General features: G+C 44.5%; 1 protein-coding gene across 3 annotated transcripts; it reads left to right on the plus strand.

Annotated features, from left to right (window-relative positions):
• Positions 1–26,325: 26,325 nt before the first annotated feature.
• CES5A (carboxylesterase 5A) lies at positions 26,326–121,579 on the plus strand. 3 transcript variants are annotated; one of them, XM_044256120.1, is made up of 13 exons: positions 93,217–93,401; positions 94,506–94,710; positions 96,550–96,688; positions 98,270–98,403; positions 100,808–100,961; positions 102,433–102,537; positions 104,264–104,368; positions 105,688–105,828; positions 108,604–108,672; positions 111,177–111,324; positions 118,653–118,802; positions 120,955–121,027; positions 121,177–121,579. In XM_044256120.1, the coding sequence occupies exons 1-13, from the start codon at positions 93,329–93,331 to the stop codon at positions 121,400–121,402; spliced, it is 1,722 nt and encodes a 573-aa protein (XP_044112055.1). In that variant the 5' UTR covers positions 93,217–93,328; the 3' UTR covers positions 121,403–121,579. The 3 variants fall into 3 exon arrangements, with proteins under 3 accessions (XP_044112054.1, XP_044112053.1, XP_044112055.1); XM_044256119.1 differs by lacking the exons at positions 93,217–93,401; positions 94,506–94,710; positions 96,550–96,688 and adding an exon at positions 26,326–26,368; XM_044256118.1 differs by lacking the exons at positions 93,217–93,401; positions 94,506–94,710; positions 96,550–96,688 and adding an exon at positions 40,466–40,539.
• Positions 121,580–121,896: the final 317 nt, after the last annotated feature.

The raw sequence follows: 121,896 nt of genomic DNA on the forward strand, positions 1-121,896 counted from the left end.
GACTGACCAGGAAAGGCAAAGAGAGAGGGAAGGATGACTCAGGTTTTAAGCTTGGGTAAAGTGTGTAAGTTACCTAATTTAACATACAGGATGTGAAGCATATCTATCGTCACCAGGCTTTTCTCATTTATTCATAATGCATGTGTATCTGCATATATAGTTTTGTGTACATCTTGAGCAGTATAAAATAAATCAGTAGCCTAATATCTTACACACACACACACACACACACACACTCACTCACTCACCCTATTGAATTTCCATCTTCATTTTCTTTAATTGTATGTAATTAGAATGTTGTGCCAAGGGGTATGAGACTTTCTGATTTCATCTGAGAAATAAGTTTTCATACTGACAGTGTAGGGGTCATAGTCTAGGATCCTGAAAGTATCTAAGATAGTCCTACTGATCATAGTAGCTGTAATTGACTAAGTATTTATGTGCCCATGTTTTTCACACATCATCTCAATTGTCCTCATGACAATCTGCAAGGTGGGCACTATATTTTTTTTTTAAGATTTATTTATTTTGGAAAGAGGGAGAGAGAGAGAGCACATGCATGTGCACACGAATGGGAAAGGCAGAGGGAGAGAGAATCCCAAGCCTGATGCAGGTCCTGAGATCATGACCTGAGTGGAAACCGAGAGTCAGTGCTCAATTAACTAAACCCCCAGGTTCCCTGAGATGGACACTATTAAGGGTCTTCCCAAGACAGTCCCCCTGACTCTATCTTCCCTTGGTTCCCATGGTAAAGACTGGCCTCCCTTGCAGCCGAGGTGGCCACAGAACCCACATCTTGACAACAGGAACTTAGATAGCATCTGCTTGGAGAGTTCTAGGTCGGACATTAGCTTGCTGGTAGAAGGTAGCAGCTGAAAGGAAATAGAGCTGGCACTTCCTCTTTTCCTTCCTTCCTGGCTTGACCATGCTGGATGCGATGCTTAAAGCTGGGACAGCTCCTTGTAACCACAGATGACACACATGAAGATGAAAAGCCAGTGGCTCAGGATATCAGAGCAGGAGCCAGAAGGAGTATGTGACCTCAGTGATATCACTGAGCCACTGAATTAGCCTTGGAACCACTATATCCAGCTTTCTTGATAAGTGAGACAATAAATATCTGCCATGTTTAACCACCACTGGTTGATTTTTCTGTCACTTGCAGCAAATGTGTCCACATGTTCAGTTTTTCACTTGGGGCCAAGCCAGGCAATAGTAGAGCTGAGATTCAAATTCAGATCTTTCTGACTCCAAAGTGATACTGTTGGCTTCTACTCTTTTCTCCCTTCAAATACCCAAACAGAACATGAAAGGCTTATTTTGTTGTATGTGATGGATGCATCTGCTGTCCTTCCCATGGTCTCCTTCTCTTGCTTTTTCCTCTAAGGTTTTGCATTTGGGTCTCTCATAGGTGTCAATCACCAAAGCGAGCGTTAGGAAAAAATTGATTATGAGTCAGTCCCTGACTGCAAGTTGTTCATGATCTAGAGGAGGTGTTGGCAAACAATGGCCAATGGGCCAAATTTGGCCCACTGCCTGTTTTTGTGCAACCTGCAAGCTAAGATTTTTTTTTTTAACATTTTCAAATGGTTGGGAAAAAAATCAAAAGAAAAATAGTATTTTGTGAGCTGTTGAAATTCAAATTCAAGTTTTAGTGTTCATCCATACAATTATATTGGAACACAGCCATGTCCATTTGCTGATGTATTGTCTGTGACAGTTTTGTACTACAACTGCAAAGTTAAATCATGGCAACAGATACCATTTGGCCCATGAAACCTGAGATATTTGCTATCTGGCCCTTTATAGAAAAAGTTTGCCAACTCCTGATCTAGAAGAATGGAGTTTGGAGAGGGGTTAGGGAAATGAAAAATTCATTCCAGGTAAGAGAAAGAGAAAGGATATCTACTTGAGATATTTAGAAAGATTTCCCAAAGTAACAGGAGTATCAAAGTGCTGAGACTTATCACTGGGCTTTTCCCCTTTAAAGACAGATTCTATAAAAGAGGTTGGGGGTGGGAGAGGATTGGGATGTTTGTCAGGTTTAGTTACGTTTGTCTAATGAAGGTCTTGTGTTACTTGTTGTTCCTTAGTCCCAGAACTGCATGCTTCAGTAGCTTTGAACTCCACCCAACTGGAGAAAACAGACCATGAATTCTTTTAATGCACACTATAAAATTGCCTTGGAAAAATTTGATTGACCTTTTAATTAAGAGCCTCAGAACCTCCCACATATTGGCTTTCACCTGAAACTCTCATGTGCTGGATATTTCTGTGAGCACGTGAGCCATTCCTCTCAATCCTGGTTCCTGTAAAGCGAGTCCTGCTGTCCTGGGGGACACCACATACTTTGTACATGTCCCTGAGTTGGTAGAAAAAGACCTTTTCATGAACCCAACCCTAAAAATCAACAAGAGTGTCTCATTTCCTTTCTTTTTTTTTTCCCCCAAAAGAAAGTGCCAAGAAGTCTCTTGAAGTAATAATGGTGCTTGTTGTTTGCACAGTACTGTATAACTTAGGAAGCACTTTTCTGTCCATTTTTTATTCTGACCCTTAACCATGATACAGAGAATGTGATTGTAACGCAAAATGATGAAACTACATAGAAATACAATTCTGATACACCAACAAAAACAGACCTTTTGAGAGTGTTGAACTCACGTCCCTTTTTTGGTCTTTTATTTTACAGAGGAGAAAATTGAGGCTTAGCAGGGAAGCAACTAATCAATGGCAGATGCAAGCATGTGCTTTCTAGTTATGGTGATAATGAAGGCAAGGCTACTTGGCATCTTTGTCAATCAAACATGTATGGTTTATAGGTGGGGTGAGACTCTATAATTTGTAATCTAGACTGAAATACTCTGGCTCAACAACCGTAAAGCAAAACTGTTGAGAGACCTACATCACCTTTTATATTGATTAAGCAGGTGCAGTAGGCACATAGACCTTTGGATTCATTCTGATAATGAGGTATATCTCTAAAATTTACTTCTACCTCCCGTCCTGTGGATCTTGTATTTTTTGCAGTTGACAAGGGCCAGGCCTCTGGAACAGCTTCTTAATAGAGATCCAGTCTTGGTTTCTCCCACTGATCACTGCTTTTTGTTTTTTCTGATCACTGGTTTTATGCCACATCCAGAGCCTGGACAATAGCAAAATCAGGAATTGGACCTAAGAGAAGAATATGAGTGTAGCATGTGCTCCTACATTGACAAAACCATTCTTTCTTTACAGAGTGTTAGGATTCCTGTCTTTAGGTCCTGGGGAATGTTTTCACACAGATGTGGTGATTGGTTCTAGACTACCTAGTTTAGGATATCTAGATAGAAGAGAGAAGAGAATGAACTTTTTTCATGACATTGTGTGTGTTTTATTGTGTTTTAGAAAAGAGTAACAGTTAATCAATAGTTATTGATTATAACAGTGTCTTCATCTCTGAGCTATGTGGGAAAATGAAGAAACATGACAGGGAAAAGGAAGGGAAAATATAATTTTTCTATTTATGGTAGGAAACTAACTAAGGAAATGCAGTGTTAAGGGCATTAAAACAATACTGTTTATGAAAGCAAGTATTAGAATAAACATATAAATCTTCTGAATATCAGAATAACTCCACATAAAAAGAACTATAGATTACATTTAAAAAGACTAAAAATAGCACTATTCAACAGCAACATGATACAAACAATATGGTAGAACGAAGATGAAACATATTTGACTTGTTAACAAAAGTAAATCTTTATTAAGATAAAATAATTTTCAGAATGAGCCAAAGCAAACATAACTCTATGTCATATACAAGAGACATAAAGATTCAGAGATTTTGAGCATTAAAGGATAGACAAATATACACAGGGAAAAACACAAAGAAAGCAGGGGTTGTTATCCTAATATCAGATAAGGTGGGTTATAGGACAAAGATCATTAAGTGAGAGGGAAAGAGTACATTGTAATGTAAGGGGTATAATTCAGTAAGGATAACTTTTTTTTTTAGCTTTATTGAGATACACTGACATAATATTATATAAAGTTATACAATGTGATGATTTGATATACATTGATATACATACATATTGTGAAATGATTATAATAAGATTAGTTAACACATCCATCCCTTTACATAGTTACCTTTCTGTGTGTGTGAAAACATTTAGGATGTATTGTCAGCAAATTTCAAGTTTACAATACAGTATTGTCAACTGTAGTCACTATGTTTTACATTAGACACGCAGAACTTACTCATTTTATAACTGAAAGTTTATACCCTTTGACCAATTTCTCCCCATTTCCCTTACCCCTCAACTCCTAGTAACCACCAATACTTTCTGTTTCTATGACTTTTACTTTTTAAAAAACATTTATAAATATTTGCACACCAAATAATATGGCATCCACATTTATAAAGCAGAAAGTACAAGAGACTTGAGAAATAGGTAGATGTACACTAGTAGAAGGGGAATTTAATTCACTTCTCTAGGTTTATAATATACCAACAGGACAAAAATAGGTAAGAGTATAGAAACCTTAACTAATTGATGAGATAGACCTGATTAAGCCAGGTAGCCAAAGAATAACGAATAAGCTTTTTTCCTCCAAAAACCATGAGAATCTTTATAGAAACTGATCATACATTAGCCAATACATAAATCTTCAATAAATTCTAAAAATTAGATATATGGATAACATTTTATAACTATAATTCATTAAACTGAACACTGATAACAGAAAAGAAAACAAAAACTCCTTCCATCTGGAAATTTTAAAGGCTCTCTTAAATAACTCAAAGAGGAAGTAAAAACTGGAATGGAAGATGGTCTTGGGAAACAGTAATGAAAGCACTTTTTTTTGGTTTGTTTGTTTGTTTTGTTTTTGTTTTTGTTTTTGTTTTTGTTTTGAAAGCACTTTTTAATCAGAGTTTGTGGGATGCAGTTTGTTATGGGTAGAATTGTGTCCCACAAATATTCATATGTTAAGTCCTAATTCCCAAGTACCTCAGAGTGTGACCTTATTTGGAGATGGGGTCTCTATAGAGGTAATCATGTTGAAATTAAGTCATTAGAGTGAGCCAACATGATGTCCTCATAAGAAGGAGAAATTTGGACACAGAGACACACACAGGGAGAATACTATCAAGATGAAGGCATAGAGTGCGGTGATACTTCTCTAAGGCAAGGAACACAAAAGATTGCCAGCAAGCCACCAGAAGCTCGGCGAGAAGCATAGAACACGATCTTCCTCATAGTCCTCAGAAGCAACCAATCCTACTGACACCTTGATCTTGGACTTCTAGCCTGCAGAACTGTGAGACAATTATTTCTGTCATTTAAGTTCCCCAGCTAATGGTATTTTGTTAACAGCAGCCCTAGGAAACTAACACACAGCAGAGCGATGTACAGAGGAAAAAAAAAAAAAATCATAGCCTTAAATAACAAAAGAAAGAATAAAAAACAAGTGAATTAAACATTGTTCTAAAAAAGCTAGGAAAAATATACCAAAATTAACTAAAGGATACCAGAAAGAAGTCATTAATAATGATAAAAGTAGAACTTGATGAATCAGAAAACATAAACAGTACTAATAAATAAATCTTAAAAATAGTTCTTTGAGGGGCGTCTGGCTGGCTCAATGGGTTAAAGCCTCTGCCTTCGGCTCAGGTCATGACCCCAGGGTCCTGGGATTGAGCCCCTCATCGGGCTCTCTGCTCAGCTCTCCTCCTCTCTCTCTATGCCTGCCTCTCTGCCTACTTGTAATCTCTGTCAAATAAATAAATAAATAAAATCTTAAAATAAAAAAAAGTAGTTCTTTGAACCAGTAAAATAGATAAGATCATTAGATAACTGAGAAAGAAGGATCAGTATACAAATATCCTAAATGAGAACCTAAAAGGGATAGGAAAACTTATAATAAAATGTCAATTCTCCCTAGTTTAACATATACATTTAATATGATCATAATAAGACATACAGGGCTTTATTTATTTTTTTATTTGACAAAGAGAAATCACAGGTAAGCAGAGAGGCTGGCAGAGAGAGAGAGAGAGGGAAGCAGGCTCCCTGCTGAGCAGAGAATGGGGCTTTATTTTTAATCAGATGAGTTTATTTAAAAGTTCACTTGAAAAAATAAGTTAGAAAATGAAGAAAAAAAAATACTTACTGAGAAATGACTAGCCTTACCAGATACAAAAACATATTATAAGCCTTCAAAAATTAAAGCAAGGTAGTTGTAGCAAATGAAGCATGCCCATGAAACAAACAGAAAATCCAGAAAGATATATAAATACTATGGCAATTTAGAATATGATAAAGAAGATATTCTGAGCTATAGGGGAAAGAATGAACAATTCAGTAGATGGTGTTGAGATAATTGAATATCCATTTGGAAAAATTTCAAAGGTATAAAAGGTTTGAATGCTAAATGTTAAATCATAAAAGTACACAAAAAACGATGAAGAATACCTTTATAACATTGGAGAGAGGCCTTTCTGATTCAAAATCTAGAAGCCATAAAGATTGATAAATTAAATTTCATTAAAAACTCATAAAAACTCTGCATGGGCAAAGAATAAGGAAACAGCAAACTGGGAAAAAGTATTTGCAACTCTTAATAAAGATATAGTGGTGATTTCAGTTATTTTTAAATGCCTTATTCCTCTTAAAACTCAGTAATAAAGAGACAAAATGTGAGCAAAGGATCTACATAGACATTTCTCTAAAGAAGACATACAAATGACTAATAAGCACATGAAAAAATGCTCAATATTATTAACCACCAGGGAAATGCAAATGAAGACCACATTGAGATACCACCTCATACCAATTAAGATGACTGTAGTAAAAAAGATGATAAGTGTTGGTGAGGATATGGGGAAATTGCAACCCTTACGCAATGTGAATGGGAATGTAAAATGGTTCGGCCACTTCGGAAAACTGTCTGATAGTTCCTATGAAGATGAAACACGGAGTTACTCTATGACCCAAAAGTTCCACTCCTTGGTGTATAACTGAGAGAACTGAAAACATACATTGACACCAGAATTGACAACACCCCAAACATCCATCAGCTGATGAATAGATAAATAAAATGTGGTATATCCGTACAATGCAATATTATTCAATAGTCAAAGGAAATAAAGTATTAACACATGCTGCAACATGGATGAACCTAGAAGACATTATGCTAAGTTCAAGCAGCCGGTCACTAAGGCCACATGTAGCATGATTCATTATATGGTTCATTTATATCCTGAATAGCAAATACAGAAAGCAAGGAGTAGATGAGTGGCTGCCTGGGACCAAAACAGAAGTTGGGGGGAAATTGGGGGATGGTGGATTGATAGAGACTGATGGCCAAAAGGTATGGAGTTTATTTTGGGGGTGATGAAAATGTTCTAAAAATTGATTGTGGTTATGGTTGCAAAAGTCTGAATATACTAAAAAAGTGGAATTATATACTTAAGTGTGTGGATTATATGGTAGTGAATTATATCTCAATAAAACACAACTATAATACAGAAATTAAAGTTGTTATGTTACCAAAAAAAGCCTTATTCATGGTGCCATCCAAAATCATTTTGGTGCCACTAACCCACCCCACATGTATCACTGGTGATATACTGATATACATCCTACTGTTTGGAAAATATTGAATACCTAAGAAAACACCATGGGGTATACTTAAAACAACTGTTTAACCTGAATCTAATTATGAGGAGACCATCAGACAAATCCAGAATGTGGACTTTCTATTGGACAGCACACCTAGGTTCTGCAGAAAGAGCAATGTCATCAATGGTTTAAAAAAAAAAAGGCTATTGTTTTAAATAAAAGAGCTAAAATATCTGTTACAACTAAATTCAATGTATAATCCTTGAATGGATCATAGATTTTTAAAAAAACTCATAAAGATATTTTTGGGGAAATTGAGGAAATTTTAATACAGACTTAATATATAATAGTATCAATTCCTTTTATGTGATAATGGTATTATTAGTATATAAGATAATGTCCTCATTCTTAGTAAAAGTATAACTAACTAGTAGTGACTAAAATGTGATGATGTCTTCCACTTAATTTAAAGTGGCTCAGCAAAACCCCCCCATATATACATAAATACATTTATACATGTATGTCATATATGCACACATACATGTATACAGTAAAAGGGACAAAATGTTAAACAGTGAATCTGTTAATAGGTGATAGGTGTACATGTGTTCACACGTTTATGTGAATGTGCTATTTTTTTCATCTTCCTGTAGGTTTAACATTTTTCAGAATAGAAAGTTGGAGAAAATAAATTGACATAGATTTAAATATTAAAATATGAAGAAGCAAAGCAATTTGGCTTGCATGATTTAGACAATTGTCCCAATAGCTGGCTCACCTTTCTTTGCATGTACATATGTGATACAATTCTCATTTTTGTTCTCACTTTATGAAAAAAATGGATTTGATTACTCCTGATTCTCCCATTTAACTTGAAATAATTTATTATTACATAAAGCTAAATCTTGGGATCCAAGTCATGAGCTTCCCCACCATATTATATGACCAACTTGTTGAGAAAATTTGTCAAGTTGCCTCCCCATTTGGGGCCTTGGATATCTCATCTCTTAAAAAGGCAGAGGAGTAAGAGAGTAAAAAGGCAAGACACAGAGAGGAAGAGTGTAGTTACAGTACAATATCCAAAATATATAAAGAACTCCTGCCAAATTGAAAAATAGATAAACCATACAAAAATGTGCAAAAGACTTGAACAGGCACATCATGAAAGAGGATATTCACATGGCTAAAAAACACAAGGTGTTCAGCCTCATCAATTATCAGGAAGGGCAATTCAAAATACGAGGTACTATTCCACACACATCAACATGGCTGAAGTAAAGACTTAGAAAATCAAGTTTTGGCAAGAATGCAGAGAACTGGACTCTCACATACTCCGGTTTGACTACAAATTAGAACCACGACTTTGAGAACCATGACTTTGGAAAATGGATATCTGATAATGCTGCGCATTCACTACTTTCTGACCCAGCATTCCTGTCCCAGTTATATATTAACAGAAATCTGTATACATGTGAACCATTATTTGTATTAACCCCCAACTGAGAACAACCCACATGTCCATCAACAGTAAAATGGGTAAATAAATTAAGGTATTTTCATATAATGGGAAACTATACAATAATGAAAATGAGTAAGTGACCGCTACACAGAACAGTGTGAATGAATTCCACCAACACGACATTGAAAGAAGCCAGACCCAAGAGTACATACTATATGATTCTACTGACTGAAGTTCAAACACAATCAAACTTACTCTATAATAAATCAGAATAAAAGCTACTTTGGGGAGAAAATGTGGTAGTAATGAGCATGAGGGACTGTGATGGAGGCTTCTGAGCGGCTGTTAATACTTTAATTTGTTGAGCTGGGTGGTATGAGTGTGTTCTCTTTGGAAAAATTCAAGCACTTTCTGCACAACATCCTATACCTTAGTGAAAATTTAAAATTACAAATATTTATTAAAACAAAAGAACAAGGGTTTAAACATTTCTTCATTTCTTCTATCAGACATCACAGGATTAGTTACTTCAGGGATGTGAAAGGACAATATATTTTAGTTTGAATTACACACATATCATGCATCCAGATTACTTAGGTACAAAACTATTTTGTGTATACAATGTATCACACATAATTAATAACACTTGTGAAACAGTTACAATTTCCCATTGATTTTCTTATTAAATTCTCATGTAAAAATAGTGTAACAGGAAGGCCAAAAATAATCTCAATTTTACAGGAGGCAAAATTAAGAGTCAGAGAGGTTGAGAGAAATATCCAAGGTTACCTAGCTAGAATTCATATGTAATTAAACAAATTATAGGCAACTGGCTATAGGTGTATAACTCACTGGATGCTTTTTAATATTGCTTCCCAGTTCAGAAATCCCAGGCATAAGGAATTAAAGAGCTGAGGTCCTTGGGTACAGCTCTTCCCCTTTCCTAACACAGCCAGATTGCACAATCTTTCCATGTTGCAGTTGATACTCACTAATAGACTCTGGCTGGAACACGACATTTATCTCCTTCTCATTTGTACCACACAAATGAAGTTAAAATAATGGCACTTTGTTGGCACAAAGGAAAGCCAGTTCCTAAGTGTCCCACTTTTTCTCTCCTATTCAGTGTTCAGAGTTGATGCAAAATAACAAATGCCCTGGCCCAGTTTGAGAACACAGCCTGGTCGTGTAGTAAAAAGACCAGACTTTGTCATTCCAGCGAGTGCTTAGTCATGGGGCTTCCCATCCTATATGGACATGCCACCTCCCAGACCCTTGGAGCATGTCCTGGAGTGACCATCTGTGAGGTCAAACAAGAGGGGAAGACAGAGCTGGTGCCTGCATGAAAGTTCCCACTGAGGCCCCAAGGGAGGTGGTGGGAAGGAGGATAGACCAGAAGCTGGAGGACCCTTGTTGAAGTCCTTTCCAATACCCACTAACATGGTAGCCATGTCATGGAAAAAGCAGTGAACTTTGAGCCACACAAACTTGGGTTTGAGTTCTGACTGGGCGTCTTAGCAGCTGCGTGACCTTGGCCTGATGTGTCAGGGTTTCTAGATCTTTTTGCTTATCTGTAAACTGAAGGGGCTGTTTGGATGCCTTCAGAGGATCTACTTTCTGCTAGTTCATATTGTGATCTCCAAGGATCCATGTCCCCATCTGTGAAGTGGGGAGAATGATTCTTGTCTATTTATTAGGTTGTTGGGAGAGGCAAGGGGACCCACATGTGGTAGGTGCCTGGGAGGTTTTCTGAGTATTAAATGTATTGGGCTTGAGAGTTCTTCCCCAGATTCTCAGCAGCATAACCATTAACCCTGCCTTTTTTTATGGTCCCTTTGATAGGCTGCATTTTGTAGAAACCATTATCTTGCATTAGCTGCCTTTTTAAGGTCTTTTCATTCTTCAGTGAAGAGGCAATTCAAATTCATCACATGGAGCCAGCAGAGCAGCATTCCACTGGCTCCAGAGGGGGGAGAGGTCCACCCATTCTCTCCTCTTTCAGTGCTCAGGCAGCACATGCCTAAGTAGCTTGGAGAGTAGTTCTGGTCAGTGGTACCCAGCTCCACAGAAGACTGTAAGAAAATGATCCCTATCCTCTATACACACACACACACACACACACACAACACACACACACACACACACACACACACACAGGCACATACATAACGTCTGAAGTTTACTGAGTTGTCTGTGAAGATAGTGAAGACCATAGTTATGCCCCTATGGGGAGGGACAAAGGACTCCTGATAGAAAGTGTCTACAACTATCAGGCACCTGGGAAGGAAGGAGTCTCCTCTTGGGTTCATAGGACTACAGGCATATCCATTTCCTTGTGGTCACTCTTGGTGGTAGTAGTCTTATATGGTCTTTGCCCTGGGGAGATGGCCCGAAGCAAGGTAGGACCCTCCCTCTAAACTTGGGACCATCAGATTGTCTGACAACGTGTGTGTGTGTGTGTGTGTGTGTGTGTGTGTGTGTGTTGTTTTAAAGGAGGCACAGCGCCCCCCTGAGGCCAGCATGTTGGTTGCAGAAGGGTCAGAGAAAGCCCCTAGGCTGTTGAGGTCCAGCCATGCTCCCTCACGGAGAGTGTCCCATCAGAGTCCTTTGAGGCTGTGCTGACTTGAATAGTGTCCTCTAAAACTTCATGTCCACCTGGATCTTTAGAGTGTGACCTTATTTGGAAATAATGTTTTTGTAGGTGTAATTAGTTAAGATAAATTTTATACTGGATTAGGGCAGACCCTAATCTCACGACTGGGGTCTTTTAAGAAAAGGAAGTTTGGACGGAGGAAAACATAGAGACACAGGGAAGAAGGCCATGTGAAGATCATGTCAGAGACTGGAGTGTTGCAGCTCTAAACCAAGTTATGTCAAGGATTGCTGGCGACCACCAGAAGCTAGGAAGAGGCAAGGAAGGATTCTTCCCTAGATCCTTCAGAGGGAGCATGGCCCTGTCAACACCTTGATTTTGGACCTCTAGCCTTTAGAAATGTGAGACAGTACATTTCTGTTGTAAGCCACCCAGTCTGTGGTGCTTTGTTATGGCAAGTTCTGGGACACTAATATAGAGTCCAAGCTTTGATTCTTCTTGTGACCCTGACTATAGCTTTAACCCATGCTTCTCCCACTTGCTGCTAACTCCGATTCATTTCACAGGCATCTCAGATGGATCTAAATTTGCCCCCCAAATCCCTCTTCCAGTGGAGAAAGACACACAGTTGCCTGTGGACCTGTTGATACCATATCATGGTCCTTTGAACATAAATGAAAAGAGGGACTGTCAGGTCTCCACTCTGCTCCCCATTTTGCACTCATTCTTGCAGCTTTAGGTAGAATCTTGGGGTTATACAGACCTTCAAGATCCCTGTTCCCCATTGAATACCTGACTTCTCTCGGCAATATCCCCAGCAAGAGATTACCCTGTTTGGGCCCTTCTGGGATCTTTGTAATGTCATATTGCTCCTTCTGTCTCCCTCCTTCCTTTCAGCAAATGTTCACTGATTACGTGGGTGCCTAGTTCTATGCTGTGAACAAACAGACTCATTCCTTGCCCCCTTGGAGCTTATATTTCAGTGGAGATTTGATATGGGAAAACTTTTCCTTTGCTGGCTCCTGATATGCCACCAAAGCAAGCCTGTTCTTGGTCTAGCTAGGTTGGGATTGTGGTGGTGAACCCCACAACACTCGCTTTGAGTCTGGGCCATCTTATTTTCACATCTAGACTGATGCAGGTGTCAGGCAAGGAAAAGACCAGAAATGGCACCTTCCTCCCCTCTGATCAGCCTGAATTGCTGTAATTGTCCTAAAATCCATTTGACAAGGCAACTGGTATTTAAAATACTGTAAAGACAAGAGATTGGCAATCTCAATATTTTATTTATCCCCAAATCAAATTAAATATCTGATATGTGTACTGGAGGGAATCATTATTTTTATTATGTGGCACACACAATGTCATATAATTTTCAGTTTTATTAGCACACATGTATTTTTAAAAAGGCAATATACATAATATAAATTATACAGTATGGTCTACTAATTAAAATGGATGGTTGCAATATACTGTATACTTTATTGTACAAGAGTTAAAATATTTGGCAAGTTTATCAAGTTCATTGAACCATTTAATGACATTTCATGGATGTTTAGAACCAGCAGGAACTTTAGTAATTAACTAGGCTTCTGTCATCTTTATGACAGAGGAAACCAAAGTAGAAAGAGCTAAACTAACTTGTTACACAAATGGAAATTGATTGGCAACTCAAACTCAGATCACCGGGCATCTTCCCAACAGCCTAGTGAGATGGATTCCATTTTGCAAATGAAGATGCTGAGGCTCTTGAGAAGTGAGGGCTTAATTGGCCAGGATCATATGACTGATATTTCTATATATGTGAAGTGGACCATGCTTGGTTCTTGAGACATCTTAACAGCTGAATAGAAACTATTTAACATGTGTTTTCTTTTTTACTTTCAAGTGCTGTGGTGGGTTGGTCTTCTCTTGATGAGTAGGGGCATAATAAAACTCAGTGGTGAGGGGACCTAGCTGGCTCTGAGGTAGTTTTCTTCCCACTGCCTGATGTGGTTAAAATGGGTCATTCATTGGCTCTCAACGGGATTGTCGATGTGCTCAGAGAAACTCTCAGGGTTAATGGGTCCCTTAGCAGGAGACAATGGGGGACCCAAGCCAAGTAGGCAGCTGGCTCAAGGAAGCCATCCTCATGAGACCCTAGAGCATTATGAGGAATTCCAGTTGTATTATGCTCTTGGTCCAGAAACCAGTTGCCAGGGCTTTTCCCAAGCCCTCTGCTCCAGGGACACAAGATTGTGCCTCCTTCCAACTTCTGGTTTGGCTCTCTCAAGCCTCTGATCTAATCTGGTGATCATACAGGGTTGCCAGAACAACCACTGGGAGGGCTGAAATGAGGGTAAGCCCATGGACAGGTCTGGGAAGGTTTGCTTGCTGCTTACCCTCACTGAGGTGTTGAAACGGGTTATAACTGGACAAAGAGCTGACACCCATCTATTCACTTATTTGATTATCCATCCAACAAATGTTTACTGAGTGTTTGCCATATGCCGTTCATGCTTCACGATAACTGCAGTAGACAGACCAGGTCCCTGCTTGTCTCATGGAGCTCCCCATATAAAAGGGGAGACAGAAAGTAAGCAAACATCTTTATGCACACTATATTATCAAAAGTGGTAGATGCTATGAAGAAAAGCAAAATACAGTGAAAGTAGACAATGAGATGTACGGTTTTAGATGGGATGTTCAGATTGCTTTGAAGAGGACACGATCAGAGAACTGAATCAAGTGAGAAAACAAACTGTAGGTATATTTGGGGGAATGGCATTCTAGGCACAGCAAACTGAAGGTGCAAAGACACGGAGAGATGCCCACTGTGCCAAGGAAAAGCACAGACGTACATGTGGCTGCAGAGAAGGAAGCTGGGAGAGAGGCAGTAGGAGAGAAGGGCAGAAGCACAGCCTTACTGTGAACAAGATGGGGAGCAGTTAGAGGATTTTGAGCAGATCCTCTGGCTCTAAAATAGAAAAGAGACCTCTGGAGGTAAGATAAGAAATGGGGCATCAGTCTAGGAGGCTCTGAAGGCATCCTGTGAGCTAGTGGCTACATGAGTAGAGTGGTTATAAGATATTTGGAGCATCTTGTTTTGTGTGAAGGTATAAAAACATTTTCCCTGCTCCATCCTGACAGCTTCCTTCCAATAGCTTTTGACGCCCACCTCTACCCTGAAACCTCCCTGGATTGGGCAGGAGAGAATCAATGGTTTCCCACCTTCTTGTGCTCCCTTTGTTTTTCCTCATGGTGGGAGGAAGGAGTACCAGGCAAGGGATTAGAATATCGTAACTCTGTTCCAGCCCTTTTATGCCAAGCTGGTGAATTCGGACGAATCACTCAGCATTTCTGAGCCTTCATTTCAGCACTCTTAAATTAGTCTTCTCTTTGTTTTTTACTCTGTGGGATGGTTGTTAGTGTCAAAGGAGCTAATGTGAGCTTATGCATTTTATAAACATTAAGAAGTAAGCATATGAAAAGGACTGTATTCTTTTGTTTACCTCTATCCTGGCTATTCAGAAATAACCTTATCACATGCTAACTGGGTGGTGAAAATACTTATGTGTTATGATCTCATTGAAGCAAACTAACCAGAGTTAACTAGTTAAACAGTCTTTCAAGAACATGGAAATAAGAAAAAGTGTGCTCATGGGAGTTTGGTAGGTTTTCTTTAAGTTTTAGAGAATTCAGCCCCAACTCCCCAGAACTTCCCTGTCTCCAGAGGTAGATGGAATCAGTGGTGTTCAGAACAAAGGTTTGCACCACCCATGTCTTCCATTGTCAAACCAGGATTCCTTTACAATCCCTGAGCTCTGCTAAGTGAGGAAGGAATGGGTTCTTGACTTTATCATACAGAGTTTCAGGAAAGCTTGGAAAGGAAATGGACTTTAGGTCAGCCCTCTACACCCTGTTAGAACTTGTTATTTGCTCATCATTCTTCCTTCTCTGTGTCCCAGCCATGGCTTCTGCATGGTTCTAGTGTGCTTCCCCACCCCTTCAATGTGGGGCTTGGTCATGTGACTCGCTTTGACCAGTGAGATGTGGATGGATTGTTATACAGCTTTCAAGCTGAGACTTTGAGAGGCATGGCGAGTTTCTCCCAGCCCTCTTGGAGCTTCTGCTCTGCATTTTGAGAATAACATGCCCTTGTCCTGCAGGAGGACACACAGAGCAGATCTGAAACATCTCAAAGTCTGGATCCGGTCTAGTTTATTGAGCCCAGCTAAACCTACTGAGAACAGCCAACTATAGTTGACCCATGAGTAAAAAATAAATGCTTATCTTCAAAACCTGGTAAGCTTTTTGGGATTGTTTGATATATAGCATTATTATATATTTTGAGGTTACAGAAAACTTATGACTCACATTAGCCTGTTCTCAAGCTATTTTGATTCCATGAGGTTACTCTAAGCTATGTGAGAAGCTTCTTAGGCTTCTGTGGCTTTACCTTATTTATTCAAGTCAATGAACCTTTACTGGGTAGAATAGTTTTAAAGAGCAGATTCCATACCAGTTCCCAGGACAGCATCTCAACTAGAATTGGGCCCATGTTGATACCAAAGTAAGAGCTGTAAAGTTAAGATGACTAATAGAACATTTGAGATGGAAGGCCAGACTGCAACTATATATCAGGCCCTTATGACTTCAAACAAGAAATAGATCAAGGCAGTCTAATAAAGAAAGACCACAGAAAATAATCTACAACTGCAATGTCACCTTGATGCTTGAAGAGGGACTCTGATCAAAAGCTTTGAGTCTGGGTGAATCAGGAAATAACTTTCCTCTTGTCAGCAATTGCCATCAGCTATTGGTTTAAACAATGAGATTTGAATCTCCAGGCCCTGTATGTCTAGCTGTGCTGACTTGATAGATAGATGAATGAATCTTAGCAGGTCCTGTAACTTACTGGTACCAGAAAGCTTCCCAGAGGACTGGCAGTAAAGGGAGAATGTAATGTGACAGCCTGAAGGCATCAGTGATCCCTGGACCAGAGTCACCTTGGAATTCTCTGGTCTCCAGGACAACCGAGTCATAAATCCTGGGCATCTCAGAGCTGGAAGGGGCTTAAAGATCATCTGCCAACTCCCTGTCCTGATGCTTGAAATACCAAAAAACATCTCGGAGAAGTAGTTATCCATTGCAGTGAGAAAAACATATCCCTTGTCAAGGCTACATATGTCATGTTTAGATAACTCTGTGCTATGGAATGAATGTTTGTGTCCCTCTAAAATTCATAGTAAAACGCTAATCTCCTATGTGGTATTTGGAGATGGGCCTTTGGAGATAATAAGGTTTAAATGAGGTCATGGGGGTGGGGCCCTCAGGATGGGATTAGTACCTATGGAAGAAGAGATAGGAGAGATCTTGCTCCCTCTCCTCTGGCTTCACCATATGAGGATACAAAAAGAAAATGGCCGCCTGCAAACCAGGAAGTAGGCTCTCACCAGATGCCAGATCCATCAGCACCTTGATCTCGGGCCCCCCAGCTTCCAGAACTGTGAAAAATAAATGTTTTTTGTCTAATCCCCTCAGTCTCAGTAATTTGTTATAGTGGCCCAAATGGACAAAGATACTCCAGTCGTCAAGCAGTTCTCTCTCCTACCAAGCTGATCTCTTTCTTTCTTATTCTCATTCCTCATTCTCTTCACGTTTTTGAAGGCTTAGAACTGGAGTCAGCAAACCTTTTCTGTAAGGGCCTAATAATAAATATCCTAGGCTTTGTGGGCCATTTGGTCTCTGTCACCCTGCCATTGTAGCAAGTGAAAGCAGTCATCAACAATACGTAAATGAGAGGGCATGGCTGTGTTCCAATAAAACTCTATTTAGAGACACAGACATTTGAATTTCATTAGATTTTTACCTTGCAGAAAGTATTACTCTTCTTTTGATTTCCCCCCCAACTATTTAAGTACGCGAAAAGTGTTCTTATCTTGTGGGCTCTACAGAAACAGGTTGGAGCTGATTTTTTTCTGCCGGCTATATAGTTTGATGGTTCCTAGCAAAGCTTCCTCCTCTTCCTCAAGACAGTCTGCCTGCCTGCCTTCCTTCCTTCCTTCCTTTCTTTCTTTCCATTTTTTTGAGAGAGAGAGAGTATGAAAGAGAACAGAGAGCGCAATTAGGCAGAGCGGCAGGCAGAAGGAGAGGGAGAAGCAGGCTCCCCACTTAGCAGGGAACCCGATGCAGGGCTTGATCCCACGACCCTGAGATCATGAACTGAGCTGAAGGCAGACACTTAACCAACTGAGCCACCCAGAAGCCCAAAACAGTCTTTCAATTATGAATCATTTCTACTCCATCCTGGATATTCATCAAACAAGTTTGAGCACTTACTATGGAAAAGTGAAAAGGACTAGGACTATGGACTAAGGAGTCTATGGACTAGGGAGCAAGTTTGCATCAGCTGCTGGGGATATGAATTTGATAATGGCATGGTCCCCACCCCAAGGAGACCAGGCAGAGGCACTTTCTAATATGACCTTCAAATTAGCCCTTTGTGGCACATATTGCTATCATACAGAAGGGGAAATCAAGGCCAGAAAGGATAAATAATTTGCCTAAGGTCTAAGAAGTGACATAGCCTAGATTGGGAACCCAAGCCATCGGGTTCAGCATCTGGCCTGTGGTGCCATCCCTGTGTGGAAACTGAGACAGTAAGCTACGTTTTATACATCTCTTCTGGAACCGGCACTTTGTTGCTCATGTCTCACTTAGTCCAAACAATGTCCTAGGAGATGAGCATCAGAATTCACATTCTACAGATGAGACTCCCACCAGGCAGTGACTTGCCCAAGGCCATGCAGAGCCTCGAGCATTCCCCACTTCCTGTCTGGCTTGCTGTTCTTAGCCCCAGAGCAAGGGATAACGAGAGAGGGGGCTCAGAACTGCCCTCATAACATGTGTAGTTGGGGCAGAAGGCAGATTTACCCAACCTGCCATTTACTTTTGACACTTCGGACCCCTTGTTAAGGTGTAGAAGACAAAGTGTTCTCATTTCCATGACTTTGTTTTATGCAGAGACTGGAAAAAAAAACCTGGGGGCTCGTGCCTGATGGGTACATGCTGGGATTCAAAAAGGAGGAAGAGGCATTCTAAAAGGGGTATGGACTCTTGCTACTTAAAGTGGTGTCCCCACATTAGCAGCACGGACACCGTCCAGGTGCACTGTCATCTGAAGGGCCATACCCTGCAATGTGACTGTCATTCCCGGGCATTCTGCTCTTCCTTGGAGGCCACGTCCCCTGCTTTTCCTTAGAAGCCCCGTGCCCACCCATATCTCAGCAAGCACAGGGAGCTCACATCAGACTGGCAGATGCCTGGGTTCTGTGCGGCTTTCTCCTTCACTTGCCCTGTGGCTTGGGGAAAGTTCTAAACCCTCTCTGGACCTCAGCTTGTTTCTCTTCTGGAAAATGCCCACATCAGTTGTTTTCCATCCTGACTGGCCTCTGTTATCATCTGGGGAGTTTTAAAATAATTCTGATGTCCAGGGCCTACAGCCAGAAGTTCTGATTTCACAGGTACTGGGTGAGGCCCAGGAATGGGAGCTATTTCAACTTTCCAGGCCACACACACACACACACAAACACACACAGACCTCCCAGGCTATTACAGTGTATAGCCAGTGTTACGAACCGAGACGGCAGATCCCTGCTTCTCAAACAACGGAATGCTTGAACATTACCTGGGCGCTCCCTGAGAATTCAGATGCCCAGGCCCACCCAGTGCTTTGGAGTCATAATTTCCCAGTGTGGGGGGCCCCACAGACGGGCATGAGTACGTTTAACCAGCTTCCAAGGTGATACTGACACACAACAAAGCCTGAGAACTGCCAGAATCAATGGCCTCGGAGGTCTCTTTCAGCTCTGACTCCAAGGTCCCCCGACTCAGTGATTCTGGGCTTCCTTCCTGAGCTGGCATCGAGGCGTCATCAGCTTGTAAGCAAAGCTCCAGTGCCCCCTGAGAAAGCGGCCAGCTGGCAACAGTGGAGAAAAACGATAAACACATTTGGATTCTCTTTATCAGCCGTGCCACGAACATGATGTACGGAAGGACGGGGTCTCTGTATCAAGGCCATCTGAGGCCTTGGGTTAGGACCAAGGGTAGGCCTGGGCCCTGCTCTCTTTGCATGCTTCTTGCTTTGGCCCCCGAGGTGGGTATAAGTTCCAGGCTGCTACTTAGGCCTACATTCCAGCCCCAAATCCACTTGAAAGAGAAAGATGAGCCCGAGAGCTGATGCGAATTTTCCCACCCTACTTTGTCTTTCTGCGTCAACCCCCTTGGTAGGCTAGATAAATACCTTGACTTCCAGGAGGATGGAGGCCTGGAGTAAGGAACCCAGAGCCAGGCTTCAGACAGGCTCTGCGGCTGGGCTCTGACCTTGCCCTGGCTCGCGGAGGCCATCCTGGAGTCTCCATTCCTCTCCGCAGCATGTGGCGATTTAATGGCAGTGAAATTTATTGTGGGTAATGGAGTGTCAAGCTCCTTATTGCTAATGGATGATTTCAAATGTGGAGAAGGATTTATTAAATAAGTCAAGCATACGCCTCCAAGAGACGATTACTATGAGTGAAAACAATTATATAGTTAAACAAGGAGGAAAGAAATTTTAAATACGTTTTTAAAGTTCTCTAAATCAGTTTAAATGCATGATTTTAGAAGGTGGGGGGATCAGTTTCAGCAAATTACTCATCAGGGTTTTTTTTTCCCTTTTTTTAATTCCACAGGAACCAATTGCCCTATTTGGCTGCCATTTAAAGAGGTTACTGATTGGTGTTTGGAGAAGTGGGGGAAAAAAGCTAAGGGAGTGGGACCTAGTTTGGTAATTTCCTGGAGTTGCCAGGTTTCAATCTGCTTGATGGGTAAGTGGGTTTACCCTGGAATGAAAGGAAGTCAGGGAGCCAGTAGGAACTGTCATGCAAAGAGAAAGGTCAGGGATGTCTTCCTGTTACTAGACAATGGTGCCGAGCCTTAGAGCTGGAAGAACTTTGGAGGACCTTGGTCAGTTTCACTGTGCAGATGGAGAAGCTGAGGCCCAGAGAGGGACAGTGACTTGGCAAAGATCACACATCTCATAGATTGCAAGGCTAAAAGCCAGAGTTCCCCATTGGTCTGTCTGTGTGATGGGATCATAAGTCTGACCTCACAGGGCTATCTGGAAGGAGACAAGGAAGCAGGAGGGAAAGTGCTGTGGGAACTATATATGTTTAGTACCTGGAAGGGGCTACTCTGGGGAAGGGATTGGCTGAGAACCTCTGTGGTGGTTCATTTTGGTGAAGGGACCACTCTTCAGGCGTTCCAGACATTCTACAGCCAGGACCACAGCTGGGCTCATCTCTCCCACTGCGCTGAGGAGAAGCATAGGCAGCCACAGCCCCCTGACATTTTCTTTTGAGATGGTGACAGCTGGTGGGACTTTTGACTAAAGGCATAAAGAGCAAGCAGGCAAAAAAAGTCACTGTGTTAAAAAGTGGTTTAAAAATGTGCAACGCCATCTGTTTGACCACGGTGATTTTTTGGGGTGTGTGTGGGGGGACAGAAACCTTCCCCTCTCCCACTGCTGGGTCTTTCCACGGTCAGGGCTCAAGACAAGAAACTTGATCAAGTCGGCAAGGTTTGTTTTCTGTGCTCCCTTCTTTTTGCTCCCTTCTGTGCCTAGTGCAGGTCCTCAATCCTGCTTCCTGAAAAGACATTTTCTTAATTTCCCCAATTGCTAACGAGGTCTATCCTTTGCCAAAGCCCTAATCATGGGACTCAAAAGGCAGGTTTCTGGTTTTGGCCTTTTGCTGTGTGAGTCCGGTTCTGGTGTGGAGAAATGGGATTTTAAAAGACAGACATTTAAGCTCTTCTCCGCCTCGAAATACTGCAATCTTTGTATTTACTCGGGTTTTCCTTCGTGTCCTAAAGTTTTATGCTTTTCTCCTGCTGGTATTTCTTATCAAGTTTGTCTGAAGTATTTTTCAGGTTACTCTTCTCCTTTTGTGGATAGGGTTATAAAATGTATATTCTAGGGCACCTGGGTGGCTCCATGGTTTAAAGCCTCTGCCTTCGGCTCAGGTCATGATCCCGGAGCCCTGCATCAGGCTCTCTGCTCCACAGGGAGCCTACTTCCTCCTCTCTCTCTGCCTGTCTCTCTGCCTACTTGTAATCTCTGTCAAATAAATAAATAAAATCATTTTTAAAAAAGTATATTCTAGTTCATTACTGTTGTGTAATGTGAAAGTTATTAACTTTGTGCATGGATTTTTGTATCTGTCACCTGGATGAATTTGTATTTGATTATAATTGCCCTTTGGTTTCTGTGGATTTTCTAGGTAAATGGTTATGTGGACGGCAAATAGTTTCATCTCTCTCTGTTCAATTTGATTCCTTCTCTTGTCTTTCTCCGTGGGCAAGCCCTCAAAAAGGTATTGAAAAGTAGCAGAGGTCATAGGCATCCTTGCTTTGATCCTGACTATTTACCGTTAACTGGTAATTTACCATTAACTATGATGTGTGCTCTGGGTCCATAGTAGAACGCATTACCTAGTTGGGATTTTTTTTTTTTTTTATCAGAAATGGGTACTGAGGGGCGCCTGGGTGGCTCAGCGGGTTAAAGCCTCTGCCTTTGCTCAGGTCATGATCCCAGGGTCCTGGGATCCAGCCCCGCATCGGGCTCTCTGCTCCGCAGGGAGTCTGCTTCCTCCTCTCTCTCTGCCTGCCTCTCTGCCTATTTGTGTTTTCTGTCTGTCAAATAAGTAAATAAAATCTTAAAAAAAAAAAAAAGAAATGGGTACTGAATTTTATTAAATTTTAACATCATTGAAACGATCTTTCAATGATGAGGATTGAGAGGATTGAGAGGATTTCAGTCAAGTCAGAAACATAGATGGTGTTCAGATGTTGAACCATTCTTATATTTCTGTTCACAATGAGGTACTGGTTTTGATTTCTAATCCTTTGCTTAGGATTTTTGCTCATAAATGATATTGGCATATTTTTTTTCCTTTTGTCTGTGTTTTCCCTGTCCAGTTTTGGAACTGGGTTATGTTAGCCACATAAATGAGTTGGGTAGTTTCTATCGTCAATGCCCTAGAGTGTGTATTGTGTGCAATTCTGGGTTTCCTGAATGTTTGGTAGAACATTCAAGACGGTAAACTTTCTTACTTTGTGCATCTTAGCAGGGTAGAGCTTGAATGACTATTTCAGTTTCCCGGATGATTATTGTTCTTTCATGATTTTTTTTTTTGAGCCAATTATTGTGATTTATTGTCCCCCCCCAGAAAACTATCCAATCCATCTAGATGTTCAAATGCTTTGGTATAAAATTCTCTTTACCTTAGAATATGTGTTGTCTATTCTATCTCATTTCTCATTCCTAACACTGTATTCTTCTGTCCCGCTTCCTCATCCTACCCCTAGTCTCTCAATCTTGCCACAGGTGATTCTAGTTTACTGGTCTTTTCAAAGAACCAACTTTTAGTTTTATTAATTGACACTATTGGTTTATTTCCTAGTTTATTAATTTTTGTACTTTGTCTTCCCTGAAGTTTCATTGTTTTTATTTTTTTTTAATCTTGAAAAGCTTACTTTGCTTTTACTGTTTTTTCTCTTTTCTGAGAACTTCAAGACTAAATTTTCCTGAGTTAGGTGTGTGCCTCAGATTTTTGATATATGGTCTCTCCTTGTCACTAATTTCTAAAAGGCAATATTAATTTTTCTTTTAACCTAAGAATTATTTAAAAGATGTTAAACACTCCCAGATGTGTAGGACTTTTTGGCCATTTTATTTGTTATTGATTTTGAATTTTATTGTATTTGGGCCAAGGAGTAACTGGTTGGACTCCTTTGTTATGAGAATTTGTTGAGATTTCTTTTAGGGCCTAATACATAATTCATTACAAATTTATACAAATACGTATGTTATTTTTTTTAATGTTTCATGTGTGACCGAAAATAATGAGCTGTCTTTTATTAACATCTATAGCTATTAAATCACATTTTAAAATTATAGTATATATGCTATTCATATCCTCTCTCTTTGTACTTAGAGATACTTTTTATTTTGTACTCCCTTTGTACAGCTACTTAATCTGGTGGTTTCTGTGTCCAACTCTTTTTTTTTTTTTTAAGATTTTATTTATCTGACAGAGAGAAATCACAAGTAGGCAGAGAGGCAGGCAGAGAGAGAAGGGGAAGCAGGCTCCCCGCTAAGCAAGGAGCCCAATTCAGGACTCAATCCCAGGACCCTGCGGTCATGACCTGAGCCAAAGGCAGAGGCTTTAACCCACTGAGCCACCCAGACACCCCTGATATGTCTTTTCTATAGATCTTATAGTTTATCTATGTGAAATGTCTCTTATCTCAGTCCCTTTCATTGTGCTTTGCCTTGATTTTTATTGTGTTTAATATTGTTACTACTCTGCCCACATTTTTTTATTAGTATTTGCATGGCATAGCTATTTCCATTCTCTTATTTTTAACCTCCACTTATCATTTTGCTTTTGTGTATGTTAGGAGAAGCATATACTGGGCTTCTACTTTTTTTTTTTTTAATATTTTATTAATTTATTTGACTGAGAGCAAGAGATCACAAGTAGGCAGAGAGGCAGGGGGAAGCAGGCTCCCTGCCGAGCAGAGAGCCTGATGCGGGGTTCGATCCCAGGACCCCGAGATCATGACCTGAGCTGAAGACAGAAGCTTTAACCCACTGAGCCACCCAATTAACCCACTGAGCCACCCAGGCGCCCCTGGCCTTCTCTTTTTTAAGCCTAATTTAAGAGCTTCTTTTATCCGATAAGGATTTAAACTACTTATACTTATTGATATTACTGATATAATTGGGCTTACTCCTGTCATTTTTTAAAAAACTTATAAATTCACGTTTTTTTCTCCTTTATCTCTCTGGTATTTGGGGGGGCAGAGTTTATTGAATGACTTTTTGTTTTATTTTCCTACTGTAATGGTTTGAAGCTGCTCATTTTATTTCTGTACTTCCAATCAATTGTAATAGATCAGTGCATTTTTAAGAGACATACTGAGTCTGGAAATCAATCATTACCTAGATCCTGCCAGTGAAAAATAGTAAAACCTTTTGCTTTTTTCACTACTTGATTTCTCCTATTATTTCTTTTCTTCTTCCCAACACTTAACCATGTTGGTATGACTTGGGATTGTAGGTACAAAATATTAAAGATTTTGTTTAAATATAATTATGTATTTCAGTAGTAAAGTCTTAATTTCTTTAGTTTTTGTTTTTGTTTTTGTTTTGTTTTGCTTAACATTACTTATTATAGCCCACATTTTCCTCTTTGATTCCTTTCTTCATTTTATCTTGTTCTATCCTGTCTAGAGATTCTTTCTGACATATTTGACAATATCTTTGGTTTCCTCTTTTACTTCAAAGATAGTTTTACTGGGCATCAAATAAATTCTAGATTAAAAATAAATTACTTTAGATATCTGAGATTATTATTGTTCTGTTGTCTGTTGTCTTCAATGGTTCCAGTAGGAATTTTGATGATACTTGAGTCTCATTTCTTTGCAAGGAAATCAGTTCTTTCTGTATGGAGGAATTTTCTCTTTGTAAAATTTTCCATATGATACCTAAATGTAGATCTTTTTAAATTTAACTTGCCCAGCATTTGATGGACATTTTAAATCTAGAGATTTTCATGTTTCTTTCAGGAGTTATTTCCCCACGTCTTACTTGAGCGTTTCTTTTCCATTCTCACTATTCCCTCTTTCTAGGCTCCTATCAGATGATTTTGTCACTGTTTGATTCATTGTCCATTTCCCTTAACTTTGTGCCTCTCTTTCATATCTGTTGCTTTTTGTGCTTTTCTCTTGGGGGAAGTCCTTGGTTCAATCTCCTACTTTACTAATTTGCTCTTTAGTTATATCTCTTCTGATTCTCAACCTACATATTGAAGCTGTTACTTTGCAAATTGTCATTTCCAGACCTCTAGTTGATTACCTTGTATGTATATAATACCCCCCACATGAAAATACTACTCATGATTTTTCTAAAGGCATTTTTTTTGTTCTGTTGATTCTTCCCATGGGCTTTAGTTCTTCAGGTTGTTAAGCTTAGTTCTTCATGTTAAATTTAATTCCTCAGATGGTTAGATTTGGTACTTTTCTTTTGTCATGTTGATTTTTTTCAGGACCAATCACCCTATCAATCATCCTTGGGCCCTCCTGTGACTTCCGTGCTCAGAGATGCTTTCTCCAACTTGTTTTCAGCACTTTCCTCCTTTGTGCGACAGGGATGTGCTTTTCTTCTTCAATCTTCCCTCTCTGTCTTACTCTTTTCAGGGATTTTTGATAATTTTTGGTCTGTTGGGAATACCTCTTCTTTTGTTACAGCATTGTTATGGATTTTTATTATTCTTTCTTATTATATTATTATATATTTTTTATTTATATTGTTGTCTTCTGCTGTTATTATTATTTCTTTACTGTTTTTTGTAGGAGCCTGGGGTAGGAAGGAGAACATAGAGATTCTGCGTAGTTTACAACTGTTACCTGATCTCCTGAGCTTTTTATTTATTTATTTATTTATTTATTTAATTTAATGTAGGCTCCACACCCCACATGGACCCTGATGTGGGGCTTGACCCTGAGATCAAGAGCTAAGCTAAGATCAAGAGTCCGACAGTTAATGGATTGAGCCATCCAGGCACCCCTCTCCTGAACTTTTTAACGTGTTGAAGGCTGATGTTTTAAATCAAGACTCCAAAGGTGAAGGTGAGTTGTGCAACTAGGTTTAACCAGGGTTGGGTCCGCCCTCTGGGTCTAACTAACAGCTGCTCTGACAAGGTCAGGGTCCACACTGGTGTTCTTCGATTAGGAATTCCCTCTGTGGTCCATTGTTAGGATGTTTTCCTGCCTCGCCTCTGGCTGGAAAACCTGTGGAGTCGGACAAGGTTTTCATTTGCTGACCAGCCGTGAGTAATGAGTGTGGAAGAAGGACTGGACTTGAAGAAATTAGCCTTCCTTGTGTCTGGCATGAGGAAATATGGTGAATGTTGTGATGCACCACCCAGTTTCCCCTTCCAGAATAAAGAACCCGTTTCTCTTGCTGATGGCCAGGTCTCTGGAAGACAGAGGTCAGCTGTCAGCCCTTTAGGGAATGTCTCAGATAAAGAAAGTGACTTTGCCTCATGTCGCATCTTTCCATGAGAAGCTGGTGACCCTGTTGCCCAGCCTTCTTGTCCCAACTCAGGTGGTTCTGAAGGATCATCTCATTTTCAGGACTCTCCACGTTTAACACTCATACTGCATCACAGCTTGGTGTCTCCCTGTGCCCAGTCTGCCTCCTTCCCTTCATCCCATGGGTATTGATCTTAGTGACACTCTAGTAAACCTCCTGCATGCCAAACTTCACATCAGAGTCTGCTTTTTGGGGATTCTGACCTAGGACCAAGAATTTAGTGGAAATGACTACATCTATTGGAGAAAGCAGATGTTTAGCTACAGAAACACTTTAACCTGCCCTGGGCTTAGGTAGATGAGTTGTCTTAGGAAAAACAGGCAATCAGAAAGCAAGGAAGCAGCTGCTTCTAAAGCTGCCTGATTTACACCCCCAGACCTGTTCCTTCTACAACTTGTGCCAATGCAGAAAATGGTGATTCCATCTTTCCAGGTGCTCAAGATGAAAACCTTGGGTTCTTTTCTGATTTTGATCTCTACCGCCACATGCATGGCCATCAGGGAAATCTCTCAGCTTTACCACATCTGATCCCAAATTTGACTCTTCCTTCCCACCTGGGATGCCGAGCCACCTCTACTTTGGAGTACTGCAGTTGCCTCCCAATGTGACCCTAGTTTCTGTCCTTTGCAGTTAGTTCTCCACACAATAGCCAAAGGGGCAGAGGAAGAGGGAGAGGCAGACTCCCCACTGAGCTGGAAGCCAGATGTGGCACTCCATCCCAGGACCCTGAGATCATGACCTGACCCAAAGGCAGATGCTTAACCATTGAGCCACTCAGGTATCTCCCCCTCCAAAGAGATCTTTCAAACCAAAAAAGTCCAATCATGTGTTTCTTTAACTCAAAGCCCTCCAGTGCTTTCTGTTTCATTTGAAGCAAAACCCTAAGTTCTTCCATTGTGCCTGTCAGTGTTCACCTGAAAAACAGAATCAGTAGGATCCAGATAGATCCCATATGGATAAAAAGAGGAGATTGATTTTAGGATTTGGCTCATGTGGTTATAGAAGCTAAGAAGTCCACAATCTGCCATGTGCAAGCTGGAGACCCAGGAAAGCCCGGAGTATGGTTAATCCAAGATTGAAGGCCTGAAGTCAGGGGACCATGGTGTTAAGTCCCAAAGACCTGAGAACAAGGAGCTCCGATGTTCCAGGAGCTTCACCGTCTGAGAACAAGAGAAGATGGCCGTCCCAGCTCAAGAAGAGAGAGAGGAAATTCACCCTTACTTCATCATGTTGTTCTGTTTGGGCCCTCCATGGATTGGATGGAGCCCACCCTCGCTGGTGATGGCAGGTCTTTTTTACTTAGTCTACTGAATCAAGTGCCAATCTCTTCCAGAAACACCTTCACAGACACACTCAGAAATACTGTTTTGCCAGCTATCTGCGTATTCCTTAGCCCTGTCAAATTGACGCACACAAAATTCATCGTCACAGCCCTCAAGACCTTTCATGATCTGGCCATACCACCACACTGTCTTGCTGCCATTTTCAGCCATACCTCCTCTGCTTGCTCTGCTCCATGCCAAGCCTGTCCCTGACTCAGGGCCTTTGCACTTGCAGTTTCCTCTGCTGGAAAGACCCAGATATTTTTTTTCACGGCTTTTTGCTTACTTCTTTCACTTCCTTGATTGTCTTAGCCCGTTCAGGCAGCTCTAGCAGAATACTGCAGACTGGGTAGCTTATAAGCAACAGAAACTTACTTGTCACGCTTGTGGAGGCTGGAAGTCTGAGATCAGGGTGCCAGCCTGGTCAGGTGAGGGCCCTCTTCCAGGTCGTAGACTTGTCTTCCTTTCCTGGCAGAAGGGCGAGGGAGCTCTGTGGGTCCTCCCAGTACTTCCAAAGTCCACACCTCCTAATACCATTATTTCGAGGTTAGGGTTTCAACATATGAATTTAGTGGTGGGGGGAGGGGGGTGCACAGAAATAATCAAACCAGAGCACTGATCAAATGTCATCTTCTCTGTGAGACCTCCCTTGGCCATCAGTATACAGCCTCAATTTATACTAACCATCCCCCCTGTCCTACTTGTTTTTCTCATAGCATTTATTGCCATGGGATTAATTCACTGGTTTACTTATTTACCATCTATCCATTCCCTCAGTAGAATGGAAGCTTCATGAGAGGTGTTTGTTCACTTCTTTATCCCTGACACCTACGGCAGTGCTTGGCACAGAGTGCTTGTCAAATAAAGGAAATCTTAATTACCTGGCTCTTTGGAGATATCTCAGGTGGGAAAACCGCAGAAGCACAAATAGAACTCCTTGTTCTGCTGTTTACTTGCCTCATGACCTTCCATAAGCCCCATTTCCTCTCTGAAAGATGAGGGGGCGGGATACGAGGGTCATCCAGAGTCCCTTCCCGGGCTGATCTTTTTTAAAGCTGTGATTTGTTTAAAGAAAACAACCAGCTGTGGCAGAGAAGAGGTCAGGTTCCTCTCGTGTGGTTTTTCTCACTTGCTGATGGGGAGATGGAGCATTGAGAAGGTTGGGGTCCAGGCAATGTAGTTGGAGATAGTTGTTTGATGTTCTATTTGTTTCTGATTTACATTTTCTCCTTCCCTACCTTCCCATACTCTCCACAGAGATATTACTGCAGCCAAGTTTCTATTGCTTGAATGAGTTCAACATGAAGCCTGGCTCTAGCTTCTGCAGGATCCTTCTCTGTGTCATCCTACCTAAGGGAGTAGCTCCAGGGTGCCTGACTCCTGTTTTTTTCTATTTAAACTTCCTGCGCTCCTCCCCGACCCCACATGTGTTCTGTGACTTGTTTTGGCTTCATGTTGGGCAGATTATATGTCCTTGCCTTTTGCTCTGGTCAACGGGATGCGAGCAGATATGGCACCATCAGTGGCTTGGAGGAAGCTTGGGCTATGATCTGTCTTTCTGAGCTTCTTCCATCAACATTAGCGAAACATGCCCTGGCTAGCCTAGTGATCTGGGAAGTATTGAGGGATACCTAGAGCAGACTTGAACCAAACCCAAGGCTGAAACCAAAGTCAGTTGAACTGAGATCAGCTGAGGGAGATCAGCAGAGTTGCCCCAGCCAACCCACACATGCACGAATGAGCATGAATTATTGTTATAAATCACTGAGTCATAGGGTGCTTTGTTACATAGCATTATTGTGACAATAGCTGACTGATACCAGTCTTAAAAAAAAAAAAAAACAACCCAGCCCAGGGTACACACTTCCAGAAAACTTTCCCTCAACCCAGACTTGGCCAACAGGAAGAATTTCAGGTCTGTTTCAAGTCAGTGGGGTCCCTGGTTTGTGGGGACTGAGAGAGGAACTATAGCCAAAAGAGTGCAATGGAGGCAGCCAATATTGCTCAGTTGTACCATTTGGTGACTCTGCAAACAGGAAGAGCAAGGATCGAAAAGGTTTATAGGAGAAGCCGATATGATGAGTCTAGTATTAGTTTTGTGCCTTGGGGCTTCTTTCCCGTTCCTTCCACAGGGCCTGCCTCCAGGTCACAGGGCTAGTAACCCTGCCTGTGGTCTGAAAGGTAGTCTGACCTAGCTCTCCTGGGTATTTTAAACTGGGGCAGCAGGGCACTGCTCTTCTGGCAATGGAAACTATGCCTTCTAAATGGACACTGTGGACATTTAGAATCAAGTCTTTTCAAAATATCCAATTTGCATATTAGGAGAGTCAATTGGAGAAGCTGCTTTTCTTTTTCTTCTTACCCAATGAAAAGATGAGTTTTAAAGAGACTCTATAGCAGCTACGTTTCTAGTGCTTAAGTGAATTCCAAATGCTACTGTAAATTTCATTTATTATTTATACAGCTTCAGCTCCCTTGAGAAGCTGAGTGCCTTACAGGAAGGAAGAAGAGATCAAATCCATGTGGATTGGGGCAGGCCTTAGGGGGTCGGACTGCAGGGCACCGGGACAGGGTCTGTTGATGTCCGTGTCTCTCTGGAGGCCGATCGGGAGCTGGGTTGAAGAGCGGTGGGATCAAGATGAACAGAACTGGGAGAACCTCTAAGATCATTTGGACCTAGGGTGTTTTGCTAACTTTTCTGGTCCTGAGAATCATGAGTCATTTGTTAAAAATACAGATGTCCAAATCCCTCCCCTGGAGATTCTATTTTAGCAGCTCAGAAGTGGGGTCCAAATATCCACACGTTTAAGAAGGACCCCAGGTGATTTTGACAACTAAGCCTTAATAGTGATCTATCAAGATACCCTCTTTCATAAACTAATCTTAAGTTGAGGCTCAAGGAAGGCTCTTTCCCCAGATCCCAAAGGCCCAGTGAATGCTAGCGTTGATCTAGGGCAAGATCTCGGAGACCTGAATAGCGTGGTTTAGGATGGCCCATTTGCAGGCATTCTGGGACTGACAGTGTGGTCTGCAGTTTTGCTAGTCTTTTGATTCTCTGCCTTCTGTTGCTCATTTTCCTCGCTAAGAGCAGCTGAAGCAGGGGTCGTGGAGCCAGAACCCTGTTCAAATCCTACCTTTACTTCTGACCGCGGTGCAGCCTTGGGCACGTTGTTTAATTTCTTGGAGTCATGGGTATGGTCATTAAATGAGATAATATACATCACAGGCGCTCAGTAAATAATTATTAGTGGCTATAATGGCCAGAGCCCATTCCAAGCTCCATAACAACCAGCATTAACTCATTTAATAATAACTTTTTTTAAAATTAATCCCATTTTAAAAGTAAGGAAAGGGAAGAACACAGAATTAGAACGCCTAGCTCAAAAGCCTGCATATAGCAGGTGAGGGGCAGGGGCGCATCTGAGCTCAAGCAGTCTGCACTTGTTTTCTCCCCGGAGGGCAGGGCTCTGGTCACAGTGGGGCCCCTGGTGTAAGTAGACAGAAGTGCTTGTTGAACTCAGCTGAGATTTAAAACGCAGGACAAGAAATGCACTTTGAGCCTGCTTGAGGGTGGGGCCTGAGCCAAATGGAGAAAGGGGTCCGGAAGCCTTAGGGGAGAAAGGCCTGTACTCCCAGAAGGTGGGGCAGGGGCTCCAGAATCAATTCCTGGGAGATAAAGACTGATCTCTGGCCAAATAATTAACACTGAAATGCTCAAGGAGCCAGGAAGTTTCCTTGCATTGTCTCCTGCAATAGAGAAAAATCCAGACTGAACTGGCTGCTTCCATTAGAAGTGATGTAACGAGCCGGCTTTGGCCTAGTTTTCTTAAAGCAGGCGGCCCCCTGGCTCTCCCACACCCTTCTTTCTGAATCTGCAAGTGACAGCTATCGCCATCTAGTGGTGTGAGCGGCACTACACAGGCACCGGGAAAGAAAGGTTAGCTCTAAACCGCAAGGATTTAAGATATGTATCTTCTGACCTCCCCAGAAGATAAGAACCCCGTATCTCAGTAGGGAGCTTCACCTGCTCAAAGCACATCCAGTAATCTTCACTTCATTAGGTCTTCTTAACCATTCTGGGGAGTAGACAAAGCAACTCCCTACGGAGAAGGGGTCTTTCTGAGGAGCTGCAAGTGGTCAGCTGTAAATGGAACTAGGACCAGGGCCCAGGTCTTCACAAATGCAATATCTTGGCCCAGAAGTGACACACAGAGGCTGTCAGGTTTCCTGAAATTTCTTTGGACAGGGGAACAGAAGATGATTCCTCCTGGAGGTCCCAGGTGCTTCTTTGCATGGAGCAGTGGGGAGTGGGGATGTGCCGGTCCTCTTCATCTCAGTGACTTCTGAGACCTTTCTCCGGAATGAGCATCCTCAGGGGGATGTCTGGGCTGACAGTGTTCACATGGGAGGTTTGGAAAAAAAGATGGCTATTGCCACTCCAGCTCCTGACCCTCGTTCAGGACATCTAGATCTTATCTAGTCCAGGTCCCTTGTCTCAGAGATAGGGAAACCAAGGCACAGGAGGCTGACATCACACAGAGGCAGAACCGCGGTTATGGACTTCCTCTCCAGCAGCTCCTCCGGTTTTACATTCTCTCATGTAAGAGCTGGGACCTGGAAATCGTACCGTTCCAGGCAGATATAACCAATTAAGCCCAGAGTGAAAATCAGACTCCAGTGTCTTGCGTGTCCTCCCACAAAGGATGCAAAAGAAGAGAGGAGCCCCTGGACATTTACATTTGTTTTAGTGTCTGTAACATCAGCAGTTCTCAGACTTTTCACAGAAAATTGCAGGCAGGACTTGAGTCTGTGGAGGGGATAAATGGGGAGAAAGTTGTGGGAGCGTACCATCACCCTGCGGGCATCTCCATGGTGCCTGGTGGTGTAGGAGAACACAGAAGGACAGCCAAGACGTGTAAGGAGCACTGGCTGTGGAGTCCCAAACCCTTGGCTCTAGTCCTGGCACAGGCTGTGTGCTCTTGGGAGTCCCTTTCTCACTCTGCTCCTCGCCCTGTTTCCTCATTCATAAAATATCCCATCCCTCTACCACTCAGGGATGCTGAGATCAAATGCAGGGAACAGGGGGAATGGGTATGAGACTCTTTCATAGAAAGTCAAGTGCATTATTCATCAAGGGTTTCTTTTCTTTGTACTAAATTGAGGTCAAATAGAAATGCACAGGTCTTAGGGCACCTGGGTGACTCAGTCAGTTAAGTGTCTGACTCTTGGTTTGAGCTCAGGTCCTGATCTCAGGGTGGTGAGATCGAGCCTCATGTTGGGCTCCATGCTCAACGGGAAGACTGCTTGACATTCCTTCTCCCTCCTTCTCCCTTTCTTTCTGGTTCCCCCTCCCCCGTTCTACTCATCTCTAAAATAAAATAAATTTTAAAAAACCTTTTTTTTTGTAATAAAAGAAATGCACAACTCAAAGCGTTCAGTTCTGTGAGCTTGGATAATTGTAATCAGCTGTGAAAACATTACGCAAAACAAGACAGAAAACATTTACATCACCTCAGAAAGTTCCCTTGGGCCTGTTTCCAGACAACCTTTCCCTCAGGCAACCGCTGTTGTGATTTCTATCATCTTAGCTTAGTTGTGCCTGTTCTAGAACTTGCTATGGATGAAATCGCACAGTATGTACTCTTTGTGCCTGGCTGCTTTTGCCCATCATAAAGTTGTTGAGTTGCACCCGAGAGTTCTTTCCTTCACTGCTAAATAGTATTCTACTGTATGGACATACCACTGTTTATCTCTTCATTTGAATTGTTTCTGGTTTGGGGGTATGATAATTACGTCTGCAACAAAGTCTTGTATGTATTTTAAGTGCTTATATGTATACATTTCTGTTGAAATGGGAGTGGAATGTTGGAGCATATGATAAATGTTAATTAGAGATTTCCATGCAGATATCTACACCCCTTCACATACCCAACAGCAGTATTACAAAGTTCCAATTAGTTCATAGACTCTGCCTGTGGTGTTATCAGACTCTAATTATAACCATTCTGATCGGCAAACATGCCTCTTTCACAGCCTAAGGGGAAAGCATGTAGTCCTTTGCTAGCAAGTGTAATGTGAGCTGTAGCTTTTTTTTTTTTTTAAATAGATACCCTTTCTTACATTGAAGAAGATTCCTTCCGTCTCAGTTTCACTAAGAGTTTTATCATGAATTGGTGTTGAATTTTGTTACATACTTTTTCGCACGAATTAGTATAATCATGTAGAGTTTTTTTCCCTTTAAAGTTTGAATATGGTGATAACATTGATGGATTTTCTAATATTTAACCAGCCTTGTATTTCTGCCTTAACTTGGTTGTGTGTTTTATTCTGTGTGTGTGTGTGTGTGTGTGTAAACCTGGATTCGGTGGCCATTACTTTGCCAAGAAATTGTGCTTCTATGTTCATGAAAGATATTGGTCATTTTCTTTCTGTTACTATCTTTGTAAGTTTTTGGTCTCACTCAGTGTATTGTTGAATTCACAAAACAAATGAAGATATGTTCTCTTCACTTCATTGTTTTCTGGAAGAGATTGTGTAGAGTTGGTGTTAGTTCTTTATTTTGTAGAATTTGTCAATAAGACCATTGTGCCAGGAAACTTCTTTCTCGAAAGATTTTAAACTACAGATTCATTTTAAAAAAATCTTTATAGGACTATGTAGGTTGTCTTTTTCATCTTGGGTGATTTTTAGTTGTTTTTACTTTTCTAGGAATTGTTCAGTTTCATCTAAGTTGTGGAATTTACATGTATTGTTGTGTTTGTAGTATTTCCTTATGATTACTGACTACAGGATCTGTAGTGATATTTCCTCTTTCACTTTTGATAATAATTTGTGTCATTTGTCTTTTTTGTGAGTCTTGCTGCACACACCTCAGTTTTATTGATTATTTAAGGAAAGAACAATGTTTGGCTTGAGTCATCTTCTCTTTTTTCTTTTTGTTTTCAATTTTCTTCACTCTGCATTACCTTATTGTTTTCTTTCTTCCATTTAAAAAATATTTATTTTGAGTGAGGAAAAAAAATGAGTGGATGGTGGGGAAGGCAGAGGGAGAGGGAGAAGCAGGCTCCCTGCTGCTGACAGGGAGCTTGATGTGGGGCTCGATCCCAGGACCCTGGGATCATGACCTGAGTGAAAGACAGATGCCCAACTGACTGAGCCATCCAGGGCCCCTTGTTTTCTTTCTTCTGATTGCTTTGGTTTTATTTTGTTTTTCTTTTACTAGTTTCTTGTGAAAGTTTAGACTACTGATTTGAGACCTTTCTTCTTTGCTAATGTAAGTACTTAATACAGTTTTTCCTTGGCTTACAATGAGGTTATGTTCCGATAAGCCCACTGTAGGTTGAAAAAAATCATAAGTCAAAATGCACTTAATATGCCTAATTTACTGAACATTATAGCTTAGCCTAGCCTACCTTCAATGTGCACAGAACACTCACATTAGCCTATAAGTGGGTAAATTATCTCACACAAAGCCTATTTTATAAGAAAGTATTGAATATTTCAACTAAATGTACTAAATCTACTAAAAATGAAAAACAGAATTGTTGTATGGGTATAGAATGGTTATAAGTGTATCCGTTGCTTACCCTCATGATCGTGTGGCTGGCTGAGAGCTATGGCTCACAGGGAGTGCTGCAAGCCTGGGGAAAGATCAAAATTCAGAATCTGAAGTACAGTTTGTATTGAATGCAGATCACTTTCCCACCATCACAAAGTAAAAAAATCATGAAGTCAAACCATTATAAGTTGTGGACTATCTGTATTGTGAATTTCCCTCTGAGCACTGCTTTAGATGCATCCCACGTCTTTTGGAGTGTTGTATTTTCATTTTCATTCAGTTCAAATATTTCCTGATTTACTTTGAGACTTCTTTTTGGACCCATGGATTGTTTGGAAGCATGCTGTTTAATATGGTAGTGTTTGAGATTTTCCTCTTCTCTTTCTTTCATTGATTTCTACCTTAATTCCATTGTTTGAAGATACATTTTGTATGATTTCAATTATTTTAAATTGTTAAAGTTTATTTTTTGATTTGGGATATGGTCTCTCGGTGAATATTTAATGTGCACTTGAAAAGGATGCGTATGTTGCTTCTTTTTGGTAAAGACAAGAAATTGGTAATGTCAGTAAGATCTAATTTGTTGTTGGTGGTGTTCAGTTCATCTGTTTTTCCTTCTCACACCTTGAGCCGAACCCCAGAGCCTCTCTAATGCCCCCTTCATGGTTTCAGACTATGTTGCATTCAGATCCAGGGATACCAGAGTGGGGAAAGGTATCGGTGGTATTTTGAATTCTGGTCTTATACTCTCTCTTACTGAGTCCTCAGAATGCTCCATGCATTCTGTCCAGGTTTTAAAACTGACTTTTGGGGGGTTGTGAACTACCCTTCTGCACTCTCAGTTCATCAAGTGGGAATGGGGGGCCTGCCTCATCCTCAATTCCAAGTGTCTTATTCTGGCCAGTTAATGTTTTCTATCCTAAGGCTACAAGGATTGATTGAGGACTGGGTATGTAATTCAAATTAGACAACAAGAGTTATTTCTGAGACTTTTGTTGAAACCAGTGGGAACCAGAATCTCTTTCCAGGGGAGTTAACTGCTAGGAGATAATCTTGTTAAGCTTGGGAAGAGTTTGCCTGAAAGTGAAAGAGCACATAGAGAGGGAGAGAGACAAATGCCCAATGAGCTTGCTCAGGCACCTAGATATGACCATTCTTGAAGCTAATAGGCATCTCCACATTCTGGACTTTGCAGGTATATGAGCCAAAAAAATTTTTAGAAAGTTACCTTCTGTGCATTAATCAATATTAATCAATATTAGTTAATGTTTCTATCATTTAATACCAGAAGAATCTCAATGCATATCTTACGTTTCCTTTCAAACCACTGAGATTCCTTGTCAAGATTCTAGGGACTCATTGTCCCCTTCAGCCCTAGGGTAGCATTCCCTTCCTTGAGCAAGCAAATAGCTGATTTCATAGTTGTCCAAACACAAATGGTTGTCCTTAGAGAATCTCAGCATGAAAACTGGCCAGAGAAGCTGGGTCTCAGCACAGAGCCAGAGAGTGTGTGTGCAAGTCTGCATCTGCTGGCAAGACTAATGTGCAAGGCAGGCTGTGGGCCAGGGTTTATTTTTAATAATCAGGAGCCCATCTTTCTTTTGCAGCGTGCTGCGGTTTCCTGTGACGAAAGGGAAAAGGTCGTTCACCCCTCCTTTTTTCACCCCCGTGGAACCCAAATTTCTGAGCATTGGAAGATGATGACATAGCTTACTCACCTCTGAGACTCAATATTCAAGAAGAAAAAAAAAACATGTGAGGTTGGAAAAAAGTCTTTTTAAAGATGGGAAAGGAGTATTACTGGTTTCTCTGTAGTGGCTTGTTGCATGTGTTAAGATTCATCAGCCTTCCAAGCAATGGGGTAGGTAATATATTTGGCATGTCGGTGAGCCAGTCCTGGTTGTCAGGACTGTGCAGCCTTAGAACCGTGGAGACTATGAGTTCGTAGCCCAAGATTTTACTGATGGAGAGAAAGAGAACCATTGAGGGTAAAGGAGATGCTCAAAGTCACGTGGAAAATTCGTAGTGGAGTAGGCATTACGAGGCAGTGTAGACTCCTCCACACATCCCAAAGCCTTCCTTTTAATAGTTCACACAATACAGACCTCATTTGCAACTTTCCCACATTTCTAGAAGTACCCCTTTTGGGGGGGGATGGTTCCCAAGGTATGACCTGGCTTGGTTCCCCCCGACCTGTCTGTCAGCTGATCTTTTTGGTGGTGCCCATGGGAATGGGGTCTGTTTGGCATAGCTGAGTTTTACTAGGCAGGGCCTGAGGTGTGGCAAGGCTGACCAGAAGCGTGTGACTTGCTTCGGGCAATGGAAGAGTAGAAGTGACATGTCACTTCAGGATGGAGGCCTTCAAGTAAGCCTGACTCCCTGCTGGGTCATTCAGCTAGGGGTTACTAAGCCCCTATTCTGGGCCATGCTCTGTGCTGGGAAGGCCCTGGGAGCACTGTCTGCCTCTGCTCTCCAGGGACTCACAGCCCAGTACCTGCTCACAGCAGGTATGGGAGCCGTTGTCACACAGGGTGATCATGCTGGGCCAATGCTGTGTTCCAGGCAAGATGGCTCAGCAAAGGGAGTGGTCATTTCTGTTGGTCTGTTGGGGGCAGTGGTGGGGGGGCGGTTGTGGTGGGAGAGGTTAGAGAAGGCTTTACCAGAAAACACAGACCGTGAACTGACTCTTGAAGGATGCTTAAAATTCTTGAGGTAGGCAAGGCACATAAGGAATTCTGGTGAAGGAGGTACCCTCTCCAGACCCTCGTCTCTCGTGGCAGAGACCTTACTCGGCCCGTCTTGGTACTACTCGTGTGTGTGGCTGTCTCCTGCAGCCCACGTGCTGCTGCATTTCACATCTTTGGGCCTCCGTTTCCTCATCTGTAAAGATAATAACAGTGCTGCCTTATTAGAGCTGTTTTGAGGATTAAATTGTTCAATATGTATGAATAAGTATCAACCATACAGGAGAGTGCCTTGTATATAGGAAGCACTCAGTAAAAGTTAAAGTACCATACTTTATAGATGATACATGCTCAAAAAACATTCTCCTCGTTATAGTGCTTCTTATCTTCAGTAACACCTTATCTAAAACAAAATCCTTATTCTGGCTGTTGGGAGCCCCTCGTAGGCTCAGTCCTCAAAGGGCATGCCTCCTCTGAATGAGCTAATTCTCTGATCCCAATTGGTGTTGCTCAGCAATCAGCCAGGCCTGAGGGAATACCTACTAAAAGTCAAAGAGAGCAAGACGTGAAGGAAAAACTCTCAGGTCTGCCTCTAAGACTTAGGGATCAGCTGGAGAAATGTATAGGTGGGCCCAGCCCTAAGGAGGAACCCCCCCCCCCACCGAGAGTGACCTGGCTTTCAGGCTTGTAGGTGCTTTCACATCCTAGCTTCAACACTGGAAAGGTGGGCATTGGGGACCTATCTGACTGGGCACAGAGATCCTAGTGGATTCTCAAATGGATTCTCCAGCAAGCGCTCCAAACAGATGCACTAAGAACGGGAGATATTGGCCCACAGAGCTGCAAAGATGTCATTGTGAATCATAAACACCAGCCTCTCTTTTCTTGTTCTTTTCCACTTATTCTCTGAGGCATGGGAAGTAGAGTTCCAATTATCGCGCGAAGTGGGCAGTCAGGAATGCTGCTGAGAATGAGCACGACTCCTGGAGTCCTGGGTAGTAGGCTGGAGATGGCAGAGGCTCCAGGGAGGTAAGAGAGTAGAGATGTCCCTTGAGAGAATGCTGAAGTCAGGAGCTACCCGAGAACCTGGGCTCTCTTCTTTGGCGACCGTGAAGGACCCATCTACAGATTGGAACTTTGGCAGCAAAGGCAATTTCAGCCTTTGTGTGTCATTTCTCTGACTCAATGTTTTTATATGTTGCTTCCTGTTTATTAAATTCTATTCCTGATAACTTTTGATGAGAGTGTTGGCAGGCACGCCTGTCTCATAGTTCATATGGTCCCAGGAAGACTAAGTAGAATGTGAGCAGAAGGGACGATATGCCAAAAAAGGCATTCATCATTGAAACAGATCACCAGGAGATTTCATGGACAGGTGCCCTGACAGAGCAGTTACACACAGACATCTACCCAGAGAGAAAATGAGGTTACCTCAGTTTGTTAAAAAAACAAGAACAAAACAAAATGTAGAAGTCAGAGCTGGAAAAGAATGAGCTGGATGGTTCTCGACTGGGTCTTGAAGGATGGGTGGAATTAGGATACATGAAGGAGAAGAGATGGTATTCCATGATGGGAAACAGAATTCATGAAGCAAAGTTGTCCTAAATGAAAACTTGCTGAAACTCTAGTACGGCTTAGACATTGAGCTGTGGAACACATTCCTAAGTCTGGCCTGTGGATCAATCTTTTGCCAATACGTAATTACCAAATGTTTATTGAACACCTCCCATGGATGGGAGTTTTCTCCACCCCACCTGGTGACCCATTTCATATATTTATTTACTTAATCAACAGTCCTTTCCTTTTAATGTGCACTAAATAGTTGGAATGCATCAGAGTACAAAGTAGTCATCCCTGTCCTCTTGAAGTTTACATTTTAGTTGGGGGAAGCAGAACAATAAACAATAGATACAACCAATAAGTTGACTGGATAACATGGTAGATGACAAATGCCATAAAAATGTTGAGGGTAATGAAGGATTAAACCTACTGGGGGAGGGTTACAATTTAAACTACAGCTGTCAGTGAGGCCTTACTATGAAGATAAAATTTGAGCAGAGAGGAGGAGGAGGTCAAGGAGGGAGCCATGCAGGTGTCTGGGGGACCACAGACCAGGCTGGACAATGTGCAAAGGTCCTGAGGTGAGAATATGTCTGGTTCCTTTGAGGAATAGTAAGGAGACTGGTGTGGCTGGCCAGGAGTATGTGAGAAGGACTGTAGGAGGAAGTCAGGCCAAGTGAGGAGGAAGGCGAGGTCAGAGTATGTTGGGCTTTATAGGCCATGTAAGGAATGTGGCTTTAATGCTGAGACAGGAGACGGCAGAAGAATGACTTAGTCTGCTTTAAGTTCTAGCAGAATCAGTCTGGCCACCATGTTGTCGTGGTTCAGGTGAGAGATGGTGGGGGCTTGGACCAGAGTAGCAGCAGTGAAGGTGAGAGATGTGATCAGATTCTGAATATGTCATCTGTCCATCCATCCATCCATCCATCCATCTCTCTACCTATCTATCAACAGCTATATTGCAATATAATATATAATTCATCCACTTAAAGTATACACTTTGAGAAAGAAGCAAAGGTTTTTGAGCTGGCAACCAGAAACATGGACTTGCCAACTAAGATGGAGGAAGAAACAGGTGCATGGGAGGGAAAGAGCAGTGTTGTTTTGGATGTGATAACTCTACATCACGTGCCAAGGCCAGAAACCTGGGATTTATCCCTGGCTCTTGCCATTGCCTCCCCACCCCAACCTCCAGCCTCTGCACCTGACCCATCAAGTCAGATCACTTCTGTTTCTGGAAAGAAATCTATTTCTGGAGTCCATGGAGATGGCTCACGCCCTCCCCTGCATTTTCATTTTGCAGATAGAGTCATGTGACTGGTTCTGGCCAATGAATTGTGAGCAGAGGTGACACAGGGCACTCCCTGGCCAAGGCAGTAAAGAACCAATGTGCCTCCTTTGACTGTCTCTTTCCCTGACATGGTACCTTAGAGACCACGCGTTCCAGATGGCAGAGCTCCAGTGTGAGGGCTGCCCAACCCACACTGGACTTTTATGTGGGCAAGAAATAAACTATACATGTTTTGAGTGTAATTAACCACTGAGACTTCAGGTCTTTTCCTAATGCAATTTTACTTCTCTATTTCTCTCTGAGCACCCATCATCATTACTGCACTTAGTGGAATAGCCATCTAATTAGTGTCCCTGCTTCTACCCTTGCTTTCTCACATAGCAGCTTGAGAGATTGAAAGTTAGAGCTCTTTGGGGGTGCCTGAGTGACTCAGTCAATTAAGTGTCTGACTCTTGACTTCAGCTCAGATCATGATCTCAGGGTCCTGAGGTCAAGCCCCATGTTGGGCTCCACGCTCAGCATGGAGCCTGCTTAAGATTCTCTCTCTCCTTCTCCTTCTGCCTCTCCCTCTCTCCCCACCCCTGCATGTGTGTGCATGTTCTCTATCTCTCAAATAAATAAATGAATCATTTTTAAAAAATGGTCAGAGCTCCTTGATGGCATCCCATTATGGTCGCACTTGTCCTCTAGTCGATATGTGACTTCTATTGCAGGGCCTTTGCCCTCATTTCCTCTGCCTGGCTCACCCTGCCCCTGGCTCCTCACCCCTCAGGTCTCGCCTTCTCAGAGAGGCCTCCCTGATGACTCTACCTACAGCTGCCCACCGGTCCTCCCTGCTATTCTCTGTCTACTTCAAACACTAATAATCCATCCTTTAATGAACTAATTAACACATCTATTCTGTCTCTCCCACTTGATGTAAGCTCCAGAACAGGGACCTCTACTCACCACTGCACTGCCTGGGTCTGGTACGTGTTTGACCAGTGGTAAATGCTCCATCACCGCCCTGTGATTCAGCGTCAGAGATCAGAGGTGCCCGGGGCGAGGTCGCTGTCCTCCAGAATCTCATGGCTGAGTAAGGAAGCAGGTCACTAAGAACTCTGAGTGAGAGGCCAGGGTACAGTGTGTCACAGGATTGCAAAGAATAAGCTCCTAGCCCAGTCTGAAGAGAAGCTAGAAGGACTTCCTGGAAGAGGGGAGGCCTGAGGCAGGCCCTGAAGGACTGGGGGCTGCTGATCTGACACAGATGAAGAAAAGGGAATTTTAGGGGTTAGAGGGGGCATGTATGAGGGACCAGCAGGGTGGAATATGGCATGCTCAATCTGGAAATGGCCATAATGTGGACTATGAGTTGGAGCAGTAGGAAATGAGGGGGGAGACAGCAGGAGCTTGTTCATAAAAGGCCTGGTATGTCATGCTAAGGAGCTGGGACTTGACCTAGAAGCGGCAGGCAGTCACTGAGTGACTCCAAGTGTCTCATAGGCTTGGGCGAACTCATTTTAGGCATCATGGTGAGGTAGAGGACCTCTGGTTAAAGGCTTTGCTTTTGCTACCCACTGGCTTCATGGATTTCTCTTCCCTATGGCTGTCTGATCTTTTCTTTATGGGGTATCTACATTAGTGACTATGGTCTTTCTCCATTTCCAGGGCTAAGGGAATTTACAGACAGGATAAAGATATAGCCAGTGCTCCATCCTCCTCTAAAACCCTTAAATATTGCCAAATTATCCCACCAAATAACTTATTTAAAGATTTTATTTATTTATTTGAGAGACAGAGAGTACAAGTGGAGAAGAGAGGGAGAAGGAGACTTCTGGTGAGCAGGGAGCCCAATTCGGGCCTTGATGCCAGGACCCTGGGATCATGACCTGAGCCGAAGGCAGATGCTTAACCAATTGAACTACCCTGGCCCCCCTAAAAAAAATTTTTTTTTTAATCACTTTTACTCACACCAACAGAGTACCTGTTTTACTACATCTTTACCAATGCTGCCTATTCACAGTCTCTTACATTTTGGGGGACTGAGTGAGTTACAATGATTTCATTGTTATTTTAATTATATTCCTTGAGTTCTACCAAAATTAAATACCTTTGCTTATGTTTATTGACCATTTTTATTTCCTCTTCTGTGTATTGCTCATTCATATGTTTGTCCATTTTTCTTTTGGGTTCTTTGTCATTTTATTGATTGATAAGAGCTCTTTACATATTATGGGTGTTGTCTGTTATTTCTTGCAAACACTTTCTCTGAATTTTCTAATCTGGCATTATATTTTGCTCAGGAAGACTTTTCCCAACACATGAATTTGGAAAACTTCTTAAATCTATTTGCATAAGTTTTTTGGGTCTTCGTTTATTTGATTTTTATTTTGGTGTCTATTTAGTTCTCTACATTGGCTGGAATTCATGTTTGTTTATAGTGTGAGGAGGGAACTCTAATTTGAATAATTAGCCCCACTAAGTTTATCAAACATGACAAAGGATGAGGCCAGACAGGTGGCTATTGAGAATATTGCTAAGGTAGTATCTGGGAGTCCTGAGTTGGTCAGCCATTAGTCCTTTGGTTCCTGGATTATGGGGAGTTCTGACAGTGTCCTGGGAGAGGAGCTAGGATGACAGGGGACTCTTGGAGTGGGGTGCTGGTGTTTGAGATTGGGAAGTATTCCAATATTTTAACAACCCTTATGACTACTGGTGGTTATGGTGAAGTGGGCAGGGATCTGACCGTGAGGACGTAAAAGGCACCTACAAAGTTTTTCCTGTATCCTGACAATATTGGGGAGGCATTGCTAGGAATGAGGAGGGTGGATGACAAGACCACATTTTGTAGGATTGGGATCTGGATGAGGAAATTGAGGTGCTTGTCTTGGTTGAAGAATTTAACTGGGAGCCAAAAATCAGTGATTAAAATCAATAAGGAGCCCCTGAGTGGCTCAGTTGGTTAAGTGCCTGACTCTTGATTTCAGCGCAGGTCACGATCTTAGGGTCTTGGGATCAAGCCCTGCAATCAGACTCCATAGTCAACAGGGAATCTGCTTGAGATTCTACTCTCCCTCTGCTCCTCCCTCTGCTTGCTGGCTCTCTCTTTAAAAAGAGAATAAGTATTTTAATGCAGTATTTTAAATATTTTAAAGTAATGCAAAAAATCCACTATGAATGAAATATCAAATTTTTTAAAAAGATTTATTTATTTATTTATTTACTTACTTACTTACTTGAGAGAGAGAGAGGGAGATCATGTGTGCCCGTGCACACATGAGTAGGGGAAGGGGAAGAGGGAGAGGGAAAATCTCAAGCAGATTACCCACTGAGTGCTGAGAATGACTCCAGGCTCGATCCCAGGATGCTGAGATCATGACCTGACCAAAATCAAGAGTCAGACATTTAACTGACTGAGCCACCCAGGCATTCCATGCCACCATTGTTTTCATGACAACATCTAACCCTGTACTTGTAGGCCATGGCCTTATTTGCCTCAACCCAAACCCCATCCTCTCTGAGTCTGTCTTTGCATAAGTTTTTGATAGTTGCTCATCATGGATTTTTTTGCATTAATTTTACTTTTAAAAACCATTGCACAGAAATATTATTTATCTTGATTGCTGAGTAATTTGGGCATCTCCATAAATTTTGTACCTCACCCAGCTTACCCTCATCCTGGCCCTGGTTTTGGGGTGGTAACTCTGGCTGGTTAGGGTAGAGGCCCATGGGGCCAGCAGAGATGGAAAAGATCAGTGGAGGTGGGGCGCACGTGAGAGATGCTGCCAGATTGTGTGAACATGGGGCGGGAGGAGATGTGCAGGCAGGCCTGCTGCTCGCTCCCCCTTCAGAATATTCTGAGGAGGGGGCACGAGGGGGATGCTGTCAGCAGCCCATCTGCGCTGTATGCCTGCCAACCAGGCTTGTGAGCCAAGCGCCCACTTCCCTCAGCAAGGCTGCTGGGGAACCATTTTCTCAGAAAGTAAGAAGTACCTTATGGTTGGACTTGGCCTTGCCTTGGGGTCGATCCCAGGTGGTCCCCAGGAGATGATGGACCCGTATCTGCTTCCTTCCAGTTCTGCTCTGACTCACTCTCCTTCTCAATCACAGCACATGTGAGCCCTGGTCTCAGCTGTGACTTTTCTTAGGTGATCTGTGTAGAACCTTCCGCCCAGGGACCCTGAGACCTCATGGACACATGGACCAGCCTGTATCACTGACATCTCTGTGCCCACACAGTAAACATAACCTATGTCTGTGGTCCTGCAGGCTGTGCCTGGAAAGCAGACCTCAGAAATCCCTATGGAGCCTTGAGTACAGGGGCCTTCAAAGGTCATCCCGAGATGCAAGGTCAAAGTCAAGTAGGACCTTCGCATCTTGAGGCCATGTTTATCAAGATGGTGCAGGTCAGGGGAATGTTGTCTTCAGGCTCTAAACAAAGAAATAAGAGGAGACGGGGAAAAGCCAGACTCAGAAGTCAGCAGGCAGTTCTAGCTCTGCCTGCTGGGCCATGCACTCAGTATGATCGTAAACAAATCCCCAGTTCTCTGAGCCTCAGTTTCCCTATCTGTCATATTGAGAAATTAGGCTGGCAGAGTCCTATTGTTTCCAATACCTGAGTGTATACTAGGTACTATATGAGGAGCTCAAAAAGAGAAGTTATTGTCCAGTTCTTGAGGCTGAATTATTAAGCCGGCATATAAGCTCCTGCCACAGTGATGCCATGTGACAGAACAGCTCAGTCTTGGGGCCTTAGCACAGTGATCACTCATTCTCTTTTTCAGTCTCTCAGGTGAGCTGCTGCGCAGGTGGGCTAGGCTGGGCCCTAGGCTCTCGGCCGCAGACTTAGTACAAAATTGTTTCACATGTCTCTCATCCTCCGTGGGCCACCAGCCCTTGGGTACATGCTCAGGATATGTGCTTTGCTCCATGGGCACCATGGCACAAGACAGGAAACCAGAATGGGCAAGCAGCCTCTTGCTACTCACTTCATACTTCTGAATGTCTGTCGACCAAAGCAGCTCACATGACCAACCCCCAAATCATGAGGTGGGGGAATTCACTCCACCCACCAGCAGCTATGGCAAAGACGTGAACGTTTAACACTTAGGAGAGTGAAGAGTCAGGACCCACAATTCACCCTGCCACAGTTGAGGAAGACCAGAATAACCCAGAGAATTTGAGAAGGTGCTACATACCAGAGTATGGCCAGTTGACCTTTATGTGCCCCTTAGCAAATCGGCTTGGTGGCATTGGCATCTCTAGCCAGCTCAGACTTTAAGGACACCAGGTCAGGTGTGGGGTGATGAGACACTCGGAGGCTCCCATAAGGGAGAGAGCTTCAGCTTGTCAAGACCATCCCACTGTGTCTTCATTCCTCTGGCAGCCTTTGTATCACTATGTGGAGCTGGTAATGAAGCCCACTGTGAAGAGCAGAGCTGAACAGTATCAGGTCCTGATACATCAACAGAGCACCTAGATACAGCGTTGCCTGAACCCAGGCCTTCTCATCTACAAGACTCCTCCTTTGTCTTAAACCAATGTTTGAAGTGGGTTTTCTGTTCCTTGCAACAGCAGGAGCAGTCTTTGTTCAAAGCAAGAACTTAGCTACCCAGGGGGATCCCACGTGACAGAGAGGGGCAGGTACTGCCCAGGTGCAGTGTGGTATGGAGCCTCATCCCTCAAAGTGTGGTTCTTGGATCAGCAGCGTTAGCATCACTTAAGAGCTTGTTAGAGATGCAGAATCTTGGGCCTCTCCCCAGACCTGCAGCATCAAAATCTTCATTTTAATATCTTTTAACTAGAACCCCAGGTGATTCACGGGTGCATTAAAATCTGAGAAGCATTTGCACAGAGGAGCAGGACAAGCCTCTTGGCCTCCCTGGGCCCTCCTCTGTGGCTGGGTGCAGTTTAGCAACTGACTGGAGGTGTCCACCAGGATTCAGATCTTGGCTTTGCTCCTTGGATGTTGAGGGGCAACAAGCAGGCATATTTTAAATATCTCTGAGCCTCAGTTCCTTTTCTGGAAAAGGAATAATAACAGTCGCTACCTCCCAGGATTTTTGAAAGGTGTCCGTGCATTTAACTCACAGGAAGTACTGGGCACACTGCTAGGCAATGAAGAAGAGCTCAGAATGTGCTAGGTATGGTTATTTCCAGAGCTCTCCAGTGGATTTGCTTTATGTTCAACCCATCTAATAACTTTTGATGGTTGAACAGCAGATGGGAAAACATGTCTGGGACGTATAAACTGATTAAAAAGTAGTGATTTTTCTAAATCTTAAAAGAAGATAATTCACAAGTGCACCTGTACCTTTGGGCAAAGGTATGAGCCCGGTGAAGAAGTAAGAAGTCCCTGTGTGACTTCCAAGTTGCATAAACCTCAGAAGAGCTCCAAGTGACGCTCCCTGAAGACCTGACACAGCCCAGCCCTACTGCAAGGGAACACAGCGGATAGTGGCTGGAAGCTGGTGAAGGCCCGAAAGAGAGGAGGCCAGCTGCCTCCCAGGCTTCTGTGTATCTCTGTGATTAACACTGCCCAGCTGCTGTCTTGGTCTGTGGCCTGGGGCTTTTTGTTACTTGTTTCATGTGGGGTTGGGCGATGGGCCACCAGCCCACCTGAGACTGTGAGCTGAGAGAGAGATGGGGCAAAAAGAGACTCCAGCAGGGCAGTGCCCGGGATCCAGGATGAAATCTGCCACAATCTTGGAGAGGACACATGGATCTTCTGCTCAAAATAGCCCCGAGTATCTTCGATTCCACTCTGAGGATCCATCCCAGGGGAGATGGCTTTTGGGATCTGTTGGGGGTAGAGGGACCAGTCATAGTACTTAGAATTCACTAAGTACTCTCAGGGCTCCCAATCCGTGGGTACCTGTGATGAAGACATTAAGACTGAGATGTTGAGAAACTCTCCCAAAGCCAGCCTCAGGCACGGGGAGGCATTATTGATGATGAAGTGAATGGGCTAGAGATAAGGCAGAACTGGGCTCTGATCCCCTCCTCTTACCGTCTGTTTCATCACTTGCTCCATGAGATCATGGGTGAATCACTTCACTTCTTTGTGCATTCATTTCCCCATCAAAAAAGTAGGCATGAATATACCCATTTTACAGGCCTGATTTTAAACTCATCCATAGTAGCATAGTTGCAGAACACTGTGCGGTAGATGGGACAGAATAAGGAGGTAAAGTTGGTTAACAATGATTCAGAATCTGATGGTTTATGGGATTAGAACATGGGCCTGTCTGGTGAATTCAGGAAAGGCCTCTCTGAGCAGGTGTCACTTCAGCTGTGGCAAAAAGGAGGCAGCAGTATGGGAGAAAGAATTCATTATGGGAATTCATTGTCTTACTGTGGGAGAAACCAGGACAGTGAAGTTTGGAAGGGAAAGGGTGAATTTAGAGATCAGAGAAAGAGCCAATAACGGTCCTGAATCCCTGTGTAAGTGAATAAGTTGGACCAGTAGGGACCTCCAAGAAATCTAGCACATCTAGCCAGCAAGGTGAGGCCATGAGGAGGCTCATGGAGAGGGCTCTGGGTCTCTGTTGTCTCTGTGTGTCTGCCACTTCTCTGGGCACACAGCCACCCATCTGGAGGTGGGTCTGGGGTAGCTCTTGGTCAACTGTGGATCAGTAGTTAGAAAGATAAGCTAGACACAGAGCAGAGAAGAGTGAGGACAAGCTGCAAGGCTCCACAGAGCTCTATGTCTGCCCAGCAGGGTATGTGGCTGCCATGATCTTCCATGAACAATGACTGATCCTTCACTCCCTTCTCCCAGATCCTGTGCCAGCTCCCACTTTGGCCAACTTTGTCCCAGAACCATGCAATAGGGAGATTCTGGGAGATGTAGTTCCAGCTTATCCAAGTTGATAGGCCACTCCATTCCGATGCTGGTACACTAGCTACTAAGATAGAGAAAATGTGGAGAGGAACAAGTTTGGGACGGGAAATTTTAGGAGTTCTTTCCTGGGCGTGTTTAGTTGAAGATGCCTATTTAAGATGCCCTCAATGATCCCTGTGTCCTGCTGTTCACGCCCTGTGTGGTCTTTTCATCTTGAGGTGAGCTGGATTTAGTGACTCACTTCTGGCCAACAGAATAGGGCAAAGGTGGTGGAGTGTCACTTCTCAGATCAAGTTACAAAAAGACCACTGCTTCTGCATTGGGTCTTCTTCCTTGTGCCCTTGCTCACTGTCTCTGAAACAAGGCCGCTGCCATATTGTGAGTCTATGGAAAGACTCCCATGGAACAGCCATGGAAGTGAGTTTGGAAACAGACCCTCCTGCATCACACCTTCTGATGAGACTAGAGCCCCACCTGGCAGCTTGAGAACCTCAGCCAGAGGCCCTCAGGTAAATGGCATCCAGATCCGTCACTCGCAGAAACTGCAAGAGAACACATGTTTATTGTTTTAACTGCTGCATTTGTGGGTGTTATGCAGCCAAAGATAACTGTAGGCATCCAAAGTGGATATTTATGCTGGAAGCTTAAGGGAGAGGTCAAGGGTGGATGTGTTTGTTTAGAAACCATTTGTGTTTGATGGCATTTAGAGCCAAGGAGCTGAATCATGTTAGGTAGAAACAGCTGGAGAAGAGCTGAGTTCTGAGGAATGAGCCTTGGGGCTTCACACCATTCCACAGTCCCACCAAAGTGAGACATTCAGCAAAGCCAGCGGACAACCAAGTGGCTCAAGTGAAAGGAGGAAAAGCAGAAGGGTGCAGTGTCCAGAGTCAAGAGAAGGTCATGTGTCAAGGAGGAGGGGGCGCTCAGTGCTGCTGCAGGTCAGTCAAGTTGAAGACCTAAGAAACTGTCAAAGCTCATATGGATTTGGATGGTGACCTGGACAAGGCAGTTTGAGTGGAGTGGGAGGCCACGTGGAGGGGCCTGAGAAAGGTGTTGGGGGGGTATTCCGGGCCTGGCCAGGCAGCAGGGGGCCTGCCCAGAGAAATATGGACTTCCCTTTCCAAATCCACTGTAACTGTGTTGGCTTCCCTGTGTGGTTCTTGGCTTCAGGAGATGGTGGGCAGAAGGAGATGGCAAAGGTTGGGCAGAATGGAGGGTGGCCCTGAGGAACAGGAGCAAGTTTGGTGGCAGAGCCAGCGAGCTCAAGTGCAAGTGCTCATTCGTTTGGAGCATTTCTTTGTATAGTCTGAGCTAGAAATCCGAGGGAGAGCCAGTCACTTGACAAACCCATACCGTGTGCAGACTCTGCCAGGAGGGAGTGACCTGTCATTCGGTTAGACATTGTCCCAGGAGATATGTCCTGTGCTACAGGAGGGTAGGGGAAGGAGGACCTGGAGCATGCAGGGGGGATGGTGGGGGTAAGGGGACAGTGAATGAAGACTTCCTGGAGGAGGTGGCCCTAAGCGGAAGCTTAGAGACTACTCTTGAAGACTTTATACTTAAAGCCTGGGAAGATTATTCCAGGTCCCTTCTCTTGCCTCCCGTCCAACCTACCTGCTTGCCCTCTTTTTCCAGCTCATACCCTTGCCCCCCTCTCTCTCCTTCTCTCCCTCCTCCTTCCTTTGCCCATGATGAAAGGCTTTCGTGGCCTCTCAGCTGATGAATTATGCATGCCCTTCAGCGGGTGTGCCTGGGATCCAATTAGGGCCTTGGCCAGGTTGATAGCATAGATTAAAATGTAATTCATTGAGGTTGACATTTAAGCCCCAGTGTGAGTGGCAGGAAAGAGAAGCAGTGCTTCCCCAGAATCCTTGTGTTTTGGGGTGGGGGATGGGGAGGCACTCAGCTACCTGCACTTGCTTAACCAACGCAAGCTGAGTCTAGGCAGCCTGTGGGTTGGGCCTTCTGATGCACCACGGCACTGGGGAAGGGCGCAGGGCAGGCTTTGAGCCAAAATAAGCTTTTTTTTTTTTTTTTAATATGAGATTTACACAAGAGTTGCGATGATAGTACAGAGAGTTCCCATATATCCCTCGCTGTGTTCTCCCTAATGTTACCGTCTTATGTAACTGTGGTACAATGATTAACATGGATACGATACCATTAACTGAACTATGTTTCTTCAGATTTCCCCCGGTTTCCCTCTCACGTCCTTTTTCCGTTCTAGGATCCACTGCAGGATCCCACAGGTCAATGCAGGCTTCGGGGATTGCCTGTTAGCAGGGACAGGAGTCCCTCTCCACGTCCCAGGCCAGTAGTTCTCAAATCTCTGAGTCCAGGGAGTTAACTGGGATTTTGTTCAACAGGCACATTCTTGGGGCACCTGGGCAGCTCGGTTGGTTAACATCTGCCTTTGGCTCAGGTCACAACCCCAGGGTCTTGGGATCGAGCCGCACACGGGGCTTCCTGCTCAGTAGGGAGTTTGCTTCTCCCTCTCCCTCTGCCCTTCACCTCCTACTCGTTCTCGCTCTCTCTAGAGTTCTCTATTCTCTCTCTTTCAAACAAATAAAATCTTGAAACATAAGAAATTAAAAAATAAAAGGCACGCTTTCCCCTAGACTTTATGGTTTGTTAAAGCTTGCAGAGAACCCTGACATCTATATTTTTGAACAAGCATCCCAGACTAACAGAGGGTTCGGGCCTTGACCAGCACTCCAAGTAAAGTTGGGTTGGTTCCTGGCTCCTTGGGCAATGCAGGTGTCAACCTGCATATTTCCCTCACCCTCCGACTCAGCCCTAGAACAGAGCAGGGCCACCCCCATGCAGACCCTGGGGGGAGGAGGGCTAACATGCCAGCCAGGGCAAAACCCCAGGCAAGTCACAAGGGAGACGAGAGGAGAGTCTCAGATAGACAAGTTTTTCTCATTTAATCCACAACATAACTAACCCCTATAAGTAGACATTATTTTTCCTATTTTATAGATGAGGAAATCAAGCAACCATGATATGAAGTGTAAGGGTGCCAGATGTAGCATATAAAAATGCAGGAGACCCAGTTACATTTGAACCTCAGATATGTAATACTGGGTTTATACTTATATTTTTAAAAGTTGTAGTTCATCTGAAATTCAGATGTAACTGGGTCTCCTGTATTTTATCTTGCAGCCCTAATAAGTGCTAGCATTTGTAACCTTTGGTTACAGAGCTGGTTAGTGGGCATCAACTTGGGTCTGGCTTTAGTGTGTCTGCTTTTAGCCTGTGGTGCCCTGTGCTTACCTGTTTAGTACCCGCCTCACCTGTAGGACCACAAGCAACAGGACATGGGGACCATATGTATTTGTTCCCTGCTGTATGTCTAGGGCATGGCACGGTGTAGCGGTAGGTGCTTAATATTTACCGTATACATGAATGGGTCAATGCATGAACGAATAGAATCTCTACTCTCTTTGTACCAACAGAAGTGTGATTGCAGATAATGGTGATTGACAGAAAGCTAAGGTGGTGACGTGTCATGTGGTCAACTTGCTACGAGAAGTGCATGAGGGCCCTTGGGTGGCTCAGTCGGTTGAACGTCTGACTCTTGGTTTGGGCTTGGGTCATGATCTCAGGGTAATGGGATCGAACCCCACGTTGTGCTCAGTGCTCAACATAGAGTCTGCTGGTCCTTCTCCCTCTGCTCCTCTTCCTGCTCTCTGTCTCTAAAATGAATAAATAAAATCTTAAAAAGCAAACAAAAGAAGTACAAAAGAGGAGTTAGAGAGGGTCCAAGGCCTCATGTCCACACCGAGAGCCCCAGCCTTTGCACCCTGAACAAGGACAAAGAGCTGAGTCTTCTCATCTCCAGCTCTCAGGGCCTCTGCTTTCCCAACGGGGAAATGAGATTGGGTCCCTTCCAGGTCTAGGCTTCTGTGATTCTATGATTTTTCCTTCCTAACCCCACCCTCCTGTGTAGATTAAAAAAAAAAAAAATGTGGCCAGATAAGAGGATGTGCTGCCGACTATATTTAATTCCCAGCTCATTAGTTCTTCTCTCTCCTCTTCTTCCTCTCCTTCCTCCGCCTCCACGACAATTTTTCTAAGCCCCCCACAGTGATGGTCTTGGATGCCTTTCCTCGAATGCTCCCTTCCACCCCATCAGATGAAATCAAGCCCAGAGAGACCCGGCACAGCACAGTTCCTCACATTCAAGGAAGACATTGGGAGCGCATTGTATCTTTTAAAATAGACCCGTTGTCGTTGGCATGTATTTTTAGCTGTGGGAGAGATTGGCATGCTCTCAGTGCCACCATCTGCCAAAGGCAGTTGCTAGGCAACTGACACTGACGACAGCAAGGGGATGACTTCATGGAGGATCTGGGGGCCTTGGTGGCACCATCCCTCTCCACTAATTCCTGCCTGCAAACAGCCAGGCCCAAGGGAATAAGCCCTCCTTACCTTCTGGGAGAAGCCAGGGAGCTGGTTCAAGGTCTGTGGGCTGAACGCAGGGGCTGCTACACAGGTAACATAGACCCTGGGCCATCCCTGGCACCTTGACTAGTAGATTTGCTGTTTAGAAATTTAGATGCTATTGTGATTTCGGGCTGTGAGTCCAGAGGATGTATATCTCTCTTCCCAGCAGCCCCATAGGCACCAGTCTGAGTCAGAACAAAAGCTGTTTGGAGGCTGTCAGCCCAGAGAAGGAGCCATGGACCAAGTCGCCAACCGGTGGCCAAGCAGCCCCAGGTTTTTGCTCTCTGGGTGATTTGGGTTGAGTCCCTGCCCTTCTCTGGCTCCCAATTTTGTTATACTCAAAGCATGGATATTGAACCAGATTATAAGTCACATCTAGGGATAAAAAGCAGAACCACCACAGAGGAGAAAAACCCATGGGCCAGACATGCATTTGGAATCCGACTCTGCCCCTTATGGCTCATGTATGACTTAGGGAAGATGCTGAACATCTCAGTCCCGTCTCAGTCGGCAAACCGCAGCAGTAATGGTCTCTTCCTGTGTTGTGGGCATCCAGCAAGGCAGGACCTGGAAGGTGTGTCACAGGGCACCTCACTCTGGGGCCCGGTAAATGGGGAGGGCAATTCCATTTCTGCAGCATCCATCACCATAATTTCCCTTCATCTGTATTACTACTTCCTGCTGGGCATGTTTCCAGCCTCCCTTGCAGCTAAGTTCTCCACAAGGACACATGAAAGCAAGGGATGGCTGCAGTTCCTGCCTCACTCCCTTTGAAGATGTCCTTCTTCCTTTCCTTTCTGGAGGCCAGGGCATGAACAGGAGCAGGATGAGCTGCTTGGGGTAGGGGAGCCAGGCAGGGCGATAAAATGAAGGGAACCTGGGTCCCCGTTCTAAGAAGAGGACTGCATGCATGTGGCTTGCTGGGGGGAGGGCAAGAGCGCTGGCAGGTGAGTGTGGTGGGGCGATGACCAAAGGAAGGAAAGGCAGCCAGTAAAGCCCAGCCACCACAGCAGCTGGTAAGAGCTTAATTCCATGGAGAAGAACAGAGCAGAGCGTGAGCTTCAGAGCTAGCCTAGGTTGAGGGACCATACCCATGGGTCCCTGCGGACTGCCAGTTCCCAGACATTCCAGTCCTCCTTGTGCTCGTGGACAGAGTGGCCACCAGCAGCCCTAGGGTGGCCCTCCGCCAGAGGCGCAGGTGTTGGCCATCGGAAGCCAAGCCGTGTGCACGCACATGGTGAGGGTGTCCGAGTGGATGTGTGCACGGCAATCACAGCAGCCACGGTTCTGCACAAAGAAATGAACTCCTGTGTTCGTCAGGCCCTACGCTGAGGCTTTTTTATTTTTATTTTTATTTTTTTTGCAGCTCAACTTTTACCTTAACCAATTCAATTTCCAAATGCTATGCATATTCAGAAGTCTCGGTTTTATGTAATCCCTCCAAGCTCCTAGACTCCAGGTGACGTTCGTGGAGGTGACGTCATGGTTGGGAAAGCAAGGTTAATGCTAAGGAGCAGAAGCGTCTCAAAGAGAGCAGGCGTCACATGGTCCTGCTGGGGCTTGGAGAATAAATGACGTAGGCCCTTAGAGAAGGGCAGGTGAGTGTAGACCAGAGCTGAGCTTTATCTGCTGGGGAGGACTGGGAGGAATGGGGTAGAGGATGTCCCTGCTGAGCCACGGGCAACTGCCCTGCAAGGTTCGGGGCAGAGAGGTACCTGGCTCCTAGTAGTCTCTGGCCCCTGGATGCTGGGTTTTGCTGCCTGTGCACGTAAGGAGTGGGCTTCGGGATGCTTCTCAGTGGGGGAGACTCGGTGGACTGAGTCCAGCCACAGGGCGCATTGCCCTTGTTCCCTGTGTTCTGAGGTGGGGACACTGGGGGCCCTCATTGCACCCTTGAAGCCACTGATGTCTAAGTAATATGTCAGGGTTTCCCGAGGCTCAGCATCCTGGAAGCAGTGGTGAGTGTCCTGGAGTGCCCTGGGGCTAGATGACTGGCCAGGGCTGGTGCTCAGGTTGGCAATGCCTCCAACAGTTTCAGGAAGGCAGAGCTGGTCCCACATCTGGATGAGCCTCCACATTTTAAGGATAATCGCACTGAACCCAGAGAAGGGAATGAACTCCCAAGGTCAGCAGAGGAACCTGAATCGAGATTTCTTCACTTCCTGGGAGGCTGGTGCAGCTGACATGGAAATTAGCTGGGCTGCCAGCCTCACATCTGCTACCAGCCACCTCAGGCCATTTGCTCCACCTTTAGGCCCCTTTTATTGATTCATGGAAGCTCAGAACTAGAACAGAACTCAAGAAATAATCAGATTGGTTCCTCTGGCTCCAGGCATGTGGGCATCCTCAGCCCATGCCTGCTGGCTTGAGGTGGCCTTTCCCTGTCCTTCAGATACCCAAAGTTGTTCTCTGCCACCTCTACCACACTGGTTGGCCAGTTATTCCTGGTGTCCAACTGCATTCATTGTTGCTTTACTTTTGGTTTTATTTTAACTTCTAGGCATAGGTTGGTTTTGGTGATGATTGTGAGGAGTTGGCTAAAATAATTAAATTGACATCGGCCTCATTCTCTATATTATTTCTATGGGAAAGGGGGCTTAAAAGCTCCAGCTTTTAAGGGAAAGGGCAAGGGAAAGCTCCAGCCCTCCACGCCTACCCTCATGGACTGAGGACAAATAGGAAAGAATGTGGCTGTCCACCCAAGTTCTCTGGGACTCAGTCACCCCCAAGACTGGGAGGAAGGGTGGAGGGCAGTGTCTCTCAGAGGCCAGTGGGCTGTACAGCCTTGACTCCAACCCAGGTAACTAAAAATCACCCTTGCCACCTTCTTGCTAATCCCATCACTTCTCTCCACAACTCGTGTCTACAAACCTAGAGCATTTCTCCTCTGTTCCACATTTTCTTTGTATCCTGTTCTCTTTGGGAATATATGAGCAGCTTTCTTTGTTCTCTTTGGGAAATACGTATGGAATGGAGATAAAAGAAGAATGGCTGCAGCCTTAAGCATAGAGGGGAGAAGGGGGGTCCATGTGTAGCTAGTGCTAATTCCCTGTGTCCAGTGCAAGTGAAGAAGTAGAGAGGCCTCCGTGAGGCACCCCATCTCTGGAGAATCAGACCTATGGGTCAAGGTATTTATGCCAATACAAGACGTAAGATGGACTAAACTAGGGGGCTGGGGAGGGGTAGAGGCCCATCTGAATATCCTAGAAGCAAGAAAATAAAGCTTAGTGGGGACTATAGGAGCTAGAGAGGGCACCATGAACAAGTAGTGTTCATGGGATGCTGACCCATAGGATTCAGGTAGGATGAACCAAAAAGACCAGGAATAAGAAGCTCGAGTGTTCAGGGGGAACAGGGAAGAAAGCAGAGACCCTGTGCTATGAAGAAGTAGAAACAGAGCAGGAGAGTTAAGCTAATTCCAGGGGTGCATGGGAGCCTGCTGAAGGAGGGAGCAAATTAGCAAAGAAGCAGGCAGGGTAAGGGAGGGAGAGGCCAGTTATCCAATTCCAAGCCCAGACAGGAGACCGTTTGGTCAGGACCAGATCTGTTCGATGGCCTGGAACATCTTCATGGGCTGGGAATATCCATGTCCATGCCCCAGGAGCTTTCTGGGGTGAGTGGAATGGAGGAACAGAGTGAGTAGGGCAGCAGGAAGGAAGATGGACAGCTCCTTGTGGATTATGATGTGTCTCAAATCCTAGCAGGCCTGGAGATGTCCTCACAAGTCCCACGCAGCATGTACATGAGGGGCAGTGACAGGGCATAGGGTGGCAAGGGGGCCTTGTCCTGCCAAGCTGAGCTCATTTCTCTCCACCCTGCCCCAAGAACCCCTGAGATGAGGGAGTTGGCCTTGCCATATCCAGGAGGAGTATCTTCAGGGGAGGCCTGAGAGTAACAGATGTGGAATCATTTTATGCTGAGTCGAAAACTCTTCTGTCTGCTGTACTTTCATTCTGGAACAGGAGAATGAAATTCTCCATTCCTTCCCATAGCATTTGAAGCTCTCAATACCTTGGCTCTGGCCTCATTTTACTGTCCCATCATCACCATTAACATCATCACATTAATATAAACATCATCATGTTAATAACAAAATTAAAACTAACTAGCTTTTATTGGGTATCTACATATGCCGGGAACTTTTTAAAGCATTAAACATAGTGTTACATTTCATCTTTATGACAACCCAGTGGGTAGGAACTAGTGTCTCCATCTCACAAATGGCAAAAGAGACAGCAAAGTCACAGAGAAAGGAACTGGCCCAAGGTCTCTAAGCCAGCCTGTGGCAGGACTTTGGCTATATCAGACCCCAGAACTTCTTGTGTGTCATGCACACTCATGCCCCCAGCCTTTCCGGTTGTCCCCACCCTCCCCGACTCCTGGACTGCCTTCCCACGTCTCATCCACCTGATGGACAGCCACACAAAACCTAGCCTGCAAGACCTAGTTGAAAAGTCGGCTCTTCTGCAGTCTTCCCCAGCCCTCTGGGGCACAACTTTCTCTAAGCTCTCCCAGCGCACCCTGATTATAGTGTCGATCACATCATGCTGCTGGGTTTTGTTCCTGGGCTTGTTATTTCCCTCAGAGGAAGAAACCACACTTTGTATTTTTGCATTTTGTAAGTAAACATTTCATTGACATATAAAGGAACTGCAATTTTGCTTAAGTTCATGCCTTCCCTCTCCCTTTCCTGCCAAGGTCTGGTGTCGAGCCGGGCTGCAATAAATATTCATTGAATGGAGATGTCTTTCTGCCCCCACTCAGCTCCTTTCCTGACCACCCTGTTCCCAACTCTAAGCTGTGTGGGAGAATCCAGACATCTTGTACAGCTGCAGCTCAGTGTGGCCCATGTTGGCTGAAATCCAAGGAGTAATTGCAGACAAATAAGTATTATTACAACCCGCATCAATCAGCATCCCTCTCCTCAAATGCTCTCACCAGGAAACAGGGGATCTCAGTAAGATTATTTCTTGTTTAAGCTTAAGCATCTTTCTCGTGCCCAGGGAGTATATGATACTCGGAGGGTCACCAATGCTGATCACCTGTAACAGAGTCTGTAGAATATATTGTCTGTATTCTTTGAGATTCCAGGCCGCTGGAGGCAGAGGGATCTGATTTCAAATCCTGCCAGTCACTGTATGTCTTTGTGAACTTCACAAGGGGCTTACCTTCTCTGAGTTTCAGTGTTCTTACAGGTAACATGGAGTCAATAGTACATCCTGGGAATGTGTTACAATTATCAAGTGAGATAGTGCTGTTAAAGCATCAGAAGATTTCCCAGGCGATTAATAAATAAAAACTTTCCTTTCCTCCCACTTCTTAATTAATCATTGCATTCTTCATTCTTTATTGGCAGTATGGTTCTGTAAGCACAAGGACTTTGCATCACCAGCTAAATATTAAGTACCAACCCTATCTACATTCCCAACCTCACAGAACGCAGAATAACCAGTGTAGAGAAACTTTGCTTGAGAAATAGGGATTTGACTGGGGCATGGGAGGAAGAATCCTGTTTAAAATAAAATGTATAGGGGCACCTGGGTGGCTCAGTGGGTTAAAGCCTCTGCCTTCGGCTCGGGTCGTGGTCCCAGGGTCCTGGGATCGAGCCCCACATCGGGCTCTCTGCTCAGCAGGGAGCCTGCTTCCTCCTCTCTCTCTGCCTGCCTCTCTGCCTACTTGAGATCTCTGTCTTTCAAATAAATAAATAAAATCTTTAAAAAAAAATGTATAGATCTTCTGTGGGGTACCAGGGTATTCTGGAGGAAAGAAAACCCAGGGCATTAGAAGACCCAACCACAAAACTCTCCTCACGTGACAATACCATCTTCAGAACGAACCATCCATGATTTGTCTGCAGAGGAAGTCACCTATGTGATAGAGGCCTGGAAGATGGGCCTGGGGGCGCCATGCTGCAGGAGGAACTTGTCCTGGGTCACTGGCTCACCTAGTGACCTGTTTTGGGAAAAAAAAAAAAAAAAAAGAGTTTCTAAAATTTAACATTCAATTGGCCAAGTAACTGTTTAAATGGATGGTGCATGGGTGTCAGAATTTAGCTTCTTTTTGCTAATCTATTCAATTCAATTTAATAAAATATCCTAATACTCTCTTTGGGTCAGATTTAGTGGTAAGACTTGGGGATCCAGGAAAGACAGCTTGCCTTCTAGAGTGGTCTGTGGGAAGGTATGAACTAGAAGCTTGAGTACTGACTTCTGCCTGGGGGCAAGGGACACCTGACCTCAGATTTGAAGGATGTGTGACCTGTTGCCATTATTATGTGCCACGTATTTTCAGTTCATCAGCCAAAAAACCAGGTCATGTAGTGCTTAAGAGCAGTCACACAAACCTGGGTTCAATCCCAAGTCTGTCATTTATTAGCTCTGTTACTATAGGCAAGTCACTGAATTTTTCTGAGCCTCTTCTTTTCTGTATAATGAGACTATTGATAAAAACTCCCACTTGAAATGGTTTTTGTGAAGATTAATAGAGGCAATGCATATGACACACTTACACAGTGCCTGTGTAATCACCCAACAGCTGCTGGTGGTGATGGTGGTGATGATTTATCCGGAGAAGCTGGGGAGGACCAGAATCTCAAAATGAATGTATAGGGTGTTTATGATCTGTTTTCCCTTGGGTTTCTGTTATTTTCTGTGAGGCTCATAAATTCTCTTCCCCCTCTACTATCAAGAACTGGCTGGCTCTACCACAATTCAGTTCAGATTTTCCATCATCCTAGTGCTCATACCTGGCAGGTATAGTAAGAAGAAGAGTCATTGAGAACAAACACAAGTGCAGACAGATTTGATTGTTCACTTGGACTTTGGCCCCCAATTCCAATGAAGCCACAGTGAGTTGGACTGGACTCTTAGGATCAAGTCTTCCATCTCCACAGAGAAACTAAAGTCCAGATGCCTCCTATTTCTCAGTTTTTTATTTCTCTCAGTTCCTACCACGGTAGGTTTCTCTCTGGGATGACCAAGTGTAGTCTGGGTTCCTTCTGTAGCAGGTGCTATGTTGTTCAAATCATTTTACTATGAGTATGGACTTATTCAACTTCCTTATATTTTTCTGTCAGTTCACTCATTGTTTTTCCCCCTTATTTTTCTGTCAGGTTATGCTTTATGCTTTATATATTTTGAAGCTTGTTAGTGGGTGCCTACAAGTTCTTGATTGCATTAAATTCTTAGTGGATTTTTTTTTTTTTGGTCATAGAGTGTCCATCCTTATCTTTATTCATGTTTTTCAACTTAAATTCCATTTTGTCTGATTAAGTATTGTGAAGTATATTCTTCTATCTTTTCATTTTCAACCCTCTTATTTCAGGTGTGTTTTTTATAAACTACATATAATAGATTTAAGTTCAATCTGGTGACCTCCAGCTTCTTTAAATTGCATATATTTGACATGTAATAGGTAAATTTAAGGTGTACAATGTGTTACAATTTGATATATTTATATATTGTAACATGATTATCATTGTAGCAATATGTTGCACCTCTATCATGTTACATAATTATCTTTTCTTTTTAGTGGTTGGGATAATTAAGTTTTAGTCTCTTAGCAAGTTTGTTAATGGTAGTACAATATCGTTGTCTCCATTCCTTATACAACAAATTAGATCTCTATAGCTTATTTATTATTCACTGCAAGATTGTACCCTTAAACAACAACAGTCGTTTCCTCCAATTCCCCATTCCCTGGCAACCACCATTTTGCTCTCTGTTTTTTTTTTTTAAGTTTTTATTTATTTATTTGAGAGAGAGCAAGTGAGAGAGAGAGAGAGATAAAGAGAGAAAGAATGAACTGGGGGAGGAGCAGAGGGACAGGGAAAAACAGATTCCCCACTTAGCAGGGAGCCCAACATGGGGTTTGATTCCAGGACCGTGGGATCATGACCTGAGCTGAAGGCAGATGCTTAACTGACTGAGCCACCCAGGCATCCCTTGCTCGATGTTTTTTACAAGTCTGACTTTTTTAGATCCCACAAATGAGTGTATTATACAGCATTTGTCTTTCTCTGTCTGACTTAAGTCATTTAGCATAATGTCTCAAAGTCCATCCATGTTGTCGCAAATGGCAAAATATCCTTCTCTTTTATGGTTGAATAATAGCCCATTGTAATATATATGCAAATATATAGGTCACTAACATTTTTTAATGACCTCCAACTTTTTAAAAAAATTTTTTTAAATTTATTTTCAGCATAACAGTATTCATTGTTTTTGCACCACACCAAGTGCTCCATGCAATCTGTGCCCTCTCCAATACCCACCACCTGGTACCCCAACTCCCACCCCCCACCCCTTCAAAACCCTCAGATTGTTTTTCAGAGTCCATAGTCTCTCATGGTTCACCTCCCTTTCCAATTTCCCTCAACTTCCTTCTCCTCTCTAACTCCCCTTGTCCCCCATGCTATTTGTTATGCTCCACAAATAAGTGAAAACATATGATAATTGACTCTCTCTGCTTGACTTATTTCACTCAGCATAATCTCTTCCAGTCCTGTCCATGTTGCTACAAAAGTTGGGTATTCATCCTTTCTGATGGAGGCATAATACTCCATAGTGTATATGTGTATATGAACCACATCTTATCCATTTGTCCATTGAAGGGCATCTTGGTTCTTTCCACAGTTTGGCGACCGTGGCCATTGCTGCTATAAACATTGGGGTACAGATGGCCCTTCTTTTCACTCCATCTGTATCTTTGGGGTAAATACCCAGGAGTGCAATTGCAGGGTCATAGGGAAGCTCTATTTTTAATTTCTTGAGGAATCTCCACACTGTTCTCCAAAGTGGCTGCACCAACTTGCATTCCCACCAACAGTGTAAGAGGGTTCCCCTTTCTCCACGTCCCCTCCAACACATGTTGTTTCCTGTCTTGCTAATTTTGGCCCTTGGTTTTTTAATTTGAGTCTCCCTGATGGCTAGTGATGATGAACATTTTTTCATGTGTCTGATAGCCATTTGTATGTCTTGATTGGAGAAGTGTCTGCTCATATCTTCTGCCCATTTTTTAATATGATTGAATGACCTCCAACTTTTAATAAGTGGGTTTAAACCATTCATGTCTATTGTAATTACCATTATATTTGGTTTTATTTTTACAATCTTGTTATTTCCTACTTTAACTGCTCTTCTTTTCCCTTTTTTTTTACTGCCTTTTGTTTGTTAATGATTTTTTTTTGTTTTCTCCTTTTTCCTTCCTCTGCTAGTATAACTTCTCTAGTTTCTTAGCTACATTGTTCGTAGCTACATTGATATTGTTTTGTGATTTCACATTTTTTGGTGAGAGCTTTTGTTTTCTTCTTCTCTCTGTGCTTATTAACCCCTAATCGGGTATGTGTGTGCCGGTGTGTGTTGCTTCCATTCAGCTTTCTTGGCCTTCAGCTTCAGGCCTTACGTTGGTGTGTGTGTGTGTGTGTGTGTGTGTGTGTGTGTCTGTGGTCTTATTCTACATGAATATTACAAACTAAGTGACTGAGCCAGCAAATCACTTAGACAAATCCATGTTGCCAGGGTTTCTGTGCCTGTCCCGACCCATTTCAGACAAATAGCTTACAACGGGTTACCCAGGCAGAAAGAATAGCTTTCTCTAGCTCAGAAACAGGACCTGGAGCCTGGATGTGGCCTCCTATCTTGCATGAGGAGATCCTTGCCCCTCTTAGTCTTCAGGAGTTGAACTTGCTGCCTATTTCAGGTCTGGGAGTTCAACAGGTCTGCAACTTCTCTGCATAACTTTATTTTCTCTCTCTTTCTCTGCATACCTTTAAAATAAGTTCTTCTTAGGGATCTATATCTAAAGGGGTCTTGATTAAGACTGATGACTAGAAGGAGTAAAATGGTCTCCCCCAGACTGACCTTTGGTCAGAATTGTGAAAGAAGCAGTGTTATTCTTTGTTGCATCCTCCTTCTTACATCTTTCTTCCATCTTTCCCCTCTCATTCCCTGTCCCCTTCCACTACTTCTTTATTGACCTGGACTCTTCTGGTCCAAAAATGGAGAACTCATCTCCTTCATCAGAGGGCCTTGAACTTCACCACCCCCCCTCCCCTCCAAGGGATTTGTGTTGTAAAGAAAAAATCACCAGTAGTGACACTTCAGGTAACAGGTAGCGATGGAAATTTGGATCATACTCTTCATGTTTTTATATAAATGCAGGGGCATAAGGTTGTATCAGCAGGGACCCCACTTTTGTATCCTCTGGGTCCCCTTCAAACTGAGCTGAGCCAAGGACTCTGATAGCTGTGGGTTGTGTCTCTGATAACCCTGTATCATTGTGAATATCTTCTTGGGAAGGTTTGAATAGACGGTGATTTCACAGGATGTTGGTCAGGACTGAGAGAAGAGACCATAGTGATCTCTTCTTTCATTTGCTTTGTGTTTTCTGTGGTCAGATCCTTAGGAGGTCTGTCCTAATGGTCAGTGAAGAAGTTGTACCAATTCTTTCTGCCTGAGTGTGGAAGACAGCCTTCCTTGGGGGCTTGGCCAAACTGGACAGAAGGCAGCATGTAAGAAAATTTCTGCTGTCCATTCCATACCTCATTGATGATAGCCCTTCAGAAGTCCAGCCACTGTTAGAGGGTGAATGTTCATGTTCTCACTCCCTACCACTGGCTCCCCTGACCTGCCAGGTGGCATAGTTTCTGTTTCATTCTAAAGGGAGCAGAGGATGTGGGAAATCTTTGGTGGCTTCTGGCAGGCGAAGGATCAAAGCAGTGTTTAGCAACCAAAGGCACAATCAAAAAGGCCAAGATCAAAGGGAAAAAGCTTCATTTGAGAGTGAACTCTTCTGTTCCTCATTACAGTCCTTGCCAAGGCTTCTATCATTCTCTGTTGAAAGGAACAAGGATGAGGAGTTTGGGCTGCGGCTGGCTGCTGAAGCCACGTGCTGACAGACAGTCCTGGAACAGCTGCAGTTTAATTGTAAGCCTTAAAATTAAAATAAAATCCACTGATTTATAAGAGGGAAAGAGGGTCAACACTAGTAAGGTCAGAAAAAACATTTTCAAGAGCCCCTGGGTTGGCCTAAATCCTGTGTATAAAATGGAAAGTGGAAGCATTTGCCATGGAAACCTTCAGAGGGAGGATGAGGGAATTCAGGTCTTGGTAGGTGTTTTCAGTCCTCGTTGCCCCAGTGGGGAGATGCTTGAGGCCTTGATAAATAAGAAATCTAGAAAGGCTGTACCTGAGCCTCAGTGCATTTTGTAAGGGGACGTCTTCCTCACTGAGGGTGGGGAATCTGCTTCCCAAACTGCCAATGGGTAGCTTAGGATATTTTATGTTTGTAGGAGTTTATTTTAACTTTATATTGTACTTTTTTTTTTAACTTTTTTTTTTTCTTACAGTAAACCAAAACTTTGAATAGGATGCCCACAGGCATTTGCTTGCTAGTTTTATTTCCCTTATTGTCTGAGAAAGAACCCCAGCTTGGGTATGGCTGAGGTGAGCCACTCTTCCCCCTGACTTGGACAAACCCCTCCCCTCTTTGTGCCTCAGTTTCCCCATCATACTGCGAAGCCCTGAGAGGCGATGAATGCTTCCTGGCTGCACTTTTTAGAAAACTGAACAACTTGGGCAAGGCACTGAGTGGATGGGGTTTAAGTGTCCTAGGATGACAACAAGCATGTGCAGGTTAAAGTCAAGTTGACAGAAGCTGCCATACAGCTCCCCGGCTTTTGGCCGCTTGACTCTTGTTCCTCACCCCAAATCTGCTTCCCTCAGACCATCTCCAGGATTCTTCCCAGCTCCGACGAGCAGAGCTCTGAGATTCTGTGTCCTCAGTCTCTGGAAGTGGCTGTGGCACCACAAACAATCGCATTTTTCCTGGACGAAGAGTTCTCTCCCTCTCCTACCGGCCCTAGCATAGGCTTTATAATGGGATGGCACCAGGCTCATTCTTCCCCAGTGAAAGTCTCCCTGTCCATCTGAAGCAAAGCTTATTATTCCTTGAGAGGAAAGCCTTGTCATTCTCGATGTGCTCCTCGTAAGCCTTTTCTCTCGTCACCAACATGAGCGGGTATTAATCTCATTTAATTCCCTGCAGCTGGCCTCACTTTGCATGGCTGTTTGGGGATAAGGTTCTTTTGTTCCCCATTTCTTTTCTCTTAGACAAACAGATTTTCTTTTGAGTTCTGGATGAATGTCATCCCAAGTTTTTGGTGGCAAGTGGGCCTCTCAGAAACAACTTCTCCGGGGCAGAGCATTAGGGCAGAAAACAGGGAAGAAGCCATTTCTTGTGGCTGGCCTGTAATGGCGGTCAGGTTCCTGTGTTAACAAGAGGAGAGTGAAGGGGATCCATGTTCAGGTCTGGATCCACGCTCATTTATTGCGCTTGACCTTAGGAAATCCCCTTTTCCTCTGTGGGCCACATTCTGACTCTCTTGCAATGAGAAATTTGGATTTGATTTGGTTTACAATGTTTAAGACTACATTGAAAACCTCTTTTGAATTGAAAGCTATAGAAGTCCAATAGGAATCATGTGAAATCACTGCTTTTCTATGCCAACAATGTCAAGTGTATCATATCCCATGGTTTCTTTCTTTTTGGGGGCGGAGGGCAGAAGGGGAGAGAGAGAGAGAGAGAGAGAGAGAATCTTAAGCAGGCTCCACACACAGCACAGAGCCTGATACAGGGCTTGATCTCACAACCCTGCGATCGTGGCCTGATCCAAAAGCAAGAACCGGATGCTTAACTGACTGAATCACCCAGGCACCCCATCCCAGTGTTTCTTAACCTTGACACTATTGACCTTGGGTGTGGTTAATTAGGAAAGGCTGTCCTTAGTGGAGTGGTCAGTAGCATTCTTTGCCCCTACTCACTGGATACAAGTAGCACTCCCCAAGTTTTAGACATCTCCGAATGTTTCCTGGGGTTGGGGGCAGGGAATTGCTCCTGCTTGAGACCCATTGTTTTAATCTAATAGAACAATTAAGAGGTGAGAGTCTCCTTTGAAGGTGGGGTGGGAAGGAGTGTTACCCAGATGCATTCTCTGTGGCTCTAGAGTCACTGACACACCAGTGTTTTAGGAGACAAACTTTAAAAAACTGCTAAAGCCCTAAGTGTCTCTCAGCTCCAAACTCCCAGAGGAATCTAGGATCCTCTTTCCAAGTCAGAGTTTTAACTGGAAAGGCAGAGAGGAGGGAGCTCTTCAGGGATAGCCAGCAACATCCTCAGTGCTACAAACTGCTTTTCTTAGGCATCCTTATTTGGACACCTTCTCCAGGAAGCCTTCCAGCATAACAACAATGAGGGACCATGCTCTTGACTCCTGCTACCTGTCCATTCTGTTCCACCAAACTGAGCTGCCCTTCTATAGGTTCAGGGAGAGAGGCTCTTTGAGATGCTGGCCTTGGGACCTAGGACAGGCACTTGAGCCTTAGGATGTCCAGAAAGGCAGGCCAGGCCATTGACGTGCTTGCCTGGGCTTGGGGCTTGGCAGGAAACAAATCCATGGTGTATTTGGATCCACGCTGAGTCATAAGCCTTGCCTCTCAAGCCCTTACAACAGGACCTTCGTCTCAACCTCCACTTCATTCTGCCACACCAGCTGGGGGACCTTGGATGAACCCCTGCTTCCTCATCAGCAAAATGCAGCCATCAAGAGTCCTTTTACATGATGACTGAGAAGAGTAAATTTAGATTACCTATTTAAATACCTACCCAGTGCCGGGCACACAGCAGTCTCCTGGAAAACAATCATGAGTGTGTGATTCCTGTGAAGATCTTGGTGTTGGCACCACAGCCCAGTCTCCCCGGTCAGGCTGTCATCCCAGGAAGCCCCCAGCTTCTGTCATGGTGACAGAGAGCTGGCCAGACTGGGGCAGCGATTCCTGGGCTCTAGGTGGCCCATCCCTTCGTGAGGACAAACCCGTCCTTCCATAATTGGAGATGAGTGTTCAAAGGACTTCTGCCCACTGGATCTCAGTGTCCTGGTTTAGTGAAAGAACCTTAGGGAGTCATACATCCCTTCTGTGTTTACCGAGCGCTAATGAGGTGGCATTATACTTGATCTGGGGCCTTCTTCCTTTATTCTTAAGGGCTATTTGCTTTTATTTTGCTTTAATTATGTCTTTCCCAAATAAAAATTATCATTTTTTTCTAATTACAAAAATAGTACATGCTCATAGTAAGTATGGCTTCAGGGGCACCTGGTTGGCTCAGTGGGTTAAAGCCTCTGCCTTCGGCTCAGTTCATGATCTCGGGGTCCTGGGATTGAGCCTGCATTGGGCTCTCTGCTCAGCAGGAAGCCTGCTTCCCTCTTACTCTGCCTGCCTCTCTGCCTACTTACTCTGTCAAGTAAATAAATAAAATCTTTAAAATATATATATGGTTTCAAACAATACAGAAAAGTAAGAGAAAAGTAAAAATGACTAATTTTTGCCTCAAACATCTTCCCACTCTTGACATCTTGGGGCCTGCCTTTCAGAGTCTCTGGACGCCCCTACACATGATTTCACATGCGTGCCCTCAAGGAATATTCGCTGCTGGCTTTGCTCTTCTTATTTAAGTACAATGAGTAACATGCACATAGAAAAAGTGCACAAATCCTTAATGTACAAATCAAATCTTTACAAATTTTTGCTCATGCAGATGCACAACACAGATCAAAATACAGAGCATTTCCCAGAACCCCAGAGGTCTTGTGGTCATTATCTATCCCCCCACTATTTTGACTTCTGTCAGCATACATTAGCCTGTTTTTGAACTCTCCATTATGGGGCTTATGCAGTAGATACCCATTTTGTGTCTGGCTTTAAAAAGAAAAAAGATTCTGTTATTTATTTAGAGAGCACGTGTGCACAGTGGGGAGAGGGGCAACGGGAGAAAGAGAGAACCTTAAATAGACTCTGCTTTGAGCATGGAGCCCAACACGGGGCTCCATCCCATGACCCTGAGATCATGACCTTGAGCCAAAAATCAAGAGTCAGATGCTTCACCAACTCAGCTACCGAGGGTGCCCTGTGTCTTGGTTTTTTAAGTTTGACATTGGGAGGTTCATTCATTTCATGGCCTATAGTAGCGCATCATTCTTTTTCAGTAGCATTCCACATTTATTATGGAATATATGTGGATATATCACATTTATTTATCCTGCTAATACATTTATTTATTCTATTAACGCTGGACATTTGAGTTGATCCCAGGTTTGACTATTACCAACCAATGCTGCTCTGCATGGTAAATCAGTTTTCTAAACACTGATGGTAAAGACAATTTGTCATCTGTAAGTGCCCCTTAAGCAAAAAGGAAACCTGGGAATATCTGCCCTGTGCAGGATTTTGGTTTCACTCTTGTACATTTAGAGGCTTCGAGGAGATGCTCTGTCAAGTTTCCTCCACCAGGAACATGAGGGGATTTGGAGAATCTAGACACAGGCTTGGTTCTTCTCTACTCGAAGGTAGATGTCTTAGTGAGGGTTCTCCAGAAGAACAGAACCAATAGGATATATATAGATATAGATATATATAAGAGGAAGATGATTTTGGGAAGGGGCTCACCTGGTTATGGAGGCCTCGAAGACCCATGATCTGCTGTCTGTAACCTGGAGAACTAGGAAAATCCATGGCGTGACTCAGTCTAGGTCTGCAGGCCTCAGAACTGGGACAGCCGGTGGCTTCAGTCCCAGTCTGAGTCTGAAGGCAAGAGGGCAGGAGAAGGTACATGTCTTAGCTCCAGCAAAAAGCGAATTTGCCCATCCTCCACTTTTTTGTTCTATTCAGGCCCTCAACAGATTGGATGATGGCCACCCACACTGGTGAGGGCAATCTTTTTACACAGTCTACTAATTAAAATGCTAATCTCTTTCAGAAACACCCTCACAGACACACTCAGAAATAATGTCTTACTAGCTATCTGGGCATCTTTTCATCCCTTCAAGTTGACACATAAAATTAACCATCCCAGCCAGCTCACATGGGACCTTGTCCGAGTGGACAATATGCTATTGACCCACATCTCCTAAGTAAAAAAAAAAGCAAACCGTCATCTTGGCCCCTTTCTCACCCTGGTTCACAAGAGTCCCAGGACAATTTCTTCCCCTTCCTGAAAACCCCTACCCCCACTCCCAGCCCTGAAGATGTCTTGGGCTTTTGGTCAGACTAATGAGTAGATAATAACCCCTGCCCCCATCCTCTCCACTTCTTGGCTCTCCCCTCCCCCACCCCCAGACAAAGTGCTTTGTTTCCCACTGAGGACAGCAGGAAGTGGTCCCTGGCAGTTAGATGCTCTTGGCATGGGCCTAGGCAAGCAGAACACTCAGCAGTCCCCTGGAGACATAAGCTAGAGGAAAGCAGAATGAGAGCTCTTTGTGCACAAGTGAGCAAGTAGGGCCTGGAGAGGTGGAGGCTAGTGGAGGCAGGTGGGAATGGTCCTGAGGCCCTGAAATAACAGAAAACCTCTCCTTGTGAATTCATTCCCTGGGGTGATTGCTGGTCCCCAGGCAGGCAGATCAGGAGTTAAAAAAAACAGACTTCCCTAATAGTTTCACTTTCAAATGCTGACTCTGCTATTCAGATAATAACTTCTTAAAACCACAGTTTTGTCATATTTAAAATGAGGATAAACCCTATCCCCCAGGGTTGTCATGAGGATGAAATGAGACAATCCATGTCACCCTTTTGGTCCACACTGCTTACACCTTGTCAGATCAACACCGTGCAGGGGGAAAGTGAGAATCGCTTATCATCTGTGTACAGAAGAGTGGTCAGGAGTCAGGAACCATGGTCCTGGTGTGAGCCCTACCCCCTCTAACCCTCAGCGTTCCCATCACTCTGATGAACAGGCTCGCTTTGGTCATCTCTGGACCCCTCCTACTTTTGATTCTGTCAGGAGACATGTTTGCTGCCTCCAAAGACAAATTTGCAGTGTTGGGGAGTGCGTGAAACAGATTTAGAAGTTGAGGAACTACCTACTTAGTTCCTGTAAGCCTAAATTCTTTTACCTATAAAATGGAGTAGTAATAAACCTGATTCATAGTCATAGGAAGAATAAATAAAGTAACATATATAAAGCACTTAGCACAGCAGAAGTCATGGTAATAATAACGGAACAGTAAATATTACATAATAATTGTGTCATATCAATATTACTCATAAATAATTTAAGTATTTCCTCCAATTACAAGGAGTTGAATTTTTAAACCTTGACTCTGATGGCAATCATAGAGAGCAAAGGAGTGTATTGCAACGTTGCTACCCCAAACTTAGTACGAAAGTATAATATTCTTTTTTTTTTATTAAAGATTTTATTTATTTATTTATTTGACAGACAGATATCACAAGTAGGCAGAGAGGCAGGCAGAGAGAGAGGGGGAAGCAGGCTCCCTGCTGAGCAGAGAGCCCGATGTGGGGCTCTATCCCAGGATCCTGGGATCATGACCTGAGCCGAAGGCAGAGGCTTTGACCCACTGAGCCACCCAGGCACCCCGGAAAGTATAATATTCTTGATCATTTATAATGCTAAGTTAGGATGCAGAGCTCTTGCTCCACATAAATGGTGGGAAAGCTTAACCTGACCTTTTTCTGGGTTCCCTAACTCCCTCTCCAGTTCTGGAGATTGGGTCCATAATTCCCAGATTTCAGTGCCATGGCATGGGTGAAGGGCAAGAGGCTTGCAGGGCCATCTCCTTCTCAATCATTAGTCCACATGGGGTCCAACATCTATCATCCAGTGGTCCTTCAGGCCCAGAAGTTCCATGCCTTTTGTGGGTTACATCTGGTTAATGCAACTTGGCCATTTGTGTGATGGCTTATAGGGTCTTGTGCCTAGGTACCATTCCAACTTGGGGTGCAGGACTCACCCCCTTTCCAGCCAGAAAGCATGATGCAGATTTCCTCTGTCAAGAACTCACGAGTTTCTTCTCTCCGCGCTCCTCCACCCGTCTCTGCCCCCTGTGGAGCATGGCCTTCTGGAAACAGCAGTGTGGGACCGAAATGTTTGCCAGGCTTCAATTCTTTTTCTGCCTTGTTACATGCTTTCTATCTCATCATAAGCAGCTAAGAGCACACTAAAGATAAAACATTCTGTCTTAAGAGTTTGAGGGGTTTTTTTTAGGCAGCATCTAACATCTACATACCAACTTCTGTCTCGGTTATATATTGCTGTGCAACAAACCATCCCAGAACATAGTGGCTTAAAAAATAGCCATTTATTCAGGTCAGGTTTCTATGGGTCAGCATTTTGGGTTGGGCTTACTCGGGCAGTTCTGTTGGTTTTCACTAGACTCATGCATCTGTGGTCTGCTGCCAGTCAGCTGGGAGACCCTGCCTCTGTGGACTGAATGGCTGTGAGCTGGAGGAACAGAGCACTGGGCTTGACTCGCTGACTCCCATCAGCCAGCAGGCTACCCAGACTGGTTCACACATGATAATTGCAGGGTTCCAAAGGGCAGCAAGACAAGCCAAACCCATTATCCAAGCACTTTTCAATTCTTGGTTTGTGTGTATTTGCGTTGTTTCATGGCCTAAAGCAAGTCCAATGACCAAGCTCAGCATCAATGTAGAAGGGTTAATGCCAAGGATGTACATATAGGTAAGTGTGGACAAATTTGAGCCTTTCCTGCAACAATCTTCCAGAATTCCTTTTGGCTCCTTACCTCCTCCTTCTGATAGGGGTTGAAACACTCTTTCTTTCTTGACACAGTCCTGAAATCTGGGATTAGATGTCACAGTTATAAGCGCAAGGAGGGATGGTAGGGTGAGAACTACCCTCAAGGCTGTGGGAGGACCAGGCTAGCAGCAGGGAGCTCCCTGATGAAGAGACCTGAAGCCGTTGCTCAACAGCCATGAATGCAAGGGTAAAAGCTAAGTGGCTATCTGCTGGGTTGTTTTCCATGAATCAGCTTCCTTCTCTGTACACCATCCTGGTCCAAATCTCAGTTGGGGCAGTGACCATGTTCTATCTGCTATTGGAGTTACCTGCATTTACACAGTAATTCCCTCACCTGGATCTGGGCTTGCAAAGGTGAAATGTAGGCCTTATTTTTCACCTACCCTCCTGCCCACAGAGTCTTGCACAAATTAGTTTCCCAGCAAACTTCACAGGAGGTCCCAACACTCTCCACGGATGTGTGGAGGGAAAATATTTTGAATATTACCTTCTCATTCCTTGTACCTATTTGGACCTTTCTCCATTCAGTAGTATGGCCATTCTGCAATTCATGGCCTCAAGAAAGGATAACATAGGATAAAGCAGCCTAAATGGGAATCAGCTCTGGACTTCTGAGGTTCAAAAGTCCATTCAGGAGAATGGACAAGACACACGCTCATGAACATCATTAAGTTTGCAATTTCTTGGTCAGCATATGGTAGGAACTTATTTGTGCCTTAACACCCTTCTTTGGTCCAAATCTGCTGCAGTGATAGACAACACACAAAGGGGACCTCGGTGAAGCTCTGCTCAAACTCCAGACCAGAAAAGGAGCAGAGACGCAGAACAGTGAGCAGGGATGGAGCTGTGGTCTTGGATCTGAACATGGAAGTAGTGGCAGGATATTCCACTCTTCAGGGTGATGATGGGCACTCAAAGTAAAAATTCAGTTGAGTTAGAGAATATCAGAGTCCGAGTATTAGGCTCCTAAGTTTGTGCACCGGGGCTCACACACAATCCCTATGAGCAGACGGTGAAGAACACCTGGATGCTTACTGAGTCCTTCTGGTGGAAACTAGAGAGACCTCACCTGGACTGGTGAATGGGCTTATACTGTTGGCAGAGAACTGCACCATTGCAGGAAATGCCCAGCGTGTTTCCAGAGCTGTGGCCTGAGCTGAGAGTTTGGCCACAGGATATAAGGACAAAAAGCAGACGAAATCCAGTGGTTGGCTTTTAGAGCACATCTAGGGTAGGGGGCAGTTGTGGAAATCAGCACTGTATCCTGTCCAGCCCAGGTACCTGTGTATGAGCTATAATTACAGTGACCCAGGGCTGCCTGAGTAGCTCAGTTGGTTGAACATCTGACTTTTAGTTTCAGCTCAGGTCATGATCTCAGGGTCATGAGATCGAGCCCTGTGTCTGGCTCCGTGCTCAGTGGGGAGTCTGCTTGAGATTCTCTCCCTCTCCCTCTGCCCTTCCTGCTTGTGCCCACACATACTCTTTATCTCTAAAATAAATAAATCTTTAAAGACAAGAACAGACAAACAAACAAAAACAAAAGAAACAGTGACCCAGGCTTGACAGTGAGTGAATCCAATAATGGCCTTTACTTCCAACACCCAGCAAAACCCTTAGAAACTGGGACTTGATTGATTTATCTCCCAGCAAGCTGTTGAAAGATCATTTACCTAGAGTGAGACAATGCATAACTGTCCAGCTTCACACATTTTTACATACATTGACACCCATGTGATCTCAGACTAAGACACAAGATATTGGCATAAACCCCCCAAATTCCTGGGCCCCTTTCTGCATCATTCTCCCCTCTCATGTAACCACTCTTCTGACTTCTGTCACCAAAGATTAGTTTTTCCTGTTGGTACCTGGCTTCTTTCAATCAAGAGAATGTTTCTGAGATTTATTCACATTGTTGTGCATTTTAGTAGCTTTGTTTATGTTATGGCTTAGTGGTATTCAACTGTATGAACATATCACAATTTATTCATTCTCTTATCGATGAACATTGGTCTCTAGTTTGGGGCTGCTATGAATAAAGCCACTGTAAGCATTCTTGCACCCAAGTCTTTTCATGGACATATACATTTGTTTCTCTTAGGAATAGAACTGCCCAGTCACAGGGTTGGTGAATAATTAACTTGTTAGAAACTGCTATGCAATCAAAGTGGTTTTATCATTGTAACTTCTCCCAGCAATGGATACTCTGCATCCTTGCTAATACGTGATATAGTTAGTTATTTTTAAATTTTTTATCTTTAGCTCTTTTGGTGGGTGTATCCTCGTACTCACTATGTTTTAATCACATTACCCTGATGGCTAATGATACATAACACACTTTCCATGTGCTTATTAACTACTTGGATAGTTGCTTTTGTAAAATGGCTGCTCAAGCTTTTTGCCTGTTTTTTAAAAACTGAAGTATGATTATCATAGAACATTATACTAGCTTCAGGTGTACAACATAATGATTCAATTTATGCACACTGTGAAATGACAGTCATGTTAAGCTGAGAAACCATCCATCACTATCCATGGTTACAACATTTTTTTTCTTGTGATGAGAGCTTTTAAGATTTACCCTATTAGCATCTTGCAGATATGTAATACATATGGTTAACTACAGTCACCGTGCTGTACATTATATCCCCAGGACTTACTTATTTTATAACTGAAAGTTTGTACCTTTTGACCTTCTTCATCCATTTTGTCCACCCCCAACTCATTTTTTGCCCATTTTTAATTAGCTTCTTTGTCTTTTATTGTAGAGGTATGGGAATTCTTATTTTTTCTGGGTATGACTCCTTTGTCAGGTAATGTGTAATGAATGTTTTCACTCAGTCTCTGTCTTGTCTTTTTGTGCTCTTAAGGGTATCTCTTGACAAGCAGAAGTTTTAAATTTTAATGAAGTCCAATTTATCAGTTTTTTTTTCTTCTCCCAATTAGTACCTCTCTCAGAAACCTTTGCCTATTTTACTATTATAAAAATGTTCTCCAGTGTTTTCACATTTAGGTTTTGATGTGTCCTAAATTAATTTCTGTGTATGGTGAGGTAGGAGTCAAGTTACTTTTATAGTAAGTCTCGATGTCTGGTAGTGTAAGTCCTCCAAAATTTGTCAAGGTTTTACAGTTTAGAATCAGCTTTTCAATTTATTCTACCCCCCTACCCCCTCCTCCCCAAAAAAGGCCTACTGGAGTTTTTGTTTAGGTTGAATTCACTCTGTAGATCAATTTGTGTTGAAATGACATCTTAATAATACTGAGTCCTCGAATCCATGAACATGGTTTATCTCCCCATTTTTTTAATGTATTCCTCTTAGCATTGCTCTGTAGTTTTAAGTTAGAGGTCTTTCAAATCTTTTATTAAATAAATCACTTAGTATGTGCTATTTTATACTATTATAATTTCATTTTCTAACTTTCTGATAGTAGAAAAGATTGATTTTTCATTTTGAAAATAAACATCTTCTCAAAAACTTACTTACAGACTGATTCTTCTGTAGCCATGGTAACAAGTAGCCACCAGAACTGATTTTAAACTTGTTCAATTGATCAATGACAACTTGCTTCCATGAACATGCTTTTAAAAAGCAAATCACAAATCATCATTATCTGCTCACTTTTGAAAATTAGCCATCAGGGACAAACTCACTTCAATAAACACACTTCCGAGGGGCAACTGGTCAATAGCAGTCTTACCTGAGTGAGACTGCTTCCACAGATGATGTCAATTTACTTATGATATCTAAAAATCCACCAATTTGTGAACTCCAGTGTCGAATTTACCTTGTTACATGGAAGCATGTCACTTGATTTCCAAGTGTCTGGAATTTTTCTACATATCAACTTCTGCATTGTGCCTATACAGAGAAAATACTTATTTTCATTATTTTAATACTTTGCAATCTATTAAAACTTGCTTTAGGGCCCAGCATATGGTGTCTGTTAGTAAATGTCAATGTGGATCTGAAAAGAATGTGTAATCTATAGTTGTTAGTCTAGCATAAGTCAGATCAAATTGATAATTAATATGTTGTTCAAGTCTCTATCTTTACTCATTTTTTCTCCTTATTCTATTAGTTATATGGAGAGAACTATATTAAAATTTCTAACCATGATTGTAACCATTTTCCATTTCTTCTTATAGTTTGATTTTTTTTCTTGATGTATCCTGAGGCTCGTTGTTAGGTGCAACACAATTAGGATTGTTTTATCTTTCTGATCACTGTATTTTCTTTTTGTCCCTTAAAAATGCCCTTGTTTGTCTCTAGTAATATTTTTTATCTTGAAATCTATTATACTGAACTCACTGAAAATCTGTATTAACTTGTAGCATTTAATCCATTTTTTATTAAATGTGTTTACTAATATGGGTAGGATAAAGTTTATCATCTGGCTGTGACTTTTCTATTTCTTTCCATCAGTTCTTTTGTAGTTTTTAGTGTATTGTTTTGTTTTGCTTTTAGAGAGGGAGAGGGCAAGAGGCAAGGAAATAATCTGAAGCAGGCTTCATGCCAGCACAGAGTCCAGTGTGGGGCTGGACTTGAAGCTCGATCTTATGACCCTGAGATCATGACCTGAGCTGAAATCAGGAGTCGGACACTTAACCCACTGAGCCACGTAGGCGCCCCTCTTTTGTACACTTTCTTGTCCCTTCTTTTCTATTTTCTTTTAGATTAATTGAGTACTTCCATGTTTCTCTGTTTTTTATCTCTGCTATTGAATATTTTGGCTACATAATATAAGGAACTTAATATGATACAAGCCCCTTTACCCCCTCCTCCCATGTCATAGATTTTACTTCTGTGTGTCTTAGAGCCCCGTGATGCATTTGCATTATATTTGATTTATCATTTTTTTTCAGCCTGAAAAAATTCCTTTTTTTTTTTTAAGATTTTATTTATTTTATTTGACAGATAGAGATCACAGTAGGCAGAGAGGCAGGCAGAGAGAGAGGGAGGAGGAAGCAGGCCCCCTGCTGAGCAGAGGCCGGGCTCGATCCCATGACCTGAGCGGAAGGCAGAGGCTTTAACCCACTGAGCCACCCAGGTGCCCCTGAAAAACATTCCTTAAAGCTGGCAGTAACATTCCCACTTTCATTACTGACCTTAGTATTTGAATCTTTTCTCTTTTTGTTTTAGTCAATCTAGAAAAAAGTTTTGTTTTCAATTTTGTTAATCTTTTCAAAGAACCAGCTTTGGGGTTCATTGATTCTTTTGTTTTTTTTATTCTCTGTTTTACTTATACTCTTAAATTTGTTGCTTCCTCACTTCCACTTGCCTTGGAATGATTCTGCCCTTCTTTATCAAGTCCTTAAAGGGGAAATTTCGATTATTTATTTAAGATCTCTCTTTTTTTTAAATGTAGTCATTTACAGCACCGCTCTCCCAGCATCTCATTAGTTCTGCTATGTTGTACCTTGATTTCATTCCCCTCAAAGTATTTTTTTTAAGCCATGAGTATATACTTCCAAAGAACATCTCAAAATATTTTGAATTCCCTTGTGATTTCTTCTTTGACCTGTTGGTTGTCTGAACGTCTTGTTTAAATTTCATCTATTTGTGAATTTTCTGCATTTCCTGTTGTCGTTGATTTCTGCTTTCATTCCATTGTGGTAGGAGAAGAGACCACATATGATTTCAAACTTTTAAAAATCTATTGAGACTTGTTTTGTGGTCTAACATATGGTATGCCTTGGAGAATGTTCCATGTGCCCTGGAGAAGAATATGTATTCTGTTGTTGTTGGGTATAGCATGCTGTGCATGTCTGTTAGGTCTAGTTGGTGTTGGTTTGCAAGCTGGCTCTTGTACACAGAAGGCGAGGGAAGACCAAAGAAAGAGGTAAACCACTCCAGATTGGTGGGTGGCAGGTTTGATAAACAAGGGAGCTTACTTAGAAGGCTTTTGTTAGGCATCAGCAAAATGAGTAGGTCTCAAGAACCCCTCACCAGAATCTTACAGGTTTACACCTAGGCCTTAACTGGATTCAGCCATGTATACCATCCTGATGGTCTCCACAACACCTGACTCTCTCAAGGCTCTGTCCTTTAAAATGGCTTCCACTGTGGGAACGGTGGGATGAATATGCATTTGAAGGACAAGGGAGGGAGGGAGGAGTCTCCCAGTTGTCCAGCTCCAGTTTCTGGGTCAACCAGTGGTCACATTGTCTCAATGAAGCCCCCTCCCCCCACCGCCAACATTCCAGCCCTCGTGACAGGCTCTTACACTCTTACGCACACCCCTCTTCCTTGAATGTGCTATGAGCAGTCACCAAGGAGTTTCACCAGCATGGAGGCTGTTGATTTGGTGACTGTCTGGCTGCACTAGAGGCAGATACCATCACAACAATAGAAGCACATGCCAGAGAAACACAGATCAAGATAATTCCCAAAATAAGTACCATTTTTTTTTTCTCTAAGAGCCCATGTTCCATCCAAACCCCTGATTTATTAAGTTCCCTAGACTAGAGGGTTGATCACTCAGAGCATTCACATGTGTCCTCATGTGATTTCATGAAGATGACACATTAACAGACTCATCAGGTGTGAACACACAACATTCTTTTCGGATGACAGCACAGGTCCCTCCTTGGGAGGCAGTAATGTCCAAGGTCATCCTATCTTAGAAGACAGCTTTTCTTTTTTTTTTTTTTTTTTTTCCCAATTTATTTATTTTCAGAAAAACAGTATTCATTATTTTTTCACCACACCCAGTGCTCCATGCAAGCTGTGCCCTCTATAATACCCACCACCTGGTACCCCAACCTCCCACACCCCCGCCACTTCAAACCCCTCAGACTGTTTTTCAGAGTCCATAGTCTCTCATGGTTCACCTCCCCTTCCAATTTACCCAAATTCCCTTCTCCTCTCTAACGCCCCTTGTCCTCCATGCTATTGGTTATGCTCCACAAATGAGTGAAACCATATGATAATTGACTCTCTCTGCTTGACTGATTTCACTCAGCATAATCTCTTCCAGTCCCGTCCATGTTGCTACAAAAGTTGGATATTCGTCCTTTCTGATGGAGGCATAATACTCCATAGTGTATATGGACCACATCTTCCTTATCCATTCATCCGTTGAAGGGCATCTTGGTTCTTTCCATAGTTTGGCGACTGTGGCCATTGCTGCTATAAACATTGGGGTACAGATGGCCCTTCTTTTCACGACATCTGTATCTTTGGGGTAAATACCCAGGAGTGCAATTGCAGGGTCGTAGGGAAGCTCTATTTTTAATTTCTTGAGGAATCTCCACACTGTTCTCCAAAGAGGCTGCACCAACTTGCATTCCCACCAACAGTGTAAGAGGGTTCCCCTTTCTCCACATCCTCTCCAACACATGTTGTTTCCTGTTTTGTTAATTTTGGCCATTCTAACTGGTGTAAGGTGATATCTCAATGTGGTTTTAATTTGAATCTCCCTGAGGGCTAATGATGATGAGCATTTTTTCATGTGTCTGATAGCCATTTGTATTTCTTGATTGGAGAAGTGTCTGTTCATATCTTCTGCCCATTTTTTGATGTGTTTGTCTGTTTCGTGTGGGTTGAGTTTGAGGAGTTCATTATAGATCCTGGATATCAACCTTTTGTCTGTACTGTCATTTGCAAATATCTTCTCCCATTCCGTGGGTTGCCTCTTTGTTTTTTTGACTGTTTCCTTTGCTGTGCAGAAGCTTTTGATTTTGATGAAGTCCCAGAAGTCTATTTTCGCTTTTGTTTCCTTTGCCTTTGGAGACGTATCTTGAAAGAAGTTGCTGTGGCTGATATCGAAGAGATTACTGCCTATGTTCTCCTCTAAGATTCTGATAGATTCCTGTCTCACGTTGAGGTCTTTTATCCATTTTGAGTTGATCTTTGTGTACGGTGTAAGAGAATGGTCGAGTTTCATTCTTCTACATATAGCTGTCCAGTTTTCCCAGCACCATTTATTGAAGAGACTGTCTTTTTTCCACTGTATATTTTTTCCTGTTTTGTCGAAGATTAATTGACCATAGAGTTGAGGGTCCATATCAGGGCTCTCTACTCTGTTCCACTGGTCTATGTGTCTGTTTTTATGCCAGTACCATGCTGTCTTGGTGATCACAGCTTTGTAATAAAGCTTGAAATCAGGTAAGGTGATGCCGCCAGCTTTATTTTTGTTTTTCAACGTTTCCTTAGCGATTCGGGGTCTCTTCTGATTCCATACAAATTTTTGGATTATTTGCTCCAGCTCTTTGAAGAATGCCGGTGGAATTTTGATCGGAATGGCATTAAAAGTATAGATTGCTCTAGGCAGTATAGACATTTTAACGATGTTTATTCTTCCGATCCAAGAGCATGGAATGGTCTTCCATCTTTTTGTGTCTTCTTCAATTTCTTTCATGAGTGTTCTATAGTTCCTCAAGTATAGATCCTTTACCTCTTTAGTTAGGTTTATTCCCAGGTATCTTATGGTTCTTGGTGCTATAGTAAATGGAATCGATTCTCTAATTTCCCTTTCTGTATTTTCCTTGTTAGTGTATAAGAAAGCCACTGATTTCTGCACATTGACTTTGTATCCTGCCACGCTGCTGAATTGCTGTATGAGTTCTAGTAGTTTGGGGGTGGAGTCTTTTGGGTTTTCCATATAAAGAATCATGTCATCTGCGAAGAGAGAGAGTTTGACTTCTTCATTACCAATTTGGATACCTTTTATTTCTCTCTGTTGTCTGATTGCTGTTGCTAGGACTTCTAATACTATGTTGAACAAGAGTGGTGAAAGTGGGCATCCTTGTCTTGTTCCTGATCTCAACGGGAAGGCTGCAAGCTTTTTCCCATTGAGGATGATATTTGCTGTGGGTCTTTCATAGATAGATTTGATGAGGTTCAGGAATGTTCCCTCTATCCCTATACTTTGAAGCGTTTTAATCAGGAACGGATGTTGGATTTTGTCAAATGCTTTTTCTGCATCAATTGAGAGGACCATGTGGTTCTTCTCTCTTCTCCTATTAATTTGTTGTATCACATTGATTGATTTACGAATGTTGAACCATCCTTGTAGCCCAGGGATGAATCCCACCTGATCATGGTGGATAATCTTTTTAATGTGTTGTTGGATCCTGTTGGCTAGGATCTTGTTGAGAATCTTAGCATCCATATTCATCAGTGATATTGGTCTGAAATTCTCCTTTTTGGTATGGTCCTTGCCTGGTTTGGGGATCAGGGTAATGCTGGCTTCATAGAAAGAGTCTGGAAGTTTTCCTTCTGCTTCAATTTTTTGAAACAGCTTCAGGAGAATAGGTGTTATTTCTTCTTGGAAGGTTTGGTAGAATTCCCCAGGGAATCCGTCAGGTCCTGGGCTCTTGTTTTTTGGGAGATTTTTGATCACTGCTTCAATCTCGTTATTAGATATCGGTCTATTCAGGTTGTCGATTTCTTCCTGGTTCAATTTTGGTAGTTTATATTTTTCCAGGAATGCATCCATTTCATCAAGGTTGCTAAGCTTATTGGCATATAACTGTTCGTAGTAACTTCTGATGATTGTTTCTACTTCCTTGGTGTTAGTTGTGATCTCTCCCCTTTCATTCATAATTTTATGAATTTGGGATTTCTCTCTTTTCTTTTGGATTAGTGTAGCCAGTGGCTTATCGATCTTATTGATTCTTTCAAAAAACCAGCTTCTAGTTTCATTGATACGTTCTACTGTATCTCTGGTTTCTCCCTCATTGATCTCAGCTCTAATCTTGATGATTTCCCTTCTTATGTGTGGAGTTGGTTTGATTTGTTGTTGATCCTCCAGTTCTTTAAGGTGTAGAGACAGCTGGTGTGTTCTGGATTTTTCAATTTTTTTGAGCAAGGCTTGGATGGCTATATATTTTCCCCTTAGGACCGCCTTTGCTGTATCCCATAGGTTTTGGACCGAAGTGTCTTCATTCTCATTGGTTTCCATGAATTGTTTCAGTTCTTCTTTGATCTCCTGGTTGATCCAAGCATTCTTAAGCAAGGTGGTCTTTAGCTTCCAGGTGTTTGAGTTCCTTCGGAACTTTTCCTTGTGATTGAGCTCCAGTTTCAAAGCATTGTGATCTGAGAATATGCAGGGAATAATCTCAGTCTTTTGGTATCGGCTGAGTCCTGATTTGTGACCCAGTATGTGGTCTATTCTGGAGAAGGTTCCGTGTGCACTTGAGAAGAATGAGTATTCTGCTGTTTTAGGGTGGAATGTTCTGTATATATCTATGAGGTCCATCTGGTCCAATGTGTCGTTCAATGCTCTTGTTTCTTTATTGATTTTCTGCTTCGATGATCTGTCTAATTCTGAAAGAGGCGTGTTAAGATCACCTACGATTAGTGTATTCATATCAATATGACTCTTTATCTTGATTAACAGTTTTCTTAAGTAATTGGCTGCTCCCATATTGGGAGCATAGATATTTACAATTGTTAGATCATCTTGGTGGATAGTCCCTTTAAGGATTATGTAGTGTCCTTCTGTATCTCTGACTACAGTCTTTAGTTTGAAGTCTAATTTATCTGATATGAGAATCGCTACCCCAGCCTTCTTTTGAGTCCCATTGGCATGAAAGATGCTTCTCCACCCCTTCACTTTCAGTCTGCGTGTATCTTTAGGTTCAAAATGGGTCTCTTGTAGACAGCATATGGATGGGTCCTGTCGTTTTATCCAATCTGCAACCCTGTGCCATTTTATGGGTGCATTGAGGCCATTCACATTGAGAGTGATTATTGATAGATACGTTTTTATTGACATCGAGTTACCTTTGAAGTCTTTCTTTCTGTAGACTGTCTCTATATTTCTGTTCAATGCTATTCTTGGGATTTTTCCTCTTTTATAGAACCCCCCTTAATATTTCCTGCAGAATCGGCTTGGTGGTTGCATAGTCTTTTAAGTCTTGCCGGTCTTGGAAACTCTTTATCTCTCCATCCATTTTGAATGTCAGTCTTGCTGGATAAAGTATTCTTGGCTGCATGTTCTTCTCATTTAGTGCCCTGAATATATCTTGCCAGCCTCTTCTGGCTTGCCAGGTCTCTGTGGACAGGTCTGACGTTATTCTGATGGGCTTCCCTCTGTAAGTAAGGAGCCTCTTTGCCCTGGCGGCTTTCAAGAGATTATACCTACAATTATAATTTCTCAATTTGACTATCAGGTGTCGTGATGTTTTTTTGGAGTGTATAATCTTGGGTGGAGACCGTTCAGCCTCTAGTACATGAACGCTGGTTTCATTCGCGAGATTCGGAAAGTTTTCATGAAGGACTTGTTCCACGACATCTTCTAGACTTCTTTCTTTCTCCTCCCCTTCAGGAATTCCAATAATTCTGACGTTGGAACGCTTCATGGCATCACTTATTTCCCTAATTCTGCTTTCGTGGGATCTAAGCTGTTTGTTCCAGGCTTCCTCCTGATCCTTTCTCTCTATCTGTTTGTCTTCCAGATCACTAATTCTATCTTCTGTCTCAGTTACCCTAGCTTTGAGAGAGTTTAGATTGGATTGGAACTCATTGAGAGCATTGTGGACCTCCTCCCTGGTAGCTTTAAGCTCCGCCCTAACATTGTGAACATCCTGTCTGGTCGCTTTCAGTTCGGCTCTAATCAATTCTGTTTGGTCATCCATGGCTTTCTCCAACCTAGCTATTGCCTGGATAATTGTTAGCCTGAATTCTCTTTCCGACATATTGTCTATGTTGATAGCCGTTAGCTCTGTTGCGGAAGGTCCATCCTCTGTATTTTTCTTCTGTTGGGCATTCCTCCTCCTAGTCATTTTGGTGGGAGAAGACTGAACAGATGTAGCTGGATGTATCAACTCTGGTGCAGTCAAGGTGCACCCTGGAACACTTCCTGATCTCCGTCTCAGAAGCCTCAGTCTGGGTGCAGAAGCTGAATAAATTCCCCCTTGGATGCTGGCAGTGCAGGTTCCAAGTTAAAGACCCTGGGGGCGCAGGATCTTTTGCTCGTCCCCAAAGCCAAGGCAGTGGCGGCTGTCTGGGAGCTCCTGACCGCCAGAGAGGTTCCGAGCAGCGATCGCACACTGAGATTTTGCCGCCGGCCGGGGCTGGGAGTGCCCGGCTTGCGCGCACCCCTTTTCAGAGGCGGCTGTGGGTCGGGCGCGCGTCTGGGGCACTGAGAACGGGGCGCTGGTCCGTAAGCCGCAGGCTGGGCTTTTGCGCGCCTCTGTCCGGGGAAGAGTTTCGCGGGCGCGAGGCTTAGACTTTGAAACAATGGCCCGGGTCTAGAAGCGCCCCAGGGCCTTAGAAACCCAGGAGAGCTGGAGCGACGTGCACGCGCATCTCAAGCTTTGTGGTAGGGCTAGCGCGCGTTCTGCAGACCGGCTCCCATCCCCTCACAGGAGCCGGAACCCCGCGCTCTGGGGCACGCTGGCGGCTTAGGGACCAGGAGCCGGTTTCTCCGCCGCACTCTCTCTGCCTCCGCGCCGGGGAGGCCGTCTGGGACCGGGGACTCAAGCCCCTGTCCCTAGCCGCCCCGATTCCCACAGTTTGCCCCCGCGATCCTTTGCTCTTTTGGAGTGCTTTCAACCAGTCTCCGAGTTAATGCTGGTCCCCAGACGCAGGGCACTCTCGCTCGTATCGGGGTATTACTTTCCCACCGGTCGCCTCTGGTGGCTCCCTCCCCCTTTTGTTTATCTTCCGATCTCAGTCCGCTGTTCCCATTCCGCTTTACCTGCTCACTGGCGTCTTCTGCCCCTGTAGAGATCCAGACGTGTATAATTCTGATCTCAGGCTGATTTCATGGGTGATCAGAGTTCTTTGGTAGGTAATCAGCTCACTTTGGGGTACCAGCTGAAAAGACGCCTCTTCCTAGTACCCCGCCATCTTGTCCCCCCAAGACAGCTTTTCTTTTTTCTTTTTTTTTTTTTTTAAGATTTATTTATTTATTTATTTAAAAAAGAGAGTGTGCACACATGCGAATTGGGAGAAGGCACAGTGAGAGGGAGAGAGAAACTCAAGCAGACTCCCCACTGAGCACAGAGCCTGAGACAGAGCTTAATCTCAGGACCCTGAGATCACAACCTGAGCTGAAATCAAGGGTCAGACACTCAACTGACTCAGTCACCCAGGCACCCCAAGACACCTTTTCTTATGAGAGACATTTCAGGGTTCAGGATAAGGAAATGCTTTGTTGTCTATAGTTTAAGGCTTGCTGGGTGAATTTAGTAGGGGGCTTTTAATGTGCGTTCTTCCAGCCCAATGGGAGAAAACAAAGATGGTGGCCAAGTGATCATACCAGTGGAAAACAACTTGCTCACTTCACCAGGCTGTGTGTACCATATCTATTGGCTGGGAGAGAGGGCATGTCAGGCATGAGGGACTGGACTGGGGGCAGGATATGCCAGATCACAACTGCCACCCTTTCTCTTTTCAATAGTGTGTGTCCTACTGCAGTCTAGTGCTTTTCAGCAGGTCTGGCTTACATCAGGACAATAGGATCCCAGTGGAGATTGAGTAGTTCCCCCTCACCCCATGGGTGTGAAATAACTTGCCCATCCCAGTGGGATGTCCCATTGAAAGTTCTAGTAGATGACACCTTTCTCAGGCATGATGGGACTTGGTGTTCTCAGCAGCATAGCACACTGAGTCTTGGTGAGAGTCAGGGCAATGGCTGTCCCCCATCATTCCCATACCTTTACAGTGTTGGGTGTCTGGACAAGAGTCTGCAATCTGGCATCTGGGGCAACAGGCCCTACTGGTTGATCATTTAAGTGTATTAAAGCCACATTAGTCCACCTGACCAATGTGATTAACCTGTTAGTAATATAATTTACTGCTTTAATATTTCATTCTTTCTATCAACCCTGCTGCTTACAGGTTATAGGGGCGATGAAATTTCCATTCAATGTCTTACATTTTTGCTCAGTCTTATACATTGTGACCTTTGAAATATGGCTCCCCTCAATCACTGTATAATTGATAAGGGTATTTGTACATGGTATTCAGTTGGCCCAAATGCTGGGGGACATGGAAGGCTTCCAGCTTTAAGTAGGGTCTTGAGAGGAGACGGCACCCAGGGATCGATCATCCCTGCTATCTGAGTGATAGGATCTGGCAGGCCCTATGATACTGGAGGTGTCAGGGATGGGAAAAGATGCAGTGTGGAGTGTATGGCAAACTCCAGTGGGAGAATCATGATCTAGGTCTCTGGAATTCTGGAGTAAGGCCTTGCTAACTACAGCAGAGAATTACAAGCCCTTTGAGAAGATCTCCTGCAGTGTTATTGGGTTCTGGTTGAGAAGAAATGCTGGATCATGGGCACCAGATGAGCATGCATATGGAATTTCCCATGATGAGATGGGTTCTGTCTATAAATTCCTTTAGGGAAGGATTGAGGAAATGCATATAGTTTATTTATTTATAGTGGCATTGCATAATTCTTCTTTGAGAGGACCCAGCCTCTCCTAATCAATAGGCGCAGTGTGCTTGAGAAATGGTTTACATCTGGAAACATCTGGTAAGGCCTTGTGATTTTTCATTGTTATGGCTGACATGAAACTTCTGCTCACCAGCGCTTGACTTTTTCTGGTTTTATAAGTGAAGCAATGTTCAAGGTGGCTGCTTACCTACCTTACTTCTAGGAATACCGTGATCTGTTAGTCACTGTCGTAGATCTCAGTGGACAAGGCACCCTTGTCGCCACTCTGTCTTTGCCATCCATTGGGGCAGTTATTTCTACATTATTCTGGTGGTTAAATAGCACCGCCTGGCTTCTGCTATTCCAGATTCATTCACATTGACTGAATCTGAACAAAGCACATTTTCACGGTGGCATTGCCTACCGTCAACACTGACTTACCAAGAATTGTCAGCACTGGGCTTCTCAAAGAGGCAGGTGCTCTCTACACTGTTACATTCCTCACCACCCTAGAGAAGAGAGCTTGTGGGCACTCCTAGTAAACATTGCCAGGTCATGAATTCCCTCCTTCTAGGAAATAAATTCATTCTAATAGACCCACGTCCTGCACCTTCTGATCTCTTTCTTAGTACTTGGCCATGGCAATTCTAGCAGCTCCATCTCATCCACGGCAGGCCGTCTTCATGTGCATGCTTCAAAGAGCCATTCCTGTGGCCTCTTAGACCAACTTGAGGCATTCTTTCAGGACAATAAATCCCGAGTCGTGGGAATGTGCTCTTGTGTTTATAAATTCTCCCCTACCCAATCTTATCTTCTGCCCCACCCCTCAGGTCCACTGCCCTCAGGATTCACTCCCACACACGTTTTTCTCATTTGCTACCAGGACATATTGGCATGATATGCAGTTAATTCAGTGAGAAAGCCATTTCTTCCTGGAGAGGGAAATATCTTCCCTTGCTCTGGCTAGGCTGAAGCCTGGCTCCCATGATTGACCAGGGGGAATGCATGAAATAGGGTGATCTTGATGAGGAAAAACATTTTCATAGGGAGCACACAACACAAACCAAGTCTGCCCCCTTCTAGTAAGAGGGAGAAGGCACCTCCTGTTAGTTTGGAAAGTTTAGGAGAATCGAGTGTTCATTGTTCTCAAATGTCTCCATCCACACCACTCTGGGTCCCAACCATCTTACCTAGGGGTTGACTTAAGCATAGGAGCTCTTCCACGGCTATACAACCAACCTCCTTTGAAGCTCCTTCACTCGTATGGTTAAATCCTGGGTCTCATCTTTAGCATGGTCTCACTGTGGTTCAAGGAGATAAAGCTATCTTTAAAAGCTGCCAGGAAGGCCTCTAATTTTCATGCTGTGTTAATAGCTCATTGACCAGAGCCTGTCATTTTTTTTTTTCAAGTCTTCAAGGCAGTTCATGAAATCCAGCCAACACCACAACCCTTGTAATTACCATTACCTCTATACCTTCAAGAGGCTGGGGTGAAGATATTCCTGACTGGTGCCCCTCCAGCTGGACCACATCCCAGCCCACCCCTGAGAGTCTTTGCCACATGATGCTGTCTGAATGGTGAGTGATCCAGTCATAGGATCCCACTGATGGTCCACTTCCGAGGTCTCCTCCTGGTGCCCACTGACTTACTTTGGTTCCATAAGAGTGGAGCTTGGGGCGGGGAGGGCAGAGAGAAAAGACAAGATAAGGTGTATTACTGAGACTGCTTCTGTGAGGAAAGAGAGCCCAGTTTTTCTAGAACCCTCTGCCTATTGAGCAGCACACAGAATGCCTCCAGAGGCTGGAGTGTTACTCCCAGGCCTCATGCTCCCTTTTTTGAGGATTACTCCTGGGTTACTCTAATTTCCAATCTTGCTTAAGCAAAGTCAGAGAGGATATTTGTGATGGGGTGAAGGCCCTGGGGAAGAAAATAGAGAGTCACATGGTCCACCCATGCTTCAGGTGGCGTGCTGTCACACAGGACTGGCGTGGCGTGGTCTGCACAGGACTGTCCACTACAGGTATGACTTAAAGCAGAAGTGGGCTCACGTTATGTGACCAGGAGATAGTGATGTCAACATGGTCATCGCCATCATCATCATCTGTGGCGAAACCAGTCATTGAACTGGGATGGAGCATTGGAAATGGTATAATAGAAACATCAACAAAGCGCTCAGGATGAAACGAGAAAATGATTTTTGCACTTGAGAATAAGGAGGTCTGCCTGGAGGAGATGATATTTCTATGGGATCTTGAAAAACCAGAAGGATTTTACCAGGTGAAGAAGTCAAGGCAAAACATTCCAGGAAAGGAAAATGTGATTAACTCAAAGATGAGTTAATCTTTTAGTGGGGTGCAGTGATGGGTCTAGTTATAGGGATGCAGGGATGGGACCCATACTGATGGGCATAAATGATGATGGTATGATGATGAGGTTGTAGGAATGGGGTGCAGGGATGGGAGTACAGTGATGGGGCTATAGGGATGGGGTACAGTGAAGCATCCATCTGGACAGGACAGAGCCAAATGGGAAAAGATCTGAACAACCTGCTGAAGTGTTTGAATTAAATAGCAGTGTGAGGTGGGTCTGAAGAAAGAAGGAAGCTCTAGGGTGCCCAGCCCTAGGCCCCTAGAGTGAGAGGTGCAGTGCCCGGTAACACGAGTCCAGCCCGAGCATCCTCCCTTTGTTCTGTCCCCCTGCAGGCCGGCCTCCACCCTGAGGCCACTGGCAGCAGGGCAGATTAGCATATGTTCTAAGCCGAAGCCAGACCTGGGACTGAGGTCCTCTCCCATTCTGGTTTCTCCCTCAGGGTTTCAGCAGAGCAGCCTGGGAGAACAGAGAGAGCTCATCAGAAGAGCTCTTGTCTTGGGGGCCCTCGAGGCCACTGGCTTGCTGGGAACAGCAAGGTCCAAGGAGGTGATGTCAGGTGGATCCTCTGCTTCCTACAAGATTAAATGATCTTTAATGGCCCAAGAACTGCAGAAGTCAGCCCGTGCTCCCCGACCTTCCTATTGCTCCTCATTCTCGCTCCTTTTCCCTAAATGGCAAAGGCTGCAGCTTGGAGGCAGAAGTCTGGGTTCAAGTCCCAGCTGTGATGGCTCCTCAGTCCTGTGATATCTGACGATTCAGTCCTGTGATATCTGACGATTCATCCTACCTTGCAGGATTTCCTGCTCTGCAAAATGGGAATAATGGCATTACACAGGGTCATGGCTGTAAAACATTTAGCTCAGGCTGTGATACCTACAAGGCATTGGATAAATGAAAGCTAGTATCATTATTTCCTGCCATGTCAGTTTCCCAGAGGGTCCGCTCTGTCCATTAGAGAACAGTGAGATAAGCAGAAGTGACATCTTGACAGAAAAGAAAATGCGAGAAAAGCAGTTCGGAAGTCACACTCTCCACGGTTCTCTTTCAGGCTGGGTTTGTAGGTAAGAGACCCAGTATGGCCATAGCGTGTTTCTTATATGTATCTATAACACTTATGAACTTTTCTTTTTTAACCAGAAGAGAACAATTCCTTCACCCCACCCCAACCCTGTAGTTCATAGTAGATATTTACATGGAGCTCCATCAGGTAAACTCAGTCCTATTTAATAACTTGAATAATCTCTTTATAGCTTTTTCAAATAAATGCATAGCCTCTGCTTAGATTTGCTTCCCATCCTTTCCAAGATGGCATCTGGATGCATGAATTGGGAGAAGCTAATACGACCACACCCTTAGAAGGGTAGAGGTAGCTTAAACCCACTTGCAGAGGTCCTGGCGTTGTTGGGCTGTCTACAGCAACTTCCCTGTGCACCGAGTTCCTGGGAGGATGATGAATTCTAACATGGTGAGCTCACGGTCTGTCCTTTTGTCTTGGTCAAAGCCCATGGATCCTTCCTTAGAGACTCAGTGCCCTCACCTTGGCTCTGACCAGCTCTACCAGCTTTCATCACTATGCTCTACCCAGATCAGGCCTCCACTTTGTCCTAAAGCCCAGGAAGCACCTCTGTGGGTCCCCTGACCTCTCTCTATCTAGCTCCCAACCATAGTCTCAATTACTTCTGAGTTCCCTTCAAGGCCATGTTTCAGGCCCTTCCAAGAACAGCTGATCCGGGATAAGCAAGAGCATCACTTGAGATCTGTCTTTGCCCAACCTCTTCTACTTGGTTGTGGCTGCCACAGGCTGATTTAAGGATTTGGAGCACCCCTATGGCAGTCTTCTTCTAGAGAACCAAAGCTGCCGTCAGCTTCCCTAACACATCTCCCACTTGGGGTTTCAGTCTAAAAGGAAGATTCAGGTCACCTGGTATCACTCCCTGTTTTCCCCACCAATGTTCCCTTCTTCTTCCCACAATCTGTGGAGCAGGAGGGCCAGATCCTCCACACTTCCTGTTTTGGGGTCTTCTGCACCATACCCTACAGCTTTATTAGAACAGTTGCTAGAGGTGGGGGATGATTTCACCATATAGAAATGCAAAATACACTGGTTTACTCTTTTCAAAACACTATCTCTACTGCATTAGGTATAAAAAAATTTCTTGATAATCAACAGTTTTTTTTTTTAAAGATTGATTTAAAGAACAATTTCCAGTAAACTGATAGTCAGGTTAGGAGTGGGAACGGTACACACTGTGAAGCTCTAGGTCCATGGCTGAGTTTGGAGAAACACCAGGTATTTCTGATAGAGTTATAGGTCAGGGAGGACCTTTCTGGCAGCAACTAAGGAGGGCCAGAGCAGGGAGACCGTCTTGAGTCTCAAGGCTGTAGACAGAATGGGTATTATAGACCTTCATTTGACAGGGCCCATGAAGGTGCCATTTTGAGCTGGTAAATTTGTGCCTTCAGAGTCACTTGGCCTGGGCCCTGCCAGCAGCCTTCTTCCTCTGCTCAGAAACTTGTCTACTTCTCCACCCTTCTCTGGGTTCTTCTGGCCCCCTAGGCATTTCTGGAAACTCATTCATGCTTGGGTCTCCAGAATTTATAATCCTAAAATGCGTGCACAGATGTCAGCAGAAGATGGAAACACTGAGGCCCAGAAGGAAGAAAGGATTTGTTCAAGGACACCCTTGATTCTGAGGAAGAATCAAGAGGGAACCCAGGTCTCTGTAAATGGTCTCAAGGCTGTGGGCAAGAGCTTGCAGCTGCTTAGGTCAGCCATGCCAGGAAGGGCCTGCTGGGAAAGGCAAGAAAACAACTTGCCTTTGTTCTGAAGGCATTTTAAAGAATCATATGTGGGTGCGTCTCAACAAGCTAGGGTCAGGTTGCAATCTAGCAAACACCACTGACCACCCACACTATGGCCCAGACCCAAGCTAAGGTCTTTGATGTCTGAAAAGCCCTAAGTACTTGAACCTAGCAGCAACGAACCTGTGTATACACACACGCTGGGATTTGGGTATGCTCAATGTTTAACCCACACCAACAAAGTCTGCAGGGCATGCCGGGAACATTTTAGAAATTCCCACCCCATCTCCCATTCATCTTCTGGGATTTGTGGTCACCTCAAAAGTGGGCAGTCTGAACATCTAGACGTCTGATACAGGCAGCCCCTGTCTTCCTCACTCCTCGTCATCATACCTAGGGACTGCTGTCTACCGCTGTTCGCTAGATTTCAGGGGACAATGTCAAGGTTCCATTTGAACCATAAGTGACTTTTGCTGAATTAAGAATCAAATCTTCAGAAAGGACTCCACCCAAGTCCTATTTCCATAATTCCTGGTGTGGTCAGTGGCTTGTCAGAAAGGGGTTTAGAGCTGGGGAGAAAGATATTTACCAGAGGACTTCTACTAATCTGTAGAGATTTACAGAGCACAGGCCTTTAGCAAAATACACCCAACAGCCCCTTGCTCTGACCTTGAGGAAGGCTTTCCCCGCCTGCTTGTGTAGAGCTCTGTATCCAGCAGGCACATAATATCTGCTCGTAACAACCCTGCCTCTTTCAGAAGGTGACTCCTCTGCGAGACCCGTGCGTTAGATTGATGCTTCCCAGACCCACCATTCACGTTGTTCAAGTCCTGCCCCTAGATCTCCAGGGGGGCTCAGCAGAAGGACAGAATTTCGACACATACCCCAATTGCACCCACCTACTCCAAGCACTTGGGAAGCCCCATCCTGGGGCTACACCTTTACCCCGAGGGCAGTGTGGACCATGGCGGGAGCTGGGTGGTGATGTTCCTGGGTCCTGAGCCTGAATGTAAGGACAGGCTCCAACAGAACCACGTATAGGAACTTCACCTCTTTGGACTTGTCTCCTCATATTTACGCAGGGGAGCTGGGTCTAGATCAGAACTATAGACACAGCTCAAGCCAGTAGAAATACTGCACTGGGCTCATAACATGATTTCTTCAAATTTGAAACCACTTACAAAAATGGAGAGAGATCACTGACTTCTGGTTTGGTGTACCTACATTGTCGTAAGCCAAACGTTCGTTGGAGTTGAGAAGTCTTGCCTCTTTAAGAGAGGGCATGTGCTCTGTCCCACAGTCCCCACCACATCCTATCAAGCTTTCTTGGCCAGCTTCATTCACTGTTTGTTTGCTGCTTTCCTGGCCCCTGCAGACACTGCAGTTAAGGTCTTTGCCTTCCCTGATGCCCATCCTGTATTTGTTCCATCCTGCATGCCCAGAGCCTGCCGCACTATCCTTCCCCAGCTTACAAGTTAATCATCAGCTTCTCCTTATGTAAATCAGAACAGGAAAGTCTTGCTTGGCCAATTCCTCCGAAAATCTTGGTCTGCTGCCCCTCTTCACCAGCCGGTGTCCTGTGTTTGCCCGCTCAACATTTGTCTGCCAACAGGAAGCCCTTTCTTGCCCCCGTCCGAAGCTCTCTGGGGCCAGCTGCGGCCGTGAAGGTGCAGGGCATTCAGGCAGGCCAGCCGGATGAGTGGGGAGTGGGGGCACCGGGGCCAGACCCTGATCTGGGTTGTTTGGGTCCTTACAGCTGCCACCAAGGGTGAGATACCCCGTGGGAGAGGAGGGGCCTCAGAAGATGGGGTAGGGGAATTTCCTTACCACTAGTGCAAACAAACCTATTTCTCGGAGGTCTGAAGGCTCATAAAAGGCTATGTAAGTAACCTCAGGGCCCCTGAGCAGTGTCCTGGTGTTACTGAAAACCATCCTCCGCAGAGTCTCCTTTGTGGGAGTGGGTAGAGCTCGGTCCTGCCCTTGGGTTGCTCACACCTTGTCAGAGTTTGGAGAACTCTCTGTCCCAGGCACTGGGGAGGGTCATAGAATGGAGCCCATACTTTGTACTAGTGCCTGCCTGGACAGGACTTTCTCTATTAAAATGACATTAGAACAGGTACCACCAAGACGCCCGAGTCCTGCTAATAAGTAAACAGCTGGGCAGTGGGCTTCTCAACACTGTATTCTATGTGGAAACCGAGAAGCTTACACTCTCGGGTTTCCAGAAATATCATCCTCCTGTCCCTGGGGGCGGGGGAGCTGATGTCAGGTGGCATCCCCATGAGAACTTTTTGTTTTTATTGATGTATATTTATTTTCATGTATATTCAAAAACATAGACTTAACTCATCAAAGGGCACAATTCCATAGATGTTACTGCTTAGGATTGCCCTGAGAAGGATTTTTAAAAGTTTTTTTAAATTTAATTTTAAGAAAAATCAAAAAGCTCCTCTTCGGGTAGGGAAGGCACAGACATGCCAGCAGGTGTGCTGATAGGTATGAAAATGACTCTGGGCCAGATGACTTTGTGGGACCCTAGGATCTGCGGAGCCTGGCATCTATCAGTTGGAGAGTAAGGGAAATCCGTGCTGTTGAAGGGAGAGTTTCCTTGTTCCCCAACAGGTTTGGGGCAAATTTTGTGACTTGGTGCTGTGCTCCTAGGAGAAACGAAGTCTGCGCTCTGATGCAGGTGGCTTCTAAGGCAATCTTAAAAGAAACCAGGGACTGTGGTTTATTGATGGGGAGTCTAGGTACTTCCTGCTGCATGGCCTCTGGGCCAAGAGAGAGTGCCCCCACTGAGGGGTGCTCCTAGCTGGGCTCGTTCCAGTTCTCCACCCAGCCACTCCTGATTCTGCCCTGTGTGTTCCCTCAGGGCCAGCCGCGGACGCACCAGTGAGGAGCACCAGGCTGGGGTGGGTCCGGGGGAAGCAAGCCACTGTGCTGGGAAGCACCATGCCTGTGAACGTGTTCCTCGGGATCCCCTATGCTGTGCCCCCTGTAGGACCCCTGCGATTTAAGAAACCAAAGCCTGCCTTGCCCTGGAATGACTTCCGAGATGCCACGTCCTACCCTAAATTGTAAGAGCAGTCTCAGTCCCGTGGTGGAAAGTGGCTGGGCGTGGGGGCGGAGCACTACAGGGGAGTAAAGGTCCGTGCAGCTCCAGGGGAAAGGTGGTGGCACCAAGAAGGAGGAGGGTTGACCATGGCCCCCCAGCTGGCTGATCAGCGGGACCACTGGCAGTGGTGTTCAGAGCACGCGGGTTCCTTGGGCTCCCCTCTCGGACTTCCTGAATCAGAATCTCCAGAGCCGGGCCCAGGAAGCTGGTTGCACTGAAAGGTGTCTAGGGATCTGAGGACCGATCAGATTTGGGAACGGCTGTGGCAGACTTACTGAGTCTTGGTCCAGGTGTTTCCATGTCAATCCCCACCCAAGGACCAGACTAGCTGAGGGCTTTGAGGTGAAGAACCACGTGAGAGGGATCTCAGCTCTAGTGCTCTCTGCCTGATGCAGGGAAATCCACAAACACCTGTGGAGTAGATGCATGTGTTCTGGGTTGGGAGCCCCCATCACTGCTGATGTTCAAGCTGGGGTGGGTAAATCACGATGAGCATAGGTTGGAAGGTGAGACTTGAAAATCCCCAAGAATCTTCTGCACTTGATCTTAGCCAAAGGCTGAGAAGCGATCCCCGAGAATCTTCTGATGGTCAGATTCTGTCCAGTCCTCAGATTGGTTTTTGGTTCTTGGTCTTGGGGTCCCAGGAATATGGAGTACCCTGGTGCCAGGAAGCTCCGTAAGTCGCAGAAGAAGACCCCATGGGGCCCAGGGACTCAAGACACGAAGCTGAAACTCATCTGTTCCTTCCTTCATGTATTCATTCAGCTAAGATCCATTGAGAACCAACTCAGTCATTGCCTCTCTATAATGTCCTGGGGGACATATGGTGGGCTGGTCACAGTTGCCCTGAATGACCTTGTGGGCTGATGGGGGTGCTAGGGGTGCTAGGGGGTGCTAATCATAACAATGATTAAAATATAAAGTGACGAGGACAGCCTTTTAGGGGATCAGAGAAGGATGCTGAGAAGGAACCACCCATCCAGCCTAGGAGTCATATATTGGTCTAATTCAATCTTACTGTGTCATAGCCTCAGTGCTAGGGACTATGAGGTTCCAAGGTGACCAAAACAGCTTTTGGCTGGTCACATTTGAGTGGGGGAAGATGGCAACACTCATGTGAAAACCTAAGAGAACTTTAAGGAAAGAACACAATGTATATAGGTGTTTCTAAAGAGCTGTGGTCTAACTAGGGGGATCTCAGAAGGTTTCTTGGAGGAGGTGGCACTTTTACTGAATCTGAAAGAAAGGGAAGAACATGAGCAAACAGATATGAGTAGAGAGCACTCTGGGCATAGGGACCAGCCTGAGCAAAGGCTTGGATACAGGAATCTCCCTACTCATCTACCTCCATTGTGTCCTGGAGAAAAGGCCTAGAGATGTCCTTTTGTCCCTCTGGGGGCAGAAAAGGGAGCTGCTAGAGCAAAGCCCTTGATATGTAACCCAGTGTCTTGCCCTCCAGTTTGGGGAATTGTTGAGCCATGTTGAATCTTGATGTGTATGTGTCTGAATTGTGGTAGTGGCTATAGGCATGCGTGGGTGCTGAAAGTTAATGATACAATTATTCTGCACAAACTGCTTTCCTACCTAAAAACCAGATCTGAAAGAATTATAGCATGTTTCTCTGTTTGTGCCACCATGGTGGGGGCAGGGGAGATGATTAGATTTTGTACCAATAGCTCCCATAGGCTTCTTCCGCTCAGACAGGGGAGGCCATCAGGCTTCTTCTGCTGTCACAAGACCTGGCCCCTCCCAGGCATGTTCCCTGATAGCAACTCTGAGATCTCTCCTTCCTTCCTCCAAGGTGCCTCCAGAACTCAGAGTGGCTGCTCTCAGATCAACACTTTCTCAAGGTGCATTACCCCAAATTGGAAGTGTCTGAAGACTGCTTGTACCTTAACATCTATGCGCCGGCCCATGCGAACAAGGGCTCCAAGCTCCCTGTAAGGCTGCCCACCATGCCCAGGGCTCCGGGGTCCCAGGCAGAGGGGCTGGGCGTCTAGAATCAAACCTACCCCCTGTTGGGTAAAAGGGAACTGTAATCACTTGATGCATCAGTAACTCTTAAAAAGTCATTTAATGACAGATTCACTTTATCTTCCTTTCTGATTGCTTCTTTGTTGGCAGTGGCTTGACTTGAACTTTGATTTTTAGTTTGTTTTGTATTTCCCCTCTGTTGAGTATTTAATGGTCTGTAAACATTTAGAAAGACACTGCTTAAAAGGACCCTGATTTTCTGTTGGCTTGTTTGGGAAATCCTTTTTTATTTTTTTAAGATTTTATTTCTTTATTTGACAGTGGGACAGCAAGAAAGGGAACACAAACAGGGGGAAAGGGAGAGGGAGAAGCAGGCTTCTTGCTGTGCAGGGATCCCTACACGGGGCTGCATCCCAGGACCTGGGATCATGACATGAGCGAAGGCAGACGCTTAATGACTGAGCCACTCAGGCATTCCTGGGAAATGAAGGGCAGGGCACCTGGGTGGCATAGTCAGTGAAGCGTTGGACTTTTGGTTTCTGCTTAGGTCGTGATCTCAGGGTCATGAGATGGGCCCTGTGCTCAGTGTGGAGTCTGCTTAAGACTCTCTCCATCTGCTCCCCTCCCCGCCAACCTGCACACTCTCTCTCTCTCTCTCTCTCAAATAAATGAATAAATAAATAAATCTTTTTTAAAAAGGAGAATGGAAAGGATTTATTAAGAAGTATATCAATCCCGGGGACCCTGGGTGGCTCAGTGGGTTAAAGCCTCTGACTTTGGCTCAGGTCATGATCCCAGGGTCCTGGGATCGAGCCCCACATTGGGTTCTCTGCTCGGCAGGGAGCCTGCTTCCCCCTCGCTCTCTGCCTGCCTCTCTGCCTACTTGTGATCTCTGTCTGTCAAATAAATAAATAAAATCTTTAAAAAAAAAAAAAGAAGTATATCAATCCCAATAGTACCATGTGATTGTTTTATGTTCCCCGGTCCGAATTTTTCTAATCAATAGAGGAAAGTTTTCATACTTCTCCTCCCTGTCATCTCTCCTTGCTTCTCTCCTTTCTGTAGGTAGGGGAAGGAGTTAAGTTAAAATAGCTTAAGTGGTTTGGCTCTCCTTCATGACTTACAATGATTTCCATCTTCCTGTGGGTCACAAGTTCAGTGATATTTAGTTAATGCTTTCTGGGCACTTGAAATTGTTCTAAGAACTTTAGATGCAGGATCTTGTTTAAATATCGTGATAACCCATCAGTGAGATACTTTCATTCTTCAGAGCTTACCTATGGCAAAAATGAGCCTCAGGGAGGTTAAGTAATCTTCCCCACATTACACAGCTCGTCCGTGGCGGAGCTGGGAATCCAACCCAGGTACTTTGGTACCAGAACCCACAAGCTTACCCCTGGGCCTTCTTCAAAAGACAAAGCCTCTGATGCTACTTAGAAAGGAAAGCTTTCTATTATATTTCCCTAAATAAAGAAAGTCCCAAAATGCATGGGGAAGGGATGTGAATGTCTGGCAGGTTGACTGCAGAGGTCTTGTCCCTTCCGCAGGTCATGGTGTGGCTCCCTGGGGGCGCCTTCGAGACTGGCTCAGCCTCCATCTTTGACGGGTCCGCCCTGGCTGCCTACGAGGACGTGCTGATTGTGACGACCCAGTACCGACTAGGAATATTGGGTTTCTTCAAGTGAGTGTCCCCATGTGACCAACACCCTGGATCCCCAAGGCACAGCTGTGTGGCAGCCACAGGGGATTCAGTGCCCAGCCACCTAAGGAGGAATGAGCCTTCAGTGATGTTGAACAAATGCGAGCCAAAAGAGTTAGGTAATTTTTGCTGCTGTAACAGATAAACCCCCAAGTCTTGGTGACTTAAAACAAAACAAAACAAAACAAAAATCTCTTTCTCATTCAAGTAAGGTCCAGCTGAGTGATCCTGACTGAAAACGGTCTTTCTATGTGGTCCATCAGGGACTGGTGTCCTTCCGTCTCATGGCTCTGCCCTCCTTTATGGCGCAGACCCTCTGCATTTGACCGGCAGATAGAACAAACAGCTATCATGCAAGGGGGTTCTTTCTGGGTCAGCCTGGAGTTGGCACTTGTCACTTTTGTTCATATATCATTGGCAGAGCTCAGCGCGTGGCCTCACCCAACCGCCCTGGGAGGTGGAGGAGTGTAGCCCCAATGCGTACCCTGGAATTTGAGGAGGCAGGGTGAGTGAGTGGTTATAGGGCCTCATGTCGGCCTCCTCAGATACTCCCCTGGGAGGATCACTCCTTCCCTCTCCACAGTAATGGCCACCATGCATCAGACACTCACTGTGAGCCAGGCACAGTGCTGTGTACCAGCCTACATTGCTTCAGCTTGCTCCCAGAGTAATCCTACGGGAGATGTATTGTTGTCATTCCCATCCTGCAGTTGAAAAGTGGAGGCACAGAGAGGGGAAGCAACTTCCCAGGGCTCACAGAGCAGAGCATGACCACTTCTGTTATCCTGCTTAGAACACAGCAGACCCTAAGCCCTGGCCAGGGGGCAGTGAGAGAACACCAGCCAGCACTTCAGGGAAGGTGGCAGGGAGCCGAGTGTGATTCCACCCTTTGGGGACTCTCAGTGTTGTGGGGGAGATACTACAGGCACACAAATATGCATGCCACCAGGCAGGATGTGATTAAGGCCCCGAGAATGCCCGGTGGGAGGGTGGTACACACGGGAGGGAGCGGTGAGGAATCAGGGTGGCATCACGAGAGAGGCGGCATTGGAATCGCACCTCCAAGACGAGGTTGGATTTGAGAGGAGAGGCTGGGGAAGAGTGTCCTTGGCAAAGGAGCCGCCCGAGCAAAAGCTGGGAAGTTGGAAGGAAGTGGACTTGCACAGTGGCCGGGAATGATATTTGCAAGCTGTGCTAGGGGCCCGTGGCCCTGGGCTGGGGCTCTGGGGCTGCCATGGGGACAGGAAGGGCTGAGAGGACCCAAAGCGATTACACTGTCGCCTACTCTGTACATGGGGATTCCTCTGGCAGAAAGTGTTCCGAAAGTTGTTCCTAAGATCTGGGTCCTGGTAGGCAGGTAGATAAGGATGTGGCAGGAGATGGGTGTGGAAAGGCCTGGAAGGCCAGGCCAGCATGGGGGCTGAGGGATCCAGCCATGCCATTCTCAGAGCAGCCTCTCGGGACGGTCACTCCAGAGCAAGCGGGGGCTGGGCAGGAGTCTGGTTGGGAGGCTACTGCACAGCGTTGAGGCCGGCTGTCGGGACAAAGTGGGGTGGTAGTTGAGTAACCAGAGTGATTGCAGGCAGGTACGCAGCGCTTACCGTGGGCCTGCACAGCCAGTCTTCATAACCACATGCGACACAGGCGTCACAATTAGCCCTGTTTTAGGCCTGAGAACAATGACAGGAAGCAGGTTAAGTGACTTGCCCAAGGTCACCCAGATCGTAAGTGATCAGATTGTGAATCTGGATAAATGGAAATGGAAGAATGGGAACCCATGTGAAAACCACAGTGGGTTGGAGGTGAAATCGGCAGGGCTTGGCTCCTGAGCAGATGTGGGGCTGCTGGGAGAGAGAAGGCAGGGCTCATGGACTGGCACAAGGAACCAGCAGGAGGAGCCATGAGGGGGCTGGAGAATGGAGGGGAGTAGAATGTGATCGCAGGGCTACTCACATATGGTGTGGACCACATGGATATTTTGCTAGGTGTTTTGCTCTTATTACCATTATTATTCATGTAGTCATTTCCTGGAACCTCTGTGCCCAGGACATCTAGCTCCCTGGTACAGACCAGCTCTTGGGAATGGAATCCATGGATTCAGGGGAGCCTATGAATACCCTAATATTGCACTTACGAGATTGTGCATTTTTCTGGGGTATGTAACTTTGGTCGGATTGTCAAAAAAGCCAAAAACGAAACCAAATCCCAGCAGAATGAGAGCCAAGCATGGCTTTCCCTGCTGCCCTGCGCCTGCAGCCTCCTACCCTTCTGCACCAGCCGGAGTGGCAATGCCCTGACATCCTCCCAGAGCTCCACCTTGAACTCCCTGGGCTTCAGGAAACAGACTGAGGTCCACTGAGTTTTCTCACCTTGCCTCTTGCCCCAGCACAGGGGACCAGCATGCTCCAGGGAACTGGGCCTTCCTGGACCAGATGGCTGCCTTAACCTGGGTCCAGGAGAACATCGAGTTCTTCGGTGGGGACCCACGCTCTGTGACCCTCTTTGGCGAGTCAGCGGGAGCCATAAGTGTTTCCAGCCTTGTGAGTTCTTCTCTCTGCGGGGCTTGAACGAACCTCGGTGTGGGAGGTCACAGAAATTAGGACCATGAATCACTTGTAGCTGATTGGTGCTTTCGTGCTGAATGGACACTTGTCTCCCTTAAGCTGCCCATCGTGAGTTAGGAGCTCAGTCTGCTTTTGCGGACGAGAGCTGTCATCAGGAAGAGTTTAAAGGAGCTGCCCAAGATCACCTAGTGAGTCACAATCTGAAGAAAAATTCCATACTTATATGTATAGGATTGAAGCCCTGGTATCTAATTACCAGGACAGATAATTACTCATTTAATAGAAAAATGTAGCTAAAAGTAAAGCAACAAAGGATGCATATAACGTTTTATTTCAACTTCCAACATAAAGTGTGCATTTCTTCGCCAATGATTTGATACAGTGTTGTATCTTTTCAGGGTTGGTCTCTGGGCATAACCCCCTGCCCCCAGATTCATGTCCTCTACAGCTGCTTTAGCTTCTTTACAGCGATCATGAACTTGAGATGCCTGCATTGTAGTCTGAGTGTGGCGTGCTCATGGAATCTCCCACTGACTCCCCACATAGCTTATACTCTTACCTTGTTCACACCAAATTAATCTGACGGTGCTATTTTTCAGCTTCTTGCTTTCATCAAAGTTTCTTTCCCCAAACATAATTTTGTTTTCTTTCTATATGCGTACTTCATTGGTTCCCACGATATCTCATCGATTAGTTCGTTACAGTAGCAAGTGTAACTGACAAAAGCAAATCTGGGAGCAAAAATATCTGACCCTTGGCCAGAAACTGGTGGGAATAGAAATGTGTGTGGTGCTAGAAAACAGCCCACTGGCTCCGAGTGGTCGGCATCTCCTGGGCCTCAGCTAACAGGTTAATCACAGAAGGCAGTTAACATGGGAGTGGGTTAAGAGAGCTTCTGCTGTATAGAACTTGACAATATACAAGTTATTTTTCTATCTTCAAGATAACTCGATAAGCTGAATTAGAGTAAACCAACTTTTACATATATGCCAATAGCCTCCATTTCCTGAGTGTGTAATATTTGACCAGGGATCGTGCAAAGCCTTCTATATTCGGTACTTCTGCTCTGCACAATTCTGTGAGATGCGCTCCATTTTTCCTCCCAGTTTTATAGGGAGTAAACTGATACTCAGAAATATAGAAAGCAACTTGCCTGAGGTTCTCCAGCTGGGAAGTGAGGGAGGGAGTTAGGACTCACACCCGATGTTTGGCCTCAAAGCTCCTGAGGAGTCTGGGGCTCAGAGACGTTAAATAACTTGCCCGAACCTTTGTGACTTGTCCTTGAATTCCCAAACCAGGGCTCCGCACCCCCACCCCCCAGCCTGTATGTATAGAGTTTTTAAAGGACTTCCTGGGAAGGTTTGTTTAAAGAAGGATGGGTGGTATATATGATGGATGGGGGGGTCCCCTGCATAACTTGTCCTGATCCCCTGTGCTCTCTTTCCAGATTCTGTCCCCCATGGCCAATGGCTTATTCCACAGAGCCATCATGGAGAGTGGGGTGGCCATCATCCCTTTCCTGAGGGCCCCCGATGATGAGAGGAATGAAGATGTAGGTACCTTGTTAATACCTCTTTAGCTTCCTCTGCTTGGTCACGGGAGAACTTGGGCAGGTGTTGATAGACCGTGTGCTTGGCCGTCCTTACTGACCATGGTCAAAGACTCCAGGGCTGGTCAAAGTGAACGTTACTGCTCCGTGGAAGACCTGGTTCAGGAAGCAGATCTCCAGTGCAATACGGCTGGTGTGCACAAATGTGTGTGTGTGCATGTGTGCATGTATGTGAGTGTGTAGGTGAGAGTTCTTACATCTTATTCGTTGTTCTTTGTCTGGGATATATTACTCAGTCCCCTGTGTTGTATGCACCTCATCTCCCATAACTGCTCCATTCCACCTAGAGGACCATGTTAAGAAAGAGCCCGAGGCTGTTTCCAGTTCAGTGGAAAAGAACACTGTGAATGAAGCTTGTTGGCTGCATTGTGAGGGGACAGTGAGTCATATGCCCAAGGCTTCTGTCATCTGTCCTCTTGCTTTAGGGCCCTACCAGGCAGTGAGGACCTGGAGGCCAGGGTTATATCTTTCATGTCCCAGTCTAGTAGGTGACTATCGGTGTTTGCCGAATGAATGAGTTAATTACTGAGCTGATTCCGTCGATGAACATTAGCACGGGGTTGTGGAGCCATCTCCTGGGGACTGTGCGTTTTAGTGGTACATCTGCTTAAACACCTTAGAGAAAAGAACAGTATACACCAGGAGCAGAGGCCTAGAGATAGAGTATTGTGAACGTGCTCCCAATAGACAGGACATACTGATTTGGGGAACATAATACATCAGCTTTTGGTTTGTACACATCTTTTTTCATTTGGTGCGCGTCTACTGAGTGTCCCTTGTCTCCCCAGCTCTATGGTAGGACCTGTGGGTTTATAAATGGAGACACGCCACACTGACTTGAGAAGACCATCATCTTTTTGTGACAAGGAAAAGTCTGGATGGTGGTCCTTGAGCTCCTACAGTTGTAGGCAGGTTTTGTAGGTTTGTGCATTTTCCCAGGGAGAGGGTTTGTAGCTTTCATTGGCTTATCAAAGCCTTTGTGACTCCCAGACACTGAGGGACCACCACTTTCAAGGGATAAGCGCCCAATGACCGGGCAAGACAGTGTTTAGGAAAAGGCTAGGAAGAAAAGGTGGGAATCCTGGAGGTGATGGGAAATTAGCAGAGGAAGGAGCTCATGAAAGGACATCCCAGAGGAAGTGGGGATGAGTGGAATTGGTGAGAGACAGAAAAAGATGTTGGGGGTTTTCCAGGCTGCGCTAGGGGTGAGGCTGAGCAGAGCTGACGGGCTGAGACTGAGCCGGAGTCATGTCTCAGGGCAGATAAGTCATGCTTGCAAAGCTGCTCCTCACTCTCGGGGCTCCTGAGTTGGGCTCAGGAGGGGTGGGGAGGGTGCCTCGTGCCAGCGGAGCCGACATCATAGCACTGGTGTCCCCGTGACCAGGAAGCTTGACTCTGTCCCTCGTAGCTACGGAGTGCCACACCCCCTCCCCCAGCTCCAGCAGTCGCTAAAGATGGCCAAGAGGGTCAGACAGGAGCGTAAAGAGGTCCAGGGCCAGCCTGACCTCAGTGCGCCCATTCTGTTACACGTTCATGGGGGTGGAGTGGGGGGTGGGCAGGCTTCATATATGAAGGACCTGCCGGGGGTTGGATCAAGGACTCTTTTCAATTGTCGTTTTCTTGGCGGCTTCCAGGGTTGTGCTCTGACCCAGTCCTTCTCTGGAAATAGTTGCAGGTGGTCGCACGCATCTGTGGCTCCAACGCGATGGACTCGGAGGCCTTGCTGCACTGCCTGAGGGCAAAATCCCCCGCGGAGCTGCTGGACATCAACAAGGTGGGGAGGGACAGGAGACTCTAGGGGCTCACAAATCCCACCACTCTCTTACTTACTTTGATTTGGGACTTTGGGAAGATGGAGGCTGGGATTCGTAGTAATGGTGTAGAAACACAAGGTGGAATATCCAGAATCCTGATCGGTAATGAAGGAACCTGTGGGCCAGGGATGCTGTTGAGCCTGGAGAAAAGCCAGGAAAATATGAAGGTTGTCTCTAAGTCTCTGAGAAGAGGGACCACACCTGTTCCACGTGCTGCCAGAAGTTAACTCAATGCCAAGAGCAGGAGTTCTGTTAGGAAGCCATTTTGGCTTGATAGAACCATGAATTTTCTAAAAACTCAGTGGTCTGCGAAAGGCCAGCTCCTAGAAAAGGTAGTGAGACACCCACCTCTGTAGGGATGCAAGCAGAAGCTAGATGACAGCTGACAAATTTCAGTCCTGGGTGATTCATCAGACCAAATGAACTTTTATGTCCCTTCCAAACTTGAGAGCTTCTGATGGCCCTTGGAAGAGCAAGGTCATTAACTTTTCAGATTCCAACATTTGTTGGGTAGTTATTTAGCATAGATGAAGGGTCTGCTGTGAGCTGTGCTGGAATGTGGGAGCTATTTGACCTTGAACTGATACTGTGTAAAAAGTCTTTTGTGTACTCGCTTCCACCCCTACCCCCTAACAGAGACCCCCAAACACCATGGACAGAGCCAGGTGTTACTTCCCGAGACCCAAGAAATATCCAGCCAGATGAAAGGCAAAGACACACCGACCCTCACCACTACTCTGGCCACCTCCACTCGCACCCTTTGCCCACCCCCAATCAACCACTCTGTCCATGGCATTTGGCCAGTGACTCGCAAACTTGAGCATGCATCAAAATCACCTGGAGGCTTGTCAAAACAAGTTGGCTGGAATGCATCCCCAGAGTTTCATATGCAATAGGCCTGGGCTGGGGCCTGAGAATTTGTTTCTAATAAGTTCCCAGGTGATATGCTTCTGCTGCTGCTGTCCAGGACCCACACTTTGAGATCAACTGTTGTAGGCTCTTGTGTTCCTTAGGTAGATACTATTTATTATCCTTATTTAGCAGATGAGGAATCCAAGGTGGGAAGCTGAGCCCCTTTGCCCAAGTAAGTGGCAGGGCTGGCCAGGCAGCACTCGGGCCTTGGGAGGGGCCAAAGGTGGCTTAGTTTTCCTTTCATTTCCTTCCAAAATGCAATTTGACCACTTCTGGAGTGGGTTGGCTCTGTTGGACTAGGGATTTGGGGACAGCGGGTTTTATGAACAGAAACAGATGCTGATTTTTCTCTTCTTCCTTATTCCAGAAAACCAAGTCTTTCACTCGAGTGGTTGATGGTTTTTTCTTTCCTGATGAGCCTCTAAACCTACTGACTGAAAAAACATTTAATCCAATTCCTTCTGTCATCGGAGTCAATAACCACGAGTGTGGCTTCCTGCTGCCCAAGGTAAGAATCCCACCTGTGCTCCCTATCGCTCCCTCAGCAGTGAGGCCGCTACGTGCTTCCACACTGAGTGCTCCTTTCCATGACGCCAAGCACTGTGAGGGAGAGCCCAGCGGCCAAGGACACAGAGATGCCCCTTCCCCACGCTGGCAGAGGGTAACTGAGGACTAGGAGCAGCCATAGCCGGTGTCTGCTCTGCTCCTCATAGAAGGCTTAAGGAGGAAGAAACAACTCTATAAAGAAGTAAGGGAGGATGCTTTCTTCAAAACATAAATGGTTGTTTCAAATTAGCATGGTTACTGCTTTGAAGATGAAATTCACGCAGGTTTGGAAAATCTCAGGCCTTTCCATTTTCACGTCCAGCCTTGGTTCTGGCATTTTAACTTCCAAGAGGGCTCTCGAGGCTTGTCCAAGTTGCAAAATTATGGAATCCCTCTAGTTATTCAACAAGTATGCATGGAACGTTTGCTACCTGCTCTGCACTCTTGCCAAAACCAAACATTCGGTAGTAAACAAGTCCCCCGGCTCCAGCTTTCTGCAAGCTGCCATCTGACTGGGGAGAGCAGGTGGAATGCAAGGTTGAATAGCTGGTTTCGGGAAGGGACAGGTGCTACAAAGGACATAAGCTGGTAGGAGAAGATCTTTAGGGAGGAGAAGGGGTAGAGAGGAAAAGCTTCTCTGGGAGGGATCGTTTGTGCTCAGGCTGAATGCTGAGAAGGAGCTGTGATTCCTTGACCCTGACATGTAAGAAGCCCTTCCTGATTTGAAATAAACTTTTCATCTGTCCTCAGAAGGGGAGAAATGCTCAAATTCATAATATTACCATAACTCAATTATAGAGACCAACCCCCTCCTTTTAAGCTGAGGGAGAGGAGATAATGAAATACAGAGGTTTGCCAAGGTTCAAGGCTAGTTGGTGCTGTTTAGAAGCAGAACCCTGAGTTCCCTGGGCTGTCAAAGGCATGTTCTGCCATGATGAATTTGACCTATAGAGCAATGATTTCTGGTAAGTGGCAGTGGGGATCTTTCTCCTCATGTTGTGAATGAGGCAACTGAGTCACAGACTGTGGCTTAAGGAGGGCTCTTCAGTGCTTTTGGGTCTGCGCCAGAAAGAAGGCAGGTGCTCCTTATGACAGCCACCATCACTGGAACCACTGCAACCAGTTTCGAGTGCCTTCCACGTGCCAGGTTTATGCCATTGGCACAACAGCTTGTGAATCAATGTGAAGCACTATTAGTCCTGTTTTCGGTTAAAGAAACTTAGCCTCAGAAAGGGCGAAGTTCCTTTCCAGTCTCCCAGCTGGGGAGGAGACAGTGGTGTATAATTTTTTTCATGCACTTAGGCTCTGCCATTAAATGTTGGGTTCTCTGTTAACCTGCTCTGTGACCTCAAGTGAACTGCCCAACCTCTCTGAACATTTATTCCTTTAACCTGTGAAATAGGGCTGATCTTACTACCTGTTTCACAGGCACCCGTTAAATAGCCTGGCATATAGCAAGTGCTCAATAAATGTTAGATATTGGAATTGTTCAAGCGGCACTATGGGATGTGGTGCTCAGGTCTGCGTAGCTCAGGAGCCTGGGTCAGGACTGTTTTTTCAGGTGACCTTCCAGTTATATCCCCTGCTGGCCGTTGGTGACCATGGGTAGTCCTCCAAAAACAAATCTCAGCTTCTGAACATACAGAGAGGTTCTTAGTAGTTGAAATATACTTGCGGATAAATTGAATGACTCTGGGGGTTCCCACAGATGCCAGGAGACAGAGACGTTTAAATATTTACCCTGGCGATTTATTATCCCAAGATTTTCAGCAGAAAATGTCAAAGGGAAATTCATTTGACACGTGGAGAGTACTTGTACCCTCTCATGTGTTTAAGCTGTAGTACTGGCCAGGGAGGCGTCAGTTAGCAAATAATTACTCACAGCTTGTACTAGGCCCCATGCAGAGCCTGGGTTCTTAACCCCCACCCTTGCAGCCTTGCTGGCTGTCAGTGAAATGCTGGCTTCTCAGAGGCCCTGACTGCAAAAGTCTAGAGAAAGAGAACAGTAAGTCACTAGCTTCGAGATTTTCTGGCCTCTCTTCAGACTTGATGCCAGAGCCAAGCTATAGCCTGTAGCTAGGGCCGCCAGAACAAAATACCACAGACTGGACGGTTTAGACAACAAAAACCTAGTTTCTCACAGTTTTGGAGGCTGGAAATCCAAGATCAAGGTGTCGGCAAGTCCAATTTCTTCTGGGGAGTCCCTCCCTGGCTTGCCCGTGGCGGCCTTCTGCCTGTGTCCCGGTATGGTCTTCCCTCTGTGTGCTCACATCCCCGGTGTCTCTCTTGTGTGTCAGAATTTGCTCTTCATGTAAGGCCACCAGTCAGACTGGATGAGGGCCCTGCTAACGTCCTCCCTCTCATTTAATCACTTCCCGACAAACCCTATCTCCACACGGTCACATTCTGAGGTAGTGGGGGTTAGGGCTTCAATATGGGAATTTGGTGGTAGGGGACATGTCAGCTCATAACCTTGTCTTTCCACAGAGCAGCCACTCAGGCCCCATAAGACCACAGGTGTGGCAGGGAATGGCTGCATTTTAGCAAATGTGGGAAGAAACATCATTGCTTCACCAACCTATGGAGGTTCTCCTACATGTTGCCCCCTGGGGGCTGAACAGATTCCTGCTCTCCCCAGCCTCTCTTCTAGAAGGCAGACACTTTGGCTCTCAGAGAAAACACTTTCCCTTCAGGTGACCTGAGGTGCTCATGGAGGACGCCCTACTTCTCTCCACAGAAGGAATTTCCCGAGATCCTCGGGGGCTCCAACAAGTCTCTCGCCCTGCACTTGCTACACACAGTCCTGGTAAGTGAGCTTGGACAACGGAGTTTTCAGAGTCATCTGTTGAACAAGCCTCCTTGGACCACACTTGGGACAAGGGGTTGGGGGTATAGACGTTCCCCACTCACTCATTCAGTGAATCTTTGCTAAGCAGAGTTCCACAGTCCCTTATTCAGTGTCCAAATCCAAGGAGCTCTGAAAACCAGCCCACAGGGCAGCCACATCTGCCTCAGCCGGGAGCTGGCCCCTGGTCCTTATCGTTCCCATTCACGTCATTTGTCCCCCTATCCACGTTCTTCTCTGCGGAGATGGTACTGTAGGCGCGGGGATGCCCCCCTCCAGAGCATGTGACATCATATGCAGCTTTGGTACTGAATTATCTAGATACAGTCCGAAAAGTTCTAAATTCTGAAACACACCCGGGACTAGGGACCCGTATTCACTAGACACCAGCCGGGCACCGTATTAGGTTCCAGCCAGACCAAGGACCATTACTCAATCATCTACTCATGGACTCCCTGCACAGATATACCAGTATTAGGTCTTAGCCAACTGCTAGAGGTAGGGATGGATTCCTTTCTCTTCTTCCCTCCTTCTTGCCTTAAACATTTCTCCAGCATGAACTCTGTGCCAGGTTCCTTTCCGTCATCTATTCATGGAATGGATGTTTGTTGAGAGCCCACATGCCCCAGAGCTTCCCCATGCCCTGAGGGCAGTGAGAAGCAGGCTCTCCCTTTCTGCTTGCAGGATCTGCAGACCACAGGTGGCTGGAAGGAGGAGGCACTTCGGTACAGTGTCTTAACAAACCAGAGCAGAGGAATGTCCAAGGCCCTCTGGTGCCTGCAGAAGGGAGCAGGTAGCTCTCTTGGGGAGAAGGGCCTTGAAGAATGAGTTAGGTTTGTCCGGCTCCTGGAGCAATGGGCTGGGGAGCCGGAGGACCCAGAGTGGGCAGTTAGGAGCAGAGGAGTGTGGTGAGGTCAGCTATTGGGGTTGGCTGCCACTCGAGAAGGAAGCTTCCAGCTTCTGTATGCTCTGAAAGGAATGTGAAGCTCATCCCGGGGGCTGGGAACAGAAGAGTGACGTGATTGATTCCCATTTTGGAAAGAGCCTTCTGGACACAGAGTGAGCCAGATTGGAGGCAGGGGATATCTCAGGCCTCAAGGCTCAGAGGGGATGTTTGATGAGTCTTGGCTGTCCAGTGATAAGAATCGGGACTAAGGTTTGAGAGATACTTAAAATGCAAGTCAGACAGCAGGACCTTTCAGGCTGGATTGGAGATGATCTCATGGAGGATGGCCTCATTGATCTTGGCCTTAGAAAAGGGGAAAAATCAAGCAGAGGCTACTTCAAGAGGAGGAGGGTTCTTGAGGCAGGTCCCAGGAAGGACGGGAGGGGTGTGCAGTGTCTCCTAGGTGGCAGAGCAAGAAATACTTTTCAAAGGTTTAAGTTATTCTCTGATGCAGAGGACAGAGCCTTGCTCTAGAATCCCAGTGGTCTGCATGGTGATTGTCCCACTGGGGCTCGCCGAAGGCTCCACAGAGCACTGTACCCACTTTGGACACCTCGAGCTCGTAGGGGTCTGCTGGTCATATGGTCCAAATCAGGGACACTCACTTGCACCAGAGCCTGGAGTTGCTTTGGGCCTGATTAAAAACACGCAGCCTTCAGAGGACCCGCTGAGTGGGTCTGAGCAGTGCTCCCCGGTGTGCTCTATACTGTCCCCAAATTCCAAAGAAACTTCTGCCTGGTTGTGCCTGTTGTCATGTGGCAGGTGAGAGGGTGATGGTCGAGGTGCCGTGACTTGTGCCAGCATTTCTCAGACCCCCAGACCCCCAAGAACCTCACCAGTATGGCAGAACCTGCATCTTCATGAAGTTTACTTTGCAACAGCTGACATTTTTGCTTGGGGCGAGTTGAGAGATGGAAGCCTGGGAGGCAGCCCGTGCTGAGTCAGGAAAGCACAGAAGGTCCTGTTCAGGGATTTAGCACTGGGTCTCAGAGGGGACTGATGGAACTGAAGATAGGCTGTGCCAGCCAGCACCTTTCTTTCTTCAGATTTCATGTAATCCTCCAAACAACCCACTTTTTTATGGATGAGGGAATTCCAACCAAAGACTAGTTCAAATCTAAGAGCAATGGACTGGAGGCAGCACTGTTTCCAGAAGCAGGGTCCCAGTAGTAGTCGCGAAGGCGTACGCTCAGGAGAGTCCCACCCTTGATTGCCAGGGATGACTGTTTCTGAAACATCTCAGGGATGTGCTCTAATTAGGAGCATGCATTCCGGCTGCATATATAGACTTGTGGAAGAATAATGGTTGCACCAGTTTGGACAACCACTTACTCTCTCAAAGCCTCAGTTCCCTCATCTGTGAATGGGGCTAATTTTGATATTTGCACCATAGGGTCACTGTGTCGATTGGATGAGACATTGCACATAAAGACCCCAGAATCATCTCCACCCAAGCAAATGCTCATCGTGTTTGCTATTGTTGACCTGAGTCTCCTGTGACCATGATTTTTTTTTACAGCGCATCCCCAACCAGTATTTATATCTTGTGGCTGATCAGTACTTCTCCAACAAGCACTCCCCGGCTGAGATACGAGATAGTTTTCTGGACTTGCTTGGAGATGTGTTCTTTGTGGTCCCTGGGCTGGTCACAGCTCGATATCACAGAGGTGAGTCTCTGAGTACCCACACCCCCCACCATACAGCAGGGTCACAATCCAGTAAGGCCAGTGACTGCCAAGAGTCTTGTGGCCTGATAACTGGCAACCTGCTCTACCCTTTTGTTCCCTCAGTGAGAGGGAGTTCCCAAGAATGCGTGGGATATAACTTTGCACTCTGGCTTTTGCAATTCCCGTGCCTTTCAGTGTTCAGGGATGTTGGCCAGTTCTATTGTTTCTTCTCCTTCTCCTTCAGGACTGTGCAGAAAATTCTCATCTCCCCATGACTTGAGAGGACTCATTTCCCAGACTCCTTTCTATTTAGAAGTGTCTTCCCAAGCATTTTAGCTCTAAGGAGTAGTGGAGCAATCAGAAAAAGAGTATTATTTGTGGGGATACAAACCTCGTCTCCCTCCCTCCCCGCCCTAATTCCTTCTCTCTCTCCTCCTTTCTCCCTCTCTCTCTTTTTCTTCATTCCCCTTTTCCTCCTCTTTCCATGTTTTTTTTTCAAGTTTTTTTTTCTTTTTTAAAAAAATTTATTTATTTGACAGACAGAGATCACAAGTAGACAGAGAGGCAGGCAGAGGGGGGTGGAGTGGGGAAGCAGACTCCCTGCTGAGCAGAGAGCCCTATGTGGGGCTTGATCCCAGGACAGTGAGATCATGACCTGAGCCGAAGGCGGAGGCTTTAACCCACGGAGCCACCCAGGTGCCCCATCCAGTTTTTTGTTTTGCTTTGTTTTGTTTTTAATCCAGAACCTACCATGTGCCTAAGAGTATCATCGGCCCTAGAGATACAGCAGTGAACCAAACAAAGACCCTGCCTACATGAAACTCAGATTCTAGCTGGGGAGACTGATAACAAAGAAGTAAAGATAGAATGTATATGTGTTAGGTGGTAATATAAGTAAGATAAACCGGGGCAGAGGATAGCAGTTGCAAGGAGCTCTGGGATTCTGTATCATAAAGTCTACGGAGGAGACAAGAGAATGAGGACCAAGAATTGACTCTTGAATTTGGGAACACAGGAGTCACTGGTGACCTTGATGGGAACTATTGTGATGAGATGATGTATGTAAAAGTCTGGTTAAAATGGGATTCATGAGAAAAAAGCAAGTTGATCTTCAGAAAATAATCACAATCTCAAAATCTCAGCAAGTGGTTTTGAGAAAAAGGAATGAATTGATTTTAAAACTTTACATGGAAATGCAAGGATAGTCGAAACAATGTTGAAAAAGAAAAGTTAGAGGGCTTACAAGTCATCTGATTTCAAGTATAATTTTTCAAGATGCGGGAATTTAAAAAGTCTGGTATTGACTGAAGGATAGAGTAGACAGTCCAGAATATAATTAGCCAATTTTTGACAGAGGTGCTGAGATAATTTAGTGGAAAAAGAAAATTCCATTCAACAAACAGAGCTGGAATAACTGGATATTTATGTAGAAAAAGTGAACCTCAACGCGCTATTTCACACTATATACAAAAATCAATGTGAATTGAGTTGTAGATCCAAATGTAAAATCTAAAATTGCACTGAAGCAAAATTAATACATATTTTTTTGCTCATCAAAAAACACTGTTAACAATGTTAGCAAAAATGGTGGAGGAGGGAATTCCAAAAATCTGTTCCACCCCAAAAGCAGTGAATAAACTGGTAAGTACTGTCAGAATCAATTTGATCAGAACCTGGAAACATATCAAGGGTTTATCGCAAGCAAGTGAACATTTAATTAAGATAGGGTCTCAGTGAGAGAGTATGGCATTTCAACTTACTCTGCCCCATTTCTTGATACCAGCTAGGCAGTGGCCTTAAAGACAGCAGCCCACATTTATAGAATAGGTTTCTAGTACTGGAAGGAGAAAAAAGGATCTCACACTCAAAGAATTGTGTTTTGGGTTTTTTTTTTTTTTTCCTTTGATCTATCTGGTGGCTCCCTAAACAACTAAGCTCAAAGGGTTTGCTTTCATTTCACCTAACCAGAACTCTCTCAGGCATTAGGCACCTACCTGGAGGGCATTTCCCACCAACATTTAAAGGTAAATGCATTTGCTGGGGCACCTGGGTGGCTCAGTTGGTTAAGCGTCCAACTCTTGATTGCAGCACAGGTTATGATCTCTGGAGGGTGAGATCAAGCCCTGTGTCAGGTTCTGCACTAGGCATGGAGCCTGCTTAAGATTCTCTCTCCCTCTCCCTCTGTCTCTCCCCACCCACACTCACATGTGCACATGTGTGCATGCTCTCTCTGAAAAAAGAAAATAAATAAATGTATTTGCTGCTGTCCCCAAACACAAGGGATAACAGTTGGAATAAATAATAGACAATACTTAGGAGGAAAAGGTGGGCAATAGAATGTTCTGGGAATAAAGGCTTGAGAAGCTTCCTCATAGCCCTGGGAATTTAGAAGGCTTCGTGTTTGTCTAGAGTGGGGAACATGCTTAGAAAAGACCTGAGATGGCCCTAAGCTGTTATATCTGGCTGACCTGAAGGCTCTTCTCATACAGAAAGTGGAAGCTAAATAAGAGTTATAGACTTTCTGGCTGAGTGTTGAGGGTGTGCTCTGACACACACATAATGCTCGTCTTCAAAGATTGGGAGATTTTGTCTGTTTTAGGCACTTATGAAAATCTCAGCTGACCCATAAAATTATTAGTTGACCATGAAGATAACAAGAGAAAAAAGAATTTGGTGGCCACACAGGATGAAGAATAGTCAAAATTAGTACAGAAACATTTCTCAACAAACAAACAGCAACCACAAAAAGCAGTAACAGTAAACCGTGGCAAAGGGGTAGAATCTGATGTTCAGAGTTGCCACATTATAATATTCAAAATCTCCACTGTTCAACAGCCATGCAAAGAGATGGGAAAGTATGGCCCACAGACAGGGAAAAAAGAAATGAATAGAAACTGTCCCTGAAGAACCCCAGACAATGGATTTTCTAACTACTTTAAACCAACTATTAAATATACTCAAATTGCTATAAAGGAAACCACATATAAAAAATTAAAGGAAACCATGAAAATAATGTCTCACCACATAGAGGAGCAATAAAGAGAGAATTTATAAAATTATAAAAAAGGACCAGATAGACATTCTGGCATTGCAAAATACAGCAACTGGAATGGAGAATTCACTAGAGGGACTCAGTGGCAGATTTGAGCATGGAGAAGAAAGAAACAGAGAACTTGAACATAAATCCGTAGAGATTACTCAGTGTGAGGATCAGAAAGATAAAAGAATGAAGGAAAATGGACAGAGCCCAGGAGACCTGTGGGACACCATAAAATATCCCAACATATGCATGATAGGACTTCCAGAAGAGAAGAAAGAGAAAATAGGTAAAAATAATATTTAAAGAAATAATGATCAAAATGTCTCAAATTTGATGAAAGATGTAAATATTCATGTCCATGAATTTCATTGAATCGCAAGTAGGAAAAACTCAAAGAGATCCATGTAGAGACATATTATAATCAATCAAACACCAAAAACAGAGAAATTCCTGAAAGCAGTTAAAGTGAATAGACTAATCATGCACAAAGTAGCTTCAATAACATTAACAGCTGATTTCTTCAGAGAAACCACAGAAGCCAGGGACAACAGAATAACATACTCAAAGTGCAGGGGGGGGGGGGATAAAGGCCTGCCAACCAGGATTTCCATGTCTATCAAAACTATCTTCAGAAATGAAGGGATAATCAAGACATTTCCAGATAAACAAAAATTGAGAGTTTGTCACTAGTAAACCTGCCTGACAGATGCTAAAGGGAGTCCTTAAGGCTGAAACAAGAGGACACTAGACAGTATCTCAAATCCATAAGAAGAAAGAAAACACTTCTCATGGTACTTACATTACTTATGTTTACTTACAGAAGTCAGTATTGTTTTATTTTTGATTCTCTAATGTCTCTTTGTTTTCCTACATCATTTAAAAACAACTGTAGAAAATAATAATTATAAATCTATGTTTTCACATTCAATGCATCAAGATGCCATTTGTGACAATAACAATATAAAGACACAGAGCTATAAAGGGGGAAAGTTTTGTTTATTATTGAAATGAAGTTGGTATTAGTTTGAAATAGATTATTATGAATTAGGAAGTTAATTATAATCCCCAGGGCAACCACCTAGAAAATAACGAAAAATATGTATGTATGATAAAAGAAACAAGGGGATCAAAATGGTACCCTGGAAAATATTATGGTGATGGAAGAATTGAAGAAGAATATAAGGCATACGGGGGACAAATAGTAAAATGGCAGAAGCAAGTCCTTCATAGTCGGTAATTATACTAAATGTAAATGGATTCTCTCAAAAGGCAGAGATTGCAGAATGAGTGGATTATAAAAACAATCCAACTGTGTGCTGTCTACAAGAGACTCATTTTAGAACCAAAGACACAAAGAGGTTGAAAATTACAGTGGGTTCTTAGATCTAACAACAAAAGTATCATCAAAAAAGAAAAAAAAAACAGATAAATTGGACTTTATTAAAATGAAAAATTTGCATCCGAGGGCAATATAAAGAAAGTAAAAAGACAACCCACAGAATGGGAGAAAATATTTGCAAATCATTTACATGATAAGTGTTTATTATTTGGAAAATAAAAGGACCCTTATTACTCAGCAAAAAACCAAACAAGTCGATTCTAAAATGGGCAAAGGAGATACTGGACATGTCTCCAAAATAGATATATGAATGACTAATAAGCACATGAAAAGGTGAGCAACATTATTAGCCATCAGGGAAATGCAAGTCAAAACCACAGTGACACACCTCTTCATACTCACTAAAGTGGCTATAATTAAAAAAAAAACAAAAGCAAAAACAAAACAACCAACCAACAAAACCCAGAAAATAACAGTGTTATTGAGAATGTGGAGAAACTGGAACTCTCGTGAGCTGCTGGTGGGACTGGTAAATGGTCCATGTGATGTGGAAAGTGGTTTGGCTGTTCCTCACAAAATTGAACATAAAATCACCATATCACTCAGCAACTCCACTCCTAGGCATAGACCTAAGATAATTGAATACCAGATGGCCAAGCAAAAATTGTACATGAATGTTCATAGCAGCCTTATTTGGAGAGACCAAAAAGTGGTAACAACCCAAAGATCCATCAGCTGAAAAATGGTATACACATAGTATATACATAGTATACACATATGATGGGTTATCATTTGGCCATAAGAACACCACCTGCTACAACATGGTTGAATCAGGAGAACATTATGCTCAGTGAAAGCAGCCAGATACAAAAGGCCACGTGTGTGATTCCATTTATATGAAATGTCTAGAATAGGCAAATCCATGGAGACAGAAAGCAGTTTCCAAAGGACAGGAGGGAAGGACAAATAGGGAGTGACTGCTTAATGGATCTGGGGTTTCTGCTTGGGGAGCTGAATATGTTCTAGGCCTTAATAGTCTTGATGGTTGTACAACATTCTGAATGTGCTAAAAACTACTGATTTACCATACTTAGAAATGGTTCAAGTGGTGAATTTTATGTTATGTGTATTTTTAAAAAAGATTTTATTTATTTATGAGACACAGAGAGAGAGACCACAAGTAGGCAGAGAAGCAGGCAGAGGGGGTGGGGGAAGCAGGCCCCCTGCTGAGCAGAGCCTGATGCGGGGCTCAATCCCAGGACCCTGAGATCATGACCTGAGCTGAAGGCAGAGGCTTAACCCTCTGAGCCACCCAGGCACCCCTGTTATGTGTATTTTACCTAAAACTACCAACCAACCAAAAACCCAGTGCTGCTCTGAAAATGAGAAGGCAAGCCTCAGACTGGAAGAAAATATTCACAACATAATTATCTGACAAAAAATTCATATCTAGCGTATGAGAACTCTTACAAGTCAATAATGAAAGGACAAATAATCCAATTACAAGTGGATTAAAGGCTTGAAAAGACACTTCACAAAACAAGATACAGGAAAGCCTTTTTTGGCTCATGAAAAGGTTCTCAACATTATTAGTCATCAGGAAAATGCAAAATAAACCCCAAATGAGGAAACCATGGACACCTACTAGAATGGCTAATACTGAAAACACAAACCACGCCACCAGTACTTTCAAGGGTGTGGAATATTCAGAAGTATCATGTATTTCTGGAAGGAACATAAAATGGTACAACCGTTCTGGAAAACTGTCCGTTTCTTATAAAATTAAGTGCATACCTACCTTATTACTCAACCATTCTACTCCTAGGCATTCACTGAAGAGAAATGAAAGCATACGTCCTTGCTGGTGTATGGACATCCATAGCAGCTTTAATCATAATAGCACCAAACTAGAAAGAACCCAAAAGTCTATCATCAGACGAGTGGGTAAATGCACTGTGGTATATTCAAGCAATAGCGTATCCTTGGTGGTTGAAAGGAATCAATGACTGATACATGAGATAACATGGAAGATTCTCAAAAACACCACACCCAGGAGAAGAAGCCAGACACACAGAAGTATATATATTTTGTCGCTCCATTTATGCGGAGGTCAAGGGCAGGCAAAATTAATCTGTGGTGACGAGCCATAAAAGCGTTGATTGTCTCTTGGTAGAGTGATTACAAAAACACACAAGGGAATTTTCCAGGGTGATAGAAATGCTCTGTATACACTTGCATGGTGGTTACAGGAATGTGTATACATTTGCAAAAACTCATCAAACCATGTAATTAAAATCCGCACTTTTTATTGTCCGTAAGTGACACTTCAATTAAGAGAGAGAGAGTGAGGGGAGGGAGCAGAGATAATGAGTATTGGGGGGTCTTGCTAGAAGGGATTTAGAAATATAAGCCAGTAGCTAGAGGGGAAGCTGAGACCAAGAGTATGTGTGTTTGTGTGTGCACATGTGTGTGCACGTGTGTGCGCGTTAACAGAGACTCTGCTGGCAGTGGTCCAGGAAAGAAACATGGATGATGCAGGGAAAGGTGGGGTGGGGAGGAGTTAAAAGCAAAGACCTTAGCAGAAGAGAGGAGAAGGAATGTTGGAAGCAGGGAATAACTTTGTTTGGTTAGTCTTGGGACCGTTGAGGCAGGATCGGTGGGAGGTAGCTCTTTGCTCAGGAGGAAAGGCTTAGAGCCAAGTGAAGACCTCTTGCCCAATCAGTCTGCCCTGAGGGCTAGTGAGCTCCTGTCACCACGGGGGTAGGGGCTGCTGTGGCAGCAAGCACTAGCCTCTAATAAGGAAGAGGGAAGTTAGCAGGGTTCAAGTCTGCATTGTCTCTGAGCCATTCCACCCACGGGTGTGGAGGGCCCTCTGAATGGGAACGCGGGGTCAGTTCCTGCTCCACTGCGTTGGGCGCTGGCCACAGGCCCTCTCCTTCCTCTGTGCAGATGCTGGCGCACCTGTCTACTTCTACGAGTTTCAACACGGGCCCCAGTGCTTAAAGGACAGAAGGCCGGCTTTTGTCAAAGCTGATCACTCTGATGAAATCCGCTTCGTCTTTGGAGGTGCCTTCCTCAAAGGCGACGTCGTCATGTTCGGTAAGGAACGGGCTTCAGGGGGGCTTCTGCTCTTGTGGGGACTTGAGCTTGGGATAAGCTGGGGAGAAGCCCTTGGCCCGCCTGACGTGATGCAAGAGCCCCCTAGTATTGGTGCATTGGAATGTAATCTACAGTTTACAGACCAGCCATTCCCTGGAAAATGCCCCCACTCTTATTTTTAGAAACCGAGATGAAAAGGAGTTGTCAGCATTTGCTTGATAAATGTTTCTCTTTGTGCTAAAGCCTAAAGGGCTGGACCATTGGGGGCACTCATGCGATCTAATTTTATTTTTAATTAGAACCACTTTCTTCTCTCTGACCACCGATCTTACCCTCCCTGCCCTTTCCAGAACCATCGATGAGATTACCACCCAGGGCTTTAAAAGGCAAAAAACAAAACAAAACAAAACAAAAACCCAAAAACAAAACAACAAAACCCACAAAACAACAAAACCCAACAAGCCATGTTTTTCATAATTTCCGAAGTCCTCTGGACCCAGGTGATCGATCTAACGTAGATGTTGTACACTGCTACTAACAAGGTTCGCTCATCCGTTCCTGAACTTATGACCTATTCAGAGCCTAAAATAAGAAGCCATTCAGATGAGGTTATCCACCGAAAATATTTATAGCAACTACATACAACAGATATCACTAAAATATTTCGTTAAAGAAAGTGCACGACCCAGGCCCTTGACCAGGTCATGCTGGCCTCTTGTGCTCCGCACAAGTACGTTTGTGCGCTGTGGTTTATTCATTACATCATTTATTCGTGCCCATCCTAATAATACAGATAATAACACAGCTGCCTCTTGGGTTGTGATAAAGACCCAGTGAGACAATTTTCACAAGGCACACAGTGAGTGCTTAATAAATGTCACTGTACTACGAGCAGCCATCACTGAGCTCATACTGTGGGACGGGCACAGGACTCTCCAAATGGGAGAAAATGAACCACATGTGTATCAAAGTTTCAATTCCTTAATATCTAAAGAGCTCCTAAAGTCAGTGGGAAAAGAACAGCCCAGTGGAAAGGTGGCTAACAGATACAAAGAGACAGTTTATGGAAAGGGAAACGTGAGTGACTTCTAAGCATCAAAATCCGCATGACCTCACCCATAACAAGAAGATTGCACACTAACCTTGACAAAGGAAGCCGTTTTCATCTATCAAGGTTGGGAAGAGCAATGCATTTTACATAATGTATTTGAGCAGGTGTGGGGAGACAGACAATTTCATATATTAATGCAAAACTTCCAAATTTAAAATGCAGATAGTCTTTCCCCAAGCAATCCAATGTCTAGAATTTTTTTTGTGCAATTATACTTGCGCACAGGCAAAACGATAGGCATGTGCTGCTGCATTGCTTTCACCAGCAAAAGACTGAAAACGCTGTGAAGATCCACCAAGAGAGTACTGGGTGCATAAATTATATATTCACATATGATTGCGTATATACATATTCATGCATTATACATTTAGAGAATAATAAACGGCAATAAATGGAAGGTTTTTAAGCAACAGTGTGGAACTATCTCCTGGATACGATTTTGTAAAAAGAAAAAGACGCAGAATATGTGTTCCTGTCATACTGAATGTGTAGCAAGGTGTCCGCTTAAACCCTTGTACGTGTCCAGCCTGCCGTTGGAGGGCGCTCGAGGAGCTGGTAGCTATGGTTACCTCTGAGGCTGGGCACTGGGGGTCTGGAGGGAAGGGACGGGAGGGAACCTTATTGTCATTAGATGCCCTTCCTGCATGTTGCATTTTGTACTTTGAGCAAATATTACTTTCTCCAATAAAGAAATGCAATAATTAACTGAGGCGGGGAGTGGTGGAAAGAGACGGAGGGGTGGGGGGGGGTGGTCTCTGTCCCCAGGGAGCTTGCAGCCTTGCAGGAATATATGGAAGAGCACTGGCTAGAAGGGGAAGCTGGGTGTTGGGCCTCCTTGAGCATTCAGAAGCTATGATTCCTTGGGGAGCCCCTGCTGTTCTGGGCCTCTGTACATGAGGCCGCAAAAGGAGTGCATTGATTGGTGGGCTGGTGAGAGGATCCCGCGGGAAGGGAGATGGGAATGCCATTCAGCACACCTGAGTCACCTTGGCCTTCTGGCGAATCCGTGTGAGAGCTGGGTTTTGTGATTGTCTCCTTCAGAAGGAGCCACGGAGAAGGAGAAATTGCTGAGCAGGAAGATGATGAGGTACTGGGCCAACTTTGCGCGGACCGGGTAAGTGAGCCCTGTCCCCCCCACACCCCACCCCACCCCCATCCCCTTACTACACCCTCCCCACACCCCCACACACCCCCGCTCAAGCTCCCCCACAGTCAGGTGCTGGAGGATGGAAATATCATCCCTGTCTCTGCCTTCACTTCCAGGGACCCTAACGGAGAAGGCCTGCCCCTGTGGCCAGCCTACAGCCAGAGCGAGCAGTACCTGAAGCTGGACTTGAATGTGAGCGTGGGACAGAAACTGAAGGAACGGGAGGTGGAGTTTTGGTCAGATACCCTCCCTCTGATCATGTCCCCTTCCACAGCCCTCCCGGGTCCTCCTCCCCCATTACTCTCCCTTTCTCTGCTCCTACCTTTCTTCTCTGCTCCCTGAGGAATTGTATGTGATTTTGATTTTCCTTCTGCAGTTTCCCCCACGATCATTAGCTCCATTTTTGTGTTTAGCTACTTTGTGAAATCAGCTGCTTTTACTGATGTTTTATGGATGTGGGGATGATCCCTGGCGGACTTCTTTTCGGTATCAAACAAAGCTGCTTGCCTTGGAACACTACCAGATCTCTTCAATAAATCTGTAGGAGGGCCGGCCTATTGGTTGGCATCATAATGATCTTGTTACTAAGAGGAAACAAAATCAGAACATGAAGTATGTACGGGGAGCAGAATTTAATTCTGGACTCAAAACTCTCCCCCGACCCCCAGCATCCAAGGTGAAGTGCACTTCCTATCAGAGGTGTATGTTACCTCAAATCTGAGTGCTCCAACTCCTATCCAGGCAGGTTTCTGCCACAAGCCAAGCATCGATGGCTTAAACTGGGTCTTTTCTCCAGCTCAGGATATATGAGGGGGAGGAGGGGTGGGGTGGCCAGA

The sequence above is a fragment of the Neovison vison genome, chromosome 7 (assembly GCF_020171115.1).
Source record: "Neovison vison isolate M4711 chromosome 7, ASM_NN_V1, whole genome shotgun sequence".
Lineage (NCBI taxonomy): Eukaryota > Metazoa > Chordata > Mammalia > Carnivora > Mustelidae > Neogale > Neogale vison.

What these genes read in the sequence shown, in the direction of transcription:
- CES5A (XM_044256120.1), top strand. Translation starts at nt 93,329, where the DNA reads ATGAGTGGGGAGTGGGGGCACCGGGGCCAGACCCTGATCTGGGTTGTT. An exon ending in GCCACGTCCTACCCTAAATT is followed by an intron (nt 94,711 to 96,549) that starts GTAAGAGCAGTC and finishes CCTTCCTCCAAG; the next exon opens with GTGCCTCCAGAACTCAGAGT. An exon ending in ACAAGGGCTCCAAGCTCCCT is followed by an intron (nt 96,689 to 98,269) that starts GTAAGGCTGCCC and finishes TCCCTTCCGCAG; the next exon opens with GTCATGGTGTGGCTCCCTGG.